The following is a 144,179-nucleotide window of genomic DNA, read 5'->3' as shown; positions in this document are numbered from 1 at the left end:
GCAGCCGTGGTCCCAGGGAGCCTGGCTACTATTCCAGATGGTGGCAGATCTTGGACAACCGTCCACGAGGGTCCGGCTCTGCAGGAGTGCAGGGTGCTAGAGTTAGAAGGTCTTGGGGGCATCCCCCAGAGTTTCAAAGAAAGGCCTGGGAGGCCAGCAAGGGAGAGGGTGGGAGTCCCAGCAGGCGGCCCTCGAGGTGGGGATGAGATGTGAGAAGGAAGGAGCAGTGACCATGGAGACCCCCAGGGTCTAGAAGCCAGTAAAGTGGACATCTGCTAGAGGACCAGCAGACACGGAGCAGAAACAGGCCACCAGAGAGGCTGCGTGGGCTGTACAGCAAGGCCACAGACACAGAGCTCATCACGAGGTCGTGTGCCCAGGTGCTGGACGTGGAGCTGCAGGACGTGTGCCCAGCTGAATTCAGCCTTGTCCTGCACCCATGCCTTCTTTCTACAACCACACTGCTCCCTCTTGTAGTGGAATGTTCATTTGTGCCATTCTATATTATGTGACTCACTCTGATCCTTACAGGGGCTCACAAGCAGAGGTCGCCTTGAGTCTCAGGTGGCATTTTGGACTTGGCCTTTTGGGCAATGCTGGAACAAGACCATGGGGACTCCTGGAAAGGGACTAAGCGTGTTTGGCTTTGGGAGATGGACATGAGCTCCGGGGTGCCAGGGGGGGACTGTTATGGCTTAGATAGGAGGTGTCTCCTGAAACTCACGTGTGCGACATCAGGAATGTTCGGAGGGGAGGTAATCAGGTCACGAGAATCCATCACCTAATCCATGGATCGATCCACTTGACAGATTAATAGTTTGAATGAATGGATGGAAGCTGTAGGCCAGTAAGGGTTGGCTGAGGAGTTAGGTCCCTGGGGTGTGCTTTGGGTTTCTGTTTTAGGCTGGCAATCGGAAGTCCCTGTTTCCTGGCGATCATGAACTGGGCAGCTGTCCTCCACACACCCTTCTCCCACAGAGTTCTGCCTCACCTCGCACCCAGAGCAAGGGAGTCAGCTGGCCACGGACTGTGCCTCTGAATCTGGGAACCAAAATAAACTTCTCCTCCTCTAAGTTGTTCTTGTTGGGATGTTTGGTCACAGTGATGAAAACCTGGTTTAGGCACGAAGAGGACTCTCCAGTCAGGCCACTCTGTGGGACAGGCTGCGCACGCCAGAATCCCACAGACAGTATCACTGGGCAAGGTCGGAGTCTTGGGGTATGTTTCCCTCCTCCTGAGCATCAGCTCCTTGGCCACTGACATCTGCTGGTTTCATTCCAGGATCAAGAGTGGAGCTGGCCGTGATTACCTGGCGCCAGCTCACAACAGGAGAGGTGTGGCATCTGGGAGGCCCCTGGGCTGGGTCCTGGGCTCCTGGGGGAGTGGAGCTGGCTCCTGGCCATCCATCAGGGCAGTGGACTCCTCTCCATGAGAAGACACATGGTAGCTTAGCCTGTGGATACAACTGTGTGGTCAGTGGGTCCGGCAACTTACCAGTCAGGCTGAGGAGGATCTAGCTGCTGTAACAAATGTATCCTGACAGTGGCTTTGCCAAGTTGGCTTCTGTTTCCCCCCCATAACCATCCTTTGCAGGTGTGCTGGTCCACAGTGGCTCTGCACACACCATGCAGGTCCTGCTCCCGCCCTCCCAGACAGGATGCGGGTCCTGACTCCCCCCACCTCTGCCTTCTCTTCCTAGGTCAGGCATTCTGTTTGACCCTGTTTTGGTGCCATGGATACATGAAGCAGCCAGGGGGAGTCTGTGGATCCCTTGAAAAATAAGATTTCAAAATTAATGAAGTAAAAATACATGATTACAAAGGAAACGCCGAAGGTCCTTGTGAGAATATCTACACACGTATTTGAGGAGTCACGCAGGGCTTTTTGATGGATGTGTCCAACACCAGATGAAGGTCTAATTAAGCTCCAGGAATCTGAGGGAGTGAGGAGTGTCATGTGTCTGCAGTCACTGTTGTGACACGAATATGCCTGTGATCTCGGGCTGTGACTGAGCCCTGGGTACCGTCAAGGTGCCTCTGTGGTTTGTGGCCCATTTCTCAGCTGAAGGAGGGGCTGTGTCAGAGGAGCCTCGTAAACATCAGCAGGCGATTCATCTCATCCAGGTTCACAGCCCTCGGGCCAAGAGCCGAGTCCCAGGCCTCACCATCACTGGGAGGGAATGGGGGGCACCCTGCTTTTAATGGCTTTGGCCTAGAAGGACAAACTCGAAGCCCCCCATGTTCTGTTGGCCAAATGACCTGCTACCCTACATGCGAGGGAGCAGGGCAGCTGCAGGGGGACTCTGAGGGGACAGGACTGTCGGTGCAGTGTGCTGGGTGAGCGCCCTGAGTCCAGGGCAGAACGCATGGCCCGCTGACCCGGGCCCTCCCTTCCTGCCTGGCTTTGAGCCCACCACATTTGCTGAACCCTGGGCCGATGCCGGGGGTCTTGTCAGTCTGCTGGCCACCGTGAAGACATAACAGTCTCCGTCCCCACGCAGGCAATGCTCAGAGTGGAACCATGTCTCCCACGCTGAAGGCCCAAGCCCTGACTCCTAGGACCCGTGAAGGGACCCTGTTGGGAGAAAGGGTCTTTGTGGAAATGCGGTTAAGGTGAGGCCATTGGGGCAGCCCTGGCTGCAACGTGACCAGGGCCCTTCTTACCAGAGGGAAATGTCGAGTGAGGACGAAGGGGGAAAGGCGTGAGACGACAGGGCCGCCAGCCGAGAGGCACCAGCAGCCAGGGAGGCAGCAGGTTCCGCCACACACCAGCCGCGTGGCCTGCTGAGACCTGGGTTATAGACCTCCAACCGGGGGAGCTCATGGTTCTCTTGGCTGAAGCGCTGGACCCATGGGGTGTAGCCATGGCATCCCTGGGAGACCAAACGCTCCCGAGTGGACGGCTCTCGCACTTTCAGATGTGACGGCGTCACACCCACCCTGTTTCTGAGCAGACGTCACTGTGCCCCTGCTCTGCACCCTGAGCTGCACTAGGTTCTGGGGCTACAGGAGCAGGAGGGACCCAGTCCTTGTTCTCATGAAGCTTTCTGTCCAGGGTCCCTGCGCCCAAGTCCATAGACAGTGTCACGAGGTTTCCATAATGACAGCAGGTGACTCAAGGAGGGAGTCCTAGGAGCACCTGGTGTTCCTCGGGCAGAGGGATGCCAGCGCCCTGGGAGGGTGGTCAGGCTAGAATAGCCCAGGGCGGTCACAGGTGGGCAGGGAGTTCCTCCAGGGGCCGAGTCCTGGGGCCTGAGCTGGGAGGCGGGAGAGCGTGAGGCAGCCAAGGACCTGTGCCGCTCTCCGTGACTGGACGTGGAGGGCCCGAGGGGACTGAGGAGGAGACGGGGGTCACAGAGGCGGGGACAGCCACAGTCATGTGAGCCAAGGTCACTGAGGTCAGCTGAAATATTATCCCCAGAAAAGGAGGACGTCGACCATCCTCATGATCAACGTCTCCTCAATCTCTGACCATTGAGGTCGGCGATTCAAAAGTGGAATCTGATCATTTACATTCCTGTCTCTAGCCTGCCCGGGCCCCCGCTTACCCCCCACCCCCATCCTCACTGCTTGAGGGGCGCCCGGTGGGGGCACGTTCCGCAGCTTTGGAGAAAGCCCTGGTGGGGAACGCGGGAGTTACGGTTTGAAGTGGATCCCTTCCATGGTCCGGGAACTGTCCACGAGGGTGGTGCTGAAGTTGGGCAGGCCAGAGCATCTGCCACAGTCCACCTCGGCTGGGATCTGCAGCTGCCCCACACAGCCACAGCTCGGCAGCCCTGCCCTCCGGCTCCCCTGTGTCGCTCACCGCCTGACCGGGCTGTGCTGATAGCCGACACTCACTATGGGCCTGGAGGTAATGGGAGGACAGGCGACCCCAAGGAGAAGGATGCCATCCGCCGAAGCCTTGCCTTTCAGCCCCTCCCGGGGCTCTTTCCTCTGGGAAGGGAATACGGCACTTCTCACAGCTGGCGCTGCACAGCCTAGGATTCTGAGCCACATTCGCCTCCAGGCCTGGACACGGGACCTGCTCCTTCCTCAGTGCCCCCCAACCCCTGAGCCATTCATTCAGTCTCTTTTATGTTTTCTTCACTCTTCGATTTAATTATGGGCCTGATTTCAGCACCATCTGTCCTCTGGCTGCGAGACACAGGGGTCACTTTAAATGGTGCCGCGGAGGTGTCCCGACTTTGACAGCTACCTGGAACTTGAATCTGTGGGCCCGGCTTCCATTCTCTCTGTGGAGTCTGAGGCTGTTCACGGGCAGCCGCTCTCCTGGCCCTGCGGTCACCATGCTGCCTGCTCTAGTGCCAGTCACTGCCTAGGCTGAGGCTTGTGTCCACTGCCTGCCAGCACCTTGCCACACACACTCTCGGTGGGAGACTTGGAGCCCTGATGCTGCTCAGAGGGTCACCACCCCCTGCCGCCCCCTGACATGCCAACTTGAGCAGGGTGGCTTAGGGAGCAGTGTCACCTAGGGCTCCATCAGGTGGACAATCCAGTTCCAGAAGCCACCTGAGATTCACTCTCTAAGTTGGTTTTGGAGCAGAGCCTCGGACAAGGTCTTGGGTGCAGATATTTTAAAGGGAGGTCAATCACAGGAAGGGGACAGGAACAGACATAGCTCCCGACTGCAGAGCTCCAGTGACCCGCTTCCACCCACCAGGCCCCCCTACGGCCTCCACCAACCCAGTAGTCCATTCAGCGACCAGTGGATCAGCCACTGATACAGACAGAGCTCTCATGATTCCGTCACTTCCCGACAGCCCCGACTCTTGACATTGCTACAGCAGGACCAAGCCTTCAATAGCCGGGACACTCTGGATCCAAACCATGATATTGAGGTGAAGGGGCCTCCATTGCTTCCCAGCAAGCCCTGACCTGGCACCCCAAAGCAGAGCCACACAGTGCACCCAAGCAGCCCCGGGAAACTGTCCACCTCAGTGGTACTGAAGTTAGGTGGGCTGCGGGGCTACAGCCTGGAGTACCACCAGGCCCCCTGTGCCCACTAGGGTGCAGATTTGGATCCAGAATGGATTGGAAATACTTGAACACCTTCTCAACAGCCTGAAGTCTTCCTGCTGTGCTTCATGCTTTTGTTGAACAGTGCTGATTTCCTCGACCTCTGCCCGGCCTTTCAACACAGCTCCTGACTCCCCAGGGACTTGCGTTCTTGGTGGGGGGACCGCACCTGTACCTGGAGAGCGGAGGGAAGCAGACCAGCTGGGCCCTGTTGGTGACCTGTTTGTCAGCTCCTGTTGGCACAGGGGAAGGCGGCCTGCCCGCTGTTGCCCGGCGTGGGAGGAGCCTCGCACCGACTCCTGTTTTTGCATTTCGGTGGAGTAGTCTGCTGGAGGCTGGGTAGGGCGGGACAGGATGCTATAGTCTCTGGCTGGGATAAATAGCGCCTGCCCCAGTTTTCTCAGTTTGGGCTCCTGGAAGGAAACGTCAGCTGGCCCATCAAAAACAAAGTGCTCCCCGTGGGATGGCTTAAGCACATCACCTGGGAGGGCATTTCCTCTCCTGCGTTTCTGAGAAGCCTGCCCTAGTTTCTCTCCTGCCTGCCGCCCTTGAGCTTCCCCAACCGGAGAAAGGACACAGCGCTCCCCCTTCACAAAGGAGGGGCCCAGGAGCGCTGGCCAGGGGCTGCCGTGGCTCTCTGGAGAGGTGCTGAGCCTGACCTTGCTCACGCAGAGGCCTCATCACAGATGGGACCGAGCGGGACGTGAGGACGTGAAGGCAGAGGAGCTGGTGGCAAGCAGGTGGCCCCAGGCCAGGGCCTCCTGAGTCCTCCCCATGCACAGGGCCAGTCAGCGGTCACCGCTCTGCCAGAGGGAAAATGAGGGACCCCGGGTTTGGGGATGTGAAAAGTTCCCCAATTGTCTGTGCCTTTCCTGGGAGCCCAGGCCATCTTCTCAGGGTCAGGGCACAAAAGCTCGTGTCGGGGCTGTGCACTTGTCCAAGGTGCAGCTTGAACGGGTCACCACGTCCTTCTGAGCCCCAGCTTCCTATGTGCAGAGGGCACAGCTCTTGCCCTCCTCAGCTGGTCACGGGGTTGGTGTGGTGACACCAGGGTCGGGCCCCTTCAGGACGTGGCCCTCAATGCAGTGGGCTCCTCTTCCTTCTCCCCGTGGGCTGCTCTGTGCTCGGTTTCTGCATGGCCCAGCAAGCACGTGGGCTGGACTGATGGGCCACGCGTCCGCACGGCAACTCCAGGCAGTCTGGAGAGTGGCTCAGAGCCGCCACAGATGTGGAGGCACCGCGAGCCGCCTCCCTCTTTGATCTCTACTTAAAAAATCCTATCCCCTCAGTAGCCTCACTTTAGGCTGTTCAGTTCTGCAGATTTCCAAATCCTCCTTTAAATAAAGACCAAAAGGAGTCAGTGCCGGGCCTCTGTGCCCCTCTCCTGCTGCTGTTTGTCTGTAGAGCTTGGGCTGAGAGTGCTAGTGAAGGACTCCTGAGGACAAGGAGTACCAGACCCGGGACTTGAAACTAGCGGGGAGACGTGGTCACCTGCGCGGCTCCAGCTCCTCGCCCGCCCCTTCCTGCGCCTCTGAACTGCCAGGGGCAATTGCTGTCATGTGCTAAGCATACAGGGCACCATATGTACCACTCATTAGCTCTCGCCGGGATCTGGAGGGCTGGTGACTGGGACCGTCATCCTGTTTTACAGTCAGGAAGCTGAGACTCAGGGAGGGCAGGGATTTGCCTAAGATCCTATAGAGTAAGTTGTTGATCTGGGATTTGGGCTCTAGGATTCTGGATGGAATTCATGTGTTTAAACACTTGGCCATACGGCCAAGGACTCAGGCAAAGGAGAGTCCTCCACCGCACCTCGGGTCAGCCCATTTCCCGCTCCAGCGCATCCCAGGTGTGTGCGCACGGAGCTGCCTGGGCATTTGGGATCCCAGCACATTTCCAGAGATGGCACCTCCTATGGCATCCTGGAGGACTTGGGACAGGGATATGGAGCAATGCCCAGGAGGACCTGGGGCCAATCCCTATTGTGACAGCTCCAATAAGGAAGAAAATACCTGCTAATTTTGCACCAAGGTCAGTGGTGTGTTCAACGCAGAACTGAGAAGCCATTTTTCTCTGACCTTAAAACAAGGAGGAAGGAGGGTGAGCTGAGTTTGTGTCAGAAGCTGCCAACCCCCACTGTTGCTCTGTCCAAGGGGAGGCCTGGCTCTCCTGCATGTGCCCTGGGCAGCAGGGCCTGTGTGGTTTGGTGAGGGAGGGCACCATCAGTTGGAAGGAGAGCTCTCGGCAGAGGGGCAAGGACTGCGCTGAGCCAGGCTCCTGCATCCAGGGTGCAGCAGGACGGGCCACTGGCAGCACTGCCCCAGAGGAGGGGGCTTTCTAGATCTGCTATGGGGTGGGCCCCCAGGGTCCCCTGGCCCCTCTCAGCACCAAGAGATGGCCTGTGTGCGTCAGGAGGGGAGGGAGGATGAGAAGTGGCTGCCTCTCCACACCCACCTGTGCAAACTCTCAAGAGGGGCCACCTTCCTGCCCACCGCCTTGGCCTCTGCTCTGCGCTGGGCTCACTGGCCCCCTTGGCCTCCACCATGGTGTCCAGGCCACATGGGTTCACTTCAGCTGCCCAACACGGTACCCAGACATGCAGCAGCTCCAAACTACACACACAACCCTGGTGACCTCTCCTGGTTCTGTGGCTGGCCGTGGAGGGCCCTCTGGTCCCTGCCCAGCTGACGTGTCTGTGGCCTCCAGGCAGGTTGGCTAGTGGTGGGAGGTCTAGCGCGGCCTCTCTTACCTGCCTCTCCTGCAGGGGGCCTCTTATCTTCCCACAGGCTCACACCGGCCTGGGCATGTGGAGGCCCGAGGCCTACAACCACAGCAAGAGGGCAAGATCCAGTGGGCTCCAAAGGTCCACGTGGAGAGGGTAGGAGGCCATGGGGTCAGAGAGGGGCAGGAATGGGTCTCCACCAGTGATGAGGGTGTGGGCCATTCAGGAGTCTGTGTTTCAGGGGTGACCACTGTAAACAGGCATGTGGGGCAGGCCCAGGCAACGCTGTCCGTCCAGCTCAGTGCACACAACCTGAGGTCCCTCTGGGGACAAGGCCCCAGGCAGGATACAGTCCTCATTCCCACAGGAAACCCTGCTCCGTGCCAAGCCAGGAGCAGCCGTCCCCTCAGCCCTTCCCACCAGCGGGCAGAGGGCATCTCCTCGGTGTAGATGCAGCGTTGTTTGGAGCAACACAGGCCACAGGAAAACCAGGGTCACACATGGAGTCCTCTGTCTTGCCAGTCTGTCCTGTGGGTGGAGGGCTACTTGGAGAGGACAGCGGCGGGCAGGAGGTGTGGACGTGCCTGCTGGGCACTGCCGGCCCTCACGTGCTCTGCTTGGAGGTGGGAGACCTGCTGCCTCGCAGGCTCCTTAGCATGCGGAGCAGCTACTGTTGGAAGTCCGAGTGGTATTCACGTCTGATTCATTTGCTGTAATGAAGTCTTTCCCCCCGGGTGCCATCAGGCGGGAGCTTCCAGGAAGGCAGAGGAAGTGCAGGTGGTGACGAGAGCCACCTCTGCCCTGCAGGCCATGGGGGCCTCGGCCAGGAGCCTCGTCCTGCATCGCTGGGCTTCCTGCACCTGGACGCTGAGCCTCCATCCCTGGGCCCCTGGAGGGGTCCCACCCCAAGCCAACCTTCAGCTCCATGGCTCTGTGCGAGGGAGCCTTCAGGGTCCCGAGTTCATGGGCAAAGGGGGCTTGTGAGGCCATGTGCTTAAGCTGCAAGGACTTGTCACCAGGACCTGCCTTCCCTGGTGCCTTGTGAACAGCCGTTGGCTTGGGAAGAGCTAGCTCGTGTAGACCGACCACGAGGCATCAGATTTTACAGCCAGTGCGCCATCGCGGGAGGCCCCAGGACCTCCCTGTGCACCTGAGACTCAGAGGACCAGCGGTTACCTGTGTGAGAATCCACTGCCGACTTCCTCCCCGTGCAACCCGTCTCCACAGCTGAGGAGCATCGTGTTGCTATAGCATGAAACAATCGCTACAGTATCAAACAGGTTTATGTATGGAGGGCTTCCATCTGTCCTTCCATCCACCCATCCACCCATCCATTATCCATCCATCATCTCTCTGTTTGTTCGCCTGTCCATCTATCCACCATCCATCCACCCATCCATCTCTCCATCCGTCCATCATCTGTCTGTCCATCTTCCCTCCCTCCCCTGTTTCCACCCATCACCTGGCCTTCCATTCAGGACGGGTGCCCAGGTCACCGGGAGCTGACGGTGGGCTCTTAGCCGTGGTGGGCAGGCAGGGCTCCTCCAAGCAAGTGCCTCAGCAGCGGGTCAGTCCCTGTTTAGAAGGAGGAAGGTGTCCACTCTGTGAGCCCCAAGGTCCTTGTTCCTCCAGCCAAGGAGTCCCTTCTGCTCAGTCTTCCCGCCTCTTCCTGTGAGGCTTGGGGAAAGGACCTCAAAGAGGGAGAACAGCAGCAGATGCCTCAGGCACCCTGTGTGGGCTTGGGAGATGAGGTCCAGGCACAGGGCAGGGCGGGTGTTGGAGGGGAGGGGAGGGGAGGGGCCACACGGAGACCACGCCCCCTGCCAGGAGCCCAGCTCACCACAGCAAGCCCCCTTCAACAGAAGGAAGCCAAGTACCCAGGAAGAGTGTGGGGACCTATAAAACAGGAGGGGCAGTGGCCAAGGGACAAGCCCACCCCTGCAGAAGGGGGTTTTCACTCAATAGATGAGGCTCAGAGCATGATGGAGAGGAGAGGACGCACTGGCATGGACTCCGTCCCAGCCACCCGCAGCTGAGGGCGGCCCAAGGGGATGCTCTCCTTTAATATCGTATCACGTGATTGTGTCCCCCAGAAACACTCCCAGATGCGGGGACCCAGGGCGCGTCTCAGAGGCCTCCCGCTGTCCTCTGTGATCAGGGAAGCACCCTGGAAACAGGTACCACCCAGCCCTCTCTGCAGCTAGCCAGGAAGGAGCGGGGCTCTCATCCTGGCCAAACAGGTGTAGGCAGAAGTCCCTACAGAAGACGTCCCTTCAAAAGCAAAAGGAAATCGTCAACTAGAGGTGGCTTTCGCCTCTCTGCCTTCCTCCTGCTGGGATGTGCACGCCATGCCTGGGACTATGCAGCCATCTTGCAACCTTGAAGATGAAAGCCACCTGCTACGGAGGGCACAGGGAAAGAGAGCAAGTTCATGTCCCCACCCTGCAACACCCTCCTCTGGACATCTGTCTCAAAGGTCTAGGATTAGGCACGCAGGACGGAGAGGTATGGTCAAGAAACGAGAGCAACTCAGGGCAACAAGACATCTTCTCTCAGGCCCAGAATGTGACTGAGTGTGGAGACAGGGTCTTTTGAGGGGTCCTCAAGTAACATGAGGTTTTTAGCTTGTGTCCTAGCCCAGTGTGCTGTGGGGAGGAAGAAGAGCCCCCCGGAGCCCCCAGAGGGGGAAGCAACTGGAGGGAAGGTGGCGGGAGCAGGGGGAAGGTCGCAGGAGCAGAGGGAAGGTGGCGGGAGCAGGGGGAAGGTCGCGGGAGCAGAGGGGGGGTGCTACTCCCCCAGTTGCATCCTCAGGGCTGGTGAGGCCGGGGGAGGGGGCGTGGGTCTGGATTTAGGTTTCTTCACTTCTCTGTTTTAAAAATGATCTAAAGTGTGATTTTAGTAAATAGGATGAAATTTAAAAAAAAACTGCTTCTTTATCGGAAAGAGGGCGGCCACGGCTGGACCTTTGGCACCAGCAGCCCAGTCCTTAGTCACTCCAGTGGGGTCTGACGGGCCACTCCTCCATCTCGGGCTTGTTGCTTTGTCTGTGAAACGAGGGAAACAGTCGGGCTTTCTTGGAGGTTTAAAGGAGGATTACAATCAAGTGGTCTGGGCAGCGTGGGCAGGCCGGTGCCTCCCCCCACAGTGGCTCTTGTTCTATTTTTCTGGCTAGAGCACGGCTTTTGAAGGGGACCAAATAGCTGCTCAGCAAAACTGGAGGGGGGCATTCCTCTCTCCCTCTGTTAGGGAGTGAGCCCTGCTTTCTGGTTTGGAAATGGGTCTCAGGGGAGCTGCCTGTACAAAGGGGCACCCAGCCCTACTTCCCAGGTGGCCTGAGCGACACAGCTGAGCCCTGGCCTTTGATTGGACCCATGGACTTTCTCCAGGTGCATTTGGGGATGTTTTTGAGCTGCTGGGGAGTCGCCAACAGTCACGATGCAGTGCTGGGGAAGCGCCAGGAGTGACATGTCATGGGCGCCCGGGGATCAGAGGCCCACCTCTGCTCGGAGTCCCAGTTCTAGGAGGGACATGGAGAGGAGGATATGTGCTGACCTGGACTTGGCCCTGCCGGTGCTCTCCCCGCTTCTGCCATGAGGCCAGCGTTCCGTGTCATCCTGGGGCCGTGCTCAGCGTTCTGCATGGAGGCCCAGCCGCCCTTCAACCCCATGTACTTGGACCACAGCAGCCAAGAGCTGAGCTGCTGAGGGCCTGGCAAGAGCCCCGGGAACCGCCCCCTGAGCTTTCTTATTACAGAAGCCAAAACCAGCAGCAGTGTATAAAACCACAAAATGACCCGCTGGCAGGAGGCACACACAGGCTTGACACTGGTCCTGGACAGGAGGGCCCCGGGGCAGGTCCCCAGGCTGCCTGTCCCCTACACCCCCAAGCAGCTCCTGGACCCACATCTTCACCCTCCTTGTCTCCCGGGCCTGCACAGTTTGACCTCAGAAGACACCTCCAAGGCCACCCAAATAGTCCCGCAGGACAGGGACTCAAAACCAGCCAACCCTGTGACACTCTCTGAAGGGGCTGGGCAGACGCCATCGTCACCAGGCTGCATGGCCAGGAGGCAGGATGTGGGGCCTTCAACTCTGAGCTTCGAAGCCGGCCAAGCCACAGGAATCCTACAGACTGCATTGAAGCCTGTGTGGCACAGGAGGAGGCGCTGCCCGTGATGACCTTGTGATGTCCTTGTGACGCAGGACACATGAGGCTAGACACCGGAGGAAGTCGCAGGACGCGGGTTTACTTAGACTGCCGCGGTGCAGAGGGGCTCACGCCCAGACACCTCTGGACCTTGAGCCTGGAAATTGCTTTCGACTCATCCTCAGGGGGTGGTTTTGTGGCAGTGAGTGGGAGCGGTTGCTCTCTGTCCTGTGGTCTTGGGCCACACAGAGCTTTCACACGTCTTGTCTGCAGACCTGGCGCTTACAAGAGAGAGAGCTACCATCCACAAAGCCCTCTGCAGGAAGCTTCTGCTCTCCTGTGGACACCCTTCGGAAAATCCTTCTGACAAGAAGAGAAGCTTTATTATGGCAAGGGTCTCGGGTGGGGGAACTGGTCTGTTGCTTAGGGTCACTTCCCAGAAACCTGTGGCACCTCCCAGATGAGGAGGAATAAACACTGCTGAGGAGACCAGCGGTGGTGGGTTCGGGGATTCTTTCCCCACAGGTCAGGAGGTCCTCTGCTGGTGTCTCCCAGGGCTGGCAGCCGGGCTGGAGAAGCAGAAGGCCATGGCGGCAGGCTAGTGTCCCGCTCTGCTGGCCCAGACGTGGCCCAGCCTGGACAGGGGTCCTGTCTACAGCTGGCTGCTGCCTGGGCTGCGCTCAGCTCTCGGGTGGGCGCTCCTGCCGGGGCCTCCGTGGTGGCGCACGCGTAGATGTCTGCTTCCTCAGGCCAGCGGCGGTCCCTTGGGGAGGCGGGGTTCCTGATTAGCCTCGGCCCCTGGGACACTCTCCCTCCACGCGTCCCCTCTGCCCCCTGAGGTGGAGGAGCACCAGGAGTCCCTCCCCACAGCTCCCACACACCCGAGGGCCCTGGTGCCCATCTCAGCATTCTGACCCACTCTCCCTCCCAGAGGCCCCTGGGGGTCAAGGTCAGGGAAGGGGCTGGGCCTGGGGTGGGTGCTGCCCAGGCCCTTGGGTTTGCCTCCCATGCCACCTGACCACAGTGGGCTCCTGCTGGCCTGGCCTCTGCTCCCTCAACCTCACCCCCAAGGAATCGGCCCTTAGGCCAACCCTGCCCTGTGTCTGCATCCCAGCTCTGTAGGGGACACCCTAGCAAGGGTGGTGCTGGGGCAAGGACTCCGAGGGGGACAGGAGGTGACAGGGGAGGAGTGGAGAAGGCTCCTGGTGAGGCTGGGCTTGAGTCGGTCTGGAGGTGAGGTGGCATGTCAGGGCCAGGGCAGGGAGGTGCGGGGACAGCACAGCGGAAGGCACCCAGGGTCCGGGGCAGGAGGCAGGGACAGGATGGCCTGGTAGGCGGCAGAGGGTCTTTGGCTGTGGGTCTCTGCCTCTGGTCATGATGCGTGAGCCCTGGGTGGGGGACAGGGCTGTCCGTGCTGGAGGACACCTGTGGTTTGTACAGTGGCCTTGGGCCTCCTCCGCCAGGCTGGGAGATCTCACTTAAATACTTCTGACAGCTCATTCCCAGTGACAGCCAGAGGCTGTGCACCTGTAGAGTGGGCCACAGAAGCCCCCAGTGCAGGGAGAGCGTATTCTTTCATAAATTGAATTTGGCGGAGGCATGCCAGCTGCCCGGCCTTGGACACTGTGCCCTCTGGTCTCCCCGGGGCCCCTTGGCCCAGCTCAGCAGCTCCACTGCAGCCGCGGGGGGTGTGGCCCCTGTACTCAGCCTGCCACCTGGTCCTCCGTGGACTTCCTCTGAGCCACAGGGGTCTCATCAGAAGACTAGGGTCCCGAGGGATGGCGGTCGAGGAGCCAAGAGGGGCCCAAGGACAGTGCATGGGGGCTCCAAATACGGCTCCCAGGGTCACTTCTGGAGAGGCCATGTCAGGCTAGGCTCCCTCAGGGAGGGGCTACCAAGGGGGAGGGTGTGGCTTGGGTGGGGGATGGTGGGGGAGGGCCTGGGGGGAGGGCAGGGCATCATGGGGGAGGGCAAAAGGAGGGGATATCGGGGGAGGGCATGGCTGGGGGGAGTGGATGGCATGGGAGGGGCAGCAGGGGGAAGGCCCTGGGGCACCTGGTCCTGTGGTGGGGGATGGCTCTCCCTCCCTGTAGCAGGGGAGTTTGCTGTGTGGCGGCGCGGGCTTGGCAGGCAGCTGGATGCTTTGAAGGACAGCGCTGTTGTCACCCAGCAGGGTGGCCCGAGGGGTGTTAATAGAAGGGGAACAGGCAGGCTGTCTTGCTAAAGAGTCATCTGGGAGATGTGGCCCAGCCTGGCAGGGGTCATGGCTACAGCCCAGTAAGTTCTGATGCTGAGGAGGAGCTTTAGTGCTGTCTTCAGGAGGAAAAGGGGCAGTGCCACCGGCGGGCAGCATCACACCTGGATCCAAACTTGGCCTGTGCGGGGCTGGAGGGAGGCGGCCCTGGGCTCTGGGCTGGCCCTGAGCCTGTGTACGATGCCCAGCATCCTCCTGGCTCCACGGGGCCCTCCGGGAGGGTGAGCTGAGCAGGCAGGGAGTCGTGCTGGCCTTGAGAGCTGAGCTCTGTCCCCAGGGAAGGTCCTTCGGACCCCAGCTAGCTTGCCTGGCGTGTCCACAGGGAGCTCTCCTGCCTTCCCAGGGCGTCGAGTGGGGAAGGTGAGGCAGGGACGGCCTCTGTCCTCTCTGCCTTTGCTGAATACTCCAGGTGGCCTTTCTGCTTGGGAGAACTTATAACTAATCGTGGTTAAAATAATTTGATAATAATAATAACAACGAAGTGTGGCCGAGGGGCTCGGAGCTCAAACGTGGATCATAGCGCTGACGTTCTAAAGCCATCCCAGCAGCCCAGATCTCTCACCCAAGGTCCCTGTCAAAGACGGTGACGTGGTGACCAATCGTGTGTGGCCAGGTCAGGCAAGGCCAAACAATCCCACTGCACCTCACCGGCCTCGTCAAAGGACAAACGGAGCCCCAGGAGCAGATCAACGAGGTCCCAGTCTGCCATGGAACAACAGAGCAGTACTGGAAGAAAATACAGATGACATGTTGGTTGAAGAACCAGCCCCGGGGCTATGGTAGCTCAGCGCAGAGCATTGCCCAGCGCACAGGCCTGGGTCTGACCCCCAGCACCACGTCCTGAACACAGAGCGACTCTGGGATTCCCACTCTGGCTCTTGACTCACTGGGTTCCAGAACCAGAAGAGAAACCCTGGGGCAGGAGGTGCGGGCTCCATTTCTGTGACCCAGGAATTTCCAGAACACAGGACCCTGAGCAGGAGGGAGTTGTGTGTCCCTGATGGGGGCAATGGTAGTCCCCGAGGGCGCTGCTGAGTCTTGAGGGGACCCCAGGGCCAGGCTCTGTCTCAGTCTCTTCTCCGACAAGGGAAGAGGCAGAGAGAGTGCGAGCTTGTGTGTGTCAGAGCCCCGCATGGACTGGGCTTGGGTGTCCACTGTGGGGTGGCCACGGGGGCTGGCTACAGCAAGTCAGGGAGGGAGCCACTCAGGTGTGGTTCGGCCGGAGGAGGGGCCTGCAGTCCCTCGGCAGGTGTGTGGTCAGCAGAGTGGGATGGGACAGGACCACCAAGACCCAGTACCACACAAGGTGTTCCTGGCCAGGTGCCCTGTCTGGGTGTGAAGGAGCTCCTTTGTCTTTCAGAATGGCCACCTTGCCCTGGGTCAGCACGCAGCCCTGGTCACTGCGCTGCTGCTAAGCCCAGTCCTGGGGCTCCTCTGGCTGTGGTCCAGGATGTGTCCACGTTACTGCCCAGTCGACTTCTCATAGAAGTCAGCATCACGTCCCGGGTGCCGATGTGTGCCCTGCTGGCCCCGTGTCCGTGTTTCCATGGGGAAAGGAGTCCTGCGGAAGGCGGCCATTCTGCTCCTGTTCTTTGGGTGGGGAAACCGGCCTCGAGGCTGGGAGCATGGCCTGCTGTGGGTCAGCTGTGCGGCTCTCCCTGGTTCAGGCTCAAGCCCTCGCTACCAAGTGGACACTGCTAAATATATTTTCCTCCAAAGATGAATAAATGGGCCTTTACGAAAATTTAGTAGGGGAATAGAACTCAGCTGAAAAATCAAACACTTGGAAAACCACTTAGTGTTTTTATTTACAGAGCAGCTTGGGTGGTCCCGAGCTCTCATGCGATTTATGGCTGCAAAGCCAGTTCCTAACGCTACGTGCTCTCGAGCTCACAGGCCCCCCAGGCCCCCGTTTGTACTCCACCCACCTCCGCAGGATGAATGGCAGAGGGTGCGGGGAGGAGGGTGCCGCCCCAGCCAGCCAGGAAGGGCAGGGCGAGGGGCAAAGTGCTTCCCGGAGGAGACACTGCAGTTTGTTCAGACGCTCATGTGTCATTCACTAGAGCAAAAATAAACCCTATTGGCCAGGAAAATAGAAGCCCTTCTCCCCGCCCACTCCGAGCCATCTGCAGCACAGCGGGGATGAAGGGGACAGTGGTGGAGTTTGCCCAGACATCACCCCACTTTGAAGATCACACTGCTCACCAGGTCCAGGGACGAGCCTCTGCCACCTCCCCAGGGACAGCAGGGACCCTGAATGCCTAAGCCAGGGGCTGCGCTAGGACAGGTGGTGCCGTCAGTTCCAGAGGCCCCCACCTGCGCCATGCACATGGGAGGCTCCTTCAGTCTCTCACTCACCCACTCACTTACTCACTGTCTCACCCATTCACTCTCACTCACTCACCCACCCATTCACTCACTCACCCATCCACTCACTCACTCACTCACTCACCCATTCACTCACTCACTCACTCACCCACTCACCCACTCACTCACTCACCCATCCACTCACTCACTCACTCACCCACTCACTCACTCACTCACTCACTCACCCACTCACTCACTCACCCACTCACTCATTCACTCACTCACCCACTCACTCACCCACTCACTCACTCACTCACTCACCCACTCACCCACTCACTCACTCACCCATTCACTCACTCACTCACTCACCCATCCACTCACTCACTCACTCACTCACTCACCCATTCACTCACTCACCCATCCACTCACTCACTCACTCACTCACTCACCCACTCACTCACTCACTCACTCACCCACCCATTCACTCACTCACCCATCCACTCACTCACTCACCCATCCACTCACTCACTCACTCACCCATTCACTCACTCACTCACTCACTCACCCATTCACTCACTCACTCACTCACTCACTCACTCACTCACTCACTAACTCACCCATCCACTCACTCACTCACTCACTCACCCATCCACTCACTCACTCACTCACTCACTCACTCACCCATTCACTCACTCACTCACTCACTCACCCATTCACTCACTCACTCACTCACTCCCTCACCCATTCACTCACTCACCCATCCACTCACCCACTCACTCACCCATTCACTCACTCACTCACTCACTCACTCACTCACTCTCTCACCCATTCACTCACTCACTCACTCACCCACCCATTCACTCACTCACTCACTCACCCATTCACTCACTCACCCATCCACTCACTCACTCACTCACCCATTCACTCACTCACTCACTCACCCACTCACTCACTCTCTCACCCATTCACTCACTCACTCACTCACCCATTCACTCACTCACTCACTCACCCACTAACAGGAGAGTTTGAAGTAAACAAATGACAGGAGAGTTTGAAGTAAACATATTTTGATGAAGAAAGGTGCATAAGTTAGAAATATGTGTGAGTTAGATAAGGATATAAGGTAAACATGTTTTGGTGTATTTTAGCACAAACAAGTGTGATAGTTTAGGATAAGCGAGTTGTGATGCAATATAGACACAATCTGTTAAGATAGGATAAGAGATAGAAGCCACGATGTAAACATGTTTTTGGTTTGAAGTGTTGCAAACAACTATAGTATTTAAGGGCCAAGAAGGCTGAGCTCTTTGGTCAGTTCAGATCCACGATGTCCGTGGGTCAACATCGAGCGAACTGAACCCCGCCAGTTCCTGTGCCTCGTGTGATGTAATGAACCTGGCGTGAATAAACCGAGCATTCGAAAAGGCATATGGTGTGCAGCGGCTTCTTTCTTCAAGACACGGATCGTAGGCTGGGAGTTGTTACCTGGGGCAGAGGTGATCCTGACTCCAGGACCACCTGGGGACGATCACGGGACCTCGCTGCAGTCCTCTACTCGTGTCACATACTCACTCACTCACCCACTCACTCACTCACTCACTCACCCATTCACTCACTCACTCTCTCACCCACTCACTCACTCACTCACCCATTCACTCACTCACCCATCCACTCACTCACTCACTCACCCATTCACTCACTCACTCACTCACTCACTCACCCATTCACTCACTCACCCATCCACTCACTCACTCACTCACCCATTCACTCACTCACTCACCCATTCACTCACTCACCCACTCACTCACTCACTCACTCACCCATCCACTCACTAATTTACTCACCCATCCACTCACTCTCTCACCCATTCACTCACTCACCCACTCACTCATTCACTCACCCATTCACTCACTCACTCACTCACTGATTCATTCACCCACTCACCCATTCATTCACTCATTCAGTTGTTCACTCACTCACTCACCCACTCACTTTCACTCACTCACTCTTCGCCCTCATCCACCCTCTCCTCTGCTTTCCTAAACACCACGCCCACACACTCAATCCTCTCAGCTCCATAAAACAAGTTAAGCCTTAATTTTTCAGGGTGACAGAAGGAAGGCTCAGCGAGGCTGAGGAGTGGGGTCACCAGCAAGAGACCCGTGGGTACAAAGTGCAGGAGTGGTCTCCAGACCCGAGCCCAGATTCAACTCTCCCCTGTTCTTAACTCTTGCAGTGGGCTCTAGGGTGTCCCTCAATTCTGGCCACCTGGACCCAGCCGGTAGCCTTTGGAAACAGGGACTTTGTACATGCAGTTTTTAGATGAAGTAATTCCAGATCAGGATGGGCTGTGAACACCTTGAACAATGTCCTGTGAGAAGAGGAGATGGGACCCAGGGCCCCCTGAGTGGTGTCCTGTAGATAGAGGACAGGGACCCAGGCCCAGGGAAGAGGGAGGCAGAGATAAGGTGGTTTGGAGTAGCCCAGGACTGTCGATGCACCAGGAGCTGCAGGAGGCTCATGAGGCACAGCCCCCCGCCCCCGCCATACGTGAGCTCTGGCTTCTGGCCTCCTGTTCTAAGAGAACAAGCATCCGCTCCCTTAAGCCACCTATGGGTGGCCATCTGTTAGAGCAGCCACCGGGTGCTCACTCCTCAGGTAGGAGAGGAGGCCTCCTAGGACTCCTGGGTCCTGCAGACCAGGACACAGGGCAACTGGTGTGGCCCTGCCCAGCATCCAGCTGTCCTCCTGGGGGCTCTCTGTGCTGGCCTGGTGAGTCTGGGCTCTGAGTGTCCAGACCCAGGATGGTCACCAGCTGGCTGTGGCTTCCTGGGAAAGTCAGTGCCTGAGGCTGCAGGAGCTGGGTGGGGTGGACTGTCAGCTTAGACCCTTGCAAGTTGCAGGGATAGCTCAGGCGATGCCCCAGAGCCAGAGAGAGAGGACGGCAGTGCTCTAGGCTCCGAGCAATGCTTCCAGGGCAGGCTGCGGGGACCAGGGCTGGACTCAGATGTCAGCATGGAGCTCTGGGGACACTCAGGAAGGAGGGTAGGAGACCAGAATGATCGCTCTCCTAGGCTCTAGTTTTGGAGGAACTGTGAAGGGTGTCGTCTGGATGGAAGGACAGATGGAAGCCCTCCATACATAAACCTGTTTGATACTGTAGCGATTGTTTCATGCTATAGCAACACGATGCTCCTCAGCCGTGGAGACGGGTTGCACGGGGAGGAAGTCGGCAGTGGATTCTCACACAGGTAACCGCTGGTCCTCTGAGTCTCAGGTGCACAGGGAGGTCCTGGGGCCTCCCGCGATGGCGCGCTGGCTGTAAAATCTGGTGCCTTGTGGTCAATCTACATGAGCTAGCTCTTCCCAAGCCAATAGCCCCCAACAGCTGTTCACAAGACACCAGGGGAGGCAGGTCCTGGTGACAAGTCCTTGCAGCTTAAGCAGATGGCCTCACAGGCCCCCTTTGCCCCATGAACTCAGGACCCTGAAGGCTCCCTCACACAGAGCCGTGGAGCTAAAGGTTGGTTGTGGGTGGGGTCCCCTCCAAGGGGAGCTGGGCCTCCCTGGAGCTGGGCCTCCCTGGAGCTGGGCCTCCCTGGAGCTGGGCCTCCCTGCCGGTCTCCTCTGCCTATGGATGAGGCAGGGCCATCCTTCTGGAAAGCTGTCGGGGAAGCTGGCTGCTCTTTCCCCACTCACCCTCAGGCTCCTGCTGCAGCTGTCGGTCACGGGGACCATGGGGTGCCTGCCGGGTCTTCCTAGGCTGCGTCTGCATCTGCAGAGCTTCTCTGGTTGACCTGTGCTCCTTCTTGGGCTCTGGAGGGACATTTGTCTTCTGACTTCCACCAGAGGGGGGTTGTCATGGAGCCCAGACTTTCTGTCTCTTCTCCAGCCCCTTGTGCACCTTCTGTGCAGCAGAGAGAGGTCCCCTGGTGCTGGGCAGAGACCCAGGCAGGACCTCTGGGAGACTGTCCGAGGTGCCATGGCACTTGAGGCTGGAGACTTGTGGGAACTAAAACTGGAAGAGCTACAAGTTGACATTAACAGGCTGCTGTATTCGGACCTGGGTGTTCATGCGTCATGCCCACATGTCCCCCTCAGGCTGCCTCACGGGGGGACATCACCATCATTGTGAAGTCCACAAAACATAGGCAAGACCCAGACTCAAGGTTCAGAAACAAGAGAAGAGCATAGGATGCAACTGTATCCACAGCTCTGTCCATCACCTACTCACCCAGAGGCACAGCTTCTAAAAGGGCAGAGAGAGAGGCCAAGTACGGAGACCCACGGACAAGTCCGAGTCCCAGAGGTGTAGCCTCCTGGGCGGACACAGAGCCTCCCTGACACACAGAGGGCATGCACACACAAAGGAGCGGAACGCGTCACACTTGGGGCCATAATGCATCCACACATTTCTAAGAGTCAATAAATAACTACACTCTCCAACCACAAAAAAATAAAGATTCAAATGGACACAAGGATAGTTTTTACAAAATCGTAATTTTGGGAATACTAACTTTTTAATTTTTGTGCCAGAGATTAAACCCTGGGGTGCCCAACCGCTGAGCCACATCCCCAGCCCCACACCCCCTTTTTTAAAATTTCAAGACAGGGTCTCACTAAATTGCTTAGGGCCTGACTAAGTGGCTGAGGTGGCTTGACCTTGACCTTGATCCTCCTGAGCGCTGGGATTGCAGTCGTGTGCCACTGTGCCCAGTGAACACTAATGTTCTTATGAACACTCTGGAAGTCACAAACCCGCAGAGTGGCGGTAACATGATGCGGAGGTCAGAGCCAGAGCAGCCCGGAGGACGGGAGCTGGAGCTCCTGGCAGCGAGCCAGCGAGGCCAGGAGATGCCCCGGCAGAGCCCAGTGCGCGGGCACCTGGTGTCCTGCAAGACAGGGCTGCGCGGTTACCCCACTCCTGGGCCTCAGCACCCATCAGCAGACAGCAGAGAAAACAAGCCTGAGACACCTCGCACATCACCCAGAGTATGGAGAGTAAACAGACCTCCAACCAGCGTGTGCTTGGCAAAAGGATAGTTTCCATTTCACACTCCACGTTTCCATGGTTAATTACGATCCATGATAGGGTTTATTTAAAATGACTGATTCTGAGCTGTGTCTGAGGGGGGTAAGGGCTACGTCTTCCTTAGCTCTGCTCCTAAGGGCTTGGGGACAGTGTCAGAGGGTTAATTTTGGAGGTCTGTGTCCTCATGGGCTGAGGCCTTAACTTGGGCTCTGAGCCTGCTGGTTCTGAGTCCCTAGGTGGGAGGATGGTGGCCAGGATGCAGTAGGGCTCCTTGCTATCGCAGGAGCCACCCAGGTGTCCCAGCTCCCTCAATGGCACCTTGTCATGGGTGTTCCTGATGTGGCCAGGGCCATGGAAACAGGAGGGGACGGCCAGCCGTCTGCATGGGTTGGGCGTGGGCTGAGCTGAGGTGTCTGCTGAACCCCATGCAGAGGGTGGGTCTCGTCCTGAGCCTGTGAGGCCCACGCTCTGCTTGTTTTCCTCATCCTACAGTCAGGACAGCACAGAAAGGGGGGTCTGCAAGGACAGGCAGTGAGGACGGGCCCCCAGCTAGTGACAGTGGCAGCCACCATGTACACACACACACACACACACACACACACACACACACGGCAAGCACACCCCTTCTCAGGGTGGGCGTGGGGTCCAGGGATGCTGATTTTTCTGTAATAAGATGAGGTCGCCCTGACAAACTCTTTTATTAGATTTTGTGTCTCTGATCAAGTACAACCAAGCCCAAGGTGACGCTCTGTTGCTTGGTGCCTCTGAGGCAGCGATCTGCAGAAACTAACACAAGGGGGCGCGGCTCTTCTTGTTCTTTAAAAGGCTTCCCGTTGTTGCCGCGCCTGTAGCAGGGCCTCTCCTCTCGGCCTCCTGCCAAGGTGGCGGGTCTGGGGGCCCCAGGCTGGCAGACATGTGCTTGTTATCAAAGGCCTCCCCACACGTGCGGATTTCTGAAGCAGGTGACTGGCCGGTCCCTGCTGCTCCGACCTGAGGAGAAACCCAGAGGAGGGAAGTGCCTGGCGTCCCTGTGTGGACAGTGGGGTCAAGTGTGGAGCCAGGTGGTGGCCCAGGTCCGGGTGCTGGTCTTGGGGGTCAGTGGACCCTTATATCATTGAGAGTGCCCTTGTCTCCAAGCACCCCCATCCCGCTAGATCCTGCCCTGGCCGCCCTGCAGACCTTTCTGGGCCTTGCAGAAGCACCCTCCCTCCCCGTGTGCTGCCCCCTTTCCTGGACACTCCGAGATGCCACAGCCTGAAGCCCCTCCACCCTGTGCGTAACCCCCACCGTGAGTCAGAGGCCCCCGGTTCCGGCCTTGCTTTCTGTCCCTGAGAAAGTCCAGCCTGACCTCCCACCTCTGCCTGTCTCTGCCACCACTGGCCAGTGGATCACCTGCCCAGAGGCCTCCCCCTGGACAGCCAGGTCCCCGTCAGGAGGTGCCCGTCCCCTCAAGGAGGCTCGGCCTTCCTCTGGTCCCTTCCGTCTGTTCTGCCGCATCCCAGCTGAGGGCCAGGTCTCCTGGCAGCTCAGGTGGACAGAGCTCTAGGACACCAGACCCTCCCCTGCCCGGAGTCAGATCCTCTCTCTACAGCCCTCAAGCTACATCTGGGGTCTCCGGCTTAATTCTAGGGGAGCCGTCTGCTCGTTCCCTGCCCTGTCCCTGTGGCTGGTGACCTCACCTTGACATCTGGACCAGGGACAGAGGGTCTAACCTCTTGGCCGGCCACCTACCTCCCAGCCCCCTCCCTGTGGGGCCTCCTATACTGTCCCCTCCCAGGCCTCCCTCACGGCTCCTCGCACCCGGGGCCACAGTGGTCACCTGCAGGTGTGGTCTGCAGGAAGCTCTGCTTAGGGCTTCACCAGGACACCCCAACTGCTCATCCGGCCTGCGAGTCCCGGGGCTGTGCCCTTCTTCCCGCCTCTGTGCCCAGGCCTTTGTCCTCGCCTCCCTGAGCTCCCACCTCCGAGCTGTTTGGGCTCCTTCCCTGCCCGTGCACGTCCGCGGCTCTCCCACACCCAGGCTCTGCTGAGCCTCCCCAGGAGGCTCCCTCACTCCATATTTCAGGGTCTCCCCTCCCCGGCCCCCTTCTCATGGCTCCCGTGGCTCTCTGTCGGGACGCCCCTGGGTCTCCCTTTTCTGTCTAGAGATTAATTGCTGACTCTGGCTTGGCGGGAAGCCCCCTTTGAGGCGAGAAGCCTCCGCGGAGGCAGGGACTCAGCCATGGCAAGTCACACGCGATGCACGGGCCCAGCTGAATGGACGGGTCAGAACCAGCCTCCTCCAGGAGGCACGTGGTTGACCCACAGAGGAGGTGGGGCAGGTGACCAGGGAGCCTCTCTGTCCTGCGCAGGATGCTGGCCTAGGCAGGGTGGACTGTGGGTTCAGGTGCCTGCTGGGTCCTTGTGGAGCAGGATTCCACCAGGGCTGAGCCCCTGGAGGGTAGTCACTCTGTCACCTGGGCCGTGGCCTCCCTGGGTGGCTGCCGAGGATGTTCCTCTGCTGACTGCTGGGGACAGGGAGCTGGGCACGGGGGCTCAGGGGGTCACCTCGGCATATCAGAGGAGCCCCAAGATGGCAGACACTCTCCAGGCCTTGGGCAGACTGCAGCTTCAGGGAGCTGGGGCTGCCACGCTGGGTGTGGACGTGGTCTCCAGCCTGCAGCTCCGGTCTGGAGCGGTGGTACCCAGCGCAGGGTGGAGGGGGCAGGGAGGCCTGTCCTGGAGTCAGGAGGACCCACGGAGAAAGCACTCCGGTGAGGCTCAGGCCGGCTCTGGCAGTGCTGAAGCTGGCCAGAGAGCTCCGAGCCCACGTGAGGTGGACCGTGTGGCAGGGGGCTGCTCAGGGGCTTGCGGGTGGAGCATGTGGGGGAGCACCCGGCCCTCCAGGACCCTGACAGGTTGGATCTGCTGAGGAGTGAGCACTGCCACCCATGCTGCCGGCGATGACCCTGGTCCATCCGTGCCCAGCACCCCGCCTGCCCTGTGGGTGGTGCAGTTGCGGCAGATACACCTCCCTTGTGAGGGGAAGTGACTGGACCCAGGATGGCCCGACAGGCCAGCCCACGAGGTGCTGGACAGCTCCCGGATTCCCTGGAAGTGTCTCCTCCTGCTGTTGTGCCTGAGGTGGAGGCTGTGCTAGCCCAGGGCTCCAGGGTCGCAGGGCAGCGGGAGAGCTGTCTGTCTGTCTGTCTACCGTCTTTCTTTTTCCTTCCCTCCTTTCTTTCTCCACATTCTGGAGGGCCCTCTGTTTCCCCAGACCTTCACAGCCACAGCCACTCTAGCCTTTAACTGTTGGCCTGGGTCGTGGCTCGGCCAGGTGGACACAGAACTGACCACCACAGAAGCACAGGCCACAGATAACAAAAGTGTGGGAGGATCCTGGGGCTCCCTTTGGACAGACAGAGGTGGCTGAGGGTGGTCCCGAGAGCCATCTCTGTGGTTCTCGGAGGGCAGCTCTCGGGGACAGGGACAAGGTGGGTGTGGTGTGGTGAAGAGGTGCTGGAATCTAATGGCACACACAGGCGGCTCCTCAGGCCTGGGCCGCTGGGGGTCTCGGTTTCTTGAATGGAAGTGCAGGGCACTGGTCTCTTCTGCACCCTGGGGCAGGGCTGGGATGATGTGATCAGCCCTCGGTCCACAGGCCAAGGCCGCATTCAGCAGGGAGCGGGGCAGTGCCCAGGCTCAGAGTCGCCAGCTCACAGGCTCCTTTCCAGTGCTGCCTCTGCTGGTCTTGAGGCAGATACTCTGCTTTGAGCTGCGATGGCCACACTTGCTCCCCCCACGGGGACAAGCCTAGCTTCATGCTTATGGCATTCGGGCAGTTGTGCTTGAAGGCACCCTCCTTCGGCCTGGGCAGCTCCCTGGAAGGCTGGCTTAGGGCTGGCGCTGGGGACAAGGGTGCCGGGGACCTTGCTGGGAGGACACAGAGGGGAATCTGACCTGTGAGTTGCTGAGAGACCAAGGAGGGAGTGGAGAGGCTTGCTCAGGACAGACGGAGAAGCGAGGAGGGGTGGGGCCTTGGGTGGGCGCCTGCACATTGACACAGCCATCGGCTGCGCCCGGTCTCCAGGATCCTCCCCTCCCCAGCTCGGGCTCCAGGTCTCCCGGGGGCTCAGTGCCCTCCTGGTGCTGGGGGCTGCGTGGTGGGCCCTCCAGCACCTGCTGTGCCCGGCTCAACCCCGGAAACACCAGTGCTCCTCTGGCCTGAGTTCCTTTCAGTATCTCAAATTAATTTCATTTTATTTGGATCCTGATGTAAGATAACAGCAAATCTTTGCCAACCTCGGGCAGTTTAATAACTGAAACCTTTGATTAAAAATTTTAATAGTCTAGAATGATGAAATTGTACAGGGCTGGGACAAATTAAGCCTCTGCTATCCACACTGACTTAATGATGCTGCCTGGGAATGGGGAAATCTGTTTTCTTATTTTTTACCCCAAAGGAACAACAACGAAAAATTAAACTCTCCAAAAACAAGATTTCCTTACAAAATCAACTCTGATTCTTCTGTCATGGTTTCTCTATTTAGCGCCCACCACGGCGCAAGCCACGCTCTCTGGCCCAGAGGCAGCAGGGGCGAGTCTGAGCCTCACCTGGGCCTCCGTGGCTCAGCGCCTGACCCTGTGTGGGTTTGCTGGGCACCATGGGAGCTGCCCCTGGACTGAGGACAGCGGCAGTCGCTCTCACTGAGGCAGAGCCCCTCAGCAAGGGGGCCAGGGCCGTGCCCCTCAGGCGCTGGGAGAGCCCTGTGCCTCTTCAAGGTCCCTGTGGCTCTGCAGCGGCTGGCCCCTGCCATCTTCTCACCGTGTGCTGTTTGGGCTCCTGTAGAGGCCCTGTCCCTGGGTGTAGGACCACTCAGATGACCGGGACAGTCTCACCTCCAGACCTTGACCGAATCACATCTGCTCTCAAGGTCGTGTTTTCCAAATCAGAACATCAAGCCCAGGTTCCAGAGATCAGGGCTTGAGCGAGTCTTTTGGGAGCCGCCGTTGTACCCGTTGAAAGCCTTGCGTCACCCCAAGACGAGGTGGTAGGTAAAGACACTGGGTTCTCCCATCTGGGCACAGGAGGCCTGAGGGATTCTCCGTCCCTGAGCAGAGCGGCTGGGCACCAGCGCCACGTGGGCAGCAGGGAGAGCTGGATTTTCACACTCAGGAACCCTGAGCCCCCAGGTGGTGGATTTGGAGGTGGCCCTGGAGAGGGGAGCAGGGTTGGACGAGGCCAGGAGGGTGGGGCCCTGAAGGGATCGGGCCATTCCACGGAGAATCACCAGAGAGGTGACCCCTGTGCCCCACGTGAGGTCACAGAAGGTGTGTCCACAGCCAGGAGACAGTCCTGCCAGTTGGCCTGCCCTCGCAGGCTCCAGACTGTGAGAAGGACTGCGGTGTCCAGGCTTCTGTTGGGGGTCTCATCATGGACGTCAGCACAGCGGACATGAGCCCAGCTTTGCAGGCGGCAAATCAGCTGCCACAAGGACTCTCCGGTTCTCCACTGCTGTGACCCACCTGTCTATTAACCAGTTGTCTACCTGTCTGTGGATCTGTCCAGCTGTCTCGTCTATCACCCACCTACCTATTTCTGTCTCTCTAGCAACATCTCCCTATGTACCTGTCTTTACACCTATCATCTGTCTACCATCTGTCTGTCAGTGTCTGCCATCCATCTATCATCTATTATCTATCCTCTATCTGCTATCTATGATCTATGTATCCATCCATCCATCCATCCTTCCTTTTATCAATCCATCCATCCATCCATCCATCCATTTATCTATCAATCTATCCATCCATCCATTTATCTATCAACCCAGCCATCCATCCATTTATCTATCAATCTATCCATCCATCCATTTATCTATCAATCTATCCATTCATCCATCTTCTATCATCTATGCATCTTCTCTTCTCTCCTCTCTCCTCTCTCCCTTGAAGACGTATCTATCTTGGAGCTGTGGTCTCCCCTCCTGGCCATTCTGTGTCTGCGGAACGTGGCAGGACAGGCCCTGCACCCCGGACGCTGGGTGAGGAAGGGTCTCTAGCACTAAAACATGGCAAGTGGTTGCAGCGTCTTCGAGCTCAAGGCGGTGTTTACACCTTGAACATTTCTAATAATTGTTTGAAAGAGCTCAGCCTCCCCCAGCGCCCCTGGAGGAGGACCAAGTCCCACAGCAAGCCTCGCCCACCTGCCTGGGGCCACCTTCAGCCTCCCCTCCACTCTCCAGTGACTTGGGCGGCCTCGGCCCCTGGGCTGCTTGATGGGAGGCCCCGTCTCATAAAGTTACCAGGGAGAGGAAAGCAGCAGGGCAGCGGCCAGACCAGAGGCGGAGGGGCAGGGGTGAATCTGGAGGCAGAATCAGACATGAACAGCGGCTCATGGGAGATCTGAGGCTGCCGGTTCTCCGGAGGGTCTTCCCTCTGTCTTTCAGAAGACGCTGGCAGGGAGCTGGCCCTCAGGGATGTGCTTTTGGCCCCAGCAAGCTCCTATTGTAGCTGGGATAAAAAGACAGGTAGGCAGGTGTCTGTGACGTCACCCAGCCACACAGGGTCCTGGAATAGACCTCAGACAAGTCCTCCCTGGGGCGGAGGCAGGAGCAACGCCCTCCCGCAGAGGTGGGGCAGGCAGGTTGGATGGCGGCTGCAGGGGGCCAGGTGAAGCGCACTGTAGGGCTCAGGCTCCTGGGTGTGGGGACACAGAATTGAAACACTTCTCTGTAAGTCGGGGTGCCCAGCAGGGAGATCAGACAAGTCCATCATCCCACAGAACTGTCCATCTTTTATTTTGAGGTGAGAGCACCTGAGGTCTCTTAGCAAGAGACCTGGGTCCACAGTGCCATCAAGGCCAGACCTCAAGTTCTCAAGTGCCCGGATGACTGGCTCCTGGCTGTTCCTTCTGCTCGCCCACTGCTCTGTCTTCCTCTCCATTGTGCACACTGTTGTGTTCTTTTTTTGTTTTGATTTGTTACTGGAGACTGAACTCAGAGGCGCTTAACCACTGAGCCCCATCCCCAGCCCTATTTTGAATTTTGTTTAGAGACAGGGTCTCGCTGAGTTGCTTAGGACTTTGCTGTAGCCGAGGCTGGCTTTGAACTGGCGATCCTCCTGCCTTGGCCTCCCAAGCTGCTGGGATTACAGGCCTGAGCCACCGCACTCAGCTCTGTTCTATTCTTTATCTCTGTGCACTGGACAGTTTTCTAGATCCCACCTGCAGATAGGAGATCTGGTGCTGTCCATGGCTCCGTGTGGGGTTGGGTCCTCTCCTTGGGGCTGGGGCATCCCTTGGGTTTGAAGTGGGTCACCTCTGTGTCCCACTGGGTGCTGTGGAGCATGGGCTGCAGGGTACTGGTTCTGGAAGCAGGACACAGGAGCACAGGGCAGTGACTGGCCTGGAGCCTTCCTCCTCCCCCTGGCACACATCCCCTCTCGGCCCTCCGAGGTGGGCCTTGTCCTCAAGCCGACAGATGACAGGGAAGCAGGACTGTGCGCAGGGTCCATGTGGCCCAGTGCCTCCTCCAGGGCCTGAGGTGCCAGAGTTGGCAGGCTAAGTTCTGCATACCCCGCAGCCAGCCAGCAGAGGGGCCCGGCTCCCACCTGGGAGGTGTTTCCTCCTGGAGCCGGGTGCAGCGGTGAAGCCTGTGATCCCAGCAGCTCGGAAGGCTGAGGCGGGAGGATGGCGAGTTCAGAGCCAGCCTCAGCAATGGCGAGGTGCTAGGCACATGGAGCACAGATGACAGAGGCGGGGGCGGGAAGCAGACCCCGGAGCAGCAGGCTCTCCTTCATGCTGCAGCGGGTCAGTCCATCAGGCACGGGAGGACTCATTTTCTGGGCACGGGAAATGGCCCCGGAGTTACAGAAGGAGTCTAGGGTTTATAGTTTACCATGAGGGAGAATCAATCCCGGGAGGCTGTGGACGTGCCGTGTGGACATTCGGGGACCTGGTTGTGCAGGTTTAGATTCTAACTCAGAAAGGAGTTGTAAAAAGTCGGAATCTCCTTGTCACTGGGAAAAGCTCAGGACTCGGTGTTCACAGTCTGTGATTTTTCCTCACTAAAAGAATGTCATGTATTTTTAATACAAAATATAAAAAGGTAAGTTTTTTGTAAATGCATATACGCTTTCCTTTATGGTATCATCGTTGCTTCAAACCAATGAAAATTATATAGCAATGGTATAATATTCTCTTTCAGGTAATGTTTGTTTGCTTAGTGCTTTACTTTTGTACATAATGTTTTATTTGGGAGTTTGTTCTCTAGGTGAAAAAAAATCAATAAAGTGCCATTGATTAACAGCACCTAACCTACATGTTTTATCAAACTGAACCACTTTTCCTGTTGATGGTGTGGTAGACTCTGTTTAGTATAAAATGTTGAACCAGAGGAAGCAAGCAGTTTCTCTTTTAGAAAAATGTAGACAATAGAGAGGCAAATGATTCACAGTATAAGAAGTTAAAAACATTAAAAGTCACTCAAAGAATTAGTCATTTATGCATGTACAGGAACATCATATTGTCTGCTTTTCAGGGACTTAAAGATTAGTGTTCTATTATGTAGTGTTAAATGTGTTGCATTAATGCCTTAAAATAACTTGGATGATTATATAAAAACCAGTTTAAAACCTGTTTGAAAGTATCTCAGGAATGATCATTTTGCTCTCCTCTAACCAGTTATAATACTCAAGATACATTATTTAGAGTAAATTAATGATATATGAGTAGGAGAAGAGAGCCTAACTATTATGTTTTAAGTGGCTGCTTATTCAGAGCCCTTGGGCATCAATTGTATCTCGCAGTTATAAATGTGCTACTTAAAGTAGCATCCAGTGGAAAATAATCTGAGAATTGGTTAACAAAGGTTAAATCACAGTTGGGATATTGAAAGGAAAATTGATGAACAGATTGTTGATGGGTGATTCCAATCTCACTAAGAGAACATCATCCCACCAAAAGAAAGAAAGGCCTGTGCATTATTAAAAGCCTGTTCTGCAACACTGTTGGGAATTTGGTTGGATCATGAATGCTGGCAGGTTGTCAGGGAAACAGAAATAACACTATTGAATGCATTCTTATCTTATGAAATGGGTCTAACATTGCTACTTTTGATTTTCTAATGGCTAATATGGAATTTCTAATAGTAACTTTAATGGAGAGGAACATACATTCTAATTTAATTACATATACCTCTCTGTTGGTACAATAGTAATGAAAATATTTTCTCTATGCATATAATACTATGTTTATAATCTGAAAAGAAAATGCTTTTTACAATTGAAGTTTGAAATTTATCTTTTGATAGCTAATAGTGTATGTTATTTGTTTGTTTATAATGTTATTACAGACCCATTATTACATACTGGTATACTTTTCTGTAACAGTAAAGAGACTTTTTCATGTGTTTATTATTGTTATGATTTTGTGGTGTTGGAGATCAAACCCAGAGCCTCATGGATGTGAGGTTAGGCAAACATCTTACCATTGAGCTAAATTCTTAGTCCACGGATTAATGTTCAAGTCAGCCTTCTTTATGTTGTTATGGCTCCTTTTCCAAATGACTGCTGTGTAGAAAGTCCCCTGTTCTATTTCCAGTTTTTTGTCTCTAAGAAAGACTTTCTGATAGATGATTAACACCCGCCCCAATAACCACAAATGCAAGAAGAAAACATCTAGTAATATTTTGATCACAAATATTTGAATAACTAAGAGTCACAGAAATGCAATAAAAACTGGTCTTTTTCTCCAAGAGATGTGAAGAAAATCTGAACTGGAGATACAAAATGGTTATTCATAAGATTGTATTTGACTTTTGAAAAATAAAACCAATCATACGACCATAAGTAGTTAAATATTTAAATTATGGTTCTATTAGCATTGCACATATTTTAAAAAAGACGAACATTATATAATAGTTTATGTATATGGAAAATTTTTATCATGGAATACCTTTTTTTTCCTCAGTCTGCTTAAGCAAATCTATCATGTCTTCATAATACTTACAGAAGTATTATTCACTTAATCTCAGCATTTAGGACCTGTCTGTTATGAGTTCCCCTAAAAATTCATTCTTAGCTGTTCTCCTCCAGGGTTCAGGAGCTTAATAATTCTGATACCCTACCCTGTTTTCCAGCTGTTGAACTTGTTATGTGATTCTATGCAAATTATGCCATTTCTACATCTCTTTATCTATGACTTGATATAAATAATAGTGGTTAAAATTACAAAAGTGCCTAATAACTACTAGCCTTTAAAAAAGTCACCATTCCCAACTATCTGATTTATTTATGCAGCTTCTGTCTGCAGTGTTCTATATTCCTCAGGCTACCATTCAAACTGCCACGTTTTTAAGTCATATTAAGTGATTTTTTTCTTCAGCGTCATTTGTGTGCAAGAAATCCAAGACCCTGCCTGTCACTGTATTTTACCACTACTTGTGAGTTGGGAATAACATGTGGCATTCCCCTGTGATAGCAGAAGGGGCAGACAAGGGTCCCAGTGAGGCTTGTCAAGTAGGAGCACTGGAGAGAAAATAACAAGAATGACATTAGAAACGTCTGTTGAAAAGCATGCCAATTTTGAAAATATAGAAACTATTCGGAATAGCTTGGTATTAAACAAATTAATAATGGATATTGTCTCTCCCTTAAGATTGATGTCGTGTGGATAGAGTGTAATTAGGAATTCTCTATTATACCTCAGGCCACATGTTGTATCCATAATGTCATTGATTTGATAGCCACAAAGCCCACATTGTATTTGGCAGGCAGGTCTTTTCTCAAGGCCACATCTTCAAGTAGAAAATCTTTTAGAGCAAGGTAGTTGGGGCTATGAAACCGCCTTTAACCTCCTGTACTGTTTACAGACTGGTGTGGCATTTGAGTTGTGTGTTTGGGTTTGAAGCACAATCTGCACCCCCTGCCCCTCCACACACTCCTTGCCAGACACACCTGGCAATACGTTACTTGTTTTTATTCACTCACCTGTTTGCTGAAATGTCAGGGAAAGTGTAGATTCTCCTGATCGCCCTCACCATTGCAACTTTTCTATAGTCTAGTCCAAATATTTTTATACTGTGTTTGTTTAAAAGTGAAAATGGCGCCTTTACATCCAGCCTAAGGGAATAGTTTCTTTAGAAAGAACCTTTCATCTCTTTTACTCTGAATATAACAGATACTTATCTTTTATTGAGGAAACTAAATGTAGAGTTCATCAGCTAATCTCTCTCATGTATATCTATTTTGGTTCCTTTACAAACAAAATATTTCACAAACCCAAGCGCAGTAAAAGAAATCCCTGACCTTGTCTATTTTCCAAAGAGTAGGAAGTTAAACTACACCCCATAGCAATCAGTCGTCAAAATCATTTCTTTTCTACTTCAAAAGTGTGTATGTGGTTTTTTTAAACTGCTAATGAAAGCATTACAAAGATTAGCTTTTGAAGTGGTGAGCAGCTTTCATTTATTTTCCTTGTGGTATTTCCTCTGCCTCCAGCTAAAATTTAGAACCTTAAAAAATGTTGCTGTTCACTACTAAATTCAGTTGATGTTCTATCAAAGTGCATTTGGATTATCAAAGCTTCATTCTTATCTTGCAGCTCGGTATTCCTGGGAGAATGCTAGTCAGGTTAAAATTGACAAGCCTGTGTCTCCTTTCAAACTAGAATATACTCCTTTCTCTACTGCATGCCTGCCTACCTGTGCTCTATGTCCTGCTGCCCTATGGGAAGGTGAGAATCCCCAATGTGATGTTGGGGGAGGCAGTGTGTTCCCAGGAAGCCAAAGAGCAGCTCAATCCTTAACACAGGGGAGAGAGTCACCCAGAAATTTCCAGCAGGAAGGGATGCATGATGAGATAAGTAAATTCACAAAAATTCAATGTTGAAAGCTTTTATTTTTCTGCATGATTTTATTACCTAAAGATATTATATTTGGGGGGTTTCTTTAACAATATCTGACATGAATACATTTGGACCATAATTATTCCAGTGATGATTTTATGTGAATAATCTTTCCCTTTTTGAATATCATAAATCAGTACCAGTAAAATTTACTTTCCTAATGTTTCCCAAATGTCATTTTCCCCTCTCAATCTCCATAGTAATTGACTCCTGAAAACATGTAATTTGGAGATTCCCTACAAGTTGTTTCAGTTAAAAAATATTATCACAAATCAAGTGTAATAATATAATTAAATCATATTAAACCAATCTTATTTCCCAAATGCCCTAAATAGCATCTTGAGGAAGATTTAGAAACTACAACATCTTAGCTGGAGTTTTTGTAGATCCTTGGATACCATATTTCAAACTAGAATTAACTAGTTAGTTAGTACTAGTTAACTAGTATTAACATTTATCCAAAGACTAAAATAACTGATTAGCATTTAGAATTCTGCAGTTTTGTGGGATTATGATAAAACAAATTTATTTAGAGTAATAGGAGCAAGATTCAGCTTTAATGAGCTAAAAATGGGATGGTAGTACAAGAAATGGAAGTATTTATTGAACCCTGAATATGTTCAAAAGTTTGACTCTAAAAGTCCTTTCAAAGGAACAGCAGCTCAAATAAATGAACTTCCGAATAAACCTACTTTTTAAAAACCAAGCTCATATCATTCCCTTAAGTTGTCTGGGGAGTCCTATGCCTAAGGAAGTTCTTCTCTAGGGACATGTGTTTGTGTGAATTGAGGACAGTGAAAGTGGGGTTTAAGACACCCTTGTCATTATGATCTTCAAACCAACCAAAGCAGACAACAAATTTCAGGTAATTTAGATGAGGTGAAAATATAATAGGTAATTTAGTGAAATGGCTCTCAAGTCAGCTGGTACAAAACTTTCATTTTCATTTGGTTATTGATTATTTCTACCTGAAACTGATCAGGAAATTTAAATCCCATATTCTCAAATGGAAATATGAGACCCAAGAAGTATCTAAATGTTGACACATTTAATTATCTTTTCATTGTACTTTATATAAGATTTGAAGGGAAAAAAAAAACCTAAGAAATCCTTGAAAGATACAGAATACTGATTTCCAGTACAATAAGGATAGGATTATGCCCTCCTCTTCCTCCTTCTTCTTCCCCACTTCTCTGTCCTCTTTTCTTTCAAACAAATGCATATATACATTCAAGTACAAGTTTATTTTATAATTTCAATACCACAACTGACTCAGAGAATAAATTCTAAGGCAATTTTGTGATATATGACTTTAATGAAATGCACCCAAGGAATTTCATTTTAATATATGTGTACATAAGATCCTGGTCCTTTATGAGAACTGTGTACACATTGATACTTTCTGGTGTCCTCAAAAGCCAATTGACAGAGAGTTCAATATTTTATAATTCCTCTACTTAGAGTCAAGCGTGTTTAACCAGCAGTGTATTCCCTCAGGAGATCTCTGATAACTCTTAAAAGTCTACTTTCAGATAAGTTTTCATGGTCATGAATGAGAGTTGAGAGTTTAATTCTTATACACATGCTGTTTCTCACATAAAAACAATATTCTTTCATGAAATTTTCAACATCTATTTAAGAAGATCTTTTACTTAATTGAGGCATACTTGTTTTAAAACAAGTGGCTAAATATTATGAATAAAAATAATAATCTAAAATACCAGAACTGAAAGCTATCTCTACAAGTAAGACAATAAATAAGTTCATTGCAGCTCAGGACAATACTGTTTTGATTATTGTGGATTTATACTACAAAATAATATAGAACAAAGGGCCCTCAGTAATCGTGTTTTAGTAAGCTTTTGCATCAATGGGACTAAAAGACCTGACAAAAACATCATAGTAAAGGAAAAGTTCATGTTAGCTCATGGTGTGACAGGTTCTGGGCCCAAGTTGAGGTGTAACATCATGGCAGAAGGGTGTGGCAAAGGAAAGCTGCCCAGGACATGCAACCACAAAGCAAAGCTAGAACTATGCTCACCAGGGACAAAATATAAACCCCAAAGACATATTCCTAGTGATTCATATCCATAACATAATTTTAAAAATAGATATTTGTTAATTTCTACTAGAAAAAAATTTATCAAGAAATACCTTTTTATTGAAAATGTTCACATACATTTACTCAAATTTGAAAATCACATGTTATTCCATTATCCATATCTTATAATTCTGTTTTCTAATTTCAATAACTTATCATTCCAAAATAACTCAAATTAGAGTGAGCCTAATTATTAAAAAGTTTTTTTTTATTGTTTTCAAGGCATGACTTTGGATTATGTTTTGAAATACACTAATATACATCCCATTCTTAACTTTTCTCTATTTCTTCCCTGCCAAAACATAGACACAAACAGCTCATGATAAACAGGTGTATATCCATTTGTACCTATATTCAAAAAACTTTTTTTTTTGTCATAAGAACCTGCTGACAACTAAGAAATTTTACATGTCATTTAATAACAGATTTTCTAACAGAAACCTATCTTTAAAGTTTTAAATGAAGCCTCAGAAGCCTCACTCAATCATATTTTAATATAGTATCTCATTTTAAAAATTTTATTTATAAATTTCACTAATATTCCTAATATTTATTTTTTAAAAAAATTAGTGATGGATAACAATTAATGAGATTTTTCTGTCATACTCATAATACACGTAATATGATCAATTTCATCTCTCAGTACCTCATCCCACTCTTGATCCTCTTCCTCTACATTTCCGGTCTCCCTTCTATTTTCATTCTATCTTCCATTTTCCCTATTTTCTCTCTCCAGCTTCCAACTATGAGAGAAAACATGTGACCCTGGATTTTCTGAATCCAGCTTTATTTCACTCAACATGTAACTTTCCAGTGGCATACATTTTCCTGCAGAGAATTTCATTGTTCTTTATGACTAAACAGAACTCCATTGTGTATTTGTGCACATTTTCTTTATTCATTCATCTGTTGATGAGCACCTAGGCTGGTTTCATAACTTGACTTTTCTGAATCATGGTGCTATAAACATGGTATGGACGCATCACTATGAAATGCAGACTTTCAATTTTTTTGCCTAAATACCGAAGAATGATATAGCAAAGTCATATGGTTGATCCATCCTTAGTCTTTTGGGGAACATCCATACTAATTCCCACAGTGATTGTACTAATTTGCAATTCCACCAACAGTGCTTCATTGTTCCTTTTCCCCTGCATCCTTGCCAGCATTTATTATTGTTTGTATTCTTGATGATTGTCATTCTCACTAGAGATGAAATTTCAGTATAATTTTGATTTGCATTTCCCTGATTGCTAAAGATGTTGAACATTCTTTTCATTTTTATTTTTCCTTTTGAGAAGTGTCTATTTATTTAGTTAATTTGCACATTTATTGAATAGTTTTATTATTATTTTTATTGGTGTTAGGTGTTTTGAATTTTTCATATATTCTAGATATTCTCTGTCAGAAGAGTAGTTGGCAAAGGTTTTCTCCCATTTTGTAGACTCTGTATTCATGCTACTAATAGTTTCCTTGGTAATATTTTCTGAGCTTCAGGAGTCTTTTTGAGGAAGACATTTCCTGTAATTATATGTAAGAATGTTTTCCTTATGTTTTCTTCTAGCAGCTTTGAAGTTTCTGGTCTAATTCCTAGGTCTTTGATCCACATAGAGTTGGCTTTGGTGCAGGGTAAGAATTGAGGGTCTAGTCCTGTTCTTCTACATAATCCCTTTTCCCAGCATAATTTGGTAGAGAGGCTGTATTTGGTGCCTTTGCCAAGTATCAGAAGACTGTGTCTGTGTGGGTTTCTTGTGTCTTCTTTTCCTTTGGTCTACGGGTATTTTTTATCCTGGCATCATGCATTTAATTAATATAGCTCTTTAGTATAATTTGAAATGGGGTATTGTGATACCTCCAGTATTGCTCTTTTTATTCAAATTGATTTATCTATTTTTCTATGGGTCTTTTATTGTTCCACATCAATTTTAGAACTGTTTTATTCCCCCTAGATCTGTGAAGAATGTCATTCGTATTTTGATGGAGATTGCCTTGAATCTGTAGGTAGCTCTTGGTATTATGGCCATGTTAACAATATTAATTCTGCCTATCCATGAACATAAAAGGTCTTTCCATGTCTTCCATTTTTTAGCATTTTCTCTTTATTTTTCAGTGTTCTGTAATTTTCATTGTAGAGATCTTTTATCTCTTTGATAAATTTTTTTCTAGATTTTTTTCTTTATTTTTTTCAGGCTATTGTAAATGAAATTGTTTTCTGATTTCTTTATCAATGGATTCATTATTGGTGTGGAGAAAAGTTATTAACTTTTCTATGTTGAGTTGTGTATCCTAATACTTTGCTGAATTTGTTTATCAGCTATAGGTAGGTGTCTTCTGGTGGAAATTGCAGAATCTTCTAAGTATAGGGTCATATCATCTGTAAATTGTATAATTTGATTTTTTCTTTCTTATTTGTATGACTTTTATTTAGTTCTTGTCTAATTGCTGGCTAAAATTTCAAGTACCATATTGAATAGAAATGTAGAATGGATTAGATGTCCTTCTCCCTGATTTTAAAGAAATGCTTTTTTTTTTTTGACTTTGAGTTTGTTGTAAGCTTTTATGATGCTGAGGTCCAAAGGGTGATTTTTAAAAAAAAATAATTTCTAATTCCTTACTCTCTGCCTTTACTATTATTACATATTCCTTCTGCTTTACTTTGGTTCATTTTGTGATTCTTTTAAAATTTTTAAGTTTAGTAGTTATTTTCCTGTTTTGTTAATTTGTATGACCATGAATTTCCCTCTGTATAATGCTCAGTCATATTTTGAAGATTTTATACTGTTGTTTTTATCATCTTTGCTGAAATTACTTCAGATATTTTTATTTTGCAGCCCTTTTGATTTTTGTTGTTGTTTTTATTGGCTCCTGATTTTTTACCATTACTGTTTTCACTGCCGTCATTGTTGTTATTATTAACACGCACTAAGTACCACATTTCTTGCTAAGATTTTGGTTGATGGTATCATTTAATGCTCACCAGAAAACAATAATGTAGAATCTTTCAGATGAGGTGTAGGGGACTCTTATATGGCATTTGTGTTTAAGCATTAGGCTGTATCTGGGCTGAAACTTCCTAGGTCACATATTTTAAACTGTATTGTCATCAACAAGTTACTAGCACCCTTGGTTTTTTATATAACGAAAGAGGATGATAACAAGTGGGGATGCAAAATTGAATGGTATTATATTTAAGTTTTTAGAATTAATGATTGGCAGAGAGGAACAGAGCCTGATTCTGGTGTTGAAGGTAATATTGTGCTACTACTGTTGGACTCCATTCACGGACTGCTAATTTGTGTACATCTATTCATTTGGGATAGCTCAAAAATTGAAAGGGAAATTTGTAAATGTGCATCAACAAAAACATTTTAAGAAGTCATGTGCATACACTTTGGATTGAACTGTTGTTATAAGAGAGGGTGATGTGATTTTCACTTGGTGTCTATTGTTATTGCAGTATCTATTGAATTTCTTTAACTTGATTCATAAGCATGAGCATACCCCAGTGATTGTCTTCAACTACATGTCTTTATACTTTTAACAGTGATTATCTGGTTATTATTTCATACTATTATGAGGACATTGCTGCCCTAGGGCTGTAGAAACTGATGCAATAAAGGAGACTTCTGCCTTACCAAAACCGTATTGGATTAAATGAAATCCTGGAAGTTTAAAGCCAAATTGAGTTCCTTCAAACTGTATGCAAATATTTACATTTTGTTAATTTTATTCTATTGCCATTGAATGAATTTGATATTCAGCTTTTTAGCTCTGCTTTCCTGGTTTGAAATGTAAATGTTATTTCAAGTAGATTAGTGTCATATCAGCTAAAAGGAATTAAGATTTTACTACAATCCAGGGGTTAAAAATTCCTATATTTATAGCTTGAGTTTGTATGTTTTGCTATAAAATATTTATACTGGACAATATTAAATAACATTTTGTTGCTATTAATAATATAGAAAGGCTGGTCAGTGCAGAAAGTGAGAAAAAGGAAAAGAACGATTTATGAATATGTTCATTCACATTCACATTATTTCAAATTGGGTAAAAAAATGAAATCATTGAAGTCTAATGCTTTTTAAAGTTACTTGATGAGAGTAATCTGATTTTTTATCTAATCCCTAGGCATTCATCATTGCCAAAATTTCCTCTAGTAACTTGGCATTTTAGTTAACTGTATTATTGCAAAGACATATAAGATGTCCCTGCCCTCTGTCACTTGCATAAACTGCAAAGAATATATTATTGTTACTTATGAATTCTAAATAAAGTGGAAAAATTTGAAATAAAGTTGAAGGATTCCTTTGCTTCACCATCTGAATGTTTGGAAGATGCCATAGTGATATGAAAGTGACTAGTTTTGATTATATTGGGCTTGCCACTGAACAGAAAACTTTGGATTAAAATTATGGTTCAATTAATGATAGTATGCCATCATTTTTTCTTAAATGTATAGGAACAGAACTTGACTTGTCTTTCACTGTGCATTCATGTCATTACTTATGCATCTCATAGACAGTGAGCCTTGTTCATTTAATAGTTGTCAAGATTTTTGAAGCCTGAACAGAAAGATGCATGGTTGGAGAAATAATATGGCACTTGGCAGTGGTATTGATAGCTCTCTTAACTTCACATCTGGTTTCCAATGCTCTAGAGCATGTGGTTCTAAGATGACACTAATGGGGTGGCCCCGTCTAGTCTCCAGTTTGGAAGCTGCCAAAGCCTCCAAATCTACTGCAGTAATTAGAAAGCTCAAGGCTAGTTTTAGATTTATTCATTTTACTGACACAACTTGGGAAATATACATTGGTTTCAGGATTCACTTTGCTGATATAAATAAAATAACCCACAGGCAATCTCTGGGGAGTATACTAACTACCTCTCATATCTACAAATTTTGTGGTGTGCCTCCATGCCTTGCACCACACTGAGACCAAAAGGTTCACTGGCTGAGAGACTTAGCTTAACTGTATTAACCCACAGAAATCTTGAAAGCAAATGAATATACAGTAGAAATCTAGTTAACAGGAATAAACAGAATATTAAATTTTCTAAATTATTTAACTTTCAAACAACTATCTCTGAGACTCAGAATAAATTAAATTTAATTAACTAACTATTTATTTATTTATTTAGTACTGAAGATTGAACTCAGGGGTGCTTGACCACAAGTTACATCCTTACTTGGTATTATTATTATTATTATTATTATTATTATTATTATTATCATTATTAATTTTGAGATAGGATCTCACTATGTTGTTAAAGTTTCTCTCAAACTTGTCATCCTCCTGCCTCAGCCTATCATTTCCTTGAATTTATTAGGCATGGGCTGCCACATTTAGCCAGAATACATTTAAAATGTGAATGGTAATGATTAGATGTCAAAGTGAAATGAAGAAAAAACATATACAGTTTGAAATAGATTTTGTACTCAAGTTTAGTTACATTAGCATCTTTTTGAGAGGTATTTCTCATATTCTGTTAGGATGAATGCATTAAGTAAATGAACTTAATTCCAAGTGGAATACCTTGCATTGTGGTATATTTAGCACATAGAATAACTCCCTTAATAAAATGGAAAATTAATTTTAATAGAACTCTTTCCTCCTCTTTCTACTAAATAAATACTAGGCAGATGCCTAAAGAATATTTATTTGAAGGGTGCTAAAACCTTCCCAGCTATTTACTATGAAAGTTCTATCTTGTATGACAGCTACTACTTAAAAAATGTTGTATCTACTATAGATATCAAAGCTGCTTTATAAAAGTGAAAGTTCAGCATTTCTAATAAACATACGCAAATAGGGAGTCCTATAGCCTTTTGCCAGTGAAGCTCTACTTTGAGAATTTTAAAAATAATACCTCTTAAAACAAAATTTGCTAATATACCTATAAGACCAAATAACCAGATGGTAGCTAAGATCATGTGTCTTTAGAATCATCACTTTTAAGGATTATAGAGTTTGAAGAGGATTTTTGGCAGCTTGTTTTATATTTCTAGAATGCTTAGCTTTCAGACAAATTTATTTTTTCCTTCTGATTTAGTTTATTATTTTTAGGTAAATTTTTTGGTACATATTTGAGGTTTAGAACATGATGTTATGGTATACAAATTGTAAAATGGTTACTATAGTGAATGAAATTAATGTCTATCATGTTGCACTGTTACTATTTTTTAAGAGAATTTATTTAAAGTCTACTTATTTAACAATATATTTGATACATTGCAATTTAGTCACAACAGTCCTCATGCTGTGCAAGAGATCTCTAGAGTTCTTCCTTCTATGCATCTGCTACTTAGTATTCTGTGAACTACATCTCTGGTTTCTTCTTTTTCTGTTTACCCCAGGTAACCAAAGATTCTCTGTCTGTGAATCTTTGAGCAGTTTTTTGTCTTTCTGTGTATAGTATAATCCACTCAGCCTAATGTTCTCCAGTTCCATCCATGTTTTGGTCAATGGCAGGAACTTTATCTTTCATTTTAATAATAATAAGTAGTCCATTGTAGATATACAACATTTTATTCATCTACTGTTCCACAGTTGATACTTTAGTTCCATATTTTGCCTATTGTACATAATGATTTAGCGAACGGGGAGTGCCACTGTCTTTACAAGGGGCTAATCTCTCTCCTCTGGGTAGACAGTGTCCTCACATATGATATCACTGAGTGGTAAGGTAATTCTATTTTTTATTTCTTTAAGACTCTCCTATATAATTATTATGTTTTCCATAATGCATACAATAATCTACATTCCCATTAACAGGGTGCTAGGGTTCCCCTTTATTCACACCCTTGCCAAAATTTTTCCCTATCCATCTTTTTTTAATACTAGCTGTCCCAATGACTGTTAGGTGATACCTCATAGAAATTTTTGCATTTTACTGATGGTAAGTGATTCTGGGAACATTTTAATATTTCTATTGGCCATTTTTGTGTTATTATTGAAAAAAAGTCAAATCCTTTGTCCGTTTTTTAATTAGACTATGTTTCATCTTTCTACTGAGTGTAAATTGTTCTTTAGAAATTTTAGTTATTAAGCCCTGAGTCAGATATGTGATATGCAAATATTTTTCAAAGTCTAGAGGTTGCAGTTGCATTTTGGTGATTTTTTTTTCGGTGCAGAAGCTTTTTAATTCAATGTAGTCTAATTTATTTATTTTACTATTATAGACTGAAATTTTGTGTGATATCAAAAATTACTAAGGTCAAAGTCACTAAATACATCTTCTATGTTCTCTTCTAAGAATTTTCTAGTTTCAGTCTTTACATTTAAGTAGTTTATCCTAAAGTGTATTGTGTAAAATAAGGGTTTAATTTCATTCTTTTGCATGAGGACATGCAGGTTTTCTAGCACCAGTTATTGAAGAGACTGTTCATTCCCCATCATGTCCTCTTACTACTCTTGTTGAGGGAGAGTTTACAATATACATTAGACTACTTTCTAATATGTTTCATTAGTCTATGTTTCTATTTTCATGTTAGTGCCATATGTTTTGTTTACTGTATCTCTGTTTTATAATTTTATTTTTCACTTACTTTAAAATTTTTTTATTTATAATGACAGAGGAATGCATTAAAATTCTTATTATAGATATAGAGTACAATTTTTCATATTTCTGGTTGTATACAAAATATTTCACACCAATTCATGTCTTCATACATGTACTTTGGATCATAATGTCCATCACATTCCACCATCATTTCTAACCCCATGCCCCCTTCCTTCTCCTCCCACTGCTCTACTCTATCTAGAATTCATCTATTCCTCTCATGCTCCCCCTCCATACCCCACTATACATCATCACTCTTATATCATAGAAAATATTTGGCATTTGATTTTTTGGGATTGGCTAACATCACGTAGCATTATCTTCTCCAACACCATCCATTTACCTGCAATGCCATTATTTTATTCTCTTTTATTGCTAAATAATATTCCATTGTGTATATGTGCCATATTTTTTGTATCCATTCATCTATTGAAGGGCATCTAGGCTGGTTCCACAGTTTAGTCATTGTGAATTGTGCTGTGTCCCTGTAGTATGCTGTTTTTCAGTCCTTTGGGTATAGATCGAGCAGTGGGATAGCTGGGTCAAATGGTGGTTCCATTTCCAATTTTTCAAGAAATCTCCATACTGATTTCCATACTGGCTAGTTCCACTAGCAGTGTATGAGTGTATCTTTTCCCCCCATATCCTTGCCAACACTTATTATTGTTTATCTTTATAATAGCTGCCATTCTGACTGGAGTGAGATGAAATCTTAGAGTAGTCTGTTTTGGTGCCAATGACAGGAACTACTCTAAGATTTCACTCACAATAACTAAACTGTGGAACATTTACAATAACTAAACTGTGGAACCAACCTAGATGCCCTTCATCTCTAAGATACACTCACAATAACTAAACTGTGGAACCAACCTAGATGCCCTTCATCATATATTCAGTAGATGAATGAATACAAAAAATGTGGCATATATAAATAAATAGAGGACACAGAGACTAACCCACAAAATTATAATTATCTTATGTTAGACAAAGTGCCAAAACATGCATTGGAGAAAAGATAGCCTCTTCAACAAATGATGCTGGAAACAGTAGAAATCCAATGCAACAATATGAAATTAAACCTTTATCTCTCACCAAGCACAAAACTTAAAATGGATCAAGGACCTAGGAATAAAACCAGAGACCCTATGTCTAATAGAAGAAAAAGTAGGCCCTAATCTCCATCATGTGAGATTAAGCCCCAACTTCCTTAATCAGACTCCTTTTGTGCAAAAATTAAAATCATGAATCAATAAATGGCACAGACTCAATAAAAAGCTTCTTCTAAGCACAAGAAAGAATCTGTGAGGTAAATAGAAAGTCTACATCTTGGGAGTAAATCTTTACCCGTCGCACATCAAATAGAGCACTAATCTCTAGGGTATATAAAGAATTATTGTATAATTTTAAATCAGCAAATATGATGCTTCCAAGTGTGTTTTTCTTTCTTGGGATTGATTAGTTATTCAGGTGTTTCTTCTTATTATTTTTATTCTATATGAATGTTAGTACTGTCTTTTTATATTCATTTAAATTTTCATAAGGATTACACTTTATCTGTATATTTTGTTTCCATAACATAGGTATTACCAATATTAAACTTTTAGTCTATGGCTATGGGATAATATTTCATTTTTGTGTGTGTTGTCTTCAGACTCTTCCATCAGTTTGTATAGTTTTCAGTGTACAAATCTTTCATCTCCTTAATTATATTTACTCCTACATAGTTAATTTTATACTATTATAAATGAGATGGCTTTATTTATTTTTCAGCTAGGACATTATTTCTGTATATAAAGTGCTAATTTTTATGTGTTCATTTTTAATAGCCTGCAATTTTATTAATTTATTAGTTCTAACAGGCTTTTTTTTGATGGAGTCAGACAAATCTATATTAAATGTCAGTGTGTACAAAGCACAGTGTCAGGCATTGAGGACTGAAAAGGAAGTGCTCTCCACTTGTATGTGGGATGTTGCACAACTGTGGATCACACGTTATTAAACACTGATTCCCCTAGTAAATGCAAGCAAGATGTCCTATGACGTATTTCAAAGTTTGGAAATACATACTACTACTTTGTTTGTTATTATCTAGACAAGCATTCTGAACTCAGAACTTTCACTTAGGTGAATCAGCACAGTTTGGTGATAGGACAGTTGGACATGAAGTCAAGACTCTGCTTTCAGTCCTTAACTAGCTACTTGCAACTTTTAGCAAATTGCTTAATATTTTCACAGTTAATAGTTTACATTGCACCAGAAGAGGCTGTGATTTCTAGGATCTTTGAAAAACATCTGGGTTCTGTTTTTGTACTTGTTGTTTTCTTTTTTTGTTTCCACTTTACTATTGCATTTGCCAACAGTGTCACAATTTCTCAAAGGACATAGTAGGATTTTATAAGACATTACATATGTTTTATTATAATTATTAACATGCATACTTCCATATATCCATCCACCCTTCTACCCTTAGTACTCCTTCTCCTGCTTCAGCCCCTCCCCAGCACCCTTCCCAGTCTTGAAAAGTCCCGATTCTTAATTTATTTTTGTTCAGTCCCCCATTTCCCTGTCTCCTTGATTCCATTCTGTACCTCCACAAGGGATGTCCATAAATGAGTAAGAATGTGGTATTTGTTAGTGTCTAGATTGTTTCATTCAACTTAACGACCTCCAGTTCTATCATATTGCTACAAATGACATAGTTTCAGTCTTTTTATGACTGAATGAAAAATATAAATGTAAGGCATTTTCTTCATTTATCCACCAAAGGGCATGTGGGTAGATTCTGTTTTGTGTCTGCTATGACTGCTGCTACAATAAACATGGGAGTGCAGTTGTATCTTTGGCGTCGAGATTTCATTTTCTTTGAGTTTATACCTCACAATGGAATTGCTGGATCATATGGTGGTTCTATTTTCAATTTTTTGAAGAATCTCCATACTATTTCTCTTAATGAAGGTATCAATTTATATTCCCACCACCATCCTATGAGAGTTCTCCCTTCTCTCCATCCTTGTTAGTGTTTATTTCTCATTTTGATCTTGGCCATCCTAACTGGGATGAGATGATACCTTGTTGTAGATTTGATTTGTATTTCTCTGATAATTAATGAAACTGAAATTTTTTTATATATATTTGTTGACCATTTATATGTCTTTTTTGAAGTATCGGTTTAGTTCCGTAGCCCATTTTTAATTGGATTATTGGTTTTGTTTTGTTTTTTGGTTCAGCTATTTGAATTTCATGTATATAATTTGGACATCAATCCCTTGTCACTTGTACTACTTTCAAATATTTTCTCCCATTCAGCATGTTGTCTTTTAATCTTGTTTTTTATCTCCTTTTCTGTGTAGATGGTTATTAATTTGATATAAGTCCATTCATTTTATTTTCCCTTTAGTAACTTGTACTGTCTTAAAAAAATTGTTGCATACACTGATGTCTTTAAGGGATTCTCCTGTTTTTTTTTTTACTAGAATTTAATAGTATTCGGTTTATTATTTAGGTCTTAGGTCTATTTTGAGTTGATTTTTTGTGTGTGTGTGTATGATGAGACAAAAGTACCTTGTTTCCTTTTATATATGCATTTCTGTATTCTCTTCCATTAGTCTGTGTACCTGTTTGATGCCAGTCCCTTGCAGTTTTAGTAACTACAGCTTTGTACTATGTTTTGAAGTCAGGTATTGTTATGCCTCCAGCCTCCCTCATACCCCTCCCAGTTGCTTTGACTGTTCTGGGTCTTTTGGAATAGCATATGGATTTTAGGATTATTCATTCTACTTCTGTGAAGAAAGTCATTGGCATATTGGTGGGAATTTCATTGAATCTATACACAGCTTTGCATAGTATGGTATGATCATTTTAACAAAATTGATTCTTCAGATCTGGGAACATGGGGTATCCTCTATTTTTGTTTTGTTTTGTTTCATGTCTTGTGTAATTTCTTTGATCAGTGTTTTATACGTTTGTTCTAGAAATCATATGCTTCCTTGATTTATTCTTGAATATTTACATATTTTTCTTATAACTATTGTGAATGGAATTGCTATCTTAATTTTTTCCCACAAGTTTATTATTTATGTATTGAAATATTGGTTTTTTGTATGTTGATTTTTTAAAAAAATCTTGTTTTGCTGAATTTGCTTATAAGTTGTAACAATTTTTGATGGAATATTTTGTTTTTCCTATGTGTAGAATCATGCAATCTGCAAACAGATAATTTAATCTTTCGTTTTCAATTTAGATGGCTTTTTTTTCCTTCTTCTTTCCTATTTTTTTGCTGACTTCAGTACTCTGTGTAATAAGAGTGTGAAAAGGTCCAAATATTTTACATGGTCACTGTTAATGCTGCAATTAATTTGCAACCAAAGCAAAAGTAGTAAGTTTTAACCACACTCTCCCTTTAGTAACTGTTGTTTCTCTAGTACAGACTCTTTTTTTTTTCTTTCCCCTTTCTTTCTTTCGGACTGTGTATAACAAGTTCCAAAGCCTGGAAGTTCCTTCTGAAAATTGGACCCATTTGTCTCATGCTTTTTTTGTGTGTGTGTGGGATACACAGTCTGCTATGATTTAGCACACAATGTAGGGCGCCGGGGTCCCTATAGAGTTCTTTCATGCTTTTTCAGCACAATCTGTGCATTAAGCAAGGCCATTCACCTGGACAGAATTTAATTGGTATTTTTGACCTTCTCCTTTGTGGGTCAATTGCTTTGGCAGAATATTAACCTTTCTTCTGGATGCTGATCAGTTATTTGTTTTTTGCACCATCTTCAGATTATCATTTAAGTATGTTAAGGATGGAGTTTTGTTATTTACAGTAAAAAATGAAATCAGAAAAAAAAACTTTCCTTTAAGTAGAATAGCTGAAGTTGAATATGCATAATCACTATAAAGAAAATCATGGTATTCTTCACTATTCACCACAACTTGATGCCTATAGGCACCCTAAACTGAGTTTTCTGAGTCTTTGAAAGGATGGAAGCTTTTGTGCCTGGAATTACACAACTGAGATAGTTTGGGGAGCTCATCACAAAGCTTTGCCTTTCTTAACAAAGCTGTATTTTATGTCAGCATTCACCTTTAGAATTACTTCCTTATATGTTAAAACCTTATTGATAGAATATATATGTATATAAATATAAAAAAATTATGCATATATATTCTAATGTATGTTTCTGATTCTGGTGTTTTTGCTGTTCTCTGGTCCATTAGGCTCTTTCATATCATTGCAGCTGAATAAACACTGCTTGAATTAATGAAAGGATCCATAACACTTTGTCATGGAAAAATGAAAAGGTTTTTATGGAATTTATGTGATGCTATACAATAAAAACTGCTCTGTTTCACAGGTCTGATTAATATTAAACACATTTCCAGAGAGGAGAAATCTTTATAGATGTGGTTATAAATATAGTTTATAACCTCTTATTTAGAAAACAATTGTGTCTGCCCTTGCAAAAGAGATCAGTTAAATCCTCAAAATTAAGCACTTAATGCTCATCAAATAGAAAACAAGGTCTGTAGCCTAGTAACCTTTGTATGCATTGGAGGATTGAAATGAGGCTAAGTGGTGATTCATGGAGATGATGATTATGTGTTTCGGTTTATTCTAATCTATAAATGACATTTAAACTATGTTCTGTAATTTGAAACTGATATATTATGGCTTTAAAAGGTTAGTAACAGTAAGTCTTATCAATCTCTGACCCTTTCAGTAAATATCCAATGTTTAACTTAATAGCTTAATATTCTTTTGATATATTACTAGAGGTACATGTGTGAGTTTAAATTTAAATAATTATGAAATTCACAAACTTGAGTTAAGAATTGGGTCTGTTGAGAAATTGAAACTTGTAAGTCTTTTGTGAGCCTCTGGCTTAGCCTTCAAGTACAGAATAAATTAACTAATTAGCAGGCATTCTAATAATAACTATCCAGTTCAAAAGACAGAAAAGAACAATGTATTTTACTTTTTTCCTGCAGGTTTTCAGGAGTTTTGGTTTCATAATATGTTTAATGAAATCCGATTTTAGTTGTGGGCTTAAATCTATTAGGGTGAAGTTATTATCTTCAAAACTATCTACTATGTATCTATCTATGGAATATCCTAATATACAATGAATACCATTTTTTATTTAAGTTACTTAGATGAAAGATTAGTTCATACCAAATTTAATTCAGTCATTTTAAAGTCCTTAAGAAAATGATATTATTTCATATGTTATATTCCAAGAGTACTGTGTTCCATAAAAGAAAGGATTCCATAATGAAACATGCTATATAAATGCTAAATACCATTACTATTTTGGAGTTTCACTATACACATTAGCTCCTTTAATACTCTAATAAGTTATCCAAAAAATAAACTTGTTTAACTTAACTATTTCCCAAATTCTTTTGACCTCTTGATTCATTTTGATTCTGTATAAACCCTTTTAACATTTCTTAATGTGGTAGGTTTCAGGGGTGCAGAGGTTGAATTAAATGATAGAGTTGATTTTATATATTGGCTTAGTTCCTCCTCCCCTCGCCCCATTCATTAGGAAGAGGAAAAAATCTGTTCTTCAAATATAAGGAGAGGGTTGCTCAGCTATGAAGTGAATCTCTAACAATTGACTCATGAGTCCAGCTTTCAATTAAAATATATTTTGTGGCAATAGGGAAAAGAAAAGGTGGGAGGTAGAAGTGAAGGAAAATTTAACGCATAAGTTAGTCACTGAACCAGGGTGTAAATTTCAAAGCCCTATCTGTAGCATGCTTCTCAAAATATGATCTTTGAGTCACCTAACATCTTGTTAAAAAGGCAAAACTACCAGATTTCCTGTTAACAGAAATTCTAGTGCCTGTTGGCTGCAAGCTGAGTTTTAATAAATTGTGCACATTCTTCCCATGGATGCTAAATGTTAGAAAGGACTGGTCTATAGGTATAATACCATGAAAGAGAAGATTCTGCTGCCTGAGTCCGGTAGAAAGGATTGAGCTCCCAAGTCTTATCCATGGGATGAGTGAGCTCTGAAGTCTGATTTCTGAAGTGCTTGTTAAAAAGCTGCCAAGACACAGAGTGGGAGTCCTATGGTGTTGGTAATGATGATAGGAGGTATATCAAGCTATGAAAAATGCCACACCCACTTCGTAAACAGAAACCCATTCTCCATGTTGGACCAGAGCTCCTAAGTCCAGTCTTTTCAGTTTGGAGCAAAAGACTAATACCTGAACCTGAACCGAACCATTTCTTCATGATGTACTTTCTTCTTAACTTTTTAGACTATGTTTACTTTCTTGTCTTGAGAAACCCTAAGGATAGTCCTAGTAGTGGAGCTGTAGGTCTTTGAATTTGCCACATGACACATTTTTCTTCTCACAGGAACCACAACTTTAATGGAAAGAAATCGAACTACTCAATTTGGAGCTTCTCAAATCTTGGCCTAAAATGAAAGCTGATTTTGCAACAACTGAATATGTATATTATCGCAAATCTCATGTATCTGTCCCCTTCAAAGTCAATATAACTTTACTTTTCATACATCTATAAAATGTAGTGAAAGTAAATATAGACTATAATAAATAGGTGGGGAATACTTACTGTAAACCTGTAATTAAACGAGTAAAAAACCATGACCTTATTGATATGAGTCTGTTGCTCTGGACCCCTAGGGTCACAGGAGGGATAATAATATGGGAGGTGGAGCTTCTCCACTGGCTTATAGACTGTGTTTTTTCAGAGGCTGTAAATCCAGGTCTCTCATTTGTCATCTACCTTCAATGATGCAATGAACAACACCAGCTCTGGCGCCCAAGATATTCTGAATAGTGACTAATTCCTTTTTAAGGCAGAGGGCAAGGGCTGTATGTGTAATACCAGCCTAATTCTTGGCACTGGATTTAACAGTGATAAAGAAAGGGTGAAGACCTTTTATCAGTCTGTCTCTTGTGATTCTGCAGTATTCATCTTATTGCTGTATAAATAATAAAAAATGTGGCTAGCCTGGGAAGGTGTGTTATTTCTCATTTTGGCAGACCTGATAAAAAACTCTGGCATTTCTCAGAATCTTAGGCATATGAATCAAATTCTAACTAGGTTCAGCTGGATTTAACTTTGTGCTTCAGATATATTTGAGCACTTTCAGAGTGATATGTCTGTGACTATCATTTATTGATTATATTGCTTTAGTGTTGGCCCTTTTCTTTCTGAGTGGTGCTGGGGATTGATCCCAGATCCTTGCACATACTAGGCAAGCCCTCTGCCACTGAGATAGACTGCAGCCCTTTTAAATTTTTTGTTTTCAATTTTGAGTCAGGATCTCACTATGTTGCTGAGAATTGCCTCAAACTTGAGATGATTATGCTTCAGCCTCCAAGTAGCTGGGATTAAGTTGTATGCCAAGTAGTTGTATGGCAACTTGCTCACCTAAAATTTTTGATCCCTTTGTAGAACTGAACATATTTTTTCACACACTTATCACCTTAGCATCCAGTGCCTCTTGGAATACACTTAAGCTACTAAAGCACTTCCCATAACTTCCCTCTGCTCTTCTTCCTATGGAATAAGAATATTTACCAAAGTAACACATGGAGTATTGAGCTATATTCTAATTGTAAGAACAAAACTATTTCTGTGGATTACACAAATGTTTTATTTTTGAATTTTTCACAAACAAAACTGATGTTTGAATCACTTATTTTGTAGTGAATTCATTTCTTGACTATATTTCCATTACCCCAAAAAATGACTGTTTTGTTGATCAGCTTTATATTACCATAATGAAATATCTAAAGTAATTAACTTATAAATAAAAAATTGTTATTTTGACACTATTTCGGAGGTTCCAGTCCACAATTAATTGGTCACATTGTTCAGGGCCTGTTGTGAAGCAGCAAATCATAACAGGAGCATACAGTAGAATTACACCACTGAATTTAGCAAAGAATCAAAATTAGAGAATTATTAAGAGATTGGAGTGCCCTAGTCCCCATCCCTTTGAGGGCATGTCTCCAATGACCTATGTGGCTCACACTAGACATCCTAAAAGTTCTACTACCTTCCCATAGTGCCATCTTGGGCACTAAAGCTTTTGCACATGGGCCTTTGATGGGACATTTATCCAAATCATAGTATCTATAACTTGTTTTTTCATCTTTTATCTGTAAACATACACATTACATGTTGGATATAATATTTGAAATATTAGAGAACTTATTTTGCTTAACATTATGCACTATGTGCTTTTGCATTTATTAAAAAATCTTGGTGGGCTGTTGCTGTAGCTGAGTAGCAGAAAACATGCATAGCATGTGCAATATCCAAAGCTTGATCCCTAGCAACACACACACACACACACACATACACACACACACACACACACACCAAAAAAAAATTTTGGTAAATAGATATTCATTGCCTCCAACATTTCTACCATGTGGACCTATTTCTGCAATAACTAATGCTCCTAAGGATATCTCTGAGATGCTTTGTAATTGTAAAGAACCTGAAAAATTATCAAAGAAATATCATATTATGCTTATTAATATTTATACTTTTAATTTGTTTCTTCTTAAACTACCAGTTTATCCATGTATGTAAGCTACAATAAAATATTAAATAGCATATTTGATAAGTAAACATTATGGCCACATAAGATTAGAGGCCTGGCAAAATCTGCAATGCTCATTAATTTTCAAGTCATTTTATAGCTCTCTGGAGGTTGGATGATTGCTTGGGTTCTAGATATTTCAGATTTAGCAAGTAATAACAATGTAAGTTATTTTCTTTAAAAATGAATTCATTTTGAGGAAAATAATATTTTAAGAAATGTCTAAGAATTAAGAAAATATTGAAGATATTTCAAGGAAACTTTATAAAACAGATTTTTGCACTGATTGATATAGTCCCATCCTCCCCAAAAGGTAGAGTCTTTATTCATGGTAAATAAATAACTTAGTGTTACCTTAGGGGGGAAAAAAGGAAACAACTATGGGTTTATAGGGTATATATGCAATTAAATACAGATATCTGATAATAACTTAAATCCTCAAAAAATAATAAACTACTTTGAAACAAACAACATTAACAAATGCTTATGAAGAATAAGTACAAGGAGAATATGTGGTATGTAGGTTGTAGCAGAAACACAACCACTGTTAAGCATCTAAAACAGGAAATCATTTGAAGAAGAATTAGGAAAGTCATGAGAAATAATCCAAACTAGATTCACAGCCCCTTCTGATGGTAAAGAATGCAGATCACAAAGAAATATGAGTATTATTCTATTTATGCCTGAATGAGATTTCTAAGTCCAGGAAAATATACTAGAATGGTCATTCAAAATATTGTATGAAGAGAAAATGTTCTATGGTTTGACTGAGGACTCCTGTTGGCTTAGGAAATGAAATGATCCTATCATCACCCCTGACACATATTTTGAATAATAATAGGTCACTTCCATTGCAACTTTGTCTTCAAGTGCCTTTCATTCCTAGCACTTTAAAGATTCATTGAGGAGCGTGGAAAGGATGCAAAAAAGATAAAAGAGGGAAAAGGGAAAATAGTATAGTTGAGGATATATCTGTTGTCAGATGCAGTGAAAGTGAAGGGGGAAGAGAGCCCTGAGGCAGGATATATGATGAATGAAAATGTTTCTGTCAGAGGTATATTCTGGTGTCTTGATAAAGAAGTAGAAAAGAAAAATTGACTATTCAAGTTACTGACTCTATCTTGATGTGACTATAGGAAGCCAACCATCCTTAGAAGAGCAAGTGACTGTTAAGGATGAGTGTGCAGTTACCAGTTGGAGAGAGGACATTCCAGTCAGTGAAAAGGACTTGAGAAAAGTACAGAGACAAAAGCAGCCTGTGATTTCCAGGAACCCAAGCAGTTAGAGGAACTATAGTTGGGAATGTAAAGTAGGTACCAGGATTACATCAGAAAAGAAGTAGGCCCAGTGGTTTTGAACTCAGATTGTAAAGGCTTCTTCTGTGTTACATAAAATGGAGATTGGACTTACTCACTATTCAGTGGGAAGTCAAAGTCCGTGAAGAAGGATTTTGAATAGGGAAAACATGACAGATTTATGTTTGGGAATATTACTCCAATAGAATTTTATAGGGAAGGGGAAAAAAATCTGTTAGTTGTAGCATTAAAAGTAACCATTATAGATGGTAGAACAACCTATGAGATGGTTCCGTGAATGCCCTAACTGAGAAGAGAGGCAAGACAAATCTCTGAGATCACCTTCTTTGTGCACACAACTAAGCAGGCTTCTATGTGATGTATAAACAGAATGAGAAAGACTGTTTCAGGAAAACTTTTCAATACTGACTTATCGTTAAGGCAGGATGGGTAAATACTTCTTTCTGACTGATGAGTCTGTCCTTCTACTAGTGGAGAATAAGCCAGTATCTACACAAGACTGACGCTTACTTTAAAAATGTGCAAGAAACAAAAATGTCTTCTGGTCTATCAATTCCTGGGGACAATTTTGTGTTTCTGTGATGCTTATCAATTGATTGAAAGGAATTTTCATTTTGAAATAAAGAAGTATTATAAAGTTTAGCTGTCCACGGGAAAGTAAACAAAGGAAAAAGCAATATTTTTTTGAGACATAGCAAAACTGCTTTATGCTGTTATGGTAATTTTCCTAAGTGCAGGTCTCAATCATATTAGGTCTATATTCTAGGCTCTCAATCATTAAAGGCTAGAACATTTAATAAATGGAATATGGCTTATGATATAAATTTATCAAATGTTGTTAAAGGGAGTATGTAGGACCTTTTAAAATATGTATTTTTTATTGTGCTTATTGTTTAGGCTTTAGTTTTATTACTTATTTATTTTGGTACTGGGTAATTGAACTCAGAGGTGCTTTAACACTGAGTCACATGTGGCCAGTTGGTGCCCTTGTTCTCAGCACAAAGAAATCAAGCTAAATATATTTATCTTTCTTACAATCATCTCTATTTTTTAATTTATGTAGGACTGTTAATTCACTCAAATGCAATATTTGTTAAGTATAATTCAGTCAAAAGTGTTTTTATTTTTTTCTGCTTTTCAAAAACTTGAGTGTTTCAAGTGACATAACCTCTAATATTCAACCAATATTTTAAAATTGAGTGCATACATTGTATCAATGAGAGGTTTTAGGAATTTTTTCTTTTGCTTTAAGAAGCAAAAAAGAAAAAGAAATCAAAATAACTTAAATATCAAGAATATACCTCTGGAGTTATCTGCTATAACAGGTTTAATTTATAGCATATAATGCTTTCAAATATAAATCCATTTTATTTTATAGGCTATTTAAATTTGTATCAGTGAATACCTGTGCCAAAATATTTGTGTTTTTTACATGCATTTGAACAGATAATATTTTAATGATAGTCATGGTAAACTTTATAGACATTTTTGTCTTTCTAAACATCCCCTCAGAGCCACTCTGCATGCATTAGATTTAATTAGATAATATCTCCCAGGTGCTTAGAGTTTTTTGGAGAAAAAGGAATGAAGTACTGTGTTAAAATAATTATTGCTGAATTCAAAGACAGCTATATGAGAGCTCCCAAAGAACATTTGTTTTATTAGTCATGACTCATAAATGCCATTGAAAAATAGCATTATATGGTATTACAAATGGACATTTGTCCTATTAACAAGCCAATCCCCTTTTATTTCTTTATTAGAAATCTTGGGGATGAATCTAAGAGTTTATGAGACCAAGTTTAAGAATAGGAAGCAATAAAAGGAAGCAAAATGATTTGATAAAATGGATTGGATAAGTTCTCTAAGGGACATGAAATAACTTATTCTTGGCCTCTCTGGAGGCATTGATGTTAGTGATAACCAGAAAAAGACCAAAGCAAATAAACCTTACAGAATTTAGTTTCTTAGAGGTTTAGGGGGGTATGAAGAGGTGTAAGTGATGTCACTAAAGGAAGAAGCTTAGTGCAGGCAAAAATCGGCACATGGCTGTTAATCATTACCAAACCTTATGGGACTACCTCCAAGAGCAGGGACATGGTGAGCCCACTACCAGGTGGTAGGAGATATTCCATCTCTCTGTAAGGTATACTGAAACTGTGATAATAATGCTAATAATGTTTTCATGTGACTTTGACAGAATTGTTTACATATTATTTAATCATCATAACTCAGTGAGGCAGGTACTATTATGCTCATCTTATGTTGAAATGATTTAGTGATCTTCCTAGAAATATGCAAATTATAAGGGACACCATCAAAGGACTGGAACTTACCTTTCCTTTAATTACAGTATAGTGCTCACAGAACTCATTGGGCGATTGCTCCCAATTTGGTGAGCTAAAGAAAGTAGTCTGTGGAACTGTGAAGCAGATTCTGAGATATGTTTGTGACTTTTTTCTGTTTATTTCTACTAACTTCTTCTTGATAGTATCAGCCAGACCTTTTTACAGTAATGTCTTACTTTCCAAACATGTTTCAATACATTGGAGACATTCTGATTTGGTAGTACTCCTTAGCTATATTCTGCAGCTCATTCACAGTGAGAGAATATATACAATTGATTGTGTTAGATTATTTTGAAGAAACTTTTATTAGAAGTATAATTATATTTGCCCTATCAGATTTATACATTTTCTATAAGTAGAAAGTTCTTCTAGATTCTATTTGAGATGACTGTCAGGTTTATAATCTCTTCTATGATGAAAATACATTTTTAATTTTTCTCATGTATTTTCAAATGTTAAATCCTTTTAAAGGTCAGGTATTATGTTTATATGGATAAAATAACCTCACAGTTTAGATTATTTGAATATTCTGTTCTTCCAAGCATACAATTTTATAAGAAAAAATGGCTTTTACAGATAAAAAAGCTATTCCAAAGGAAAAACTAAATACAATTTCATAAAGAAAATTTTTTCATGGAATGTATGCCATGATTTTTTCCTTAAGCATTTTTGGTAGCTATGAATTGTCTGTTCTTCATATCTATTAATGGGTGAGTAAACTCATCAAACATGAAAATATCATATGGCAAAATAAGATATAGGAAAAAAGATTAATGGCATCTCTATTTTATGAACATACATGGTTATATTTGTCACTTTTACTGAAAAATAGCAACATATGAAAAATACTGCTAGAATCTAGTTTTAAAGGCATACATGTATCATGCATACATAAAAAGCACATAAAAATAACAGTAATGTTTATTTTGTCATGAATTATCATAAGTATAAAAGATAGTGGTTTGAGAATGTATATTAAATATATAAAATAACTGTATAAATAATGGTTTGAGGATGAATAAATAAAGTCTTTAATGCAGGAAAATATTGTGTAAGTGATTAAGGGTTATATTTCATTGAGTTAATCCAGTCCTGTATACATAATTTGTGTTACACAGTCAAAGCCTAAAAATGAACATTTTATTCAGAAACAGTGAGTTGATATACCCATACTAAGAGGAGTTTAGATAATTATTTTCAACATCACCTTTTAAACAATAGTTCTTAACCAAAATGTCCCAAGCTATGGCTATCTTTATCCCAGAGTAAAAAGAGCTAGGATTCCATATTAATACTTTGGGTCTCACCCACCCACTCCAAAGCATATTTTATTCATGTTGCCTGAGGTCAAGTGACACAGATCCATGCACTTGTATTTCACAAGTGTGAAAAAGCCTGCCCGTCTATGAAAATAATGGTAAGAAACACAGATTTCTCACGCGTGCGCACACACACACACACACACACCAATTTCTAGTCATTTTACTTGAATATCTTTTTTAGTGCAAAATTCTCAAAGAGCAAGAACAAATTGATATGGTATTTTTTATTAACAGATGAACCAAAATAAGTTAAAGTTTTTGATAATGGAGCGCCAAATACAACAGCTATAGTTGATAACATAAACACTGATTGTTAAGACATAAAAATTAATAAAATATTTTTGCCTGAAAAGTATGTTTTACGAAATAAGCTGCAAAAAAATGGTAAGGTATTTGTACCAGGAACTATAACAGATGGCTGAACATGGTAAATGTTATAAATTATGTTACAAAAAATGTACCTAGTGTTCAAAGGAAAAAAACGATCATTTTCAGTTCACATGACAATGGAGAAAATCAGAAAAATAACAAAAATCATATACTCTAGGGAGTGTTCCAGGTTTGACTGTTCTGGGTCCCCCATCTCCAGTGATTTGAATGTAGGCAACAGAGAAGGGAAGACAAGTGAAGACTCAGAAATTAGAATAGAGAATTGGCAAGAGAGGGAGGGATGAGGGCAGATGAGTGGGGAGAGGGAAGGAGGAAAAAGTTAAATGGTTGAGATCAAGGAAGGAGCAAAAACCATTAACTTCTTAAATTTAACATCCAAGCGACAGGCATGTGTTTATGAGAGAAAATAACCAGATGAAAATGCTGATTGACAGGAGAAAACTCACAGATCAAAATGTAGCATAGAAAAAATGTTGAAAGGAAAACACTGAAAGCATTTTTAATTATACCTCTTATTAGTCTCTGTCATCATTTTCTTGGGCATTCACCACCACCTTTCCTAGACCTTGGCAAAGGGCTTCATGCTGCACCTTTATAGATGTAGGCAGAATCATTGCTTTATTAACTTCCTAAAGTCCTTGACCGAGACAGTTTATGATCTGGCAGTCGCCCAAGGAGATGCAGTGTTGTTATCTTATTTAAACCATGCTCATGGCCTAATCCTTCCTGTGTTTCTAATGTACAGTTAAGACTAGTGTCTTCAGTGGGTTTGGTCCACTGAATTATTAGATCAATTTTTCTTCTATAAATGGCTTGCATTATGTGTAGTGCAGTGTGAAATGTGTGCAAGGATAATAATGTTAGAATATTTCTAAAGAACTTGAAGAATATCCAGTGATCATGAAATTTTGAATCTGGATTAATCTGGTAGTTATGAGGTTATAGGAAAGGTGAGTCCATAATGTTAGTTTGTTACCCATCCAGTTTCCAAAGTCCCTGAGATTAGAGAAAAAAAAATTAGTAATAGTAAGATTGATGCTTCACAATTTACAGTATTGGAAGATGGAACAGTCTTTTATTATAAAGAAGGAAAGAAAATAGTTTCATAAACTAATGTCACAAATAGAAATATCTAATATTTACATTTGGTGGACAATTTAACATTATCTGTGTTGTTTTCAACACAGTGTTTTGACTTCTCCAGAAAAGTCAACCTGAGAAAGTCACAGGAATTTGGATAATATCACATCAGGTATAAGTGGGCAAATAGGCTCCAGACCCAGGTCTCCTGATTCAAAGCTTTGTTATTCCTTTAATTTTTTCATTGCCTCTTAAAAAACCTTTATAATTTGGACCTGGAGTGATCCCAAAGACCCATATGTTGAAGCTTGGGCCCTAATGTTGACACTCTTGGAGGTGGTAGAAACCTTGGTAGTTGGGGCCTGTTTGGAAGAAGTAGGTCACTGGGGGCTTGTCCTTAAAGGGTGCATTTTGTCCCTAGCTCCTCATCCCCCTCACTCTTGCTTCCTAACATCCATGAGGCAAGCAACTCTGCTCAAATGCATACACCCTTCCCCATGATGTTCTGCCTTGCCAAAGGCACAAAGTAATGGGACCAAGTTATATTACCGTGGACTGCAATCTCTGAAATAGTAAGCCAAATTAAATCTCTCTTCTTTTGAGTTGGTTTCTGTCAGGTGTTTTGTCACAGTGACAGAAAGCTGACTGACACAGAAAGGTACTGAAATAACAAAGGTGGGAGACCAAGTAAGGACTTTCTGCTATGTCATTGGACTGGCACATGGGTAAGAGACACCTGGGGGTGTAAAACAGGACAGAGCTACATGAGAATAAGGGATTTGAAAAGGTAGAATTTGTGTGAAAATCTGTAATAACAACAGACATCAGGACACAGCAGGGGCTTTATAGAAGAAGTGACACATGTTATAAGTTTTTTACTGACCGTCTGAATTAGAACTGGCAAATCTACTGGGATCCTCTGATTGTGTTCATAAGTTATTGGAAAAAGTGATCAAGATGGAGAACATCACAGTCAGTTTTATTTATTTATTTTCTGTCTTTTCCTATCACTTGGGCCATAGGATTAGAATGAGAGATTTTGTTTCTCAGCATTACACTGATTACTTGGTCACAGAGATCTGTGAAAGGAAGGGCACTATATCCACAGTGGACACCTCTTGGAGGCTGTAAGAAGCAGGGAGGAGGTGGGGTTCTTCTGCATTCTGGCCTCAGGTTCCAGTGGTTTGGCTCTGTTACTGTTCTTCCTATGGCTGCCTAGAGGAATCAATAGCTTCCCCTTTATTTCTGTGAGTTTCTCTCACTTATGACTAAATGTGCCCTGACTGATGTAATGAGTAAAGATTTTCTGGGTAGACTATTATAGTATAATCTAAAGGTAAATAATCTTTAGTTCTTTGCCATTGACTATGTGTTTTCCACTAGAACTATTAATTTTCAAATTTGACTTAAATTCAGATGAAATGTATTTCAAACACTGTTTCACCTAGATCGTGTTTTGTATTTCTCATGTAAAAAATGCTGCCTCCCAGAGAGAATTTTCTTTTATCAGTGGCAAGTTGGAGAAACAATTTGTATTCTGAATTCTATAAAGATTTGTATTCTGAATTCTGTAAAGAATGTTGTTGCTATTTTATTCCTAAATAAATGCCACTATATTTTTTTCTCTTTCACATAAAAATATAAAAAAGAATGTGTAATTTAAAATATGATAACAGTATGACACTATTGAAAGAGTTGAATTTTCTTTTAGAAAATAGTGCCTTGGGAATCTTTTAAATAGAGAACATACTGATTTTATCATAAACTAAAAATCCTGTAAGTTTTATGAGATAGAAATTTTAAACTGGTCAGGTGATTTGAGAATTAAATAGAGAATATTTAGCTCCTTACCCCTCTCCACCAGCCTTCTAACTATGCACTGCATTTTGAAACCCAGCAAGCCAGTTCACCTCTTTTGTCCACATGAGACTAGACATTTAGGAAAACTGGGAACAAGAGTCCCCTTAGTGAAACCTTGCAGCTCTGGGTGGAATTCCTAATGACTTGGTAATTGTAAAGCTCTAAAGTAAAAGTCACAGTTAATCACTATGACTTTCAAGCCCAGGAGAAAATTTTAAGAAAATGTGGGGCATGTTCTCCTGTTTAGACTGACTTTGTAAAAATGACTCTTCTGGTCTGTCATTTGTTAAAATTAACAAAATATGTATCCTTTTCATGGATCTTAAGAATATAAATGCCAAAAAATAGGGAATTCACAAGGGAAAAAGGATGGATTCAGCCTTAAGTATCTTAAGCTACATGATATAATGAATCAAGATTTGACTTAAAATGGATGAATTTGTCTTTCATTTTGTATTAAATCTGTTTTTCATGAGTTTCTTTCACCTACCTTCGTAAAGCGGGATAGCTGCCTCAGGATGGCACTTGACTTGGTCTGATCTTGCATGCCCGCTCTCCTAATTCCATTGCCCACATTTCTTCAAGGACCAAGATGAATCCTGTGCCTAAACACAACCTTGCAGTAGATCTGGCTGAGCAGCAGGGTAATAAAAGTAATGAGGCCATTGAAATCCCTTTGGCTTTGTGCTGATGCCTGGAAACTGTCATTTATTTAGTAGTGCCTTTAATTGAGAGGTTTTTTTTAAATTGTGCCCAGTAATTGGTACTACAGTTTTTTTTCTCATATTAAAATAAAATAAGCAGTGTATCTTGCTTCTTGACTCTTGGTAAACATTGATTATTTTTGTTTTATATAAAGTTTTATTATTTTTTAAAATTTTAGTATTATTGTCACACAAAAATTAGATCTTTGATGCAACCAAAAAAGCATGGAGAGGGATGAGATAAAGGCCAATTCTTGTGACATTTATGTGCACGTGCAATTGAGAACCTACGTCCTCAGTTCAATGATGCTTCTTCTACTCTTTGCAGTGCATAATACTCTCTAAATATAGGTGAATAATAAATGTGTATCATTAAAAGTTAATAGGATTGTAACAAAACACGGTATCAGCATAATGCTCTAAGACATTGATGGGTACACGTTGCCACTTTAAATAATGGCATGAAAGGCAGTGGTGCACTCTGATATGGATTTACCATGGTAAATGAGATTGTGTTACTGTATATATTTTGTTCTACATACTCAGTTATCAATAATCATCTTCATGCCTCTCAAATGGCAGCACAAGCAGGAGAAGAATAATTGCCATTCTTCGTGGAGCCAGCTTATTGATGAGGTGGACACAAATAATATTTTTAGCCTGATGGCTGTCCATCTGTAAGCAGTTTCCTGGCGCTGTCACTTTTCCTTTCTCTGGAAATTGTTATGGCTTTGTCTTCCCAAGGAAAATAATGAGATCCATCTATCAAAAAAATAAAATAAAGTAAAATAAACAATAAACTCTATACCTTTCAATTAACTTGTTTTTCACCTATGTTTACCCATGTGCATTCAGTTAACTATCCATCATGTTATATGCATGGAAAGAAGTGCATTTTTCAAAAGGTTGAATCCATTAACCCTTTTGCTAACTAAATATATAGGCACCCCTTGTAGCTAAATCAGGGGCTTGTAAAAATCAATCCTTTCAGAGAGCTCATAAACTCTCACTCCATCTTTCCCTTGCGTGCCCGGTATTGATAGATCTGCAAGCTTACTATGAACCTAACAGGTTGTTCTCATTTATTCCTCCAATGTGTGTTTCTCCTTAAATTCATCTTTTGATTTTAATGCCATCCTAACATTTTCAAAAATTCATATGGAATGAGGAACTTAAATCAACACCCTCAACGTGATATATTTAAATTTGTTAACAGCAATTGAATGGAAAATGATAGTGTACAGCAACAATTAAATGATATCATTTTATCCTTTTCCATTAAAACCCTATATTTCCCCCCCTCAAATAAAAGATACATAAAAAATATCTGGGAAATAATTTTGCTGAAATTTGTGAGCTGTTTAAGCTTCACTACTTCCTTGTTGCTGGCAAGAAGCTTCAACAGTGGCAGTGGTCCTGGAATTAAGTACCCTCCTCTTTTATATTCATCTGTACTATCAAAATAGAGAGACACTGTTAAATAAACACTTGTCAAGTGCTTTAAAACCATGAAGGATTGTCTCAGAGTATGCTGAGAGCTCCAGATTTAAAAACAACCTGTGTTCCAAGACTTCATTTGTAAAGAGTTGTTTGAAACACAGAACCTAAAGTCCTCAAAAATGGTGGTTAAAATTCCCAATTTAATGCACTAGGACTACAGAGCCTCACAGACTTAAGAATGTGGAATAAAGCACCCAGCCTACCCAGTTCTTGACATCATTTGTTGTGCAAACAAGGAAAGTGAAAAAAAAAGTTTATATTTGCTCACAAGACAATTACTAAGGAAAACGTAATAATACCAATTGTTTAAAGAACACAATGAAATTAGGTAATTGGTACATTTCTACTTAGAAAGCAAGTATTTAGAGAGAAAATAGTTTTCATTCCAGGAGCATGAAGGGAACTGTTATGGTTAAGAATACTAAAGAAAACTTCTAGAAATTATTAACGATGCTGGAAGTTAAAAATGTAGGGTTTTTTTTTTATTCAGTTACATTTAATTTTTATATTTTTCCCCTCCTTTCCCCCTAGTTCTAGACATATAACTCAGTATAGTTACAATTTTTATAGAGAATAAGAAAAAGATGGCATTAAAAAAAGCAATAGGGTATACTGAGGAAAGAAATGGAGAGTAAAAATATACAAGAATTAGAAAAAAAGCGTGCAAAAGAAAAATGTCCATGAGGAGGGTGAAATGAAAATGGATTGTGAGACCATTGAGCAGTGAGGTCCACAATGCAGATTCTAAAACCTTTTTTTCTGCCATTTATTAAATTGGAGATGCTGTGTGAGTCTCATAGGCTCTTTACATTTGTGTTCATTGAAAAGCACGTCTCATAACAGTATACACCCCATAGGCTTTTGTAAGGATGGCCAGGCCATGGTAAGCTCTTAGAAGGTGTTGGTTATGATGAGTCACCACCTAATTTATCATGTAAACAGTAGATCAGAAAACTACAACAGAGCAGCCAAATCCAATCACCTATCTTCATATGGCCTGTGATCTAAGAATGGTTGTTATATTTTAAACAAATTTTTTTAAAAAATGTTTGTGAAACACTAAAATTATATGAAGTTCAATTTCAGTATTCCTTAATGAGTTTTATTAGAACAAAACTGTGCTTTTTCTCATTTACATATTGTCCATGGTTGCTGTTTTGTTACAGTGATGAGAGTATATTTGCTGTCTCTTCTGCAAAGCTTCAAAATTCTTGCTCTCTAGTATTTATGGAAGAAATTTGGCAATCACTCGTCTAAATCAGGACACATGTCAGGGTGAATAATAATTATTAATAAGTTAGGAGAACAGGTATAAACTGAGGATATCTTGGATCAGCTAGTAAGTTAAGTGATCCTCACTATATTATGTACAAGATGAAATAAATATGTTAGAATTGTGGGTAATGGGAAAAAAATGATGGAAAGAGGAAACATTTGTGCAAGCGATTTAAAGAGGATAATGTATTAAAGTGTGACTCTTACGTTTTTTTCTCATATTAAATTTATGATTTAATCCAGTTGTACTAGAATAATACCCCAAGTCTTTCCATACAAACTTCTATGACATCTGATTTCTGCCTTTCTCGGCGCACCTTTTCTAATAGCTTCCTCCTTTGTTCATTGTGCTTTGGACACTCACTTTTTTGTTCCAGGAATATATCAGACTGTTACTATGTTAGGTGTCTCCCAAAGCTCTCTGCTTGTAATGCTCTTTCTCAGGATTACAAGTCTGGCTCTTCACGGTGCCCAACTCTTGTACTTAGCAACATTCTCAATTCCATTATTATCTCTGTAGAAACTGAGAATCTGAGCTCCACAATGAGAAGTATTTTTCAAGTCCTCTGCTTTTTGTAGATGCAGTGCCTCCCACAGTTCTGGCACTGTGTGGACACTCAGTTTGTGAGGCCTCCTTTGCCTGTCAATTATGGCCATGCCTTTTGTGTTGAGTGTGCTTACTGGTTCCACCCACTGCTCTTCTCCTCCTGTGCTTCCAACAGTTCTTTGACCTGAAACACACATTCTAATCTTTTGCTCCAGATAGGTTCTATGAATACAGAATCCCTCTGACTGCTTTGTATCTCCCATTGTCATATGGTAGTTATGCTACTTGTGCTCATTTGTTTAGATATCTGAGCAACTCTTTCTCATCATGGTGCTTGTTATTGAGATTCCTCAAAGACTATAGAGAAAAGTACCTTGCAAAATAGTTTCCCTTTGACTTATCCCACATTATTTTCAATATTTTTGTCTGCAAGGATTTTCACCGTGGACAGAGGTTGTGCATTTTTAGCAGTATTCGTAGTGCTTGGCACAATATTGAATTAGGCAAAGATGCATGCTCAAGGAGTAGAACTTAGTGGAGAGTATGATTAGCTCTCCATTAGGCTGGGCTAACAGAGTAAGTAAGCATAGCATGCCTGATTATATTAATATCATTTGACCTTCAGAGACACCCTTTGATCCAAAAACCCTGTCAACTTTGTCCCTCACAGGTTTTATCTTATTTGGATTTTTGTGAGGCTTTTCATTGATTTGTATTCTCATAGCATACACAAGCCATCCTGCATTATATGAGTCTCTATGCAGTTATCAGCAATTGACTACAGAGCTTGAAAAAAAGGACAGAGTCTCTTACACAGACCTCTTCCACTCCACTGAGATGGGATTGGAGCTACATTAAAAAAAAGTTGGGAAAAGCAGAAAAAAATGCAGGCTGGAATAGTGAAATCTACTGCAACCCTAGTAGAGGCAAGGAGAAAGCCTTGTGTCATTTAGGAATTCAAATGACTTTGGGGCTTCCAAAAACATAATAATAACTAATATATTACTCCCCAGGACAGAAGTTGCAAAAAACAGACATCTGTCTTGTTTAACAGATTATTTGTTACAAATCAGGTGCTTAGAACAGTATACAATGAAAAAATATTTATGGAACAAAATGATAACTTTCACTTCTATTTTCTCACTTAAATACTCATTAAGTAAAGTCTAGCAGACTGCACAAGTAAAACTTAAAATAAATTTCATCCTAATTGTTCCATTATAAAACTTTTCAAGGAAAAGTTTTTTTTTTTTTTTAAGTATGAAACTTAGCTATAGGAGATTTACAAAATGTGTAACACAGGGTTCTCTATGGGATTTTATTGTCAAGTGCTTTGGTATGAAAATTTTCATCCACTAAAAATAAAATGTCATCCAGCAGTGGGAAAATACAATACTGAGAAAAATGGTGGGGGGAAAAAAGTGCATTGCTATAATGGTTAATGAAAATGTGGCTTTTTATTGTAAGTACATGCTTTTTAGGAGAAAGCTTTCAGCATGTATAACATGTTGAAAATAAGCATTCATGTGATTTGATCAAAGAGCTCCAATCTTTGAGAGATAGTAAATAATACAGTATTTCGGGAATTGCTTTAAATATTTATTTCTCTGATTGGCTAAGATTGCTCATAAATTGCTGCGCATTTTAGGTATTGAAAAAAGCAAGTCTGAATAAAACATGCATCTTGAAGATAAGTAGAAAGCCAACACCATATACATACTAGAGATAGCAGAAAACATTCTTAATGGTAATTGACATTCTCACATTCTTCAAGGTATTTATGATTGACTCCCAAACAGTTGAGAATGCTATTACATAATCTTTTTCATTAACCTGCCTGGATCTTTTGTGGGAAAGTTATCTTTTCCAAACTTTCTCAAAAATCCATCAATCATTTTTTCTCTCTTTTTACCAACAATTAGATAATGCATGCCAGATACTTTAGTAGGGATTCCATTAATTAAGATGCATTTTAAATGATGAAATTCTTCTTACCTTACCAGTATCTTTTGCTAGAATGCAGACAGGCCTAGTATTCAAAGAAAATAATGGAGAACTATTCAAATATTTCTTTCCTATGTTCTTTTTTGATTCTTTCACATTTTAATGGTTTTTGTTTAAAGGTGATTTTAGTATTAGGGGATATACTGCCCCTAAGCAGCATCTACAAACTATTGATGGTGCTCATAGTATATAGTGATTTTAGACAGCAAGAGCTATCACTACAAAGAGTTTTATTATAAAAATATCAGAAGTGATTCCACAAATACATATTTAAAAAGTAATCTCCAGAGCTTTTATAAATAATATTCATTTAAGAAAATTCAGAAATGAAGTTTATAGTTAACCCCAACCCTTTCAAGAAAATGTTCTTTATAAGTGATGTGAGGCTAAGGACAAGAGGGTGGAGAAAACACAGAGAAACAATCACTGTGTTTCAACATCAAGGTAGTGCTGAAACTGGGCATGAAAATAAGCACATGTCTACCAAAAAAATAAAACCACCAGTATAACTTTAAAGCATCTACCCATCTGTTATCCAAATAGCCTGTCCTTCACATATGTATATAAATAGAAATAAAATATAAGCATAGACGTGTACAATTTACCAACCTATTTTTTTTCTCAAGATGATGGCCTAAATTGCTCCCTATATTTACTGTAGACTTCAACATCAAGACTTTAAGATCAAGATTAATTTTAGCATGCCTGTTGAGGGAAATAGCATTCATTGTTATGCAGTCCCCCTCCTAGAGGGCTTTTTATTACTGTTGTAAATATTGTGACAATGACTAGCTTTGTGTCTGTGAATTTGTGTATTTCTCCAAAATATTACATATTTCTTTAGGATAGGTTTCCTGGAATACATGAATGCTAATGAACTCACTGTGACTTTTGATACATAATCCCAAATATTTAATCATGCGCAGGGCACAATGGTAAACAATTATTGGGGTCTTCTTGTGTGCTAAGCCCTCTTATAGATGAATTTTATATGAGTTAGCACATATAATTCTCAGAACAATCTGTAAGGTACCTAGTGTTATTATTCTTATTATAGAAAAAGAAATGGAAGAATTGAATGTGAAGAAATTGAACTCTTAAGACAAGAAGTAACTTGCCTAGGGATTAATAAGCAGTAATGAGGGTACCAGTCTATGTCATCCTTAATATTAGACATGATAGATTTTACTTTTGCAAAGTTAATGGGCACATCATAGCATACTATTGTTTAAATATGTTGTTTAAATATACAGAATATACATGAGATAGATTAGAGAGAGAGAGAGAGGGAGGGAAGAGAAAGAGAGAAAAAGAATGAAAATGTGTGTTTATTGTTGTTGTTATAGACCACTCTTTTTTATCATTGTAAAGAAAATTAGTCCTAATTTAGTAAATTTATTGGGTATATAATTGCTCCTGAAAATAAGGTAAACTAATATACAATTAAATGTACTTTCTTGAACAGAGAAGACTTTTGGGGGACATTTTAGGATACATATCACATAACCTCTGCATGCTTCATTTTCCTTGCCAGTAAAATGGCAATTATAATGACACCTATTTTATGACATTGTTATGAAGATAAACTTCAATGAGTTACTATATTTAGGAGTGTTTAGAAGTGTGCCAGTCACATAGTAATCACTAAATAAATGCTAGTTTGTTGAAACTGTTAATCACTAAGGCCTTTTAATAGCTTCCTATATGAACAACCTAGGAAGAGAAACACAACTTCCTCCTGTTTCTCTAGTTCATTGATGTCCCTTCCCCAGCCTCCTCTTTTTAGTTTGGTGGAATGGTATTCATGGAAATTGCATCTGTGGTCCATATCAGCCTGGCTTTGGCCAATGAACTATCTCTAGGCTTTAAAATGGAGGTTTATTCATCTCCTCTGTGCTTAATAGTTCCTAGTCCTGACTTAGTTCTTCCCAATGAACAAGAAGGCACATCATGAACATCTCATAGATTTATTTTAATGTGTTCTTATTTTCTGTCACCTGATAATTACTTTTTTCACAATCTCATATAAAGTACACCCTTTTCTTTATTTCTACAAAAGTAAAAATACTCATGGTGTCTCTTTAACTTGCAATTCTGTTACCACAGTATTTTCGTTTTTATCTTTTATCTTCATTCCTATCAGACAGTCACATGAACACATACCACCTTCAGCTAACTGAGAAGATCCAGTGACATCATCCTGATTTACTTAGACTGTGAGCTCACAGTCTTCCCACAGGCAGCATGCATGTATATCAGCTCCTGTTCCTGGCCTAACAGTTGCTAAGCCTATGCTGTGGTCTGAATGTGTCCTCCAAAGTTCATATGTTGGAACATAATTAACAATGTGATAGTATTAAATTGAAACCCTTAGAAGTTAATCAACTCCTGAAGCCAAAGCACTCCTTAATAAGATTGGCACCCATATAAAACAGATGTAAGGGAGTTGTTTTCCGCTTTCTACTCTTTTACTACCAAGGACACAGCATTTATCCCTTTTTATCTTCCCCTTCCAACATGTGAGGATGCAGAAAGATGGCCCTCTCCAGATATCCAATGCAGGTGCCTTCATCTTCTAGTTCTTGCCAACAGAACTATAAGAAATAAATATAAGTTTATAAACTACCTAGACTCAAGTATTTTTTAACTATGCTTTTTTGACACAATACCTTTATTTCATTTTTAAATTTTATTCAGTGCTCAGGATAGAACCCAGTGCCTCACACATGCTAGGCAAGAACTCCACCACTGAACTACAACTCCAGCCCTAGACTCAAGGTATTTTTATATACCATGATCAGGTCATGTAAGACACCTGTATCTTTTATTGAATATACAGCATTACTTTACTCTCTTACTCAGGTGCCATGTTAGACCTAGTTACATATTTAGTCATTTTAAGTTCTCAAATACTGTTATGGTTTAGGTATAAGGTGACTCCTAAAACTCATGGGTGAGACAATGCAATAAAGTTTAGAGGTGAAATGATTGGATTATGAGAGTTTTAACCCAAGCAGTGATTTAATTCCCTAAAAGGGATTAACTGGGTGGTATCTATAGGAATGTAGGATGTGGCTGGAAGAAGTGGGTCATTGGGGAAGTGCCTTTGGAGTACATATATTTTGTTCCTGGTCTTCTGTCTTTTTCTGTGCTTCTGGTGCCATGTCCTAAACTCTTCTCCTCTGATACACCCATCTGCCATGATGTTCTGCCTCACCTCAGGCCAAGAGCAATAGAGCTGAGTGTCTGTGAACTGAGACTCTGAAACCGGGAGCACCAAATAAACTTTTCCTCTTCTAAAATTATTCATGTCAAGTCCTTTGGTATAGCAGCACAAAAAAGGTAAGTAAAGCAAAATACAAAATACATATGTATAGTAAATCTCATAGTTGACATCAACATAATAAATGTCCCTATATATGTAATATCAATATCTGCATGTCTGTATATATGCATATGACTGCATTCCTTAAGTGTATATGAATGCCTAGATGAATGGAATAGAGCCTAGGAAATGGAAAGCATAACCCATCTGTTATCCAAATAGATGACTCAGCTCTGTATGAACAGCACCTTTGCATCACCTCAATTTCTTGAATGATATCTCCAGGGTCGAGTACCCAGAGATATGATATATTTGCCATGTTGAGAAGTATGCACAAGTGTGACCTCTTAGTGTATCTCTATCATCTTGTTAAAATATTATCATTATATAGATTTTTGAGCCTATAGACAAGGATGTGTATCTTTCTGTTTTCTGAGCCTTGTTGTGAATATAGGCACCCTTTTTGTTCTCCTCTGCTATTGCTGTGTCTCTCTCTTTGTCTGGTTGTGGCTTCTGATTGCACTGGCAGGAATATGCACAGCTTTAGCTAATTAATTGCTTTGGCAGAGCAGTAAAGTGTACTTATCTAGAGTGCACTTCCAGCAGGCACTATAGAATTATTAGGAAAGAGTTATGGATCTTGATTCATAGCTCATATATGCATATGCACATTAGAATTAAATTGAGTCTTTATAAATAGTATGCTAATGACCTTTCAGCAATAAAAAGGTCCTGAGACCATTATAGATTTGAGAACTAGAAACAGCAGGACTTAATTGTAAAAATAAAATTATAACACATGATTTAGCCATATGTGTTTATGTGTAAAATGCTTGTTATTTAAAATAGACTTTCTTTTATTCTGTAACCACTTTAATAGGCAGGAGAGCATATAATCCTTTTAGTGAAGAGTGTATTCTAAAGATGCTATCTCAAAACACATTGATGCAACTTGAAAGTATATTTCTACTGCACTACATTTTCTTGTGTGTGCATTAAAAGCAGCAAATACTCCAACTCCCTGCTTGAGACTATCTTAAATGCAATGTGCCTTTATTTGTCAATCTAAGCCGGCTTTCTCAGGCCAGGGGAGAATTTTTTTTTTTCTATAGCTGATGTGTGAAGTATGACAAAGGCATCTTGTAATGGTTTTTTTCATGAATATCACATGGCAGGTTTCTCCTTATATTTTTTAATCTGCTTTCTTGTCAGCTACTCAGCTCCTTTTAGCCTCTTCCAAGTTCTTCTCTCTGGAGTCTGAGGCAAGCTCACAGAGCAGGTGGGACATGAGTGTGACAGCTGGGCATTCTTCCTAGAACAGGCCCAGCATGGAGAGCATTATTTTTGAATCACATCTCTCTCTCTTTCTCTCTTGCTCTCATACTCAACCTTTTCTAAGAAAAACATTAGTGTGGGTAGCATGGCATCTCTTCACTTTGAGGAGACCACCCTCCCAAGACTGTCTATATTTATTTCTCCTTTTGTTTCTGCCATTCCTTTTTATTCCACAGTTTTTTTTTCTGACCACATTCCATCATAAGAAACCCTTATTCTCACTGCACTTCTCTTGGATGTACTCATTATGGCGACAGAACAAATGCTAGAAATAGAAGTCTGAGGGTGATACCTAATTACTGAATTACAGTACGAAACTCTCCGATGAAACAGAATATAAAAACATTCTGTGCTGGACTGTCATTGGTAAGCATTTTCCCCATGGAATCTTTCACACTGTTGTCTTTTGAATGGCAAAGCTTTACATTATGCTCAATCACTGTGTGGGACAGCCATGTGATTACCCGCTTCTCTCAGTTTCAAGATCTCCATTCTGCAACTGATAGCTGCATTTCTTCTTGAAGATCTATTTTCCTCAGTGATAATCTATGAATAATGATAGCCACCATAGGGGCTAGTGCATATATTAAATTAAATCCACCAAGTTAGCAAATATTTATTGAACACCTTTTTTGTGGCCTGCATGCAAATTCTGGAGGTAACCCTGAGGAACAGAACAAAATCTGGTTGGAGAAATAAACATATTTAAGAGAGAATAGTAGTAGTGTGTGCTCTGAACTATTCTAATAGCTGTACATGTACTAACTTATGTATTCAATAATACAACCTTATGAAATAGGCACAATTTTCCCCAATTTATACACGGGGATTCTGAAAATCATTGAGTTTTAGTCACTTTCCGTTATGTACTTGGTAAATGGAAGATTAGAATATAAACCTAAACAGTCTGGTTTTATTCTATGAATATCATTTCACTATAAGAAAATGAGAAGGTAAAAAAAAATGAGGTTTGTTATGGCAGCACTTGAGTTAGGGAAGATGACTCATAATGTGCAAGGTATACATTAGGCATTCAAACTACATTAGTCTTATTTCCTAATGTTTGGTTGCTTGAGTTTCAGATTGCATGCAACATTTCACATGTCAATAAAAGATCTAAAATTTAGGCATCTCTCTCAGTCAATGATTGTAGAACATTCTTTGATGAGCTTGTGATTTCTTTCTTCTCATCTGAGGGGTGGTTGTAGAGCATGATTCACTAATGTGCTCCAGGCATGCATGTGTTTCTTCTGTGCTGGTTCAGGGAAGAAACATAGAGCACCGACTGTGTCCAACAGGGCAATTAGTTGGTGGATGTGAGCACTGTTTTAGAATAGTTTTCAGTCTGCAAAAGGTATTTTCTTGCCCACTGAACTTCTGAAGTCATTTTGGAAGATAATTTGGCTTAATTATAAAAATCTGAGCAAGTCACGATAATCAAGCCATTATTTCTTGAGGGGCATCATGCCTGGGATTCCAGGGGGGAAAATAGAGGAGCTTCTTCTACAAAGAGGCCTTCTTCTGTGAGAAATGAGAAGTGAGTGGTGGACTGCCAAACCCAGGTCACTGGTTCCATTGGACTTGAAATATGTTAGAGGAGCATCAATGGTAGGTGAGCCATGCTTTGTTCTCACAATGACTCCTCAAAATTATTTCCAATACTCTCAACAGAGACCACAACTTTTTTTCTGTTTCCTTTTAAAATTCTATTGTATACAGGAAGCACACTCTATTTCAAAAATATCCTATTATCTTGTACTCTTATTTCAAAAATTTTTGAGTTACCTTTCTGCACACAATTGACCAACACATCAGGAGTCTCGCTTCTACTGTATGTGGCACTTCATCATTACTGCTCAGGTTCTATTAAATTTTGTTACCTCTTTTTAATGCATTCTCTCTGAAATTGTTCACAATCAGATCAATTCCGTGGAGCAGTGGCTTAGCAAAATTTTCACCTGTGACTATATCTTCATTAGAATTGTCAGAAGTCCCTGAGTTCAGGAAAATTCTAAGCAAGAGGCTGGCACCCTGGGCAAGAGACTGGCACACTGACCTTCTCAACTAGAGGGGTCATTTACTTAGAGTAACTGGCTGGTTAGTGTGGCTGCTGCAATGACTCCAATGAAGAGTATGCAAAGTGGACCTGGATTCAAGTCATTTGGGAAAGCAACCCCATTCCTTTTTTTGTAATTGAGAGTGGATTTTCAATTGTGTAGCCCAGAGGAGCATAGAGAGAAGAGAGTCTGGAGCCCAGAAGCAGCTCCTGATGTCTAATTAGCCAGGTGACCTGAAGCACATCCCAGTTGGAGTTTATGGCTCATTCAGTCTCAGCTTTCCTGTGGAGATATGGCTCAAGCATAGAAGAATGAATGAGGGCCATGTACAGAGGTGATGCTGCTATTTTTATTCTCAGAGTCCTGCTAGCAGGTGCCACCTGCCTCAACCCAGGCCACCTCTGATGGCTGCTGGAAGTCAGCAGCCAACCCTGGAGGCATCCTTCCCCTTCTGGAAATCATACCAAATTCCAGATGGTCTCTTATAAATACTGACCTCAGTTACCATGGCAGGGTAAGCTGTGACCAGTCATGACTGTGCTTGTCATTTATGACATTTTCTATGTACTGAAGGTTGTCAATTTCTTGGTACAGAGTGGCACTGAGTCTCAGATTCTGAACCAGGAGAGTTATCATCAGTTCATTATTTTAACCTAACAAATTATCTTACATTTTACTGTTAGTCTCAATGTCAGCATATGTCTTTCCTTTGTGGCTCAAAGCCTTCATCTCATTTATATCTTCTCACCTGTAGCAGCCACAATACTCTGCTTTCTTTCAGTTAAGTCACTTGTGAGCTTTTATTCTGTTGACCTTATACACATTTTAGATAACTAATGAACCTGTGTTTGTTCAAGGCATGACTTTTAGTCCTTCATCTGTTTCAAATTTGCTCAGCTCTCACTTCTGTTCTGGCTATGCTCAGACTCTGACCATGAGGCAAAGGCTGTGTATAATCTCTTTTTTATGATCCACAAACCTTCAGCCTTCCGTGAGTTCCTTGAACTTGTTCTCACTCTTGCTTTTCATTCTTCAAGCCTGTATATATTCTTCTTTTTTAAAAATTTTTTTTCATTTTTTTAACAGAGAGAGAGAGAGAGAGAGAGAGAGAGAGAGAGAGAGAGAGAGAGAGAGAGAATTTTTAAATATTTATTTTTCAGTTTTCGGCGGACACAACATCTTTGTATGTGGTGCTGAGGATCAACCCGGGCCGCACGCACACCAGGCGAGCGCGCTGCGGCTTGAGCCACATCCCCAACCCATGTATATGTTCTTCTTCATTCTGGATCTGGATATACATTGACAGACACATTGTAACCCATTGTGGATTGGATTTTTCTCCCCATGCCTTAACCTATCCTGGATTTGGCAGTATTAACACCCCTTGCCATTTAGCTTTTGGCTTCCCACCTTAAGAGACAATCCTAAAGTGGATTATGACTAGAGAAGCATCTGGACCCATATTGCTAGGGTTTGGATTCCAGCTTTGATCATTTCTATCCTGATCTGAAACTTTCACACTTATATTCAAACACCTTTTAGTGACTTGTGTTACCTTCTAGAAATAGCTCCTTCCCCTAGCATTCATAAGCCTTCACATTTGTCCATGACCTTCATTCTCTGCCATATAGACCATTTTGTCCCTCTTTCTGCTGCATAGGCCAGACCTCTAGGACATTTACTTTGTTCCACTATACTTCCTGCCTGAATGACAGAGACTTGCTCTACAAAATGTCGATAATTTCTAGATTTCAAAGAAATATTTTAAAACCGACTTTTTCTATGAAACATCTTTTTATTCGCCCAACCAATTTATTTCTTCCTCCTGTGCACCCCTGTTGCTACATTCACCATAGTAGACCTCATATCTTGCTATTCACTTATTTTTTTTTTATTGATCCCTGCTTTCATGGAACACATGTTCTTGCTCTACCTTGATCCCCAATTGAATTGAAGGATCCTTAAGGAATAAGACAAGGTCTACATCATCATTTTTGGTCCACTTGTACTGACTCTATTAGTTCATTTTCTCCAGAAAATAGACTCTGAAACAGAGATTTGCTCACAGGTGGATTATTGACTAGTCTTCTTGAAAACAGTGGTTGTGACAGAGTGAGGAAAACAAGACTGGGCAGAAGGAGAAGTGGACAGTGGTGAATTTGCTGAAGAGGTTAAGCTAATCCCACAGGGAGCTCTAGCGCTTGAATGTTACTCCGTGTTCCCCAAATTGAGGCAAGGGAGTTAGGGCTTCTCTGACCCTAAAACTGACCAGTTGTCGGGTGCAGCAGACATGCAGGAAGGAGCCATAACCTTAGGGAAAACAGCTCCCTTTGGCCCAGACAGCTCCCAAGAAGTCAGCTTTTAGCTATGAGTAATCATTGCTCCCTGAGGAAAGTGTTTCATCCTGGAGTTGGGAGAGGGGAGCATGGCACACTTACCACCTTAATGAAACTTACACAGACTCTTGCACATGGCCCAAACTCAGTGATTGTCTGCTAGGCTGTATTTAAAGTGATTCATAAATGTCATAACTTAAAATAAAGTGTGCTTAAATATCTAAAATACTGCAAAACTATTAATTCATCTGATTAGTGCTAGGAACAGTTTTCTGAGCTGTGGCTTTATTTCTTAGAATGACTCTAGGTGGGGGCTCTACAGAGAGCTCCGGATTTCCTTCCCCAACTGAGAATCACACTAAGACATCTGTTAGGCTTTAGCCTTTCCACAATAAGTATTTAAGCACCTATATTTTGTATGTTAAAGCCATTAATATTATCTACACCACTTATTCACAAGTCTCTGCACTTGTAAGTTATTCTCAAGGCCACTGACATAATGTTGATTAAAAAGACATAGCCTCAGAACCTCTAATGTTTAGCTTCAGTGATAAGTAATTCCCTGATTCCAGCCAAACTAACTCTTTGATTATGTAACTTCTTGACTTTGCATGTGCTGGTCTCATTTTAGTACTGGCTCCTTTCTTCTCTACACTCTTATACCTTGTTTAGTTTGCAGCCCAGAAGTCACATCCTCTTGAAGTGCATGGACTTGACATTGCTGACTTATTTTGTCCTCTGTGAATCACAATGAACCATATATTCCTTACCATATTCTTATGATAAGCAAAACTTCCCTGTATACCCCATGACATTTGAACTGTTTAAGAGCAAAGCCCATTAATTCTTCACATTTTTTTTTCCTGTGGATGGTATTGTGCCTTACATATAACATATTATATTCACATTTGTTGCATGTTGAAGGATGAAGGTACATCATTGACCAGGGTCACAGTAGCACTGTAAATAATCCTCTAATAGAGACTAGTTTAACTTTAATTTTTGTTTAAGTTTTGAGGTTTAAAATATTAAATTTTGAAATTAGATATCAGTATTGGTAGTATAGTGGTATTAAAAAAAAGTCTGCTCTTATTCTCTTCAAGACTGGAAACCTATTAGAAAATCTTTAGGCAGTCTCTATTAGCAGTAAATAATCACTAAAGAAACAAATAAAAACCAAGCCATATGACCCACATAGACTTCCTTTTGAAAGCTTGGGTATATTTTCATATAACTCTGTATGCCATACAAAGGCAACTTCTTGTTATTTATTTATTTAGTGACATTTGTTAATATTATTTCTTATATCTGTAAAAATAAGCATGATATCTTCATTGATATTAATCAGAATTTAATTAATTTTATTAAATTTTAAGAAAGCACTGAAACTTGTTATTGAGATAGGCATGATGAACTTTGTTGTCATAATTTCAGGATGCATTTCCGTATCCTACCGAGAATCCTCTGGCTCCATTATATGTCATGCACTCTTTCTATGAAACTTTAGCAAATATGGTCTCATTTTAGTACTTGCTACCACTCTTGTCAAGTGAAATAGCTATATACACTTGTATGTTTTTATAATCACTGATACATGCAAAAGACAGAAGTGGAAAGAGGAAAAATAATATTTATTGCATAACCACAGGAAGGCACTGCTTGAGATTTACATTTAAACTGCCCAATGAAGTTGCAGTTGGGTAGTTTCCATATAAATCCCAGCATTGGCTATCAATAAATATTTCTTAACTTAGCGCTCATGATTTCTGTGAAAAATCATCTATTCTGAAATAATATGTAGCTGAATAGATGGTGAGAAAAGGACGATTCTCAGGAGAAAGAGTATTAAAAAGGAGAGGCAGGATGTCAACTGTCTGAGCTGAAAACAGTATCTCACTTTCAGGGGTATCAAGATGCTTGGCTTGAGAGAAGTGAAGAGATGTTGAGGTGATTGACATTCCCCAAGGGTCTCTCAATTTGTGTTTGCTTCAAAGCCTTTCTCTGGTGGCAATAATTACTGGATTGAAGGTTTCTGTCTTGCTAGACTGTCTATGAGTAGATTACTAAACAAAGACAAGGGAAAGTCAAGTGGATGTGGAAGAAGGTAATGTACTCTCTCTGCTATCTGTAAATGAAAAATGAATTGTTGACTGAAGTTAGCATTTATAATGTATAAATAGCAGGATTTTCCTTTACAAAATGTCTTAAGCACACAAAGTCCTCACTTATGTGTAATTGACATGTGTTAGTAGTCAAGAGAACTCAGGTTTTGGTGTTTAGGTTTAACCCTTGTCAATCCTTATAAATGAAAGAGCACAAATCTATAATACTTAGATCTGGAGTCACACTTTGCCTTTATTAGCTATAGGCTTTGGAATCTCCCATAAATTTTACCTCAGTTACTTCTTCTGTATCATAAGTGGGAGAGTGAATTCCATCTCAGGTATTGTGTGCAATGATTAAATGGAGTGTTTTATAGGTACCTTATCATTATTTATTCAATAATATATATAAACCATTTACTACATAAGGGACTTAGTAAATACTATATCCCAGTGGTTGTCATCCATCTTGTTAATGAAACATACTGGAGATAACTTGAATATTTTCTTGATAATTCAAGGTTATCTGAATATCCATTACTATTGTGTGCTGAAACACTCTGAGAAGGTTCCCATTTGATTTGAATACATTAGGACAGCTTATGTACAAGCATGCACATGCACACCAGCCCATACAAACCCATGGCTTTTTAAATTTTTTCGTGATTATTCTTTCATACATTCGTTTTCCCTTTTTCAATGCTTTTATATCCATCTCCTTTCTCCTTCCTTAATTTGTTGTGTCAAAGTTGATGTTGGATCTGAAACCATGTAAGAGAACTTGATAGAGTTATGCATAAACTCAGAACATGCAATTTTACTTGAAAAGGGAGAGGTGTTGTGTATTGTACAAGAAACATATACTTGATGGTTCTTTGTGACCTATTAAAATTAGTCATCGGGGAGTTTGGAAAAAAAAATCAATGCTGTAGTCATATGAAATAAAACTTAAGTTTGTTTTTTCATTGCCAATGCAATAAATTTCATGTCACATTTTAAAATTCTGTTATATTCATTATGAAAATAGTTTAATGATTTATGAAAAATATCTTAGCATTGAGGTTAATTTCTATTTTGCATTTTACTTCATTTGACCACAAATTATATCTATCTATATATAAATAATAATATATAATAAATATGAATATATAAATAAAATAATAATTCAAATATATAATATAATACATAAATTTATGTATATAATTTAAATATATGCCGCAGTCAGGCTGCAGCAAAATAAACGGGGGTGATGAACAACTTGTGTATTGATATAGCAGGAGTGGAAGCCGTTTATTGTAGGACAACAGAAGTATTTATACATTTCACACAACTTATCTTAATTAGCATAAACTCCATACAACAGTCAACCAATAAGAAATCTCCACACTTAATAGCTCGCTGGCGTTACTTCACAAACCACTCCCTCTAGAATTTTGCCAGGCACTATGCAGACTTGTTTACAGAGTCTAACAAATATATACATTTTTACATATTATAAATATATATTTCTATAGTTAGGTATATATAACTTAAAAATATCTATATTATATAGAGATTTTTTTTTGGTACTGGAGATTGACCTCAGGGGCACTTGACCACTGAACTACATCTTTTAAAATACAAAATACCAGCCCTATTTTGCATTTTATTTAGATACAGGGTCTCACTGAGTTGCTTAGTGCCTCACTTTTGCTGAGGCTGCCTTTGAACTTGTGATCCTGAAAGGCTGGTGTTACAGGTATGCGCCACCACGCCCAGCACAAATAATATTTTTTGTCCCAGTCCACTTAACTTTATTTCCTTTAGGATATAATGAGATTGGAATATTCTTCATTTGTCGGGTTTGGAGAGCGGCATCTTTTTAAGTGGTACTGGGAAGCAAACCTTGATGGTATGAATTAATCAAGTACCCTATAGAGTACTGACCATTTGTAATGCAATTTTCTTGCATGAATAGGTCATTCTTATATTCTTATATTTATTGCTTTGGTCAAGATTTGATGAGCTGAAAATAATCACTTGAGGATGCTTGTCCAGTAACAAAACGTTAATTCCTTTTAAAAATCAAATATTTATTAAAATACCACCTGTATACCTGTCCGTGTTCCTAATACTTTACAACTACAACCCCATTGAATCTTAACAGGGCCTGTTAATATAATTACCATTGTTAATGTCCACTTTACAGATAGGAAAATAGCAAAGAAAGGCTAGATAATTTGGCCAAGGTTGCACAGCTAATAAATTGCAGAACTGGATTTAAATCCATGCAGCTATCTACTTAATCAGACCTGAGAAATATCTTTGTGGAATAGAAAATTAAAGTCCTATGAGCTTCCATACAGTGTGATCTTGGTTTTAATAATCCTCTTGATTATTTTAATTCCCTTGGTATTTAATAATTTCACCATTTTTGAACATAGAATATGGATTTAAGTCACAGCAAGTGAACAAACCAAAGATGACTATATGTCATTGAGTATGGTTGTGTGTGTTTGTGTGTGTGTATAGTTAGAAGCCACATAAAATAGTTTTTTTTTATTTTTAAAAAGTAGAGCATAAATATTGCATTCCTAATAAAATTCTTTCACCATTTCCTAAACTAATGGAAATGTCGAACTTATTTGTGCTTGCAATTGTAACAAACACAAGAATGTATCCTAGATTATCTTTCTTCTTGCTCTCACTGTATCATTATTTCCTCATTACTTGCCTTTGTCTTTATCAGACATTATTAACAGTGGCAAAGAAAATGATCGAACTTCAAATTAGGCCATTTAGGCAAAACAGAATTCATGAAGGATTCTCTATATGTGGTTACAATAATTTAAATCATTAACAAAACAAAATTTTGTGTTTTGAGGTCACTTTTTTCCTCCATGTAAAATTATATAATTTATTTTCTTCCTCTTCTGTGTGTCTATGTAAGTATGAGAGAGAAATATTAATAATTTTTAACTTTGGAAGTATTTACTGTCTTAAACAATTCTGATTGTGATCACCTGAAAACATTCATGATATTCTAGTTTATTTTTGTAGCTGCAGCAAGATTTGGGTTAAGGACTTGCAGACCCTCACTTTCCCCCTTCCTACTTACCACTTCCACTAGATTGGCATGCAGACCCATGCCAGGCTGAGTCAATTTAGACTTCCTTGTCCTGGGCATGCTATTTTTTTTTTTTTTGCTAGGCCAACAACACTGGGGAGCATTAATAAAAGTATAATAATTTGCCCTATAGTGAAGGTCTCCAGACTCAGGAAATTCTTATGTCACTGAGGAGGGAAGAAAGTCCCAAGGCAAAAATTAAGGTATTGGGCTGGGAAAAAAATAAATAAATAAATAAAAGAAGTGATGTTTGGATGAAAAAAAAAAAAGATATAACTTTGTCCTCAGAGACAAATGGTGAGAGAAATGGGATTATAAAACCAGAGAGGGAAGGGAAGCTTGGGAATCAAAGGATTAAGGCTGTGAAAGAGACTAATGCCCCTTGGGAATGTGGGAAAAGGCTTGGGTGAGAGGCCTTGTTCTGCAGTCTTTGAGTGCCAGACCTCCACTGGGCATCCTGTCTAGGCCAAGGCATTTTCCCGTCTCTCCTTGGGGTTCTACATCTGTAAATTGAAGTAGATTGTCAGATTTTCCAGCAGTATTTGCTAAATACTTCAAGATCTCACAGGAAATCCTGTCTTGTTCCCAGAAAAGGAGAACTTGGTAAGTTGCTCCCTGGATATTTCTTTCAGATCTATCAGTCAACATACACATGGGTTATACTTTTTTTCCCTTAGTTTCTTACTTATATATTTCTGATGGTCAGTAGCATTTTAAAAAAATTTCAGAGTTAGAAGTTCACTCTCTCTTTGCATTTGGATCATTTTCCTGTGTGTCTGACATATTTTAGGCCTTTCCCTTTTGTACATAGTATGCAAATGGACTGTTGCTGATGTCATATGTAATAATATCTCAACAGCTATTAAATTACTTTCCTTGAGTTTATGTTAGACCAAAAAAAATGTAAGGCCTCAATTCCTCAATAAAAAAATAGCAAAAGGAGAAAAATAAACTAAGGATAATTAGCACTTTAAGTTAATTGTCTTCCTTTATTGAATCTAGTTCTTCAACATACATACATAATGAGTAGCATGTGCTGGGTACTGAACCCAGGGTCTCACACATGCTGACCATGAGCTGTATCATTGAGCTACACCCCAGCCCCTGTTTCTTTCTCATATTTCTATCAATGAAAAAAAAAAAACGTTTTGAAGCAGACATCCTGGGAATATGAATTCTGAACGCATTAGCAAATACCATGTCACATTACCAGAAACTTCAAGGAAATCAGGTGGCCTTGTAGAGTAAATTTTTAGTAATAATCTAACTTGCCTGTATAAGTATAAATAACACCATAGCAATAAAACTGAGTTTCAGTCCAATTGTTCTCAAAGATTCATTTGTTCATTGGCATATAATGGTGTGGGCAACCTAGAAGAAAATATCTTGTCTTTAAAAAAGCACCCTAGGATTTCATACTAAAATATTTGTACTGCATATTTCTTTTCTACATGTTGCTTTTACTTGTCTCTTCTGTTTCAAATGTTTTTGTCTGTGTCAGCGCCCCTTGAAGACCAAGGTCCTTATTTTAGTTGCCAACATTAATTGTAGAAACTATTAAGTATTATGTTTCTGTATAGTAATGAGATCAGTATTAGGTGTGATTTCTGGAATGAAACAAGACAGTTTGAAAAAAGGTTGCATTACTAGTTTACCAAAATTTTCACATTTCATTCACTTAGGTTTTCCATAAAATGTGTTTTTGTTTTATAATAACATATTCTGTTTTTACTTTTTTAGTAGAATTGAATGGTGTTATCTTCAGTAGGTCTAAATATAGGCCTTATGTATGTAACATGGTAATTATACCCAAATTGTGTTTTCTTTTCCAGATATATTTTGCAAAAGGAACATGAAGGAGAAAAATATTTGCTAGTTGATTTTAGGAAAATAATGCTATTATTTTTGTGAACTTATGTTGAATAACCTAGAATATTCATAATATAAACTTCTAAATTTACTATAATATTTATTTAAAATTTTGAGAATCAAATTTCTGACTTTTTAAGACTAATTTGCAATGTGAAATAATAGACTTTTACGACCAGAGTTTACATTAAACAAAATACATCCTGTTACCAAGTGAAGAAAATGAAGTATAAACATTTGAATGAACTCGTAGCTGGAATTATTTTATTTATTTATTTATTTATTTATTTATGAATATTTATTTTATGAAAGATACCATGAAAAAAATGACCTCTCTAGTATATCAGTTAATTGTTTAAAGATTGTAGCTAAGCAAATAGAGCACAGAAGTAAATACATTGCAGGCCCTGTTCTTAAGTGAGCAAAAGAGAGAAAGACAAAATATGATTATTTAGTGGCTTATTTTAGAGCCTTAGAGAAAAAGGTAAAGAACCCAGCTTTATATACTGATATAGGGCTGGCCTGGCAGAAACCACAGTCATGAGTAGTGAGAGATAGCAAAGGAAACCTGAGCTGAATTTGGGGCTCTAAATTCATGGCAAGGACTGAAATAAGTATTAATCCCCTGGCTCTAACATTGATGGCCTTTCTACTACATTCTTGTGCTAAATAAACAAACAATGATAATTAAAGTTTCATTTTCATATGAGACACTTAGTAGATCCTTTATTCCCCAATTATTTGGTATTAGAAGCTGTTGAATCTTTACTATTTCCATCAATTTCAGAGACACTTAAATATAGGCAGTTCCTATTGTAAGTAAGAAAATTATCTAAACATGAGATACTGGTTCCAAATGTATACTTGTGAGCAAATTAAATTGATGAACCCATGGGTTTTGTTTGTTTGTTTATTTTTTTTTGTCTTATGGAGTTCATTTATTATTCACTCATCAAAAAATAGATATTTGGATAAAGTTATTTATTGGAACTTAAACTTTGGATAATAATATCAATTATATATCTGCTTCAATATTTGTTTTTAGCAATTGACCAATATGGAAAATAAGATCTTTATTAGATTTTTTTTTCAAGGAGATATAATTCCATGTTTTTAGTATCTAAATTTCAAATGAATTCTTATAAGTCAGCCTCTTTTTTAGACTTTTTGTATGACATTTGTATCTTTATAGGATTCTATAAAATAGAAATAATTCTGATTTTGTTGGGAATTTAGAAATGACACACTTCAAATATACAGTTTATATAGTACACACTAACAAGTGGTATAGTCGACATTTATGTAAGCAATATCACTTAGAGACACTATTTAGCATGAATTATTTTAATATGTGATCATTATGCCTTTCATATTATCTATTTTATCTCAAAGGAAAAGAGTCTTCTAAGTGCAAAAATATATACTTAGAAGAAAAGTGGAAGAATTCTTATAGCAATTCCTCATTAACTTATACTAGAACATGTAGCTTTTTATTAGATCTATATAATGTCCAAAAAGGATGTGTTTGTATACATGTTTAATTTTTGAATTATTTAAAATTCAATTTTTATTTTTTATTACTGGATATGCAACTCTGAGTGAATAAACATCTCTAAGCATTATTATACTAATCTGTAAAATGGGATATTATGGAAGTTTTTATAGTGCTGTTTCAGGAATTAAATAATCCATGTGAAACATCCAGTAAAGTGCTTGGGCTTCAATAGCGCTTAATTAATGCTAGCTGGTCTCTGCCATTGTTGTTTTATGTTTTAAAAATGAAAATAGCATCAGTATAGACTGAGAAGTAATATTACTGGGTCAAATGGTGGTTCCATTCCCAGTTTTCCAAGGATTTTCCATTCTGCTTTCCATATTGGCTGCACCAATTTGCAGGCCCACCAGCTAGTAGTGTGCCTTTATCTTCAGATCCTTGCCAACACTTACTATTGTTTATGTCCTTAACAGATGCCATTCTGACTGGAGTGAGATGAAATCTTAGAGTAGTTTTCATTTGCATTTTTTTAATTGCTAGAGATGTTGAACTTTTTTTCAATATATTTGTTTATTGATTGTATATTACATTCTGAGAAGAGTTTGTTCAGTTCCTTGGCCCATTTATTGATTGGGTTATTTTTTTTTTGGTGTTAAGATTTTTGAGTTCTTTATGTATCCTAGAGATTAGTGCTCTATCTGATATGCATGTGGTAAAAATTTGTTCCCAAATTGTAGGTTCTCTGTTCACCTGTTTCTTTTGCTGAGAAGAAACTTTTTAGTTTGAATCCATCCCATTTATTGATTCTTGATATTAATTCTTATGCTATAGGAGTCTTATTAAGGAAGTTGGGGCCTAATCCCACATGATGGAGATTTGGCCTGTTTTTTCTTCTAATAGATACAGTTTCTCTGGTTTAATTCCTAGGTGCTTGATCCACTTTGAGTTGAATTTGATGCATTGGGAAAGATAGGGGTTTAATTTCATTTAGCTGCATATGAGGATTTCCAGTTTTTCCAGCACAATTTGTTGAAGGGCCTATCTTTTCTCCAATGCATGTTTTTTGGTGCCTTTGTCTAATATAACTGTAATTACATAGGTTAGTCTCTGTGTCTTCTGTTCTTTAGGACACAGCCACATCAATGTTTATAGCAGCATAATTCACAATAACTAAACTGTGGAACCAACCTAGCTGCCCTTCAGTAGATGAATGGATAAAGAAAATGTGATATATTTACAGAATGGAACATTAATCGTCATTAAAAGAGAATAAAATCACGGCATTTGCAGGTAAATGGATGGATTTGGAGAATATAACGCTAAGTGAAGTTAGCCAATCCCCAAACACCAAATGCAAAATGTTTTCTCTGATGTTATTTATAATGGGATTGGTGGGGAGCATTGGAGGATGAGGAGAACAATAGATAGGGCAAAGGGATAGGAGGGGAAGGGGACAGGTATTGGGGTAAGAAAAATGGTAGAATGAGATGAAGATCATTACTCAAAGTACATGTATGAAGACACGAATGGTGTGACTCTACTTTGTGTACAGAGATATAAAAAATTGTGCTCTATAAGTATAATATGAATTGTAATGTATTCTGCTGTCATATATAACAGATCAAAATTTAAAAAATGAAAAAAATAGTATCAGTAAAATACTGTGGATGTAAATATTTTTTTTGATGAAGAATAATAATTTTATTATGTATATAAAATTTACTCTCCTTTTATATTTCTTTATAAAATTTTGATTGATATTCATATGCATAGATTTTAAATCAGTCCACTAATGTTTATTGAGGTTTGACTTCTTATTCCATGTTAAATTTAAATTCAAACTAGCTCTTAATTATCTGAGTCTCTAGAGTTAGAGCACCCACACAGAAGACATATGTTTTCTCACCTGTACTAAAGGTGCCTCAGGCTAAGAGGGACTGTGGCAGCTTTTAAGTCATTACAACTTACTTGTGTAATGGCATTTAAAAAGGCACCCATGTTGTAGAGGAAGAGGAGTTGGGAGAGGGAAGTGGGGAGGAGGAAGTACTAGAGACCAAGTGGAACAAAGTGTATTCTATGGGTGGATGACTGATTATGTCCAAAGAAACCCTGATATTATGTATATAACACTAATAAAGGCATTTTGAAAGAATGTTAGCACTAATGTTATAGGGAGCCTAGTGTTTTCATGAAATCAAGATTCTAATGTGGCTAAATGCTACAATGAAAAGAAGGGGACTTAAAAGGAGCCAGATTAAAAGAAAATCATTTAAGCTCAATTTCCATTGCAATATAATAGCAAGGGCTTTAAATCCTCAGAGCAACAGGTACTGTTAAAGACTATAGAGAAGAATAGATACTTGCTTCTGGCATAGATGGGTATATGTGGGTTGAAATGGAGGTAGTTGTTAGATGATCTCAGATTCTGGCATCAGCAACTTGGTGGGTGGTTCCTTTATAAAAGAGGGAAAATAAAAAGGAGTAGATTAGAGTGGGTTATAAAAATGATTTCCCTCAATTTGGGACTTTTTATCTCCATATCTTATACAAAACGTATTTATCCTCTTGTGTAATTTTTGTGGGTCATGTGGATCTTGTATTTCTATGGAACATGACATTTTCTAAAGTATTTTCACACATGGTCCCCATCTTATCTGTGGAAACCTATGAGTAAGACTGTCATCCACTTGTGGAAATCAAGGTGAGGAGATCAAGTGCCTATGAATTGTGATATCCAGAACTGAAGTCAAGATAATTGTGTTGTAATTACACAAGAATCTTTGGAGGCCAAAAATAAAGCTTGCTTGAAAATATATGACTGTTTATACAAAGATCTCCTGTCCTCACAGAAAAATAAAATTTTAAAAAAATCTGCATGCTTAAAAATTTGTTAATCTTGCTGAGAAACGCAAAGTGCATTTTCTACCAAAAAGCAGTAACCAGGAGGGAAATGCTCTGATTATATTTGCTCAAAGAATTTAAAAATTTTGAAGGAGGCCTACACCAGGTTCTTACATGTCAATTTTCTGCATTCATTTATAAGTGAATTATGAATGCTGCAAATAGCGTATTTGGTAGGAAATGATGACACAGTGTCATTCTCAATGATGTGAAAGCAAACTTGGGGAAAGGTTTTGTCTTTTTAAAATAGATTATGATTACATTTCAGCAAATTATTTTATGCTCATCAGTTGGAATTCACATTTACATGGCAATGAGGATTTTTTTTAATGCAACTATTGAACTGAAAATTCATAAATTTCCCACTGGTTTGTTCCTGAATGAACTTTAAGAAGTATAATTTATGCTAAAGAGAAATTAACAAACTCTGAATTTGGAATTTTACAAAAATACATTGAATGGTTCAAGTTAAGAAACACTGTATCAGGGGTTTGGTGTGGCTCAGCAGTGGAGCACTCTCCTGGCATGTGTGAGGCCCTGGGTTCTATCCTCAGTACCACACAAAAATAAATAAATAAAATGAAGGTATTGTTTCCAACTAAACTACAACTAAAAAATATTTTAAAAAAGAAATACTGTATCAAGTGTTTTACAATATAAGTGTCACACATATACACTTTCAGAATATCTGTGTGTATTGTATTTCTATTTTAGAATTACATGGACAGTTGGTGAGTTTGAAAAAAAGATAAGGGATAACCATTTCCATTTGAAGACACAGATCTGATCCTTGATCTGAGATGCTTGGTCTAGTTTTCTTGGTGTGTGGAGCATTTTTCTTGGCCTTCATTTCTTCATGTGTAATCTGAAGATACTAATACTTAACGTGGTTTTATGAGGGTTAAATATGATAAATTACTCATTCAGGAAAAGTGTGTATATTTATATGTGTATGTGTATGTAAAAGTTAAAAGACAATTGCACACTAAATATCTCATGGACACTAAAAGAATATTAAGGGGATACTATTCGTCACTCTCTATTCGGAAGTCTTATGATCTAACTGCCTTATATCCCATTTGTGCATGTGGGTGTATGTGTATACTCACAATTTTGAGCCAGACACTATTTTAAATGCTTCTGATACTTAAGTGAATAAACAAGGCATCTTCCCTTCTTGAGATTTTTCTGTGTCAAGTGCTCTGTGAAGTATCTGGTATGAAACGCTTAATAAATTTTAATTGTGTGTAAGAGGCTATAAGGGCCTTGGAAATCTACTTTTACTTGTATGAAGGGAAACAGTCATTTTAAAAAAAAAGTCCCATCCACCTCATATATCTTTTAATTAAATTAATTGTCTCCTATATGGAAGTTCAAAACTAGAAATACTGTATTTTCCCTTCTTGGTAATCTGCTTTCATACTCAATTGTATCAGTGTCTATGCATCTTAAATGTAAAATAACTTTCACTTCTCACTATTTGCTATAGGACAATTTTCATTTTTATAAGTCATTGGTGTGAAATTTTTCAAATCACTACTTCAGATCAACCTTATTCTCAGAAGGTTCAATATTTATGTTATTATTCATTGTCATAGATATTTTCAGATTTGCTCCAAGTGCTGCCTTATCCCACTTTGGCACCAAATTTGTAGAAATCTTATGATGAAATGATAATCATGATTATTGGTTTTTATATATAAAGTACGAGTAATTAATATATGATAGAATCATTAGTATTGATACTTGTTCTTATGTTGCTTCAAGGGAGTATGTTTGTTTGTTTTTGTAGCAATAAATATGACAAGTGTATGTAACACAGGTTAGGTCCTTCAAAATGAATTTAAGGAGTATAGTTAAAAGATAATTTCACACTACGGATCTCATTGACACTAAAAGTATTTAAAAAATAATATTCACAACTAAATGTTATGATCTAGATTAAATGCATTATATCCCTAAAGGGCACAATCTGCCAAGACTTGCACACAAAGAAATAGACAAGCTGAATAAGCTTATTTCTATAAAAGAAATTTGATCAATAGTTGATAACTTTCCAAAACAGAAAGCACAGGCCTAGGTGAGTTCACTTATTAATTCTGCCATATATTTAAAAAGGAAACTATATTAAACCTCCACAGTTTTTTTTTTCCAAAAGTAGATACAGAAGAAATTCTTCCTTATTCTATGAGGACAGCATTGTTCTAAAGCCAAAAATACATAAGAAAATTCTGTCTCTTTGAATACAGATGCACCAAAATAATAGCAAATTAAATCTAATGATGTTTAAAAACAACCATCTGCCATAACAAAGTGGGGTTTATCTGAGTTTTAGAGGGATGTGAAAGTTATTTGCATTTAAGCTACAAGGACCCTGATATAATTGAGTATAAAAGCAGGTTACCAAGAAGGGAGAATACAATAATTTATTTTTGTACTTGCATATAAGACTCAATTAATTTAGTTTTGTATGCAAGGCTATTTTAATATGCACAAATCAATGGATGTAATCCATCACATCAATAGATTAAAGGAGAAAAGTCACCTGACTATATAAATTAATACATGAAAAGTATTTGAAAATGTATTTGAAAAAAACTAATTATGATAAAACTCTTAGTAAACTTGGATTAGAGAGTAACTTCCTCTATTTGATAAAGAACTAAAAAAAGATACCTAAAACTAACATGATGTGATTACCTATACAGAAAATCTGAAAGAATCAGCCAAAAAACTCCTGAATACAAGAATGATCATAGCAAGACCACAGGGCATAAGAATAATATGCAGAAGTCTTACACTCCAGCAATAAACAAGTGCTATTTCAAATTAAGAGCACAATGCTATTTATATTGTTGTTCAAGGAATGAAATATTTAAAAAATAAAAGAAAATATGTACAAGAGACATGAGTATGTCAACATGTAAATCAATGGAAGTGTAACTGATGTGATTCTGCAATCTGTATATGGGGTAAAAATGGGAGTTCATAACCCACTTGAATCAAAGTGTGAAATATGATATATCAAGAACTATGTAACGTTTTGAACAACCAACAATAAAAATAAATAAATAAATAAATAAAATTACTCATTAAAAATAAATAAAAAAAAAGATCTGGAGATGGAAATGGACAAAACTAATAAAAGAAAAGAAGAACTAAATAAATGAAGATATATTTTATGTTCATGGTTAGGAAGATTTAACACTCTCGAAATGTGAGTTTTTCCTAACTTGTTCTATGAATTCAGTGCAATCCCTGTGAAAATCCCAGCAAGTTATTTTGTGGGTATAGACAGAGTCATTATTTTTAAATGGAGAGGGAAAAAATACATTTCATATGACTTTATTTTCACATAATAGTGGTAAATATTGTAGACATTCCAGGATTTTTGCAAATACATTTATTTTTCAAAAAATATTGTCTAATTTGTCAATAAATGTTGTATAAAATGTGGTGAAATGGTTTTAAATTTAAGAAATAATAATTTTAATTGGATACAAAACAAGGTTAATCACAATTGACCATATTTGAAAATATATTTTTCATTACTAATGTCTTTTGCAATTCATTATTCAATGTAGTTATTTTAAATGTTAAAGTATACCATTCTTGATTAAGCTTATCGTGGTACATAGTTTAGTGTACTTCTGCATATTTACATGAATTATCTTTGTCAGCATTGATCAGCAATAATACAGAGGGTATAAATAAATGGATCACATGGAGACTATCATCCGAAGTAAAATAAGCCAGTCCCAAAAAGCCAAATGGTGAATGTTTTCACTGATATGTGGAAGCTGACCCACAATATGGGGGTAGGGGAAGAATACATATTCAGTGGATTAGACAAAGAGGAATGAAAGAAGGAGGGGAGATAGGAAAAGGAAAGACAATGAAATGAATCTGAAATAATTTTCTTATGTACATATATGAATACACCCTAATGAATCTCACTTTAGTGTACATCCATAAGAATGGGGTCCTAATTAGAATAGGTTATATTCAATGATTGCATAATTATATGAAAATGAATTTTATTCTCATATATAACTAAAAAGAACCAATAGAATACAAAAAATAATACAGAGACCAGAGGTGATCTTGGTAATATTGTTTTATCTTGAAATAAGCAATGTTATTTTCAAGAAAAAATTTTAGCAAAAACTTAGGTTGTTTAATTATTTTGGTGGTAAATTTGAAATAAATGACTTATAAACTTTTGTGTTTATGAACTCTCTGCCATCTCAAAAGGATAGTATTTTGAAAAAAAACTATTCTTTATGTACTCTGTTGATTTAATGAAAGTGTTAATTTGTAAACTTATTGTAGATTTATAAAGTCAGTATCAAAATTGCTTAAAGACATGATATTGTCATTTAATTTTTCTTTGAGTATATTCAGCAAGAGACATATAAGGAGTGAGATGGTTTGCTGTCTCTCTCATTTTGAATTGTTTCATAATTCGATTCAATGAGGATTTACTGAGGCTTTAATTTAAACAAACCACAATCTTAACTTCCAAATTAGTGTGAGTGCCAAGAGCAGATCTGAAAGTCTTGATTTCTTCCCTTCAAGTTGTTAGCATTTAACAGTAGCTCAATTGCTAGCAGACATTGTTCTCTTTTTTTCTTTTAGTTGGTTCTGTGTCTTTATAATCTGTTCATTACTACTGCTTTTATTTACCACTGCCATTTTACCTAATTCCCCCACTTCATCAATATATCATCTATTTCCACTTCTCTGTGCACTTGTATACTTGATTCCCTCTCCCTAGAATGCCCTCCTTCCTTTTTCCTTTTTGGGGATGAGGTCTTGTTGTGTTGCCCAGACTGCTCTTGAACTCCCAGGTTTAATTGATCCACCTTCCTCACCTTTTGAGTAGATACACAACACTGTATCTCATTCCTTAGAATACCTTTCTGCTTACTTCTCCATATAACCAATCAGTGCATAAGACTGAACTCTATAAAATGCTCCATAATATTAGCTTCCTTCTTTTTCCCTCAAGCAAGGACAGATTGCTCATTTGCCTGGGTTTCCATAGGATTTATTTCATATATATGTAGAACACTTCATGATAGGAAGACACGTAACTAGTTATGGCTCATGAGGCAAAGCATCACCATGGCTGATTTTCAGCATCACCTTATTCTTTTATCCCCATTTTATAGATAAAAATTTGAAGTCCATGGTTCAGGTAAATTGCCTAGGAGAGTAGGAAAGTGCTGAAGTGACCATGCAAACCAAGAATTTGTTTCCAGATTTCCCACTCTTAACCAGCTTATAATATATTAATATGCTGTATTATGGACAATTGTATATGTATAAACCAGTCATTTGTCTTTCTCCCATCATGGGACTAATTTTCTTAAGTTCAGATAATCTAAGTACATCATTGATGTTCAAAATACTATAATTTTATATATGCCTTACAAATCCTTGTAGAATGTTTGTTAAATGAACAAAAGGCTGTCATGTCTTAGAAGAATGTTCTTTTAATCTTGTTTTGGAACATTTATAAAATGTAGGCTTTTACCTTCAACTCTTCCAAAAACATAACCTGAAGTCAACGTTTGAAAAGCAGACAGAGAAAGAAGTTAAGGATCTCTGATATGAAAGATCACTGTTTCAGAATATTGAATACTCACTGCAAAGGCTTGATGTGCTTGTTTATGGTGGGGTTTAAGTTTCTCACTGCAATCATTTGGCTTATAATTGAATAATAGTTATAGGAAGTTATAATACTGTTAGTCTAAATTAGTAATGAAGATTTATGCTGTTCTAGGTGGTGATAAAATTATCATTCTAGAAGCAGGAGTCATATTAGGATATTGTAATGGATTAACAACAGGGCTTCCACATAAGCAAACATGTTTTAAAATCTAGCTCTGTTGTATATTCAGTAAGCCACTTAACTTTTCTGATCCAGGATCTTCCATGTATTAATGATGCAAACTTCTTAACTTCTCCCCAACTAATTGAGTCAGGATAGGGTTACAATCTGCTTCCAATTTGGGGGGAAGATTAGGTCAATTTAAGGACACTCTTAAATTGCTGAGCATATTGCTTGCACATATTACACACTACAGTATTATAAACATGCAGTGTATTTACCTATCAAAGTTTTTAAAGTATAGTATTTATCTCATGGAATTATTTAAAGAATTAAATGAGATAATAAATTACTATGCCAAGCACATAGCACTTTTAAAATAAATGGTAGCCACAAGCCATTGTATTTTATCTGATAAACATCCATAAATTCTTCCCATTGTGCACTTTAAAAAGTCTAAATCATAATATAATAACCTATGGCATTTTAAGTGTATTTTTGAGTGGAAAATTAATATTACATATTACTGTAATGGATGATATGGTCCATGTGATCAACTTTCAAAATAAAAGACTAATAAATTGAATGTGAAATAAACATAAATTGATTTTAAGTGAATCCTAAGCAAAGAGTTGTGTGATCTAAGGAAGACATATACCACGGAAAGCATCATGACCACATTGTAATTCAGCAGTCAAAAGGATAACACACAGCTATAAATTAGGAATTGACTGTTACTAAAGCAGGACATAAACATGAGACATACTAACTGGAAAATGAGATATGGTGGCAGCAGTCTGTTTTTAGATTGATTCTAGTTTACTGACATATTTATATGTTAATACCAAAGGATGAGAATATTAAGTAAAGGAGTTGAAATTTGAGGGGAAAAATTAATTATTGGTAAAACTATTTATACTAGGGAAATAGTGTTTCAGGCAGATAGAATCTCTAAACATTGGCTTTTTCATCAGACATGGTGGGGAAACTAAAAATAATAGGTTTTCTACAAATGAAACTGTTTGGATCAGAATACTGTTACCAAATTCTAAATCACTTACAGCAAACCAGTCACCTTTTTCTCTTATTGAGGAGCATGTTGGTGAAGCAATGCTTTCCCCCTGCTAAGACTCCCACACCTCAGCTTCACTTCAGTAATCTGTGTTATATCAAGTTGCTACCTGTCACAAGTAACTCCTATCATGTCGTCTACCTTAAGTAACTCCCTTTATCTTGTGCTTTGGAGTCCATCTTCTCTACCTGGTCTGCAAAATCTTTTGCACTTCCGTCTTTTTACTCTGTCTTTCCCACATCAGTCAGATTCTCCACGCCTTCTCACCTTCAATTTCTTCTGCAGTCAGCAATCTTGAATTCAGACTCATTCTGGGTGGATTATTTCCTTTTACTTAACATTGTTCACACTTTTGCATTTTAATTTTTTCAGCACTTATGTGCACTGCTAAGTTTAAATTTTGTTATCTTTTGTTTTTTACACAGTTTAATCTTCATCATTTTGTATACCGCACACAGCACCAAGCACATTCAATTTACCTTTAAAAAAAAAGCCTGAGAATATATTTCTGTTTTCATTATGTGTTGAAATAGCAACTAAAAACTAAAAATTCTCTAAAATTCTAATTTTCCATATTTTACATTTCATATCTTGCCGAGGGTGTAGGAAATTAAGACTGTCTGCATGGTTGGCTTTATCTCCAAATCTAATGAGGACATGCAGAGATTATCAGTGGTTTAGGAAACATATAAGTGACAATTTTCTCTGAAAGAATCTTAGTGATCAACATAATTAACCATTTTTATAAACGTTTTGCTGCTGAAGCATTTTAAAAAGCATTTAAGGGAAAAACAAATAACAAAAAACAAATGTTTTCTGTAGTCCTTTTTCCTTCGTGGGACACTACAAGTTAGAGTTTTGTATTTCACTGCAGATTCTGCCACTACATAACTAGCTTAAGCTCATCAACTCTAGAGTGACCTGAAGTAAGCTTAATTAACCAGCACTTGTTTTATTTTATATGGGGTTGGGTAATATCTAAATTCCTTTCTAATTTTCAAATTTTATACTTATTTAAAATTCTTTCTGCATGTGAAATTCATTTCAATCTTATAAGTCTACATATTCTTGACTTCCCAGAGTTAGTTTTCAAGAACCAGAAAAAGTGGGGAAAATGTCACCTGAATAGACCTGAACTCAGTAGATATACAACTATTAACCATTTCTACATCATCAACCTCCCTTGTCTTTAGAATTTTGGCTTGATTAAAGATTCCCTTTCCACACTGATTTATCTATTTAATCAACTGGAATTTGCATCATATTCTTTTCTTTTATCATCACTACTTGAGGCATCCTGTCAGTATGAATTTTAAATTCTTATAGTCCCTAATTCTCATCTGCTTAAATGTTATGAAGGTCCCACAGATCTTAGCTGCATGATTCCTCCTGGGCATTTTTAAAATCATTAAGCCCCCTATCCCTGTACAAATCTACAAATTGAAGTTTGATTTGTTGTATATGTCTATAGGAAAGGCATGGTTAGAGGTAAGAATAAAAAAATGCAGTTTCAGGTCAAGGGGAATGTCACTCCTATACAATTACAGACGATCAGCTTATTATTGCAATCATGCTACCAGGATAATGGAGATACCACAATAGTGTAATAGTAAAGAGTATCATCTCTCTAGATGGGTTCATGTCTAGGATCCAATATTTCTTGCTGTGTCAACTTAAACAAAGTCCTCATTATCTGTCTTATAAGGTTTTTATGAGAACTAAATAAGGTGATATATTTGAAGCAACTGAAAAAGTATTTAATATCTGCTTAACTTGCAATAAATATTTTTATTTTAATTATTATCATGAAAATTATAAGTAAAGAATATGAGGAAGACTGCCTTTTTACTTCACCAAGAGTCAGAGATGTGTATAGTTTGATATACTGAGTTTAAATAAGTAGAGTTTCATATAAAATTTATGATTTTTGCAAATTTGTGGCATGAATAAAGATTGTATTTTTTTCCCTTAGTCTATAGGTTCCCTAAACAATCCCCCCAAAATGAAAGGTCAAATGTTTTCTCTGAAATGTGGATGCTAACCCCAAATAAGGAGGCAGATAGAAGTTAAGTAGATTAGAAAAGGGGAATGAAGGGAAGCAAGGGATGGGAATAGGAAAGACAGTGGGATGAATGTGACATAACTTTCCCATCATGTACATATGTGAATACACCACAGTGAATTGCACCCTACTGTTCATCCACAAGCCTGGAAATCTTAATTAGAATAAGTTATATTCCATGCTTTATAAATGTATCAAAATAGATCCTACTGTCATGTTTAACTAAAAAGAACAAATAAAAAAATAAGAATAGTTATATGTAAATCAATGTAAGAAACACCACTATAGAAATTAAGATGTGAACACTTGTATTTATATTACATTGCATAAGTTGTCTCATGCATTACAAGTGGAATCATTAAGAAAAAAAATTATTGTTAACACCATCTATTTCTTGAAATTTTTCATGTAATAGAAAGGAGTTGACATATAGAAATTATTATGGTTTCAAACTGGGATGTCACCTAAATATCATGTGTTCAAAGTGTGGTCCCTAATAAATCATGATTCAGAGATAGGATTTCTAGGTATTTCTGAAAGCTATAACTGTGTTTAGTGGACTAATCCCTTTGATGGATTAATTGAATTGCACTACTGGGTGGGAGGTGGCTGAAGGAGTTCTGAATTATTTTTTGTCCCTAACTGCTGTAGCTGCTCCTCATATTCTTCCTCCTATCTCCCTATCCCTCCCGGCTTTCTTTGCTTCCCAATTCTTCTCTCTTCCCCATTCTTCCCTTCATCCCTCCCTTTCCTGACTTCGGTGTCCTAGGCCTATTTCCTCCTGCATGCCCTCCCCCATGACTTTCTGACTCACATTTGGCCCAAAGCAGTGGAGTCTGCCAACCATGGACTGAGACGGAAACTGTCAGCCCAAAATAAGCTTTTCCTCCTCTAAGTTGTTTTAGTCAGGTGTGTTGGTCACAGTGACAAAGATGACTACCACAGAAGTCAATGTTTACATGCTTTTAAGGGCAAGATTTTAGCAGACAGGCAAGGCATTTGACATACAGAACTGGGTTTTTGTCTTTCTCATGCTTACTCTGGACAAAGCTGTGGATGATCTTAGCATACCCCTTAGCACAGGAAAGCAAAACTAGCCTGTCATGTGGTGTCCAATACCAACATAGATTTAGGGAAAATTATCTTACCTTGGTGACTATTTATATCACTTTTTATCTCTAGAAATGGTCTTCCACCTAATGCTCTCAGAAAACTAGTGATTTATTCTCTAGTTGTTTTATAGACTTATGATTCATTTTCTCATGAACATTAAAATATTTGAGTATCAGAGACTTATCTTAGATCTTCTCTAGACACTTTTTTGTTTCTTCCAATTCTGGAATACTTTTATTTAATAGTTATATAAAAATTGACTTAAGTGTTTTCATTTGTTTCTTATTCTTCAAGAAATTGTCTTTGAATTGGTTCCTATAGCAATTTAGAAATAAAAATCTTTAGGAATCTATATGTTAAATGCTCTTTTATGTTCTTTATAAAGACTAAGAGTGGAGGAAAGAGGCAAAGAAGATCACACAAAATGTTCAAATGCTTTATGAGCTCTAGCTTCAATTAGCAGGACCCTTTAGGAGCTGGTTTCCAATCACATAGTTCACTGTGTTGTCTTCCATGTTTTTTTTTTTCCTTCAGTTCTTCAGGTAACATAATTCATAGGATTCTAATAGCCACCAAACCAATATATCTTAACATTATTGACATAGTGAGGTATTAAAAAGCTTAATTTCTGAAATCAATCTGTTCAAATTCTTATATTTTCTTATACCCTTCATTAGAGGAGCTGGCTTGTGTCTCTATTACATGATAACTTTTCCATAACTGTTATAAAATGATAATTCATTTATTTTTTTTGTTTGAAAAATGAGATTTCTTTGAGATATACGTATTTATATATCTGTATCTCTCTATATATACAAACACATATTTATGGGTAATATAAATCTGTATAACTATAATCAAGATATTTAACTTTTTAAATTTTAGTTTATTTTGCTTTAAAATTGAGACATTAAAATTTCTTTTCATGGAATTATTATACAAGGGTGGTAAAGAATTTACTGATTCTTCTTTAATCCATGGTTGGAAATTGCTGAACTGTATGATGTCATGTCAACACAATAGCTCCATAAAGAATTGAGTCATGAGGGCTGGGGATGTGGCTCAAATGGTAGCATGCTCGCCTGGAATGCGTGAAGCCCTGGTTTGATCCTCAGCACCACATACAAACGAAGATGTTGTGTCCGCTTATAACTAAAAAATAAATATTAAAATTCTCTCTCTGTCTCTCTCTCTCTTTAAAAAAAAACGAGTCATGAAAGAATAACAAAACGTAGATATGTACATATGTTTGAACTTTTAAACCTGTTTAATGTTCAAGCCAACATACTGAATTAGTCTACTTAATCCATAAATATTGGAGGGTTCCAGTTTCAAGCATTTACTTATGAATGAGAACTATGCTGGTTACCCTTGAGCCTGAGCCCTAAAGTACAATCTTTTTGACACTTTCTGAATCCACGTAAGTCTGTGACACTTAAAATTTTGTTTGTTACTTATATGAATTTGTTATTCATTAAATGTTAGAACAATAATATTCCTATAAAAACCAATTTGTGCAACCTTTCAAAATTGTAAATGTGTAAAATCATCGAAGCAGAATGTGGACTTCACCTTTCTTTGCAGCCTAATTTTAATATGATATGTACTTAAGTTATATTCAAATGTATATTTGGTATTCTGCATAATTTTGAGGGCAATATAAGGCCTAGAATTTTTATAGTACTCTATTATGTTAGTAAGTATACAACCCTCTATGAGATCAACTCTATCAATATACATTAAATATCTCCCTGAGGTGTATTTTTTACATTTTATTGCTTTGTAATATAAGAGAAAGTGATCATATTATTCTACAAGCTAGTTTGCATTAAACATCAAGCTTATCCATTCCCCTGGGTACTGTTAAATATACTGTTGTAACAGCTGGGCTAATGGTTGAAAAGTCAAAATCTAAAACTGTAGTAGCTTTGTATTCATGAATGCATGAAATATTGTGTATTTGTGTATTCCCGGGACCAGAGATCTCTTTGCTTTGTGTAATTTGGGAAAATATCTTATTAACCTAGAAAGATCAGGCAAATTATTCCTCTGTGAAAAAGAAGGAAAGTCTGCAAAGCAAAATTGTAGGAAACATTGAAACAAGGAAAGTGTTGATTTAATGAAGTAAATCATAGTTTTCATATGAATAAGTAACTGCAACTTCTACTTGCTGTTGTTCTTGTTTGGAAGAACTGAAGTAAAAATATTACAACTACAGAGTTTTCATTATATTTTATATAATGTAGTTTCTAAAGTATTACACTCATAGTCTAAGGTTATTAACCAAATGGAATTGTCAAAGGGTGGCCATTTCTATTTTCTTTCTTTTTTTTTTTCCTTTTTGAAATCTGGCCATTCCATGGCCTAATTTAATAAGTTATCACACAACTGGAAACCATGATGCTTTGCTCTTTTAATAATTAGTTCCATGTGTAGCTTTAGAGATCCCTTAATTCTGAGACCCTCACTCACCCACTTAACTTCTCCTAATTCTTGCTTATTTTTAGTTATAGTCATACACTCTATAGCTCTACAATGTTGATAATTCTATTTCTGAAAATGCTTCCTTTTCTCCTAAAAAAATATTACTCCTCTTTAAGGATTGCTTCATGTTCATATTCACCGAACATGAATTATTCTTCTCCTACATGTATATGCTTGTATTAATGAAATAAACTGCTATGTGTTTATTTTCTTTATTAGACTCTTTACCCCCAGCACTGAGGGCAATTTCTCATTTCTCACATTTAAATTCTTGAGAAGTCTTTGTGGAAATGAAAATGATTTAAAAGAGTAGATGAAGTCCTTGACAAGACAATTAAATAACAAAGCATGTTTTGTTTTGTTAATGATAACTAATTATGCTTCAGATTATAGAAGCCTTCAAGATCAAGAAAAACAGGGAATTTTAGTACATTTTGTTTTTCTTCTGAAATTTAAGCCACAATTTACCTTAAAAGAAGGCTGAAATAAATATAGTATAAAAATAAATATAAATGTAAATTTCAATTTTAGATAGCACAATGATTTCCAAATCAGATAGGCCTATTACATGTTGCTTTTGCTATTTAATATAGTTTAGATTTATTCATAAGTGACCTGAAGTTGTTATTTGTTATTTACTTGCAGTTACTTGCAGTTTACCTACTTAAACCAGGATTGTAGCAAGTAAGTTTTAAATGAGATCAACAGTTTGACTAAACATCAGAGCAAATGAGTAGCTAATAGTCATACATAGGAATGCTCACCCATAAATTAAGCACAGATGGCTTTTCTAAATATCAGATTTATATTTCATTTGTGGAAAATATATACATTTTCATAGGAAATGGAAATTTCCACAGAGTGAAAAGAAATTCTTGCAAAAGGACCTAATCTAATGTGGTTAACAAGTTTAGAGAAGCTCCCTGGAGAGCCAACATTTAAGCTGAGACCTGGTATTTTCAATACTACTTAGCAATATCCAAATCTGGCTGAGGGATGAACTATACTCTCATTTTCTTCGTGGTTTAGTCATCTGGAAATGAGGAATAACTGATTGGGTTCATGAGTCACTAGAGAAGATGAGACCAAGGGGAATTTGGAGCGTGTTAACTTATGTTAGTTGATAGAAAGAAGGTGATAATGATTTAGCAAAGTGACAGGATCATGCATCCTGAAAAAGAGGATAGGTCTTCCCTATCATTCTGCCTTTGGTTAATTGTTTTCTGACAACAAATATGTATCCTCTTTATTAGTTTTTTATTACCCTAAATCAAATTAAGAATTTCAAAGTCTAATTTTCCACATTAGTTAAGATACAAAGAGAAGCACCTTGGGACAGATATCATGCATTATTTGAATTCTCCTATGTGAAGCATGCCTCAATAGAATCCATTTCAAATGCAGTATATACATACATGTGTGTTTTGTGTTTTTCCTGTTGAAGTATAATACTTAGTAATCAAGTACCTGTGTCTAGTTAATCTCAAGAGTATACATTTCTTTTTTTAAGAGAGAGAGAGGAGAGAGAGAGAGAGAGAGAGAATTTTTTAAATATTTTTTTTTCAGTTTTCGGTGGACACAACATCTTTATTTTATGTGGTGTTGAGGATCAAACCCAGCGCCCCGTGCATGCCAGATGCGCATTACCGCTTGAGCCATATCCCCAGCCCCTAATATACATTTTTTAGATTCATACAATAGCATAGAAGAAATTATTTTAAGTATGGTTTTGAAAGAAGGAGTTGTCCAGTTCTTTAGAAAAGTTAAAGAAGTTGTATAAACAGATAAAGAAACAAAAATATATTTATCCCCTTGATCATTATATTTGGAAAGAATGTAATCATATTCTTATTGATGAGTGTTATGGTTTAAATATTAGGTGTCCCCCAAAAGCTCATGTGTAAGACAATGCAAGAAAGTTTAGAGGTGAAGTGATTGGGTTATGAAAACATTAACCTAATCAGTGTGTTAATCCTCTGGTAGAGATTAACTGGGTGGTGACTGAGGGCAGGTAGGCTGTGTCTAGAAGAGGTGGGTCTTTGGTGGCATACCTTTGGGGTACATATTTTGCCTTCTGAGCTTAAATCTTCTCTGTGCTTCTTAGTGCCATGTTCCCATTGCTTCTCTTCTCCCACAATGGCCTGCCTCCCTTCAGGCTTGGAGCAAAGTAGTCTTCCATCTATGCACTGAGACTTCTGAACTTGTGAGGATCCAAATAAACTTTTTCTTCTCTAAAATTGTTGTTGTTAGATCTTGGTCACAGCAGTGAAAAAGCTCACTAAAGTAACAGGAGATTCAGTGACTAATACATGTATGTTCACCATTTAAATTTGATTTCTTAGATAGTAAGAGGATATTCCAAATGATGTAGTCCTAGTTTAATTATGGAAAAGCTAGAAGAAAAAAAATTGTTATTTAAAGATAAAAAATACATATAATAGATGATATGTTACACTTTTATAGTTGTAAGTGTAAGATAGTAGATTGATTATCCAATATGTGCATACCCTTTAGGGATGTTATTCCATTTAATTCTTAATAATATTTCTACTTCATATTATTATATCTGCCTTTTTAATATCAAGAGTAGAAGTGTTGGGGACTTAAGCAACTTAATCATAATTACACAGCTTCTAAATGTTAAAAATAAAATTTAAATTTAGGTAGTCTGACCCCAAGTCACAGACATCCATTAATCACCAAATTACCTTCTATCTAGATGGGAAGAAACCAAAATAACATCTGTGGCACTGGATTTGACACATTACTTAGCTGAAGATACCAATTTATAGATGCTGTTCAACCTTTGCACCTTCTTATTATTATGAACAGTAAAAGTTCAATTCTGCCAAGTGCAGTGGCTCACACCTGTAATCCCAGCAAGTTGAGAAGCTGAGCCAGAAGGATAAAAAGTTTAGGGCCAGCCTGGGGCAACTTAGCAACTTAGTGAGACCCTGTCTCAAAATAAAAAGGGCTGGATATAGTTTGACAGTCAAAGGACCTTGAGTTCAATCCCCAGTACCAAGAGAGAAAAAAAAAAAAAGATCTAATTTTTTCTTGCTCACAAAATAGCTGTATGAAGGGAAGGAAATCAGTATGCTAAATAGAAGGTAATAAAGTGAACTCTGTGTAGGTCCTGGGGCACCTTTGACAAGGTCTGGAACCATTATAATGTTGTTGGTGGGTGAGATAAGGAGGAAGATGTGCTCCTGGCACCTATGCTTAGAACTCAGGGAGGCACTCAGCATCCCACATTGCATAGCACAGCCCATGACAAGAAATAACCTACTCAAAGTATCAGAGGTACTGAGATTGAAAAACTGGGTTGAAGTCTTTGTATGCATCCTGCACAAAAATAAGGAGTAGCTTTTTTTTGTCTTGTTTATTTATTTTGAATTTTTGTTGGGTTGAAATATCAATTGCTACCAGTCTTATGGCCTTCTAGGATACTGTTGTCTTCTAGAAAAGACATCTTATTTTTTGAAGACCTTTATACTTGCAATTGGATTTTAAAACATGTGCAAGTTAAAGAAATGTTTTACATGTTAAAATTGCACACGGTTTATTCCTTAAGGCAGAAATGTCTCCCTCATTCACTACCTGACAAAGCCACTTATTGTTTCTCATAAGATTTCCTGATCCTTGAGACACAAAGGGATGCTTGAGTGCTTCCTTTGAATTAGAAGATTTTTAAGAGTGTGTGCAGGACAAGTAATGAAGTTAGAAAGTCATTTAAATCTAAAAGGAACTCTATTAATGAAGTTTATGTAGAAGGAAAATGGTTTAGAAGATACTATTCTTTAGAAAAATTGGTTTCATCATCTCTAAAAAGTAGATACAGATACATACAATTTAACGTTGCCTTCCAAATATGTATAGTTCATATAATTTTAATGTATCAAATTTAACAAACACTTCTTTAGCTCCCAGTGTTTACAAGTAGTCCACAGATACACATTTCTCAACTTCTTCAAATGGCAAGATGTTTGGCAGCAAATAGAATTGATTATGTGAATGTTAATATAAATCTGTAAGTAGAGACATAATTCTTTTTAAGTTGTAATTATATTGATATTCATATAAAAGATTTTTTCTATCACAATTTATATTATGTACTGAATTAAAAAGTTAAAAGTCAAGTAAACTCAAGTACAGGCTTCTGATAGTTGTGAGGCCCTGAACTTTTGGCCTCTACCTTGTCTTACAGCATGTTCCCTCTCTCCTCTTTCCCTTTCACTGCAACCCCCTCCACCATCCCACTCCACTATTGTCTGACATATTGATTGCTACTCCTTTCTGTCCAGCATTACAAACCTCTCTTGAGGAAAATGAGAACAAGGAGACTGATTGCCTTCTTGGAATTTAGGGTGAGGATAAAATGCAAGAAGACCATTATATGTCTGAATGAATTATCTTGCCCCAGCTGATGTAGTTACAGGTATAGCAGAGTTGCTCGATTTTTTTTAAATGATCAGTTTATAGATTTTTTTTCCTCTACTGACAAAAAACACATACCTTGCATGTCATACAAATATTGGGTAATATCCCAAAACACATAACAAAGCCGTACATATGCATTTCAAAAAGCATGCAGTGTAAAATATGAAGATGTGAGGAACTGATCTGGTAGATTTTAGGGTTGCCATTTTAGGCGTCCTTAGGTAACTACCTAGACATCATATTACACAGGGATGATGCAGTCATCTGGAAATATGAAAAGAAAATGATGATTGTCCTGAAAATCTGCCAGACATGTGAGGAGAAGTGCTAAGAGACTGTGGCCTCAAGACTAGACCTCACCAGGATGCACTGGCCCTCATTCCACCGTGAGAAGCTAGTTGGTGGGAGGAAAGGCTGTTGTTCAGGAAGAATGGATCCAGGAGTAAATCCTCCAGGGAATCACAGACATCTAAATCAGCTGGATTGTTGCTGGGTGCAAAGTATCAGGAGCCATCATTCCTACTAATTCATTGTCATTGCTTCTTGACAAAGCAGTTTAGGAACCAACATACTTTCAGTTTACTGGGATATGCCTAAAATTTGTCTGAGCAATATGAGATGAGAGTGCTTGGTAGATGATATAAACCAACCCACAATTTTGTGTTTTGGGACAATAGCTTTCAGAGTGTGCAGTTATAGGCTTTAGGAAAAGAGCACATGACTGACAGGTGAGTCAAACAGACCTCAGTGTGAGGCAAAATGAGCCCTCTGTCACTCACAGAGATCTGGTCATAGTCTCGGGATAGGTTCTGAGGTTTATTTCTAGAAGCCCTCAATACTAAGATATTAGAGTAGGCAGAAGACCATCCAAATGAGGGCTAAGCACTCCACATGCAGCCAGGAGGCAAGACTTTTTCAGATACTTCACAGTTTGGGTATGGGCTTCACCTTAAAGGTCCTGACAGAGCATGCAGACTCTCACCTGAGAGAAAGTAGTGTCTGGAATGGAGAAGGGAGTAGCTTTCAGAATATATCAAATGGAGCTGCTCAGGAAAAGAACAACACAACATGGTATTGCTGCCACTTCAACGGAGCGGGCCATTTGAGTTGTTACCATCAACTCCTGTGGTTGGTCCATTGGCCATGAAGAGGCCTGGGCCTCACCTTGGTGAGGGGGAGGACCTGATGCCTTTGTCTGGAGCTCTGATTATATTGTAGGCTCTGGCTCCCAACAGGAATGGAGGGGCAGGAGTTTGGATGCAAGTGCTTTTTGGAAATGTTAGTCTTTCTTGGGAACAGTCTCATCCAAAATGTGTATTAATATGAGGTACTAAGGAAGACAGAGCCAGTGGTAGTACGATGCCCCAATAGGGAGAGTTGTGATTACAACACAAGGCATGTTGTGTTTGGTTGTGGGCTTGTGTTTCTGTTTTAGATTAATCTGTATTGATCTGTAGTGAGGCTGTAATGAAGCATGTGGCCTGTGCACGGGACAATTCCCTGAAGCATGTCTTCTTTTGTCAATGTATCATACCACTTCAAAGAGCCTTTATAGTTCTTCTCCATCATATTGATTGCTTCCTTAAAAATAAAAATCCTGTGATGCAGCTGGACAGTTGAGAATTTTAATAATCCTTGCTTGATAGTTTCTGATTTTTGTCAAATATGGAATTTGGGCTTTTTAAAAATGTTGGTAAGGATGGTGACCCTGTTACTTTATTTTCCATATGAGATATCTAACACAGTGCTTGTCTAGTCATGTGATCAAATCACCCTTGTTTTTTTTTTTTTTTTTTTAATCAATCTGTTATTTGTACCAGTCAGAATTCTTATCATTACCTGGGAACAATTATTAATTGTGTGATATCAGAAAACGGTAGTAGAGTGGAAATCCGTGGTCTTCTAATCCTAATTCTGTATGAATTTTTGTGGGAGTAGAACAATGATAATTATTAACTTATTTATTTGTAAACTAAAAACCCCATAAAGGATCTGTGGACCAAACTGTTGGTGTTTGAAAGGGAACTTCTTCCAGTATCAGACTAAAGTGAAAGAAAACTGGGTCTTGTTTCTGAACTCACTTTGAGTAATGTCGTATAATCTATCATACACTATAAATTGATTGCATGAAAATATATTGTGAATCAAAACTAAGGACTTTCCTTAATATTGCCAACAAGTGGGGAATGATTTTGATGATTCTATACATGTTCACATTTACTTTTATAGAAAAACAATGAAACAGTGAGCCTAGATACCACTCCTGTGCATTTAGAAAGTAAATCTATATCTTCTTCAAGAGTCCATTAATTTAATATGGCATTTACTATCAGTACCTTAATATTATAAGCTAATTAGAACTATCTGGGGAATTTTATTATAGAACTAAAGAATATCTGACCCTCTAATTCATGGAATTATTTTTCTAATAATGCCTTCAAATTTATATGAATAGCAGTTATTAAGTGTGTGATAATCATTGAATTGGAGAAATCATTTTATTATATTTTAAAACATGTATTCATTGAATAGAATAATAACATTTTCTCTTAAAAAATGAATGATATAATATTAAAGTTGAGGTAACTTAAACCACTTTCTCTTTTTTTTAGTAATATAATTTTTAAAAACAATTCTGAATTCTGTATCATATCTGTTCTTCCATTTACTCAACTCTTCTGAGGTAGCAATATGAGGCATTAAAAAGTGTGCTTCTCATCTTAATTTATATCCCTGGTTTTCTCCTGTCTATGATTGGGTTTCAGAATCTTCATTAAAAAAAAAAAAACTTTTGAATTAACTGGACCATTCATGTGCATTAAGATCCACAGAGAAGTGCTATATTTTTGAAGCTGAGGTTGTTAGTGATAATGGTGATGTTTTATTGGTGTAAAAGTTAAAATTAAATGCCTATCTGAATTTCTTTCCCATCGAGAATGACATGTTTTTTTTTTTTTTTGTAAATTTTCACCCAATTAAGAATGAGATATTTCTTCTTATGCCTACACATTTTATAATTATTGCACAGCATTGATCTGTAATAACCAAGGAAAGACATTAGTATGACTTTGTTGTTTATGGAACAGCTGTCCCACTGGTCCTAAACCATGGCATGTGAGGTTAAATAACACTCCTTCCTCAAGGAAGGATACACTGATTTGCATGGAGGCTTAAGACATCTTTCTGGCAGTAGAGAAGATATGACTTCTGTTCACAGTTGGGGTTTGGAAATATACAAACATATCTACTGGATGTGGTCTTGAGATACTGTGAAAATAAAAGCAAGATTACAGATGGCAAAATTTTATCATAAAATACAGAGTCTAACATAGTCTGCAGGGTGGTTTAGCAGTGTGAAGAGATAGATACAGTGACCCAGATAGGTATGCTTGAGCAAGGAAAAAAAATTATACACTTTCTGGGTGTGAGTCCAAGTAATACCCTACTTAATTATACACAGTGCTGTTTTCCTTTCAGAGGGGCTTTTATGGCACTTGCTGGGTTGACAACAGTATTTGACCATGTTGGCAGAGATCTGCACTTGAGTGGATCCAGGATCTGAAATAGAGCTCCATGGGCCAGTGGTAGAGTCCTAGCAGGGTTAGAAGAGGAGAATGGCAGCGTAAGCATCTTTACACTGATGGTAATGTCAGCCCAGGAAGAACATGTACAGTGATTCTTGGACTTGAGGCTGGCTGAGCATGATCATCACGTATGTAGTATGCCAAAGTAATGGGCTAAGGGAAATATACAAGAGACTTGCATCTCTAACCTCTGGAGAGACATGACTCTTTGGCATTCCAGTGTAGACTGATGCTTTATGGAAAGAGAACTTTCAGGTGCTCACAGTCAAACCTCTCCAGTGTTGTAAACATCAAATATATATTAAAAGAATAAACCCAATCACACCAAGACTTACTTACTTACACATGCTCAGCATTGCACTGTATTTTATCAATATTTTATTTTCTGGTATTTCTTTTTCCCACTGCTGAGAGACAAAACCCAGGTCCTCACAAATGCTAGGCAAACACCACAGCACTAAGCTATATTCCCAGACCTTATTTTGGCATTTTTTAAAAGGCAGGCCATCAGATTGCATGGAGAAATTAATTAGAACAGAAAACATAAGCATGCTACTGCTATTATAATTTCATTTCAGTTATTATAGCCAACACTTATTTTAACCTTTACTTTTATTATTTCACTTTATCCTCTCTGAGCCTTTGAGAAAGTTTTTTGTTATTATTATTGTCTGTTTGTTTCTGTGTTATTTTAATTTTATAACTAAGGAAGCTAAGGCAGATTGAAGTCAGTAATTTGCCCCAAATACTACATTTGTCAACTGATACCCACATAGCATGTGCTAAGGCACAGCATTAATTATGCCCACTACTAGGAGAAATATGCTATGGCAGAACATGTTGTCTATCAAGCAAATGGAAAATTACTTTGACTTTTATTAAAAAATAAACTGTGCTCCTTGACTGCATGTAAGCAATTTATTTAAATCAAGATTATATTTGAATTTCCTTGCAGAAGAATGTTGGCACAAGAATTACAGTGACACTAATTAACACGATTTGTTGTTCGTGGCTTCTGTTAGCAGTGGACTGGTGGGTGACATGATATCCTGTAATGAGTGGAAAGATTGAAAACACTGAGGAAATTTTTGTTCTTTAAAAGGAATATTATGTTTTTGTTGTTTTTGGAGTAAATACTTTATTTATCATTGCAGTATTTTATAATTAAAGACCGAATGAGATACAGTTTTTTATTTGTTATCATATTGACAAAAACTCCTTTAATGGTTTCAATACAGCAATTGATAAATGTTTGACTTTCTACTAAGGTGAAAGTCATATTTTGATAAATATTTGCACAGCTTATTTTGAAATCATGGAAGGGCAGTATTATTTATACTTGCAATGCATCCAGAACAGGTGTTGGTTATTCTATCTAGATGAAGTTGGAGGAACTTCTCTGATGATGTGCTTTTAGACTGTCCTTGGCTCTGTCCACTTCAACATTTTAATGAATAATATAGTGAGGGTATTGATTGAAAATTTATCAAATTTGTAGATCCAGGAACATTCCCTTACACAGGAATTTATATACACTGAGGCAATATTTTAGGCCATATAATATAGCAGAGAATAAGACTTTAAAAATCATTGCCTACATAGATATTTACATTAAAATGCGGGGAGAGAAGGATATACCAAAAAAAAAACCTATATATACTACATTTGTGATAAATACCGTGCAAAAAACCAAGGAAGTGGGATAGATTGTGCTAAGGGTTTAAAATTTAAAGATAGTAAGTTGTTGGCATGTGACAAGGACTTCTCATTTGTAAGGGAGGATTTTACTCAGATATATGGGGGAAGAGCAGAAGGAACAAGTACAAGGCCTTAGGCAAGAAGCATCATGTGCCAGAGCTAACTAAAGGAAGAAACAGTGAGATATGAGATCCAGAGAGGTACAGATGGGACTGGATTTTTTCAAACCTAGCAAATCACATGGACTTGTTGGCTTTACTTCTGAATGTACAGAGGAGAGATGTTGCATGACTTGACTGGTTTATTAGAGGGTGTGATTCTAGCTGGCAACTAGAAAACAGGTTGCAGGAGCAATGTCTTTTGGGAGCAGAAAAGAGCAAGTTTAATAATGCAGCCAAGAGGTAATGGTAACAGTAATAATGCTGAAATTCTGGAAGGTTTTTTATTATTAAGATGAAATTTACTTACAGTGAAATGCACAAATCTTAATTGTATAACTTGGTAATTATAATTGCTTAATTGTTCAAGTGTATACAGTCAGGCAAACAACTATGCAGTTAAGGTACAGATGATATGATCACCTTGCTTGCAGAGTCTTCTCCTTCCCCCTTTTTTTTGTCAGTTCACATGCCAGTACCTCTCAGCATCATGTTTTTTAAAAGCATGTATTACCCACATAAATACAATTATCCTATCCTAGACAAAGGTGCCATAAACTTACATTGAAGAAAAGATGGCCTCTTCAACAATGGTGCTGGAAAACTGGAAATCCATATGAAAGAGAATGAACCTATATTTCTCACCTTGAACAAAACTCAATTCTAAGTGGATCAAGGACCTAGGCATTAGACCAGAGACACTGCACTTACTAGAAGAAAATGTAGGCCCAATTCTCCAACATTGTTGTCATAGGAACTGACTATCTCAGTAAGACTTGTAAAGCACAAAAAGTAAAATCAAGAATCAATATATGGGATTGCATCCAACTGAAAAGCATCTTCACAACAAAGGAAACAATCAAGAATGTGAACAAAGATCCTACAGATTGGGAGAAAATCTTCACCACCATTGCCCCAGATTAGGCATTAATTTCCAGGATATACATAGAACTCAAAAAACATAACACCATAAAAATAAATAACCCAATCAATAAATGGGCAAAGGAACTGAAAAAACACTCATTTTAATGAATAATATAGTGAGGGTATTGATGGAAAATTCATCAAATTTGTAGATCCAGGAACATTCCTTTACACAGGAATTTATATACACAGGAATTTATATACTTTACAGAAAAAGAAATATGAATCATCAAAAAATAGATGAAAAAATGGTCAACAGCTAAAAATTAGAGACATGCAAATTAAAACTACAGTGAAATTCCATCTCTCTCCAGTCAGAAAGGCAATTATCAAGAATGCAAGTAGCAAGAAGTATTGGCAAGGATGTGGAGAGAAAAGTATGAGAATACATTGTTGGTGGGTCTGCACATTGGTGAAACTACTATAGAAAGCAGTATGGAGATTCCTTAGAAAACTTGGAAAGGAACCAACATGTGGCCCAGTTATCCCACTTCTCAGTATATACCCAAAGGACTTAAAATCAGTGTACTACAGTGACAACAGCCACATCCATGTTTATAGTGGCTCAATTCACAATAGTCAAGTTATGGAAACAACCCAGATGTCCTTCAATAGATGAATGGATGAAGAAAATGTACATGTACATGATGGCATATTACTCATCATAAAGAATAATGAAATAATGGCATGTGCCAGCAAATGGGTGAAATTGGAGAATACAATTCTAAGTGAATTAAGTCAATTCCAACAAACAAAGAAACAAACAAACACTGAATGTTCTTTCTGATTTGTGGATATGAACTAAAATCAAGGGAGGCTGGGGAGGGGAATAATAAACATTCATTGGATTAGACAAAGGAAATGAAGGAAAGGGAGGGGTAGAGGTATAGGAAAGACAATAGAATTAATTGCTTTGTATTTGAATATGCAGCCAGGGTAACTCTGCATCATGTACAAACACAAGAGTGGGATCCTAAATAGAATAAGTCATACTCTATGTATGTATAATTTGCTAAAATAAATTCTACTGTCATGTATAACTAAAAAGATGAAATTAAAAAATAAAAAAGAAAGGCATGTATTTTGTATTGGGAACTAATAGTTCCATCTTTTTATTTTGGAGTAGTGTACAATTGAATAAATATATCACAATTTTTTATACCTGCTCCTGCTTTTGGATATTTAGCTTATTCATAGATTCTATTTATTGTGAATAAAGCTGCTAAAACACTCATATTAATTGATACAGAATTGCTTTAATATATGAGGAATTATTTTTATTTGCAGATTTGCTTCAGTAATTGCTAATGTAAATGATATTGATGAGAAACGTGTAAATGTAGGTCATTTTGCTCTATTTTACCTCATTGTATATTTGAAGAGAACTTTTTGTCTGTTTAGAAAGATAGCATACAACTATTCGCATAGCATTTTTGCAGACTATCCAATCAATTATGGGATATTTTCTTAGGAATTTTTCTTTATTATTATAGTAATATTTAATATCAGGTTATCGTCCTAACAGATTTTTAAGTATGTAGTATTACTGTTGACTATGGGTAAGATGTACAGCAGAGCTCTAGAATGTGTTCATCTCCCATGACTATATCTTTATGCATGTTTTTCTCTTTCCATCCCCTAGCAACTATCATTGTGCTCTTATTTTATGAATTCAACTACATTTTAGATACCTCATATAAGTAAAGTCATGCAGTATTTGTCTTTCTGTGACTGGGTTATTCACAGAGCACACTTCAGTGTATATAGCATGTTTTTCCATGCATCTGTCAATGAGCATCTAGATTTGGCTACTGTGAGGAGTGCTGCAATGAGCACACAGGTACTAACACCTCTTTGGCCCATCATTGGTGAGCTCCTAGATCTGCCAGTGGAAGTTGGTATTGGCAGTTTTGTTGATCTCATTGAGGTCCAACCAGACCTGCTTTTTGCCACAGTGGACTCCTCTGAAGCCTGAGTTTACTCATGACTATAGCCACAGTAGTGAAATGAAAGATAAATTTTAACTTTTGTAATGGAATTAAGAGTGATTTTACCCGCCACAAATATAATTGCACAAAATTTTTTTATTCGTGTTTACCAATAAGTTTTATAGTTTTTTTTATGATATCATGTTTCTGTTTTAGTGTTCTTTCATTTCAATTTGAAACACACCCTTCACCACTTCTTACAAGGCAGGTCCAGGAGTGATAAACACCCTGAGCTTTACTTTGGGAAAATCTTTATCTCCCTTTTATTTATTTATTTTTGGTACTAAGGATTGAACCCAGGGGTGTTTAATTACTGAGCTCCAGTCCCAGTCTTTTTTTTTTAAATTTATTTAAAGAAAGGGTTTCATTGAGTTGCTAAATGCCTTGCTCAGTTGCAAAGGCTGGCTTTGAACTCACGACCCTCCTGTCTCAGCCTCCTGAGCTGCTGGGATTATAGGTATGTGCCACCATGCCCAGCTCCCTGTTATTTTTAAAGAAAATATGTTTTCAGGTACAGTTTTCTTGGTTGGCAGAGTTGGAAGCTCTTGACCTCCTTTTCCCTACTAATGTACCAATTCAGTAAAAATGAGAGCCAGGGGAAATGAACAATCAGGCAATGATGCTCCAAACAAGATAAATCTTCAGAAATCAATCCTGATGAAATAGCCGAGTTTCTGATGAAAGGATGTATCAAATCTCTTTATCCTTGTGGTGAGTCTGGTTTGGGGTACTTCCAGAATACAAGAAAGTTGCAATTAGTTTCTTATTTTGCACAAAGGAAATTATTTTATGAATTGTTGCTGAATTGTTATCAAGGATATCCCACTCTGCCACATTGCTGATATCACTCTGCTAAAATATTTTTGCATGATTACTTTTATAGGCATGTTTCCCTCCTTAGGTAAATATTAGGAATGTAACTACTGGCATAATTTTTAGGTCTATATTTAGCATTTTATGGAGATTTCAGTTTTTCAAATGTTTTAAAATTTATACTCTCACCAGCAATGTATAAGATTTCCAGTGCTTTGCTTTATTGCTAATATATTGATTTATCAGGTTTTTTTTTAATTTCAGTAATTGCTGTGTATCTAGAGTAAAATTTCATTGGGATTTTAATTAGCATTTTTTAGATACATTTTTATGGAAGTTGAATAAGATTTCTTGGTGATTAAATGTTGTTTTGAGTGAAAGGGTAGAGTAAAAGATTATTCTAAGGTTTTTGGCATTATTAAATAATCACATTATCCATTAGCTGATATGAGGGTGACTGAAATATGAGGACAGGGACAGGAGAAGGAATATAAGAAATCCTGGGCAGGATATGTTAAGTTGACATGGCCTACTATATAAGTTGAAATGGAGATGCCAAATAGAGAGCTGTAAGTTCATCAGAGGAAATATGTTTGAATATTACCATTACATAGATCATATCAAATTCATGCGATTTTGGTGAGATCAATAAGGGAATAAATGCAAGTAGTTCCCAAATACTAAGCCCTAGAATTTTCCATTTCTGGATCCATTAAACAAAACCAGAAAAAGACTTTGAGATAAAGCTGCCAGAGGGAAAGAAGGAAAAATGAAAACGTGACACTCTTGAATCCAAGAAAGGAGAACGTTGAATAGTAAGGAATTGAAGGTCTATGCCCAATGTTGCCAAAAGGGATGATTTTTTGCAGATAAAATAGACCCTTAGGGATACAGAGACTGAGATGCTTGAAACTGTAATTTTATGTGATTTAGTTACTAGCAATGTGAAGGTCTGGAGTAAGACTATTGAGACTGTGGCTGTATTGTGATACAGAAGACACAAGATACAGAAAGGAATTTCAGAGATAAAAAGATCAGTGTAAGGAAAAAAAAATCATACACATGTGGGAAAAGTTTTAAAAAATTAAATATGCATACACACAAATGATTACATATAAAATTCAGGTGTGTGTGTGTGTGTGACACCTGGACCAATAAACTAAGTCTGTCAACATGTCATTTAACAAGAAAAGTTCTAGAGCTTATATATTCAAAATTTATATATTTATGTACTGGGTTGAGTTTTCTGCAAATTTACTTAAGGTTTGTGCATTAAATTCTCAATAATAATTTCTGATAAAGTTCCTCAAAAATTTAAAATAATTACTCTCTATTGTTTTAAAGCAGGTAAAATAAGGAGGACTGCTTCTCCTTACTAGCATGGTTAAACTACATCTTAACTCTCATGTTCCTTTACATATACTATAAAGTGTTGTCAGAGGAAGTGAGGATAGGTTTATGAGAGAATTTTAAACCATATCATGGGATTGTAGTGTTGCCAAATAGATATTTTCATATATTTCTATTAAGAAAGATAAACAAATGAGTGGTAATTAATATTTTTCCTTGAGTAGTGGTGACAAGAAACTGTAGAGGTACTCATTCTTGGCAGGCATAAAAATTTTATATTTTAGTAACCAATAGCAGTGCTTTAGCAATGTAATCCATGAAAATTTTTTTGAAAATGTGTAAACTAGAGTTAAGTTTATGATGAAAATTTATCATATTTTATGGATTCTAAGATACTGTTGATTATAAGATACGTCATGGTTTTAGTAGCAGGCTACAATTATAAATGTGGCATGCCTATACTTCTAATATCAATCCTGATTTTAGAAATGTTAAAGCATACCATAGGTTTGGGGATTAAATTGATAATATATTCTAATTAAAAAATCTAGTCCCTCAAGTTGTTTTTAATAATGTTGGTGTCTTAGTGGACCATGTATCTTTCAACTATCTTCAGTCTACATAAAAAATACTTTTAGAAATAGACCTTTTACTGAGGATCAATTTTTTTTAAAAAAAGTCACATTTTTATTACATTTTGAAGAATAGCTATGCATTTTCCCAAATAACTTTTCAAAGCATGGAGTTTAGCTGTTTGAGATCAATAAACCAATTGTTACTGGGCTGATAACAATTTTCCAGGCAAAATGTTAGGCTACATCTGTTGAACCAATGGCCATTTCTTTTGACTATTAGTAACAATATAGAGACTATATAAAGAAAATGTCAGAAATATCATATAATACTGCTATTCCATCTGGGTACCTTTAGCAGTTTGCACTAAGTCCCTCTGGATGTATTATAACGTAGCCCCATGCACTTCTTGTACCTTCTGGTTTATGGATGGGTTTTGTCTGCACATTCTATCTTTATTATTAAGATATCTTACTTGAGGTCATGTTAGACTGTCATGGGAATTGCATGCCTCTACAAAGTTTGTATAATATTGATTAATGAGACATTATATAGTAGCTTATGTGGTAATAATACTTTATAATTTAAAAATAGCTTGAATTGAAGATGTTTTGTTTTTAATTTAAGTTCTCTCATGAAGGATTTAAATATTTGGTTGTGATCTAATAATCTAAATATTTGATTGTGAAAATACTGCTGAGTGAACACTGTTTTTGTGTGATTATCCAGTGAAGGTTGGCCTTGAACCTTAAGTGAATTCAGTGGAGAGTAAAGAAGTAGCTCTTCAGGAAGCAACTTTGAAGCAGCTTTTCTTAACATCAAAACCTTGCATCATGTAAGCTTGATAATTTTCTAATTGCTGAATACTAGCTACTTGTAATCATGGCAGTTATATAACCAGACTAAAGAAAAATGGTAAAGGTCCACGTATTATTTCACCTTACTTAATTAGTACTGTTTGATATGAATGAATCATAAAAGATAATTTAAAAAGCACAAAGTAGGATTCTAGATACACATTTCCATAGATAATTTTGAAAGCATTTTAAGGTTAATTTTATAATTATTTATAGGAGAAAATGGGGGAAGGGTTTACAAAAACTCTGTTTATTTCTTAGAGTAATTAGGTATGAAATGCTTTTTTTAGAATTAGAATTTTTATTTCTAATCCTTTGCCTCTGGACCATGATAAAGAAGAGGGTGGAGACACGGTTTGGTTGAATATGTTGCTTTTTTCAATACCAAATTGGAAGTGAATTTACCTTTGGATAAGGGAGAAAAAATAATTCATAGAAAAATTCAATAGGCAGGTGATGTGGAAGACCTAATAGTGTGATTATTCACCTTATTAGGATTATTGGATGAAGTTCAGAGGTGCTCCTTTACTGATGTCTAAGCAAGAGACAAAGCAGTCCCTTCTAGGTGATGTATGAGAGGAGATGTATGGTATCATTTCAATGCTTTGGACTATCTGGAAAGCAAGTATCAGGGCAGAGTGGTCAACACAGATCCACTTATTTTATTTTGCAGCAAGATAGAAAGTTAACCTTAACATCTTCCTATGTTCTACTCTGTCCTTATTTTAGTAGCCTCAGTATAATTCCATGTTGGCATCAGCCCCCTTCCAGTTTATATTGCATTGCCATGTAAAGCTGCCATTATGGAATATACACTGTCCTAAATCCCATTTGGTCTCTATATAAGAGTTCTTAAAACTATCAGAATGAAATGGCCATGCCTTAAGTGTTCTAAAACACTAAAGCAGTATGCATCTCTTTCTCCACAAGATACAGCTCTGTAGGTAGCTGCAGATTTTTTTTTTCAGCTAAGGTCTTTGTAGGGTCAGAATATTTTCTTTCCCTTCTTATTTTCTAGAGGTTTAAACTGAACCCTGGGGAGAAGACAGGATGCAATCATAGGAAGAGATTCCTGTAACAGGGATAGAAGGTTCAAACATATTTTCTTTCAGGGCTCTTTCTATAGAACTGATACTTTCATTTATTTATATCCAGTCTTAATTAAAAAATGATGAAGTGTGGCTGAAACATGCACACATTGCTGTGACATAAAGTGAATCTAAACATCACAAAAGGAAACTAAAGTGAAGGTAAGCATGAATTTAAAAAACAGAAAAAAGTACTCTGTAAAGTAAGTGTTGGATGTTTGTAAATGTTATCTTTAAGTTTTCTAGCCTCTAAAGAAAAGAGAAAACAAATACAATATTTGAAGTAGACATGATGTTAATGCTAACTAATTGCTCAGGAGGAAAAAAAAACAAGTTATGTATTCCAACTCCAGATAGATATGTTGTTCTCTCAGGAAGCACTTTGATGAGGTTAACAACACCCTTAACAACTCCTCTCCAGTGGATATAATACAAATTTTATGGACATTTTTCTTGTTATATGCATTCAATGTGAGCCTGTATGTGACAGCGATATGGAAATCAGGCAAAAGCACTTCTCTAAGTGTCTGAAAACAGTGAAGTTTATGATCATCAGATCTTGTTCCTAAGATAAAAAAAAATAAAATTAGAATACCTAGAGTAGAAACTGACATAACTTTTCCTATCCAGGTCCGAGTAAATGTTTTTGGTTTCTCTGGTCATATGATCTCTATCATAGCCACTCAGTTCTGCCTCTGTAGCATGGAAAGAGTTGTTGATAATGTGTACATGGATGGGCGTCACTGCTAGCAATAAAGCTTTAATTAGAAATCAGGTGATTAGATGGATTTGATTTATGAGCTACAGTTTCCCAACTAATGATCTAGAGAAATAGGACTTTATTAACTTCAAAGAGTCTTCTGTTTAGGTAACTTCTCAGACCAAAAATATTGATAAACACTTGCTAGCAAAGATCAGCAATGAAAGTATATCTTTCATGTTGAGGGCCTGAAAGAGGAAAACTATTATTACAATATAAGGATAATATATGACATAGTCTACCAACCAGAAGGTGGTTGTTTTAGTCAACTTTTTTTTTTCTGCTGTTACCAAAAGATCTGACCAGAGCAATTTGAGGAGAAGTTTATTTGGGGGCTCACAGTTTCAGAGGCCATAGTCCATAGACAGACTGCTGCATTGAGACAAGGCAAACATCATGGCAGAAGAGTGTGGTGGAAAAAAAAGCTAATCGAGATATCACCCCAGGAAGAAAAGAGAGACTCAGCTCAGCTCACCTACTATACACCCAAATTGTACACCCCTAATGACCCACCTCCTCCAGCCATACCCTACCAGCCTAAAGTTACCACTTGTCATTGGGGTATCCTTGTAATTGGGTCAATTCACTGATTGGGCTTCTCAGGGACACCTAATATCTGAACCATAACTGTAGTTACCATCTTCATTTAAAAAGCATAGAACTATAGAGCTATTTCACCTCTGAATAAAGAAGTTTGAGCAAATATAATCAATCAGCGTCAGCATTCTCCACCCCTAATTTCTTCATACCACTGCAAAGCAAATGTATGTTCATATGTAGGTCATGGAAAGTATAAAAATAAATCGTGAGAACTGAGAGGAATCTCTCCCCTGCCACATCTATGAACTTGCGTCAATTACCTTCCTATCTTTAACTTAAGATCCTTATCTGGGAATGTGGGCATAATAATTCATTTCTTCCTCACACAGTTGCTGTTAGCCATAATGCTTGGCCACTTTCTGAATGATTCATATGTGTCATTAGGTTGTAATTTGGACCCTGGAGAATATGCCAGAACTCTCAAATTTGGGACTATATCCAAAAGTAGAAGTATTTGTTTTGTCCTGAGAAACATGAATTGTGTAAGCATCTTAGATGCAAAAGTAAAAAAAAAAATGGAGGCTTTACATAGGAAAAAAAAAGATTTTAGAGAAAAGGAAAAGAAGATCTGGTTGCCTTAGGACTACAGAATTGAGTGGAAATAATGGACCACGTGCCATATGGTCTCAAGCACATCCAGTCACCAACCAGGCTTTGCTGTTATGCACACTCCAGCTTCCCCATTGCTTTCCTTTTACTGTGCCCAGAAGAAATAGAAATCCTTTCTGGTCCCATGTCTATATCTTTCTTTTTTCTTTTCTATACCTGATCCACTTCATTTTTTAAAAACTATTACCTGCATCACTCTTATTAGGATATCAGAAGGAATATCTTAGAGAGTATGGAAATCAAGCAGTGTATAGGAGTTCTGTGATTAAAAAAAAAACAACTCTGATTAATCAAGCATAGAAATGCCAAGACAAATAAGCAAAAGGCCAGATGTCATTTTCCTTTAATATATTATTCTGGAGTTTCAGTCTCTTAGATAGGAGTATACTGTATAGCATTCTCAAACTTGCTATAAAAATATACTTAAAATTAGTGGCAGTCATGTCACTTAGCTATTTACCATATTGTTTTCATAGACCACCCTTTGGGAAACACTGCCATTGTCCTTCTAGATATATAAGAGAACTTATAATATTCAGATGAACATACCTACTTTACAACATTACTGGATCATAATAGTATGAAGACGTGTGGCTAAGACTTTTTGAATACATATATCCAACATCACTTAATACTCACAAAAATTGAAGTGGATTGTTTTATCCCTACTCTGAAAGGATGAGGATGAGATATAGAGGGGCTAAATAATTTGCTGAAGTTCACATAGCTACCAAATGAGAAAACCAGCACTCTTGGTCCTTCCTCTTAGCTTCTGGACCCCACTCTTGAATTAATGCAGTTAAAGTTGAAAGACATCTGCTCCACATACATCTAAATTAATTTGAACATGGAAAAATGTTTTTTTAGTACAGTAAGTCAGTACAAACATGAATTGAGTATTGTATTTCTCTAACTTTTAAGTATAAAACCTTAACCAAAGTAGAAAAGCATTATTATTTTTTTTTATTTTCTCTTTGTCAGACATATATCTGGTTAATGCAGTAGATTCACAAAATTTTAAAAATTTAAGAGTCCCTGAAATATTGTTACTTTAAAATTTGGAATGTTATGTAGTTTGATGAGGATGTTTCTAAAGACACTGATACTCATGAACCCATTAAGACACTGCTTCCTTATGTCAGTCCCTGAAGGTACTGATTAGCCCCCAAATGCTCCCTATTAAAAGCAATTGAAAATCAATAAAAGCTACGCATAATTTAATGTTCCTGAAACTTTCCCTTCAAGGTGATAGAAATTGAACAGGGTTTAGAGAAATAGATATGCCTAAACTCCCTCTGCACCCACATCTCTTCTCTACTTGTTTTGGAGTCTTGTTTATTGTTTTGCCCCTAGAGATACAAACTTCTATAATTTTTTAGAGGAAAAATATGACAGATTTGGGAAGATACTCAGCAAGGTACAATGACTATCAGTAAGTTAGAAGAAGACATTGCTATATATATATACACACTATATTTTATTGCTACCAGGATACTATTAAATGTAATATACACAACTGATATAATCCAAATACCAAATATGCCAACTTCGGCAATATATATGTTCACATTTTTAAAACTATAAGTATTCAAGTGTATTTTATGGTTGAGTCTGCTTGGAGATGAGTTGAAGGGTCATTGACTAATCAGAAGTGGGATTTGGTAGCATGAAAGACAATGGGAAGTTGAATTTGATTCTAGGTGTATGGGTGAAGAGTACATGTTGGTGGGCCTGAAAAGTGAATCAAGATTATGGCACACTATGAAATTTATTTAATTATGAGCACCAAATTCAAAGTCTTATTGAATTAATTGAGATTGCCTTTAAATGGTTCATCCTTTAAACATGCACTATCTGTGGATACTGTTCTGAAGATAAATATGCATTGTTAGGTATCTCTTATTATATCTTATTATACTGTCACTTATTATATCTTAACTTTGTTTTTCACAGAAATATTTCCCATTTGTGTCTACATGGTGATGTCTATTTGATGAATTCATGACCATGCCTAAATGTTCATATGTCACTGAGATTATTCCATTTTCTTCCAAAAAATAAAAAAATTCCCTGAAATAACATGTGTTCTTCCAATTTTGAAAATGATGCCTAGTAATTAAAGATAACTTGGAAAATGATGATATAAAAAGGATAATTTAAAGTTGCCCATTATTGTACATCTAATATTACTACCTAATTTGAGATATGCTTACTATTTTTTATTTTACATATTTTACATTTTTTCACATAAAATTGAGATCATATAGTATAGAGTTCATTCTTTTCCATTTGAAATTTGTCAGTGTGGACATATTTTTTAAGCAAGGTGTTTAGACTGGAGAGATAAGGAAGCACATCTATAACATTTTAGGTCAGTGAAATAATTATTTCCTACAACTTGGACTCATAGTCATCCATATTGTTAGACTGACTTCAGAGAGGAGAATTTTATAACCAATAGTCTTAAGTAAAATTGATTGCCACATAAACCCGAGTAAGAGCAAAGCATGTCTAATTTTTTAGTTTTAGCCTTTCTATTTTATAATGTTGTAATATCACAAGCTCAGAATTTTGCAACTTTGACTAAATGGCATTGAGTAAATTACAATTTATAACAAACCCCCAATTTCTTTAGTATTTCTGGAAAAAAAATGGGTCATTCCCTAAATTTTCAAATAACTTTCAGAAATCTCATTAAACTAGTTTTTTCTAGATAGTCTTTACCCTTGAGATCAATAAGATTAAAAATTGATAAAATTCAAGTTAAAAGTCTGTTTGAAAAGTTTCTATAGAATCACAATATGCTACTTTCTTCCCCAAATTACTCTATATCAATATATAGGCTTAAAAAGAAAAAAAATAGAAGAATTGCACAGAACTTAAAAAATAACTTAATCTGGAAAAATTAATAGTGCCTATCATTTGCCCCAAGATTTTCAAACTCATTTTGATAATTATCAGCTACCTTATTTCAAAATAAACTTCTTTTTAGTGTGACCATTTAGAATTATAACTAGAATAAATGTAAGCTGTTGTCCCAGAGCTTGCCAGGTGCCTGGAAACCTGTTACCTACAACCACTGGATTAACATGCTAAAGGTCACCTTTCCCCATTACATGGTACTAGGCTAATAATAGGTTGCTAAGTGAATGGGTGTCTGACTACCTATTGGAAGGATGCTCAGATAGTCTCCTCAAAGATGGGTGTGGAATGAAGAACAGTGGAGGGTAAAAAACACGTGGGGCTCTTAGGGAAAAACATTCATATTGCTTAGAGAGAAAGCACCTGAAAAGGCCAATGAGACTAAAAACATTAAAAAAATTCTAATCTGTAAGAATTAGTTGAGAGAGTATTATTTTTAAACAGAGAGAGAGAGAGAGAGAGAGAGAGAGAGAGAGAGAGAGAGAGAGAGTTTGTTCTTTTATATTTACTTTTTAATTTTTGGTGGATATAACATCTTTATTTTATTTTATTTTTTTATGTAGTGCTGAGGATTGAACCCAGCGCCCTGTGCATGCCAATTGAGCACGTTACTGCTTGAGCCACATCCCCAGCCCAAGAGAGTATTTTTTACATACTATTTTTCTGATATGTAAATATCATAATACATAATTTACAAATATATATTATGTAGCAAGGCATTTTTGCATAGATTTATATTTTTGCACATTCACAACAGAATTTTAGACTCTCATTTCAGAGATTATATATCAGTCATCAAATGATTAATGAGAAAAACTACATGGGATGTATATCTCAGACCAGATGATGGCATATAAAGGAAATAGTTTCTCATTATAATTCCAATAATGACTGTGGTCTTTTTTGTGAGTGTGTGCTATAAGTAAAAATTTGATCTCTTGGATCATATACTATTAAGTAACAGGAACTGAGTTCTTGTTTCAGCCTTTCAAGCTGAGCCTGTTTCAGCCTTTCCTAAATATAGTCAGATAACTAAAAACTGCAAAGGGATGCCATTGCATTTAAGGCAAAGTTGCTTGCCCAATCAGTGTTAAGATACACTGAGAGAGAAGAATCTAAGTTCATATTTCTTTAGTTGGTTTGTCCAGTTGTTTTCATGATACAAAACACTGATTCATCAATATCCATTGACCACTTAAGATGGTCTGTTACAGCTCTCTGTAAATAAAGGTTTATTATAGCTTTTCACATTCAAAGATGCTGCTAAGATATAATCATATTTGCTTAAATTGAAAAGGTACATACTTTCTTAAATTTTTTTAAAAAAATGGTGTCTATTAAGTTCTTATTTCAGAAGGAATGGGTTTAGTTGAAATATAAAGGAAAATTGCTTTATATTTGTAGTTTTGGAGAAAAAAATATAGAATTTTCACTTGTCTATCAGTATAGGTAGCTTCCTTGTCTTACTTCTAGTAGTTTCCTCAATAAATCACCTATTTTAATGTCATTTATGAGGAATATATGTTATTCTTTCTAGTTACCTCACTGCATTAATGGGAAATTGTTGTAATTTAAAGAATCCAGGATTTCTAAAAGGCAGACCTATGATTTATTAAAACTAACAACCCTTGGGCTGGGGTTGTGGCTCAGTAGTAGAGCACTTGCCTTGCACATGTGAGGTACTGTGTTTGATCCTCAGCACCACATAAAAAATAAGTAAATAAAGATATTGTTTTCATCTACAACTAAAAATATACTTTTAAAAATAACAACCCTGCCATTAAATATAGAATTTTTTATAACAAAATGTTAGTGATTCAGTAAAAGAGGAGACAATGTTAACCAAGGTAAGTACTTTGATTAACAAATATGCCTTCTGCTCATTTCTACATACAGGCTCATTTATTACCTTGTGAAACATAACAGAAAATATAACTGAAATAAATAATGTCGGGTTTGGTGTCTCTCTTTGCTTCAGTTGTTTTTCTCCTTCAGTTCCCTTATGTGTCACTGCTCTTCTGAGTCAAGACATGCAGGTGATATTTGCTTTGGGAGTGTCATGAAGGTAGTGGTTGATGGATCTGAGCTTTTCAGCTGTCTGTAGTTTCCTCTTCTTTTCAGTGTTACCACTATCACCATTTTCTATCAGTACTTGCATCATAATTACTGAAAAGATCATGGAGTCCATTTATGCATCAATTCAAATAACAGGTTACAAGCACTCTTACATGCACTCCATTGTTTTGGATAACATATTTTTTAAAAAATTTAAATTGCTGTTTTTGAAAATAAGAGGCAATATTTGAACATCACCTGGCGGTAAACCATTTTGTATTCTAATTGTGATCATATTTTATTATCTGATCCATTATTAATTATAAGTTATTTTAAATAATAAGTAGTGCTACATAGGATATAGTAAAAGTTACATATATATATATATATATATATATATATGTAAAAATATGTATCTGATTATAACAGCTCACTGTAGCTCTTCTTACCCTAAAGGTGTGCGTGTATACATATGCATGAGTTTACACTATGGGTGGATTATTTCATTTTTACCTGTGTGAGAACATTATTACATACATTATTATATACTTTGCCACACCTCTTTGTTCCTTCCTATAAATCTCCAATTACATTTAATATATATCTATGAGCCATCAGTTTTTATCCCCTCTATTTTAAGAAGATAAACACAGTGAAGTCCAGATGACTAACAGAGAATAGAAGAATGGACTGATAAAAATTACATAGGGAGCAAGTTGTTCCTCTTTAGAATTATCCTTTCTAAATAGCTGTTTCTTATACATAATACCCAGCATTCTTAACATTTCCTTAAATTTTCTATTAGAGACATTTGCCCCTTTGCTTTCTGTGTCACATATTATCTATACTGTGTTTCAGCAGGCACTAACAATTTGAGAGAAGTTTCAGGTTCTACAACATTTAACTGAATAGTAGGTGCTTTATTTGATATGTTTTTAAAGTGTCATGCATGGCCTAGTGATAGCCTTGCATTTCAACCTGAATTAAATAAGACATGGTAAGAGCATATCCACATGGAAATATCAACTGATATTGTGGTTTTGGGCCTGAGACTGGATAATAGAATACCCTTAGATTCATGCTTCATTGAGCTTTCTGTTTTGTACCTTCAAAACTTGGTTCATAAGACATATGTCAGGATTGAGGAGAAAGACACATTGTTCACATTGGGGCAGATGGTTTGTTGAATGAAGGAGAGAAGTGTAGGCATGTTCAAAGTCATTTTTACGTATTAAGTGAGATACACGAGGAACATACCTGTCATCGAAGGAGACTTTCTAATTGGACAGGCTCATAGCTCACATTCAGTTTACATATTTGCCTTTCTAGGCTTCAGAATCCCAGGAAAGGTAAGCAGGTGCCATCAATATGGACTGGTACTTTTAAATGAAGAGGTTCATGTTTGCCATTCACTGTGGTGGTGGCAGTGAGAACTGGGCATCATCTCTCATTTAACAAACTAAGTCCTTTCCTTAATTTCTCTGGCTCTCGCTATCTAGAGCATTGCTGTCATCAATCTTTGTCTGAAAACAGAAAAGTTCTTTAAAATAAATGGCTATCAAGCACTTGAAATACAACTAGTACAAGTTGTAATTTTCATTTAATTTATGTCTAGTCATGTAATTATTGGTTATTGAATTTAATAGGGAAATGATAGAACTGAATGCTAGCTAATATTTATTGAGGATGCATCATGAGTCATGCCTAATCTAAGAACTTTATATGTCCTCACTCATTTAATCCTCCTAAGAACGAGTGGGTGTTTTAGTCAGGCTTTTCACCACTGTAACTAAAAGACCAGGTCAGAACAATCATAGGGGAGGAACAGTTCATTTGAGGGCTCACAGTTTTAGAGTCAATAGAAGGATGACTCCATTCCTTAGGGCTCTAAGTGCAGCCCAACACCATGGCTGAAGAATCAGACAGAGGGAACCAGCCGGCATGATGATCAAAAAACAGAGAGGGAGAGAGAGATCTTCACTTGCCAGATACAAATATATACCCCAAATCCATGTCCCAATTCCTACCCCCCTCCAGCCATACCCTACCACTTCAATTACTACTCAGTTAATCCCAATCAGGGGATCAATTTATTGATTGGGTTAAGACTCTTATAACCAAATAATTTCTCCTCTGAAACTTCTTGCCTTGTCCCACATGGGAGCTTTTGGGGGAACATCTCACATCCAAACCATAACAGTGGGCATATCAGTATTTCCCCTATTGTAGAAGTGAGAGAGGATTAGCATAGAGAGAAAATGGCAAAGTATGGATTTAAACCTGGGCAGTATATCCACAGAGTTTTTATAACTATGTCTTCTCATCTTTAAATACTAAATTAATCCTATTCTTTTATTTTTCTTGCTTGCATTCATCATGTATGTATTAATGCTAATTTACCCATAAAACGTATCAGTCTTTCCTTTTGTTAGATTCCTCTCCCTTACCTGTGTGCTAAAAAAAAAGAAAAATTTAATTCAATGTGTGGATTACTGAAAAGCTTCCTGAACATCATTCTACCCCCTCAGAAGAAATACTTCTGAAAAGTTTAGTGTATACCAGGATCACATGGTACATAGGTGGCTATTTATGGTCCAAGAGATACAAAGGAAAGCCTGAGAATTAGCTGATATTGTTTATTAGTTGGGGGACCATGCTTTTTGACCCTTCCACTGAGTTAAATTACCTTATAAGTTTGCTCCGGGGCTGATTGACTTTAAAAAAGTATTTGTCAATACTTGTACAATTGTTTCAGTGAAAGGCATCATCTTTCATCATTATTTCTGCCTCCTATTTTGGATAAATAGTAAATTATCTTTTTGTTAAGAGTTGAAAGTCCACCTTAAAATTACAAAGCAAAGAAGGAAGGGAAAGAAGAACAAAATGTTGGAAGGAGGGAGATGAACAAGAAGAAGGAAACAATGAAAGACAGAAAAATAAAGAAGGGAATAAAAAGAATCATCTTGTGTACTGAAAGGCTACATGTAGATCATATCAAACACTACAGTCCACGTAGAGGTGTTCTACCTGATCACAAGGCTATTGTGATCATAGTAGTATTTGAAACAAATTGAAATCAAGAGATCATGCTTGGGATATGTCTCATTTCCCTGCTGATCCCACCAGTCAATTTGGTTTTATAGGTAATGCCTTACAAATTCACGTCACTTCCCAATTAGTCAAAGACTTTTGAGTTTGCTATTTCCATGTTAGAACAACAACAACAACAAGAATGGAATCAGGGATTGGTCACTTTTTTGTTATTTTCCTTTTGCAGAGAAAGTTTTCTTTTCATACAGACTAGTTTCATATGTGATGATGATGATTTTTGTCAGCTTTAGGTTTACATTGATTTTTGGTCCCTGCAATTTCAGTGATATTTTTCCAATATGCATAGATAAATGTCATGATTAATTTGAATTCTAGATGGATCAACTTTAGTCATACGGTGACCTTCCTAGTATGACTGGGCCTAGGGGAAGGGAGTAATCTCTAGACAAAGTATGAGAAAATTGACTATCTAAAGGAGAATTAGGGTACACTTACCAATATAAAAGGGGTGTGATTATGCACAAACAAAAGTACCAGGATCCACTCTAAAAGATAGCCACCAAAGCCATATTTGTTCTGTGACTGTGATAATGTTATTCTTTTCACCTGATAAACTTTTCTCATTAGTTAAACCTGTCCATCATTCATAGTTTATCTCAAAACATCATCCATAAAAAGCCCTAAATTAATGTTTCTCACTCCATTAACTACTGTGACAGCCTATTAAAATATCTTTAATCTATACCAGAAATAAAAAAAAATATGATCCTCTGTTGGCTCTGTTTTTCCTACTTTATTTCTGTGAGTTTGTAGATTGTATTTCTTTAAAAATAATAACTACATCTTTTAGGTCAGGTAACTTAATTAAGAGCATGATTTCATTTTTCTTTCAGTTTTTATAGAAGTTGAACTTCAGTGTATTAATCTAACTTATAAACCTTCTTTCTCATTTTTATTTTTTTTGAATTACTAAGCTGGGGCAGTAACCATTTATATTTTACAGTGATTTTTTTAAAAATGTGATTACATTTATATAAAAATATATACATATAAGGATTATGTAAAGAACACAAAACCGCTTAATTTAGATGGTTTAGGTGATTGTGAATAGAAAATGATGTAGGGGATCCTAGGTTGATCCTCTGTTAGGAAAATTCCCATGAAACCAAACCAATAAACCTGGCTGCTTGTTCAGTTCACCACTAGGGCCACATCACTTTAGCACTGAGAGGGTTTGCCTTGAACCAATGTAGGTCCAGGTCCAATAAAATTTTGCTTAAGTCAATCAATACTGACAAAAGCATACTAAGAACTGTGTTAATTATCACTTTTCATGATTTTTGGAATATTTTAAAATTATGAATGTGAATTATATTAGCTTTACCCTTAGGTAAGAAACCCTTGTCTATGCTAGATTTCCAGATAGAATCTTCCACCAAATTTCTGATAAAAGTAGGAAGTATGTGAGGAAAATGTCTATTGAGTTACTAATTTATGTTGCTTGGTATCCTTTGTGAAAGGATACACCTGGTAAATCAGATGTAGAATTTAATTTTTGTACAGAAGATTCACTAATAGCCTGCTGTAGGTCTTTAATTTGGAAGTCAAACTTTCCCATCACAGTTGATAAAAATTTTAAATTAATACACAAATAAAATTACTAAATTACTATGATTATTATTGAATAAAAACTTCACCCTTTTGCTTTTCATCAATTTTTAAGGTTCTTACAATGTTTTACCTAAATTTTACCATATGTTGTCTTCATCTACTTCCATAAATATATCGAAGAATGTTAGAGAATATTTGAGAACACAGAAGTATTTGGGTAAAGCCAAGCATGTCTGTTCACTTTCTTCCTATGGAAAATAAAAGTTGGACTTCTAAGCAAAGATTATTAAAATAAATAAATAAATAACAAAGATATATCTTTAAAACTAACATCTGTGGCTCATCTATTGACACAGTTTCAGAAGTTAAGATCCCCTCAGATTTTGTTTTATACCCTGGGAACCTCAATCCAGAAGAATGTTGGTATGAACTCCAGCCATTGTAAGTAAATTTCTTTGAAATAAGTTCCTACTTCAGAGGGAGCTGAGAGTACTGAAAATCTTTAAAAGTAGTTTTAATAGAATATTAGAATATTCACACACCAACATATCACAAATTACATTTAGCCATCAATCTTACCCCTGAGATCTTTCCTTTTGCATAATGTAAAACATTGCTATGGTTTTCAATGTAATATTCTTAATTTGGCATCAAGATTTATGCAAAATACATAATATGTAAGTTTCAAATTTAATGGCAATCCTCTGCATGACTGAAAAGCTGGAGTCCACCATATGCATCATATTTATTGTTTGTTTGAAAAATTGTTCACAATTCTCTTGGTATGAGAAAATTTGCTATCCATTATCAGCTGCAGATCAGAACATTAGGAGGCACATTCTCTATGCAGTGGATTTTACAAGTTAACTTATGGTAGCATTGTCTTCCTTTCCAAGAATGATTCAGTGTATGATGGTTTTCGTTCCATACTTCCTGTCCAGAATGAGTTAATGTTAAGAATATTCCGAATGAATACCTCCCTGCCACTGACTCACAGTGACCGAGGCCCAAGGCACTCTCCGGACCTTAATTCTCTGACCTAGAAAATGAGGCATTTGAATCAGCTGACTCTTAAATTCCCATCCAACTATTTTTTTAATTATTTCAGTATCTTATTAAGTAAATAATGTGCTTTCATTATAAAAAAATAAATTACTAAAAACAAAATTTTAAGAGGGCAGGGATCTGTCATTTCATTCTGCAATATGAAATGTTTTGATTCTGTCATTAACCTTCTAGCTCGACCCCCATCATCAAGCATTCCCATAATGAATTCATTTGTGCAAACCAGTCACTCATTTCTAGCTGCTAATATTTTCAATATTACAGAGACAAAACTGTGGAAATTTAACCTGAGACCTTCAGCTTTGAGAATCGTATAGAGAATAATATTTCTCCAGTTAAGACAAAACTTGTACTGACCACTGCTATATGAGATTACTGCCAATGTTGGACTTACTTGATTGAGCAAGGAATCACTGAACTTAGGTCACGAGGGAAACTGTCTTTTTCCCAATTATTTATCATTCAAATATATGGGGAAGCAATTGACTTTATTGAATCTGAAGTGGAAAAAATATTTAAGGTGTATGACCTTAGTTTCTTGGGAACAGTGAGAATTGCTCATGCTTCTTATTACATGGGGATACACAGAGCAAAATCCTTTTTTGCTATAAACTTGGACTGCTAACTTGGAGCATTTTAGCCTGTCTAGCCCACACAAAACAAACAAACAGTCTTCATAAAATTTAATTTCATTTAAGTACTCTAGTTGAATTTTATACAGTTATAAAAAATTCAAGTATGGAAAAAGAATAAAATGTCAACTGTCAGCAGCTCAGCATAGCTTATGGCTTTGCATTTCTGCTCTGTGGGAGAAAGCTTAATCTTACCACTGCTAACTTAGTTGCTTCTGCCTTAAATTTCAATCAGTTGAAGGCTAACACAGTCAGTTTATATTGTTTTTCTCCCTCCTTAGAACCTCTGGGTTCAAGAGCATTTCACTCTATAGACAGTTTAGATGTGAGAACTGGGTTTGCAATTGATCCTTGTGTATCTTCTCTCATTGCTGCTTTATGCTGAAGTGTGAATCCTATCAGATCAAGAATGGTTCACTCTGATCCTGATGTATCTACTGCTAAGGTACAAGCTTCCACTATGACCTCTAATTCTCAGGGCTATATACATCTTGACTTCTTGGACCAACAAGAGTGCCTCTTTGGTTTGTCTCATAACCAATTCACAAATTTTCCCCATTTCAAAATTCTCATTTTTTCTCCATATATTTATTACATTGATTTATCTGAGGTATTTTGAAGCTTCTTCTGATTATTTTTAGGTACTTTCCTCAGATGATAATTTGAATTTTCCATCACATAATTTCCATTTTAGTTTCAAATTCTGTGTATGACTTATAACTTTTTACTCTGTATCTTAAACAACTCTTCTGCTTTAAAATGACCCCAAATTCATTGGGATATGTCCTTGAGTTTCAGTAGTTATACCACATCTTCACATTGGGATTTTACAGTGAGAAAACTCCTGGAATCCACTACAGGAGTCAATCTATGTCCTATAAACTTTACCATTTATTCTGACTTTCCTATTCCCTGGTAAAATTCTTCTTCTGATGAGAAATCAGTTCGATATAATCATGAATTTTTTTTCCACTGTGAATTTTTGTTTTGATGTGATTATTATATTTTAAGTCTTACAGGATTCAGAAGTAAACCAAAACAACTTTTTCCTCCTCTCAAGTCTTATAATTGAAATCTATAACACTAAAATAGGCTTGTTGCTTGTACTAAATACTTTCCCAAATCCTTTAAAGACTGAAACAATACTGATGGTGATTATAATCTCTTCCTGAATATAGTGTATTTATTGACAGAGGATGAGAGAAGGAAAAAATAACTGGAAAAACTGCATTTGGATATCAAAATGTGATGCTGCTATAGTTAGAATTAGATAGATTTTCAATAAAAGTTTTGAAGTAATACCTTTATGGATTAATTTCATTTATTTTCATAAAAATAGATTTTATGGTTCCTATTTTCATGAACAAAAACCTAATTTCTTATATTATGCCTTAAGGAAGTAAGAAAAATAATTAGGTCATAAATTTGGGGATGCCTATACTCTAATTGTAACAAACTTTATCATTTATGTAGTGTTTATTTAGTCTCAATTTATTTTTGCATTTCAGTTGCATTGTCACAATTATATAAAGTAAATAAAATATTTTCTTTTGCATTTTGTAAATTTAAAAAATTAAGACAAAGAGGTAAAGGACTTGAGTAAAATAAATAATAGGTAAATAGGCATCCAAATCCAGGTCTCTTGACTCCAAAACCTAGACAATAATTATATGCTAAATTCTAAGAGAATGACTCATCCTACATAATTTTATCTTATTACAAACTTTCCAAGTACCTTAGGAGCAAAGACATCTTACATCTCTAAAAACTCCACTTATTCTAAACATATATTTAAATACAAATACTTTATTTTGTTTTTGTTTTTTTGGTACCACAAATTGAACTCAGAGGCACTTGACCACTGAGCCACATCTCATCTCCAGCCCTATTTTGTATTTTATTTAGAGACAGAGTATCACTGAGTTGCTTAGCACCTTGTTTTTGCTGAAGCTGGCTTTGAACTCTCTGTCCTCCTGTGTCAGCCCCCCAAGCTCCTGGGATTACAGGTCTGCACCTCCATGCCCAGGTACAAATACCCTTTTTATTCCTTATTGCAGTGTTCTAAAGTTAAAAAACATAGCGATAAGAAATATTCATGATTAAAATAAATTATAAGTGAACAGGAACAGAATAAAAAATTCTTAACTTGATAATGTCTACCTAAAATTTACATCTAAGTATCAGACTTAATTGTATTATATTAAAATGATAAAATGAGGAAAAAAATAACAATGTCCACTATACCACACCTATTGTATTATATTTACCAACTTTAATCAGTGCAATAAGACAAGATAATTTAACAAACTATTTGTAGATTGGAAAATAGAAAATAAATTGAGATTATTTATATCTAATAGGATTATTACCAAAAGATACTCATAAAATTTGCAGCTCTATTATTAGAATATATTACATAACTAAACAAGTTTTCATGTTATAAGCTAAATATACAAACTTTATTTTTCTTATCCTTACCCTATATCATGGTTTATATTAGTATGATATCATTAGAGCTAAAATTAGAAACTGTAAAACTATAATATCTTCACAAAATATGTAGTGCTTAGGGCTATATTTAACATACTATGTAAGATATATATTGAATATTATAAATCTTTATTGAAATGAATTTAAAAAGATTTAATAAATGCAGATGTATACTCTTTTTATGAAGAGACTCAGTACTCTACATATGCTAATTCTCCACAAATTTATCTTCAGTTTCCCTATAATTCTGTTCAGATTCCTACAACGTTTTTATGATTTCTGGTAATTTTGTTCAATTAGTCTGGAAACGTAAATGTCCCAAATATTCTAGAAACACCCAAAGAAGAACAACCAATGAAGGATTTGCCTAGATAGTGTGTACTTTATAAAGTTGCTGAAATAAAGAAAGAAGACTACAGACCCAAACCAAAACCCAGGCCACAGTGGTAATAGGACACATGAAAAAGGTGATTTTGCATATGAGAGAGAAATATCTGGGTTCTTCAGTACATAGCCTCAGGGATACATATAAAATAAAAATATGAACATGCAAAATATGCTGGAATAAGATCCTCACCTCAGATAAGAATAGATCCAAGACATAGAATCAATAAATATTCTTAACTGGGATGTGACAAGAGGATGGAGAAATGATACCTTTCCAACAAATGGTGCTAGAACACCTACAATGGATAGATATCTCAACTTAGTCCTAACAATTTTTATAGAAGATAAGCAAAATGGATAATGGGCTTAAAAGTAAGTTGTAAAACTGTGCATCCCTTATTTTAAAGCATAAGGGAAAATCTCTAGGACAGGGGTAAGGAAAGAATTTTGAACTTGGTACCAAAACATAACCTATAAAAAGAAAAATGAATAAATTTATCTTATTCAAATGTTGTTTTTTCCATAAAAGTCATGTAGAAAAGATTCTAAAACAGGATACAAACTGGAAGAAAATAATTACAGCTATATGTCTGACAAATACTACTTTGTCAGACATATAGCTGCAATATGAAGAATTTCCAAGCTCAGTACAAAACAACAATAGTAATAACTTGCAATCCAGTTGGAAAAAGGACTAAAGACTTGGACACACACTTCACAAAAGAGGGCATAAAGATGTTAAGTAAGCACATGAAAAGATGTTAAACTTCATTAACTATGAAGGAGATGCAAATTAATACTCTAAGCAAATATTACTACACATAGGTCATAATAGCTAAAATAAAACAGTGATAATGCAAAATTCTGGTGATGGAGGGAAATTGCTAGTGAGGATATAAAATATTACTTCAAGGAAATTATGATAACGATTCCTCATAAAACTAAACGTGCATTACCAAAGAATCCAAGAATTACCCTCTTGGGCATTTATAACATTTATTCATGTAAAGCATGTACATGGATGTTGATAGTAGCTTTATTTGTAATACACAAAACAAGAAATCAGGTAAAATGTCCATCGACAGAAAAATGGTTAAACAAACCAAACCATGGTAAGACTATACCATGGAACATTATTTGGCAATGAAATGAACAAAGTATGTATTCTACAGGGAATCATACTGAGTGAGGAAAAATGACAGTACAAAAGGTAACATACTACATGGTTTCATTTTATATAACATTTTAAAAGTCACATACCATTAGAAAAGGAAAACAGTTTAGCATTGACAGGATTGAGTTGGAGATTTTGGAAAGGAAGAGAATATGCTTCTCATGGAAATGAGAAGGATGTTTTAGGTAACAACTGCTCAGACTCTTGACTATAGGTGTGAATGTATGATACTACATATGTGATAAAACTGTATACAAGGCCACTTATATGAAAAGTAAAACTGTAAATGAATGAAATTAGGAAATTTTGTTAACATTAGTGTCCTGGTTGTGATATTATACTGTAGCTTTGTAAAGTGCTATTTTTGGATATTTCTTATAACTGCTTATTAATATTAACTAAAAATGCTAATTTATGTAGATATTGATAGGGTACAATTGAACACATCTGTCAAAGAATGAACATCCAAACTATATGAAAAAAATGTGACAAATCAATTAGAAAATCATGCAATAGCATACAATGTAAACTACAAACATTTTTATCAGAATGGGAGATACAAATAGAAATACATAAAAATAAAAATGTACTAATTATACTACTCATTAACAAAGTTCAAATAAAATTATGACATTGCCATTTTGAACTTTACAGGCTAATAAACATTAAAAGAGATCTGTGAATCCGCAGGGTCAATGAGAATTAGAAGAATTGAATTTCCTGTACTGTTAGGAACACTAAAAATTGGTAAAATCACTTTAGAAAACAACTATGTATATACTGGTAAGACAGCAGTTTAACTCCAAGTAATATACTTTGAAGTAATTTCTACTTTTGTATATAAGAATACATGTATGGAGATATTTGCAGAACATTGTTTAGGGTAGCAAACAAACATTTCATATTAGAATTAATGAACTGTTATATTCACACACAGTAATAATTCTTCAGTAAAAATTCATATACATATCTACATGGATGAATTGCAGAAGCCAAATATTAGACAGAAATTTAAATCACAAAATAATGCATTATGATTTCCCTTTACAAAGTTATCAAAGCTAGAAAAACTGGATGTTTACTGTTCAGGAATGTGTGCATAAGTGGAAAGAAAACTATTGGGAAAACCAAGGGAATTTAATTATAAAATTTGAAAGTAAAGTCTAGAGACGAAAAAGAAATGTAATTCAGGAAGAGGCAAGGAGGGTCCAAAGGTGTTGTTAATGTTCCATCTCTTTTGTGGATGATGGTCAAAGGGCTATTAATGATTACCCTTTAAACTCAAAATATATTTTACCTCTGTTTCTTTGTACAAAGAAAGTATTTCATAATAAAAAAGGACCATGAACAACTAGTTAGATGTCCTCCCTGACAATTCTGTGTTCACAGATGTCAGGGCATTTGCTCTGCACTCAGCCCCTCCCCACCCTCTTTTTGTGGGTTAGACAGGTATTAGCACAGAGTCATGCTGGGGAATTTTAGAAGACAACTGTAAGCTTTTCTAACACATTGTGTATTCATTCAGGACACTCTGGAAATTGTGACATTCACATCCATCATTATGAGTGTTCAGGTCAGCCTCACTAACCTGAAAACCGTAAACAACAACAGTGATCGCACATATGGGTGGCTCCAGTCTCACTCTTGACCCATGGCTGTTAAGGGTCACTTCTAGAGAACAGTCTACACCAGACAGGAACAAGTTGCAAATATGGAAGTGGAATTTTAAAAAATCCTCAGAGTAATAGGTCCTTTTTTTTCTTGCCTAGAACAAAGAAGATAAAAAGACTGAAATAAATGCTCAGATGAAAGATTTATTTTTCCAATCTAATTATAAGAAGAAACTTGAGAATTGATTACACAACCTTATGTATGTTGAGATTTAATTAGATAATGTCTAAAAAAGAAACTGAGCTCCTCAAAGAAAGATGCTTCCACAGTGACTTTTTTATTAACTCTGGTAGTTTTGAAACATCTTTAGCTAATGCATGTTTGCTGTTGAAACTTCTTCATTTTGCCTCCATAAGCTATTTCTTTTAATCCTTCTGTTTAATTGGCCATTACTTGCACTAGTAAAGCTATCAGTAGGAAGATATTTTGAAGTAATGGAATACTTAAATCTCAGCTGTGGCTTTTTTCATATAAAGGCTCATGGATATTTACATATGTAAAAAAAAGTGCTTAGAATATAAGCACATAACCTTAATTACCTATCCTGGTCATGGTTTATCTCTTCTTCATAGATTCTACTGAAATATCTCCTTTTAAGGTTACCACATTTGATGCTGATATTCTGTAATCATTCACTTTCTATTTTTAATTTCTTCTCCCTAAGTAAACATTCAAGAAACTGTTATTTGATATCAACTTTGTGATGAGAAATTATGACACACAGCATTAGAAAATTAGTTTTGTTATTAATATCATTCCAATTTAAATAACAGATTCATTGAAATGTAATTCATGTATCAAAAATTATTCTTTTAAATTTGTACAATTCAGTGGTTTTTAGTATATTTACAGTTTTGCAATGATTCCCAGAAAAGCTTCAAAGAATTTTCTCACACCCAAAACTCCATATCCTTTAGTATTCATGCTCATTTCCCTTTTAACCTATGGTAACTACTGGTCCACATTTCTATCTCCAGGGCTTTACCTATAGGTAAAGATATCAAGTATACATGATATAAATTAAAACAAACTACATTGTCTTTTGGACTGATGTTTTTCATTTAGCATAAGATTTTGAAGATTCATAAATATTGTTTGCCTCAGAACTTCATTCCTTTTTATAATAGAATAATATTCCATTTATGAATGTGCCACACTTGGTTTATCCATTCATTAGTTAATATGCGTTTGAGATGTTACCTTTTTTTGGCCATTGTCATTAGTGGTTCTATAAATAATCAAGCACAAACTTTTTATGCATTCATTTTAACTTCTTTTGGGTATATAAGTAGGATGATTTGCTGTGGTAACTCTGTATTTAACAGTTTGAGACTTCTAAAACGTTTTGCAAGTAACTACATCATATCACATTCCCATTATCAACCTTAAGTGCAAGGGTTGCTATTTCTCTGTATCCTCACCAGTAGTTGTTATTATTTGTTGTTTTCCTTATTGTCAACTTAGGGGGTATGAAATTACATCTCCTTCTTTTAATTTGCATTTGGCTGAGTAAATATATGGAGCATCTTTTTGCATTTTTATAGGCCATTTGTACATCTTCTTTGTAGAAATGTATATTTAGATCCTTTGCCCATTTTTAAATGGGCTAATTCATTAATGAGTTGAAGGGTTCTTTATATATTTTGGATATGTTTTATCAAATACAATATTTGCAAATATTTTCTTCCACCATATGGGTAATCGTTTTACCTTTTTGATGGTATTAACTGTGGCACAAGAATTTTATTTGGCTCAAGAGGCTAAAGCAAGAGGATCACAAGTTTAAAGCCAGCCTCAACAAAAGTGAGCCACTAGCCAACCCAGTGAGACCCTTTCTCTAAATAAAATACATAATAGGGCTGAGAGTGCCCCTGAGATCAATCCCCAGTACTCTCCTCCCCAAACCTTTTTATTCATTTTTTTTCTTTTGTCCTTTGTACTTTCAGGGTTATACCTAAGAAACCATTGCCTAACCTAAGGTCAATTTTGGGTTCATATTTTGTGTGTGGCAAGGTAGTAGTTTAACTTCATTCTCTTGAGTTTGCATATTCAGTTGCTCTTGTATAATTTCCTAAAAAGATGATTCTCTCTCCCTTGAATTGTCTTAGCAACATTCTCAAACATCAACCTAACTATGAATGAAAGAGTTTATATCTGAACTCTACATTTTATTTTACCAATCTATTTATCAATCTTTATACCATTCCAATGTGATTTTGACTATTGTAGCTTTCTAGCTACTATATATTACTGGGAACTAGTAATATATTAACCCTGATTTTGCTGGAATTGTTTTGACAGTTCTGGGTCCTTTTTATATAACATAATTTTTATCAGTTTCCAATTATATCTGTATTTATAAGTCTATGTTAAAAAAGTCATGAGGTAGAAAGCAAAATTTTCTTCTAACCTTTAATGCTCAAACTTGCTAATTCAATGGAAATCAATAATGAGCATTATATAGTTCTGTAAATCATATGGGCATATAAGATTTTATATATATTTTATTGTATATACTCTTCCATATTGTTCTTTATGAGTTATTAACATTCTGGTACTCATGCTACCTCCTAAACACTAAACTATCTTAATAATTGATTAGGATTCCTATATAATGATGAATTATATTTTATTTAACAATATACAATGATGGACAGATTGATTATGGCTCTTATTGTAAAATACTATTTTGCAATGGACATGTTTTGTGCATGTGTCTTTGTTTATTTGTACAAACATATATAAGATCATACCTTAGAAATTAAATTGCTGCTTCAAATATTCAGACATCCTACATTTTTTAGAGATACAAACAAGTTACAATACAGCAAGCTTTTAAAACTTTATAATTTAACAAAATTTTTCTACATTCTTATTGGTTCTGTGTCTTATCACTTTTTTGTTAATAATTATAAACTGATAGGGAAAATCATCATTGTCTGGATATATATTTAATAGCTAATGGAAACAGAATTTTAAATTTTATGTCATTATTAATTTTTGTGTGTGTATGTGTGAAATTCCATTCATGTCCTTTATGTTTATTTCTGTTGGATTGATGGCAGTACTAAACTGAAACTACTTTCTTCATGTTCTTGAAATTAACCCTTTGTCATATGTTTCTTTGGTTATAGAAAGTTTTTTAAAAATATTTATTTATTTTTAGTTGTAGTTGAACACAACATCTTTATTTGTTTATTTATTTATTTGTTTGTTTGTTTGTTTGTTTATTTATATGGTTCTGAGGATTGAACCAAGAGCCTCCTATGTTTGAGGCAAGTGCTGTACCACTGAGCCACAACCCAGCCCCCTCCCCCCCCCAGGAAAAAGTGATTACTAAATTATTCATCAGAACAACTGTATTAAGTAAATCCTTCCTTATGTTAGAAACAATGATCCTGAGTCTTAACGTACATATTTCTGCAAAAGAAATCTCAACATCTAAAACTTTGGTAGACAATTTCATAACAATATGTATGCTGACATTTATGTTCATAAGCATTGTTATCATTATTTACTTTTTAGTTTGAAAAATAGCATCACATTTTGAAATAAATTTATGTTTGCAGGAGATGTATCTCAATTTTTTTTCTGAGTGACTTTCATTTACAATTTCCTCATGCCCTTTTTTATTATGGAATAAATAAAGAATAATCTAGCTGTTAAGATAATTTAAGTAAGGTCATATAAATTGAAATCAGTGAAAAATAGAGTCTAATAATAAATACAACTTCTCTGACTGGGTCTTTACAACATTCCTAATAGAAAATTGGTTACCCAGATATGTTTGGCTGTTGAGAGGGGAGGAGGGAAACATTTCACTGTAACAAAAAAATAAAAAGTGATAAACCCATGTATTATTTAAATATTAATATGAATTATTTTTAACTGTCTTTAAAATTTTTATTAAAATATAACTTACATTCTGGTTCCATGGCACATGCTTGTAATCCTGGTGGCTCTATAGGCTGAGGCAGAAAGATCACAGGTTCAAAGCCAGCTTCAGCAACTTGGCTAGGTCTTAAGCAACCTAGTGAGACGCTGTCTCTAAATAAAATATTTTAAAAGGACTGAGAATGAGGTTCAGTGGTTAAGTGCTCAGGGGTTTGATCCCTATTACCAAAAAACAATCAATCAAAAACAATATAACTTACATTTATAAATATATAGTAGCAATGAACACAAATGAAAAGGATGTAATTGATTTGAGAAACACAGCAGTGAGAAGTAGGTTCTTTGTCTCCCAGATCCATGGACAATGGAGGATAAAGTATCAGAATTTATTTCTGTAAACAGAGAGGAAGTATGGCTCCTACAATATAGGGGTCCCAAATGGGTAGGCATTGAATTGCTACTATCTAGTGGTTTATATGTTAACGCTGAAGGTGAGCTTTAAAGCAATTGACTAATGATGTTTAAGAAGAGGAGTTTCTTTATCCGATCAGAATGAGCAACTTAGTGATCACACCTGCCCCTCTCTTCCAATCAGGATGTCGTGTTGTTCTTGTGCCTCTTGACATGCTGAACCACAATCTGACCATCAGATACTTTGTACATGGAATTGTTGCAATTGAGGTCGCCTCCTGTCTGCCTACCAAGTTTCTAGCTCCTGCTGTCATCATTTTACAAATGTAAATGCAAGTAACAAATTTCCCTATCAATATTTTTTTTTGAGATTCCTTTGTCCCACTCTTTAGTATATGAACATTTGAGCAGACATTTAGATCTTTTACACACTTGGGTAACATGAGTAAAATTGCACAAACCCTTACATACTTGTCTTTTGGTGTGAAAATGAACTACTTCGTGATGTGTAACTGTGTATTATAATTACTACTACATCTACATCATCCACAGGCTTTTTTTTTTTTTTTTTTTGAGACAGGTCTTGCTAAGTTGCTAAGACTAAATTCCTGAGACTAGCTTGGAATGTGTGATCCTCCTGCCTCAACCTTCTGAGCTGCTGGGGTTACAGGAATGCTATAGTATAATTTGTAGGTCATAGGGGATACACATTAGTTTCCTAAACTAGACCCACCAGAAATGCATGAGATTTCCAGTTGTACTGCAACCTTCCCAATATTTTATCGTCTCTGCTTTCATTTATGGAATTCTAAATGGAGTGTCCCTGTATAACATTGCAGATATAATTTGCATTTCCTGGATGACTTATGATGTAAGCACTTTTTCATACGCTTATTAGGCATCTGGATATTATCTTTCATAAAGTACTTGTTCAAGATTTGCTAACTTTTCAAGATAGGATTGACTGTGTATATATTGATTTGTAGGAATTTTTAAATACATTTATATATACTAGACATGAATCCTTTATATATTTTTCTATACTGCCTATTTTATTCATGATTTTTTAGATGATTTTTTTTAGTTTCAATGAAGTATAATTAATCATCTATTTATAGGTAGTAACTTATTTTTTCAGTTTATAATATCCTAGATTTTCTAAGTCCATGGAAATGTTTCTGTATAGTTTATTCTAGAAAAAAATATTATTTTACTTTTCTCAATTAGACTTATAATCTCATATTGTGTTTTGGTGTGAGGCAGATAGAGAGAGATAGATATGGAATGTAGGGTTTATTGTTATGCTTTTACAGACATCCAAATGATCAAACATCTTATATTGCAAACATTCTTGTTTTGTCCCTGGATTTCTTTAGTATCAGTGTCATAATTACAGGTATTCTGTCAATTTCTAGTTTCTCTGTTCTGTTCCTTTAGAGTAATTCTTAATCTTTGCACCAACATCACATATGATATATATATATGGCTTTATAATAAATCTTCTAGCCTGGTAATATGTGTCCCATAGCTGTTTTCTTTTCAAACATGGCAATAGACATTCTAGACCCATTGAATTTTCACAACAGATATAGAATTAGATTTTTTTATTTCCACAATAAAAGGACTACTACAACAATAAGAAAAACTGATATTTTGATTGGGGTAGCATTGACTTTATAGATGAATCAAGGGGCAATTTTTAACATCATTAATGTTCCACTCCATGAAAATATTCTATTCCCTTATTTCAAAATTCTTCCTTCATTCTTTCAGTAAACATTTTGTAATTTTCAGTGTTGTAGTCCTGCACTTATCATTTATACATTCCACAAGTAGTTGACAATTTTGCATCTTTCATTTTATATATATATATTAATTTCTTAATAATTTACTTCAAGAACATGGTTATGCATTTTGTTTTGTATATTGTCCTTGTTTCCTGCAGCCTTGTTAAATTTACTTAATTATAAATTTTATATATTATTTGACAAATCAAATGAGATTTTTTTGTTTTCTCTAATCATTAAAACTTATATTCATTTCCCTTAAGATATTGTACTGGCTAGAACATGCAGCATAACATTAAATAAATATGGTAGTGAGTGTTCTTATTTTGTTTTCAACCTCAGTGGAAAGCAGTGTTTCTCCACTAACTGCAAGTTGTGTGTGCATGTGAAGAAATTCCTATAACTCATATTACTCTTAGGGTTTTTAACATGGTTGGGGAACTAAATTCTATCATATGTCTTTTTTCTTTACCAATAGATATGATCATATGAATTTTTATGGATGTGATAAATTAAATGACTTATTTTAAAATTTTAAGCAAATTTTGCTCCTGAGAAAAAAAGCATTTATTGGCCATGATATATGATTCTTTACCCAGCTTAGTTCCATGAAAGCTAAAATGTTTGATTTTATAATAAATATTAATGCTTCATTTGAATTTTGTCACTGGACATTATTTAAGAAATGCTTTTCAGAACATGAGAATGCAAAATTTCTTTGTCATTCAATTTTTTTCCACAACCAAACTTACTTTGTCCATCACTAATGTGATTCTGTTGTTTCCTTCTGAAACCATATTTAAGATAGACTATAAATTACTACTACACACTTGAAAGAGAAGCAATCCTACATTTTTGTTTAGATAACTTGGCTTTTTACTATTTCCACACAGATTTCTCTATGTTCATTTTCCTAATGAAACTTTACTGCTACTTTTATATAACTATTTTTTACATCCAAATATACATACATGTTAATAGGTGATTTTTATGCTCATTTTGAGTATTAGTACTATTGAAAAATGCTCATGATTACACAGTATACCATGTCCTGTGATTTTATTCCTTTGAAAAACATGAGGAGCCAGATTATAGAGCCACCTGAAACTCATATTTTTAACTGGGAAGATGTTGTGACAGATTATCACATAGGTCAGATAGTAATGTACAAAAACAGAGACATTCTGTTATAAATACACACAAAAGTGAATATTCCCAATGATTTGTGACAGTGTGGTGATAATAAAAATGAATTAATTGGAAGAGATTTATGGAAATGTGGTTTTTAATCAGGGATATAAATAATTGATACATAATACCTTGTCTCATGACAGGAAAGAAATTATTTTAGACATAAAAAATAAAATTACAGGAAGAGTTATGACTCCTGTTATTTCAGAATTGCTGATTGTTTTGGATACAAAGCCATTTGCATGTAAGCCACTAGTATGTGAGATATTTTTTAGAGGTTTTTATTGTTTTTGTTTTTGATTCTTCTACTAATTTCAATTACCTATCACCTATAATGTTATCTGAAGGA

This window comes from Ictidomys tridecemlineatus, chromosome 12 (assembly GCF_052094955.1).
Source record: "Ictidomys tridecemlineatus isolate mIctTri1 chromosome 12, mIctTri1.hap1, whole genome shotgun sequence".
NCBI lineage: Eukaryota > Metazoa > Chordata > Mammalia > Rodentia > Sciuridae > Ictidomys > Ictidomys tridecemlineatus.
The sequence above is the reverse complement of the archived record's forward strand: the minus strand, read 5'-3'. Positions refer to the sequence as shown.